This window comes from Dreissena polymorpha, chromosome 3 (genome assembly GCF_020536995.1).
Source record: "Dreissena polymorpha isolate Duluth1 chromosome 3, UMN_Dpol_1.0, whole genome shotgun sequence".
NCBI lineage: Eukaryota > Metazoa > Mollusca > Bivalvia > Myida > Dreissenidae > Dreissena > Dreissena polymorpha.
Window position 1 is genome coordinate 134,982,389 of NC_068357.1, and position 104,338 is coordinate 135,086,726.

The 104,338-nt window shown below is 35.4% G+C and overlaps 1 protein-coding gene across 3 annotated transcripts; it reads right to left on the minus strand.

The window, feature by feature from the left end:
• Positions 1 to 34,533: 34,533 nt before the first annotated feature.
• LOC127871561 (uncharacterized) lies at positions 34,534 to 96,024 on the minus strand. 3 transcript variants are annotated; one of them, XM_052414615.1, is made up of 13 exons: positions 95,693 to 96,024; positions 70,712 to 70,959; positions 55,893 to 55,935; positions 55,165 to 55,378; positions 50,344 to 50,453; positions 49,644 to 49,774; positions 48,984 to 49,127; positions 48,517 to 48,678; positions 47,886 to 48,056; positions 47,190 to 47,266; positions 46,575 to 46,713; positions 45,359 to 46,194; positions 34,534 to 37,620 (listed from the first exon to the last, which is right to left on the minus strand). In XM_052414615.1, exons 2-13 carry the CDS (start codon positions 70,923 to 70,925, stop codon positions 36,943 to 36,945), a joined length of 2,919 nt encoding a protein of 972 aa, XP_052270575.1. In that variant the 5' UTR covers positions 70,926 to 70,959; positions 95,693 to 96,024; the 3' UTR covers positions 34,534 to 36,942. The 3 variants fall into 3 exon arrangements, with proteins under 3 accessions (XP_052270575.1, XP_052270573.1, XP_052270574.1); XM_052414613.1 differs by lacking the exon at positions 95,693 to 96,024 and adding an exon at positions 80,740 to 81,231; XM_052414614.1 differs by lacking the exon at positions 95,693 to 96,024 and adding an exon at positions 71,243 to 71,277.
• Between the last annotated feature and the right edge of the window lie 8,314 nt (positions 96,025 to 104,338).

The following is a 104,338-nucleotide window of genomic DNA, read 5'->3' on the forward strand; positions in this document are numbered from 1 at the left end:
TCGTGACATTTCTTTTAGAAGTCACCATAATCGCTAATTAGCTATATCAGCTGTATTTTTATAAGTCAATCTTACGATGTCAAACGATACGAGTAAAGCTTTTACGTTTACAGATGACCTAACGTGTACAGGTGACCTTACGTTAACACTATACTAATAGCTAAACTGTAGAGTTCACTTGTTTTCTAAGCACCTTTATGAGTCGCGGGACCCAGTGTTTTGGTAACTGCTTGTTTTCGCGTGGGAAGAGTTAAATATGTTTAATATCACCTATCCATTTAATGTGCCATTGCCACTCAAGCATCCAAACGTTTTCTTCCTGAAGACATAAAACGAATCATAAAATTCTTCGAAATGTTAATTATTTCAATTTTTCGTAATTTCCATCTTCGTTTAAAACACTCAACATGTTTTACATCGTACTGAACGGGATTATGTGTCGAATTAATTGACTTGAATTGTCATAAAAAGAGAAATCGAAACTGATCAATTCTTCTCCGTTCACAATACAGGATTTTACGCATGCCTTTAAATCCCAAACTTTCATTCGCTACAACCGATATCAGAATACCTTGGGTACTAACGGGTCGCCTTGGCTAACACCTCTGGTCAAAAATTACAAGAAGGAAACAACAAAAGAATAATGTTTGAATTAGGTTTATTTGTATTTTGGTCAACGGTGTAACCTGTAACCCACCCGGCGTGCGTATCCTCTATTTTAACGAAATGGAGGCACAAGCCTACTAATCAGTAGCGGTCATTATATTCAGGATGCTAAGACGAGGATGAATAAAATGGCGTAATAGCTGTTTTCTGAATGAGAGAAGAGAAAGTTGTAGGCGATCATTTTCATTTGATGATTACAAATACACTCGAATTAATGGAATTCGTAAACTGCAGTGGTTATTTGCGTGATATATGGTTTAAGTCCTGACGACGAAGCTGCTGTATGCAAATTGTTTGCGGAAATATGAATTGATTGATGGCTTGAGAAGCTAGGTACAGTAACTCTCATGTTCCTCGATTATGTATTATGTATAAACGATAAACGGTTCAAATAAATACTTGAGTGAATCAATTAAATGAATATTTGGCTTTAATTCAATCGCACAGTGTTAAACGCTTTCATTTATTTATCATTTGCTTGGGATCATGGAGAACGTGGTCAGCAGCTTGTTGTTGGTTATGACTGTTGCCTGCTTACTTAAGTATTTCGTGACTCTTTGTAAACTGAAATGCTTTTATTTTTTAAACCTTTAGCTTCTAACACATCTAACAAGGGCTGTGAAAGCACATAACTTGTCCAATATCTGGTCAATTACGAGCAATTTTCGGTCAGTAATTTTATAGCAAAATCCAATAAATCCATCCTCTTAGAAATGATAAATCTCAAAAGAACTCGCCTGCATTAAGGCCCCGGGAAGCACGTGCCGTATGCCAATGTCAAGCAGGAAAGACCTTTCGGTCATTTCGACGATGACCTGACCAACATACTGACCTACGGTCACTTTAATGTGGACACAAATGTTAAATTAGAAATCACCTCTCGGAAATGCCAATAAATGAAATAAGTCAACTCTGAAATTTCTACGCCAAATGGTCAGCGATTGTTCGCAGACCTTTGACATAACCTATAACCTACGCATGCTGCATGATTGATCGACACAGGGCTGAAATGAAACGCGGGTTTTTGTTGTCCATATGGTTTATAATAAAATGTTTGCTATAGCGACCTGTATCGTCCGCTGTCCAGAGCTACATGAATAACGAATTTGATTTCATTATCTTGAGGAATTTTACTTTTTTCACAGTTATACAAACCCGTTGTGACCATCATTTAATTTCTATGGAGTCTTTTTTGTATTTCCATGTGTTAATTTTAAACGATTCAATGTATATTTCAGTCAGAAGTTGACCATGTAACCTTGGGTGAACATTGTTTGCATTTACTTTAGATTTGTTATGAATGATGTAATAATTTACTATTGCAATACAAATCACACATATACAAGAAATTGCAATACAAGTTTGCTTATCACACTATCAATCGTTGAAAGAATCCTATCAATTTTTACTCTAAAACGAAATACCGAACTTTCAGCTGCAATATAACGCCTAAAGATATTGATGGATATCTCACGGTTCCATTTTCCCTCCAAAAACTGGTCTCTGCTTTTTGAGTTGGCACCAGCGGTGGGGGGAGCTAATTTTCAACACCGGGCTATCAATATTGACCATTTAATATTAAACGCATATGTTGGATTGCAATTGTAATTGCATGTGACCGCACATCGTCGGTTGTATTTGCCTAATCTCCGCCTGAATACCTCAACAAGAGCTTCTGCCACTCAGGGATTATTTCATTCAACAGGCTCTCAAAACATACTCACGACTTGAACAAGTACCCTTGCAACAACTCACCTCTTTCTAATCCATTGGTTATTACGGCTTCGATTTGATGTGTCATGGAGTTGACAAGTATCTTCACAGCACGAATGTGCATCAATTTTTGTTTTCAACAGTTTTGACAGCGACGAGTAATAAACAATGTTATCGCTATATGAACTGACGAGGAAATGGTTGCGACTCTTGCTCATAAATCCTCGTGAGACTGGATGACATTGCAGCGACCAACAGGTCAAACTGGCGTTCTCACAACTTGGTGCATTAGAGGGACCATAATCCGGAACGCGTAACAGTTAAGGGAAAATATTGCATTGTTCAGCAACAATGATCCAACGGGGAGCTAATGTGCAAATTAGACACCCATTGAAAATTAACAAAGCAAAAATTATAAAGATCTTTGGGGAATAAAGTCTTAAGACTATTAGAGGGGGACGCTGCACGGTATCGTTCGACGTTAAAAGTCAGGAGAGGGATAATAAACTGCACATTTTCGGAGGTTTCCCACGTCCAAAGATTGAGTAAACAGTCTATTAAATGACGCTATGCCATTGTAAACAGGGGTTTCATTTCTTGCGTCTTGACTGGCATTGTTAGAAAACCCCTTTGAAAAAATAATCACCTTCGCTTTTATTACAGGCCAGACGTTTTAATATCTGATTCTTTTTAAAATAATAATATTGATTCTCAAGTAATGGCCATAACATAATTACATAGAATCTTTGCTTTAAATAATGAGTTTGTTACCTGAATATTTAAAAGCATTAGTCTTTAAATAGTGGATTGATTGTTCGCCGCCCTTTAATGTGCTAAAACTGTTCATCAAACATTTGACATATAAATTGTTTTTAATTATTTTACTTTTTTAAAAGTTTATTGCTAAGAATATTTATCGTTACTCATATTTAAAAAGTTAACAATTTTAAGGGCAACATCTGCACTAAATTGAATGTTTTTTAATGCCAAATCTCCAATGTTTACAGTTTTTTAAACACACGTTCAATGCATTAATTACATCATGGTTATTAATTAATCCGCGATGTCATTCAAATATAACAGGTTGCTGTCTTTTTTATAGTTCTTTGTAAGATATTAAACATGTTACTCGTGGATTAAAGCTAGCCTATCTTTTCGAATGGGTAAAACGTTTTTGTAATGGCACACATGTTAAGATGACTTTGTTTATTTCTCGTCCTCGATCGAAAACCAGATGTTCAATGACATGCATAAAACTCTAATATCCTTTATACGACCGTCCCGTACTAATGATCAACGAATTACTTTTCGTACAACTGCCAATCAATCGATGACCCAGATCAGCATCAAGCGACCTTACCCCGGACAAGACTTGACCTCTGATGGACCTCCTTCTGTCCCTCGCAAGAATATTCAGATGAGTATGTGCAATTAAACTGGCCAGTAGATTATTTCGAAATTGCATATTTTCGGTCAAGTGGGTTATGCGACTGTCCACTATGTCAGTGCATCTCGGGGATGACACTTGAGAGGGTCACGTGAAAATCACGGAGGTCATATGACCCTTTGGCTTGACCGGCCTGTTGACCCAAAAGGTCGTCATTGAAACGGGGTAAACTTTAATGGATTTAGTTATGCATCGGCCTTGATCTTGCTTTGCTGTTTAAATAAAAGCGTCCAGTCATAATTGCATGCCTATCATTATAACATCGACCCTATATCAACACTATTTGAAATAAAAAAATGTATCGTTTTTGTTGGTAAATTTATTACAGTCGAAACATAGAAGATACCGCGCTATCATCCAGTTAGAATATTGTAAACGGCATTGGTGTTTGAAATAGACAGCAGCCTTACTCCTCTGAATTTGCCATTAAATGTGTGTGTGTGGTCGTACATGTTTATTTTTCATCGTTCTCATCTTGCTTTCTTTGCAAAACTTGCATCATAATATGTGCGCATAAGTTTATCTGTCACACTTTTGAATGAAAAAAAAACACTGAAAATCTTACGCTCTACTTCCGTTGGATATAATATAACCGTTTACTTTTAAGAGACGTATGCACGTTCCATTGACGGAAAGGTCGATGCTACCATCGTTTGGTCTTTCCAGAGCGATATGTACAATACATATTTTCGTATCTATTGTGTTTCCTAAAATGGCTATTATGTGTTTATTTACGAATAAAGCCTGAACTCCCACAAAACTAGATTGGACTAATTATTCTGTTAGGAAACACTTCTCAAGTATTTCTCACTTCTTGGCATTTTTCTTTGCAGTTAGTGACAAAATGTTAAAATTCTCAGATCAGTCTTTGAATGCATGTTAGTTCAATAGGTATAATTTCAAATCTGTTGCATTTACATTATTTTTTTTATTACTATGCCCGTAGATACGAATGTCCTAATAACGTTTAGCGATATAATATATTAAGGAATTTAAGATATACTTACATTAATTTAACTTGCTTCTTTATTATTCTGAAAGTATGCATAAAGTTTGTGAAATCAACTTCAGGTTAAAAGTCGCACCTGCGTGTAACAATTACAAGAGTGCTATCTGATAAGCAATTAAATTTAATTGGAAATAGTCAGACAGGTCGAAGAGGCACTCACCTGTGAATGTTTAATTCTTAATCAATCTCCGAATATTTGAAAATTGATAACCTGTCGCTCTACGCATCCCCAATCATTCTTGACAAGTGCAGACCCGCTCTGGCTGTGCACTATGGGAATCCGCTCTACCACTGTTCTAACGGGCTTGTTTGGACTCTGACACGTTAATTGTCAGGGAACAATCAATTAATACTCATTAAAATCTACAGGCGAGCACGCAAGTGGTCCCTAAACCGGTTGGCATCCGCTTAATGACCTGACCACTGTCTCGAAGTTTCTGCTTCGATGAGCCATTGCTGCTCGCAAGTCATAACGGAGCACCAGTGTTATAATCAGTTCACAGCAGTGGGACTGCAATTTGTTCAAAATCGACTGGTGTAATTATTGCAATTTCAGCTAGCCTTCGATTAGCAGTCCCGTTAACTTGATTTTGGGCTCTGATAAGAATGGTCTTGACGATAATTAAATTGTTCTATCTTAGTGGAAGTATCATTCTGAATGTCTTAGAACACTTTCTGTATATAGACAGATCGACACTACTTTTCATTATGAAATAATAACAAATATAAATAGGTTAACATTGTACCATTCATTATCAGGAGAATACGATATAAATAGGTATAAATCTTCGTTAACCTAAAGAAGGAAGCATTGTTTTTATGTAATACAATTCTCAAATACTGTATACATGCATCTGTTTACCAGTGTTTGCTTGTTAATTAAGTAAAAAGTTGTTATTGACTTCTTCTGACCGATTACACATTTTCACAATAGATGTTTGGTTTATTACAAATTGTAAAGTGTTTAATTGTGTAGAAAATATCTTTTTCAGCGAACATTACCCAGTTCAGTTTACTGCAGTTGTTGAACGCCATGACAAGTTAAATTACGAAAGACGCTGCATTGAGTTTTGTTTACTTGTCTAGCCATCCAGACGGACATAATTGCATTTATTTACCTGCAAACGGGTATGACCAGCACTGCACATTTTTCAAACATTTCATATCTAATACGGTTGACTTTTTATACCTTTCTTCGTGTCATCAATCATATGTCAAACCCTGGAAAGCACTTTTGTACGCTTCATTATCATCAAAGATGTCTGCTATTATAGCAATTGATTATTAATTATTTATACATTTGTCATTGAGCAATTACAGATCTATGCACTTTCAAATGTTTGTTGAGCATTTTCCGGTGTTCAGTTTTACGAGTACATTCGTCATTGAGTTAGCGCATCCAACACTGGCACGATGACAAAACAGAGAGTATTTGGTTTCCATGATTAATTAATTAGGGTTATCAAATGTCCCACACTTCAAAGGTGAGCGTCGACCAAAGTAACGCACAGTGTCATGCAGAGGCGCAAAACGCGGGCCTGGTTACAGGACTTCTGCCATTTATTAATATCATTGTTTTCCATTTATGGATCAACTGTTTGTTTTGAAAAATAATATGTTGTTATATTACGTTTAGGCCGTAAATTGGATCATTTTTGTAATACATTTATTACCTACATATCTAATTCATAAAATACATAATACATTCCGTTTAAATAAAAACATATGTATTTTTTAATAAACAGAAGTGCATAGAATAGTTTTCTATATACATGTAAATAAAATCATCTGTGTGTAAAAATAATAAATATTAATAATAAAAAGCAGAGAATAAGAACTTTTTTCATTTGTTTATTTGCTGTGCAGGAATTTCATAGATAGCAACGAATTAAGAATCACCAGACTTAGTAGTATAGAACAGGTGTTAAATCAGAGCTCAATTTGAGAAGGTCGACCTTTGCTTTTTCATGTTGATAACGCTTGCATCTGTTTTACTTAAACTGCACACGAAGCTTGGCATTCGGAATTCGTGGAAAACTCGTTTGATAAACAGCTTACATATTAGCGCGTGATCTGTGAAAAGGCGGGTGCGTAGCCTGTGCAGTTCGCACAGGCTACTCAGGACGACGCATCCCGCTTTTATGATATTTTTCGTTTAAAGACAGTCTCTTCTTAGAAAAAATCCAGTTTAGGCGGAAAGTGTCGTACCTGATGAGCCTGTGTGAACGTACATACCATTAAACCTCCTTTTATGATATTTTTCGTTTAAAGACAGTCTCTTCTTAGAAAAAATCCAGTTTAGGCGGAAAGTGTCGCACCTGATGAGCCTGTGTGAACGTACATACATTAAACCTCCTTTTCACAGAGCACGGCCCAATATGCTCTGTTCAATAAATAAACTAACACTTTTGTCTTAAACAAGTTGATATGATTGAATTTCGTTGTTTAAATGCGTTAGATTTCTTAACGTTTTCAACATTTTGTTTAATATCATTGATGTTCACGTCGCCTGGGTGAGCACGTTTACCAGTAAATTGTGTTTATTTATGCCTATAACCTTCCATCTGTTATTTAAATAAGGGGAATGGTCGTACAAATAATTTCATGACCAATCCGCTTAGTCCAGTGCTCTCATAACGGAGCAAGCTTGCCCGATATTATATTTCTTACTACATTTACTTAAAATTTTGGAAGTGTATAATTAAAAAAATAGTCTAAACACATGTTTACAGTAACACGAATAATGAACAATGTCTTTGGTGTAATATTTTAAACAGATTTGGGATTTTTGCTATTGGTATGTGAATTAGTATGATCAAAACAGAAACTCTGACGACACTGAATGCTTCATTTGGTGATTGATAAATGCCTAATCCAAGATCTAATGGCGACCCGTACATTCTGGTGTTGATTAGTTTTCAAGTTATCAGTTTCCACTACTTGTGAACAGTTTCATCCTATGCTACATCACGTTGTCGACCGCGGAATAACGTTATTGCAGGAGCTCAAAATAAAGAATCAAAGACAGGATTGCCCCTTTTTGACGTCCTAATCCAATGCACCCCTGGCGATGAAATTGATCTTTCCTTGAAAAGGTGCAATTCAGGGTAAACAAACCGCTGCATCGCAAAAGGGTGTCCGTGAAATTGTCAAAGGATATGGTGACACAATAAAACTTGTTGGCAAACTGGTTGTAAGTGACAGTTTAATTAGTGTAGTTTATTTGAAGAGCAAGGTGCAAAGTGCTCAAGTGCAGATGAAATATGCAGTGTCAACGGGGATCGTCGTGACAATATGGGGATATCGTTTTAAACATGCAGGGGTGTTGGTTCCACTACCGGTTTTCTTAATATTGTTATGTTTGTTTTGGAGGGAAAATCTAGCGGGAAATATAATAGTTTGCGTTGCATAATTGAGGATAAGTATCAAGCACTCTGATCGTTGTGTTAATTTGTGATAATATTCTAACCGTTACCGTGTTACCTGGGCAGCTTTTAAATGGCTGTTAACATTGGAATAAAATGCACACAAAATACACGCATGTACCTTAAGGGAATCAGTGTATTGATATGAGTAATTGCGTGTTTTATCTGACCATGAACAATTCTAAAAGAATGCGTAATAAACAAAATTTGACATGTCACTTATTTCTGGTCTATCGATAGTCTTGCTTTTGTATGTGCATGCTACCAGTAATGTTGTATAAAACAAGATCTTCTTTACAAAATGTAGACAAAAGTGAAGTTCATATTTCGACATTGCCGCTGACGTAAAACAAACATAATGACAATAAAATATTGCAAAAAGTAAATATAAATATAAATTTCTAGTTCCAATAAACTATAACACAGAATCATGCTGAGTAATGGAAAATATTTGTCAAAGTTCCCTCAATGTGCGTCATAATTCTGGATCATGCGGCGTCTCATCAGGGTCTGCGCTGTTTGCTTAAAGGAATTTTTGCAAGAAATATTCATAATATAGAAATAAATATACTAGACATACCTAATTTTGGAAATAAATTGATCCATTTTAGAAGGATGGGAGAGTCCACTAGGCATACATGGGTTAAATGCAGTTGATTGTTATCGAGTGCATCCTGAAATTCCGATATTACCCCCCCCCCCATAGAAGACTGGTTTGTTGGTTTAAGTGGGATAGTGTTAAGTACAGGGGACTGCCCGTTCCGGAGACAACATATGATCCTATAGTACCCTGCATAAAGCTCCTAGTACACTGCACCTGGCTGTAAAGCCTGATGCGTAAGACGAGTTAGTGCGTAACTGTTTAGCGGGACATCGAATATGCCACCCTAAGTTCTGGCACCAGTGTTTTACCAATTGAACACGTTGTAATGGCATGAATCTTAAATTTCAGCGTTCTTACCAACTGAGCATTCATTCATGTGATGCGCATCAATTTGAACCGTTTTTCTTCGTACATATCCCTTGGTTACACTCATTTCCGTTTCTACCGGAAGTAGATGATTTCCCTCCGGATCAGCCACTTCCTGCACAATTAATTAAGTGTTCAAAGCGTGAAATTCTAACCGTATACGCATCGGCAGTATTATGCAATTGGCAACAAGCGAGTGAAAATTATTGAAACAAAACGATGAAAGTCAACCAACCACAGAACCCAAGATAAGATAGATTTATTATCGAAAAGTACTGCTAATACTATCGATTCTACTATAACTGCCTAATACTATTGCTGATACAACAACAACTACTACTACTTCTACTACTACTACTACTACTACTACTACTACTACTACTACTACTACTACTACTACTACTACTACTACTACTACTACTACTACTACTACTACTACTACTACTACTACTACTACTACTACTACTACTACTACTACTACTACTACTACTACTACTACTACTACTGCTACTACTACTACTTCTACTACTTACTACTACTATTCCTACTTCTTCTACTTCTTCTACTACTACTACTTCTACTACTACTACTACTACTGCTTCTGCTACTGCTGCTGCTGCTGCTGCTCTGCTGCTGCTGCTGCTGCTACTACTACAACTACTACTACTACTACTACTACTTCTACTACTGCTACTTCTACTACTACTACTACTACTACTACTACTACTACTACTACTACTACTACTACTACTACTACTACTACTACTACTACTACTACTACTACTACTACTTCTACTACTACTACTACTAGTACTTCTACTACAACTACTACTCTTACTGCTACTACTACTACTACTACTACTACTACTACTACTACTACTTCTACTACTACTACTTCTACTACTACTACTACTACTACTACTACTACTACTACTACTACTACTACTACTACTACTACTACTACTACTACTACTACTACTACTACTACTACTACTACTACTACTTCTACTATTTCTACTACTACTACTACTACTACTACTACTACTACTACTACTACTACTACTACTACTACTACTTCTACTACTACTACTACTACTACTACTACTACTACTACTACTACTACTTCTGCTACTACTACTACTTCTACAACTACTACTACTACTACTACTACTACTACTACTACTACTACTACTACTACTACTACTACTACTACTACTACTACTACTACTACTACTACTACTACTACTTCTACTGCTACCACTACTACTACTACTACTACTACTACTACTACTACTACTTCTACTACTACTACTACTACTACTACTACTACTACTACTACTACTACTACTACTACTTCTACTACTTCTACTACTACTACTACTACCACTACCATCACCACTACCACAACCACTTCTACTACTAATACTACTACTACTACTACTACTACTACTTCTGCTACTACTACTACTACTACTACTACTACTACTACTACTACTACTACTACTACTACTACTACTACTACTACTACTACTACTACTACTACTACTACTTCTACTACTACTACTACTACTACTACTACTACTACTACTTCTACTACTACTACTACTACTACTACTACTACTACTACTACTACTACTACTACTACTACTACTACTTCTACTACTACTACTACTTCTACTACTAAGATTTTATAAAATGAATAATAATTTATTACTTAAATGTATAATGTTTATTTGACAAAAATGTTAGATTCGGATACCAACGAAAGCGTTTAAGCCCCAAATGCCCAAAGCATTGGCCGTTCAAAGAGGTCGACCCCAGTTATATTTATGTGTGTCCGGATTTGTAAACTGTTAATGTGTCTTATTATTATGACACATTATCGTAAACAATCGTATTTAATATTCCCTCACGCCTTATAAGTTGTGTATATATGTATATATTCCTTTTGTAATTTGTTAATAAGAATAACTCAGAATATGCGAATACGAAAGCATTCGATTTGCACATAAACTTTGCAGTCTATAACTCTAATCCTTACACACTGATATCTTAAGTCAGTTGACATGCGTATATTTTAAATTAAGTACTGTTAACGCGTTATGCCTGTTTTAATTTTGAACAAAAAAATCGAATGAAAAAAATTCCTTGCAGACCAAAGACATCCTGAGTAATTAATCATAACGAGCAGGCATGTAATTATACCCGCTTTGCGGGCGCTTTACGCAATCCGAACGGTATGCGCGAATGCCTTTGTTAGGTTACAAAACACGAAGTGAAACAATATGGGCCAATTGCCGCTCGGTGTGTCCTCGTGGGAGGGGACTTGAGGGCTGTGAATTGAAGTTATTATTTTCTTGCAAGACAAAAAAGATCAGTTTTGCGGTTTTTCCGTTTTCTAAACTAATGAGAGGAAAAAATGACTTCACTTTTGTGTCTGATTATTAAAAAAATAAAAAGAAATAGTGTTTTCGTTTGATACATAAATGAGTTAATACAAATATAGCGTCATAATTGCTTTGACGTAACGTCTGCATTCATTGTATAACCTTCAAATGAATTCAATCTTGAATACAAACTCAGTAGTGTAATTGTTTTGATTGTTTAAGGATTGCATTATACGTAGTGGTGTCGAATGGGAAAAAGACTCGAGCGAGTACTCATGCGTTCACATGCTCGATTAACCAGTATAAAAAACGAGTTTAAGTCACTATAAGGGGAAAGTGCATTGAGTGTACGTTTTTAAAAGCATTGCAATATGTTCAAGTTGGTTATGACAATGATTAATGGTAGCTATCAAAGAAACGATAATGCATGGTCATGCTAAATAGGATAACTTTAATACACTATTAGAGTCCGCTGTGAAACTCTAGAAGATCTCTCGATTGTTTCGCAGATTATCTTTGGGATACATCTTGAATCAATTAGACAACATGGAAACTGAATTTGCTGGTTCTAATTGGCAATAATCATTTTAATGTTCTATGTCGCATCACTTTGAACATATAACGCCTTCCTCTCTTCAATGTCAAAGATCCACTATGTTTGCTGTTGAGTGTCAAATTATGGTGACGAATTGCATAAATACAATTCTAAATACTTGCAATAATTACGTCTTGGCTTGTGGTTGGCTGATAGAAGTAAACGCATTAAGCTTTACCATAACAAGGTATTACTAAGGTTAAAATTGTGAAGCATGTTTTGCTTGGTAATCAAGTCATCAATTTATTGTATGTAAAACAAAGCTGCAATATATTGAGACATAATGTAAAAAGCAATATATTTTTCCAGTATTTATTCCAATTTGTTTATTTTGATAAACGAAGCATGTACCACTCACAACTCGTATATGTATTTTAAGGCAAATGCAATGTAATTCATAAGTCACCGGGCAAATCGCATTTCTTAACAAGTGCAGACATTGTGTTATACAATTTGGTCTAAAGTCACATTGTTTTAATGCGAAAAAATTCCTCGTGATTTTCATAATGTTCCAAGTGATTTTCATTAATAGCTTAAAACCGCTGTCCTGAGAATGGTTGTCGTCCAAATCTTATAAATCAAATAATAGACAGATGATATTTAAAACACATCTAGTAATATGCGCGTGCCGCCTTTGAAACGGTCTGTTATTATTTTCAAAATTACTGTTAAATCTGCAAACATATATCCGCAGGGAAGTTATCTTCTGCGGCGTAGGAATTAACTGCAATCTGTTTAAGAAAACATTTCAAATACACACCTGCCAAATCGAGTGCATCCACAAAGAGAAATGGACATTCGTTCAAGTGTAGTCCACTTAATTTACATACCAAACAAGGGTATTTTAAAACAAAGGTCAAAGACAAATACTGTAAATCAAGACAAATTGCCATAAACGTCCGAATTTGTTCGGCCGAAAACAAGTTCATCCGAATAATCTGTAATTATCCAAATGAATTGAATGTGCCACGATGGTCAATAATGGACGAAAAGTGGCCATAGGCGAGGCGTTGGTCTTGTAACCTTTTGTAATCCAAGCGGTCAGTTTAGCGATATATCAATGTTCTTCTGACTTATGCAGCGTGCAAACATCATTCGAACTCGATGCAGGCGCAACGCAGGTCCATCTGCCGACCAGAGAAGCAATCAGTCTGCGTGTTTGAAAACAATATCAATATCATCTACGGTGTCCTTGAAAATATCTTGCAGCAGTGTACTACCAGTACATATCAATATTCAAACAGGCAAATGTAAAGATTGTCCCTATATATACATAATCGAACTGTGTGCGGAAACGGTTACTTTAATGAAAGTAAACATTAACATTCTTTAAATTAAGGAAAACTGTGTAATCGAAAGTAAAACAACAAAATGATAAAAAATTGGGAGAACTATGTTATCTTAAGTGTAACTGATTTATTTAGATGTAAAGCAAAATTGAAGAGACGTATAAGACCAAATATGTTAAAATAAGGTAGGAAGGCCGGCAAACTTCGTTTCATTTCACTTTTTTTTTCCGATACATGATTTTGTTGTCACTTCAAAATGATGAGAAAATTACAAAAAACAACTTCAAAATCGCTTTGCAACATTATGTATTATATAATGAAAGCGTTAATTAAGCGAATAGTATCGACTGTTGCAAATACGATTGAAAAGTCAACTATAAGTAAAAGAATGTAGTCGGAACGAAAGGTTAGGCTTTGTCGGGTTAAGGTAAACAAGCATTATTTTGCGCCCTACCTAATTTGAAAATTGACTTAATTGGCTTCCGCAAAAGATCTTTGTCATTTGCGATTCAAAAACGAATCGGGGTATTAAGATGACCATGTTCTTTGCTTTTTATGCTGTAAAACTGTCATAACTCAATTTCAAGCTGCTCTCTGTTGTTTTTTTCATGTCTCTTATAACATTTTAAAACTAGAGAACAATGATATGATATTTTTATAGATCGACACCATTGCCTCACACATAACAAAGGCGGCAATGCAAAGTCCTTCCAAACGAAAGAAATAATCATTTATTGACTTCCACTATTTTCTTATAATACGTATTTATTCATTAAACAGAAAACACATTTCTGATATTTTTAATACATACACAAAGCTTTAACATGTATAACTGTCATGTTAAGAAAAATTGTCACACCTTAACATTCCTTTCTGCTTTCCGATTGCAGCCAATAATAACCACTTCATACCCAATTTACCACGAGTGCATACTTTATGAAAGTAAATTATTGAAATGATGATACACCTTTTGGTTGCGCTTTACCGCGTTGCCCGACCCCTACCTTTCGACATTTGACCCTAACACGTGTGGTCAGTGGCCCGATGTACGAATCTCTCGTGGTCTGACCTCGGCTTGTGCCAACATGGCTGGCTTGACCTGTGGTCAGAGTGGACGTTGTGGTCACCATATCGCCTGAGTAGATCAAAAGGTGGGTATTTAATTTTACAATCTCGTAAATCGTGTCCCATTGTCGAAAAATGCTTTTGAGTTCGTGGTGAAATCAGAAAATATCGAAACATTGGTTGTTGGTACCCTGACAACTTTTTAAAAGGTGATTAAGCAATTTTTAAAATATGAGAACAATATTAAAGCTGTTTTATTATTTATGTCATACCTTGTTAGATATGTAACTGGAAGATCTGTAAAAAAAATTCATGTTTAGAAAAACTTTAATTATCCATGAAAGTCACGTCTTCCACGTAGTATTTCAAGTTTGAACATGTGTCTTGTTACAGTTATGTTACATTTAAAATGTTGATTTTTTTTTAAAGTTAAGCTTGATTATGTTGACTTGATTGACTCTAAAACGGTACTTTCAGAATGTTAATAACTTAATGGTAGCTCTGTTATGTTTTTTCTATTCTCCCGTTAAAAATGAAATACAATCATGGAGTTGCAAACACCTGACTGTAACTCATATGCTCTTATTATTTCTTGCTCCACACTCACCAATTATATGTCAGACGGAATAAGCAGACTTCACTTGTTTGACATGACAGGTCAGGATATTTGATAGACCTAACCTGTTCTATAAACCGTACTAGGTCAAATGACCCCGTAAGCATGACATGTACAATATATGCACCATATGTTTTCAGTGTATGCTATTCTTGTTCATATATTATATTTAGATCATAACTGAATCCTCGTGAGACGAGTGTTTTGAGCCAAATGCTGCAGTCCGGATCTTCAAGGACCAAATACACGTGAGGAAAAATGATCAAACGTTCTTGTGTCGAATAAGTATTATTTCTTTTTCTTTTTTTACAAAACTTGACTTGTTAAATTCAAAATATATTCCACAATCGTAGAGTTTATAGGGAAAGGAATATGACCTTTAGGGAAAGGAATATGACTTTTGAATTATTATATGAACACGTTTGGCATAGTGATGATTTGTTCCAACCGACGTTCGTGTGTGCAATTAGTAATACGTGACTTGTATATTCTAAATATATTCTGCACTCGTAAAGCATTTAGGGAGCGAAATACGATGTATTGAAATATTGCATGAACAGGTTATACGTGGTTGCAGTTTGTCCAATACAGCATCATGTTTTATCGCAAGTGGTTTTTTTTATTGTTGTTCTAAACATATTTACGAGGCATTGATTAGAAAACATATATCTTAATTTACCTATACTATACATAAGTATTGTTTATAACTCGGAGTTTTTAGGAAGACAAAGATGTTTATTTTGCAAGAAAACAAATTTCAACGAATTTATCAAATCCCCATCGACCGCCATATTAAAATCAGTTGATGAATAAATCAAGTATGTCACTACCCTCATGCCTCGACATGACAAGTCATAACTCCGGACAGGTGCCTGTTTTATTGGCCATTTAGCGCCGCCTAGTATGTAAGCTATCTCCCGTCCTATCGCGGACCCCTGGTCAGGCATGTGACGGTAATTAGCCGTATCTGTCTTATCATTACTTTCACTATTTCAGGGAAATGTTGGAGATGATGTCTTGCGAAGGCTACTTGCTCGTAACGTGGGAACAGCGCGACTTGCGACCGTTGTGAAGAGGAGTTCATGTTACTGAGTCGACCTTAGTATTTATTCCATTTTTCCTAAAAAGATTTCTTTTTAGACAATCTAAACAATCTACTTTAATATTTCTTGTCGACGGAAGCAGTTCAATTAAAAGAGTGCATACAAAATTACCTTATCTTAATTATTCCACACGCTACGAAACACTTCTTTACACGTTTTCCGTAAGTTCTAAACTAACCACGAGGACTCGTTTTGGCGTGATTATACCGAAAAATTGTGACACTTTAAATGACACGTTCGAATTTTATGCAGGGGTATATCTATTCCGTATGGCGTCGTAAAAGAATCAGTTATTACAATATTGCGAACCGTCCGGCAATTGTTTAACAAATTAGTGCAGACTTAATAGAAGCATTAGAAAAAAAAAACATATGTTCGATTTACTCAATATATAATATACATATAGTGAGTATACATAAAACGCCAGTAAGTAAATACATAGTAAAATAAGTAAGTAAATACGGCGCTGATCCGTACAATTCAATTAGTTATTAGTAAATAACTATCTATTATAATACTTTATTTCTTAATATAATACTATAAATATAATACTTAGAAAGATACGATTATATTAAAATAAATACAGTACATTAAGTAAAGCGAGATGTCATGTGTGCAAAAAAAGAAATGTTACTCGTAATAAAATGTATACGTATTTCTTCCAAAAAATGCTTTATAAACATGTTTAGCAAGGTTTCTGCCAATAATTGCAATGCATGGTAGCATTTATTCTTTATCTGTTGTCACATAACGTCGTTTCCAGTGATCCTTTTTGATGTACAATTTTCTAATATGTCCGCACGTGTATATAGTGATCATTCTAGTATAACATGGAATTCGTCTTCATTACGAGTACACCATGACTAACAACAGGATGTAAACACCATGCTTGTACTTGCTTTGCCACAGAATGTAAACAAACTATACGATGAACAAATAAATACAACATGTAGTATAATTCTGCTTATTTTAAGAAAGTGTGAGGTCTTTAAGGATAATTTGGAGTAAAAGCTGTATTGAGCTTATTATTTAATCGTTTGACCAACGGAAAAAGTCACTGACTCTGTTATCTGCCATAAATATTTTAATTGACCAATGACAATTCATAAATAATTACCATATTTAGACTCGAAATACAAGTTATTTGATCATTTTGATGTCAAGAAGGTAAACATTAAACATATAAATACAATTTAAAAAATGCAATGGTATATTTTGTAAATTCATGACGAATTTTTGCTGTTCTATTGAAAGTCTGATTGCTTTTAAGTTCCCATATCCTGGCAGCAATATGTACTGTACAATATGTGCATTAAAGACGTCGAACCTAAGAATCATCACTTGAACAACTCAAAGCCTTTGGTAAGCCGTTTTAGTTGATTTTTTTTCAGATATGGTTACGAACGAACTGTGTCCATTTGTACTTGTTGAACAATTGTCGGTACCTTTGTCAGAATCATTTTCAGGAAACTAATAAAATACGCCTTTTTGAGCTTGGCGAGTCTGTTTGCTATTTATTCACGCTTATAGAATTAGCAGGGCAAAACAATTAAACACACGGGAAATAATACGCAACGACCTTTAGACCATATTGACGCTATCGCTATTTAGAAAATACTCGATAAATTCAGAATCTACGCGGTGGTAGAGATCTTGTTTGCTGTATATCATGAAGCAATAACACCATCATATTAAAGAAATACTTTGGTTGAATTGCACTATTGAAATTGCATACGGTTAAAATCATATAAATTTAAATCGATAGCAATGCCAGTAACTGTTCGTTTGCGTAGGGTCAGTATGTATGGGGGCGACACAAATGTTTTTTGGAAGTCCAATTTAATGTGTATGTTTTTTCACCTCGATTACGAAATTGTTTCAATGAGCGCATGCCGTTTATTTGAGCGCGCAACTTTAAACAGAGGGTGGTAATAAATGCGAAATGCTACGGAGCACGATGGGATTTGAGTGACAGAATATTTCAGTGGAAAAGTATATCACGATCGTGAAAATAAATCGCTCCATAATGGCGGTCACTAATTATCTAATTACAGTGTCAAGCGCGGCGAGTTAGCGTTGTTTCTGGTCATTTCGGACACTGGCCATCAATAAGGGGTCGTACAGGCCTGATAAGACGGGGAAAAAGTCACTGGCAATTAGTTTTAACGGGGAGACACTATGAAATTCATGATTATAGACTAGCGGTCAGCTCAATTCAAGTAAATTGACCACTGGTCAGTTTGGAATGACCGGATCGTCTTTACGTTAAAGTTTAAGATGACCACCAACGATTTGGACACTAAGTTCCCACAGTTATTAAACCGTTTATTGATAATCTGTTTTAGATTAAGCAGCTTCTTAAAAAATTTTGCTGTTAGAGATTTCGCTTGTAAGAATTTTGTGTGAAAATAATAAGTAAACAATAATTTTACAGCGCTGATTGCAACTTAACTAATTTTATTTAAACTTATATATTGAACTCGTGCAAGATATTGATGCGTTTTTAAATATAATTGAACATCTTCTTTTCGATTTAACTGTTTTCAAATCAGATAAATAACATGAAACATTTCCTTTTGTCAGATAAAAAAATCTATCCAATAAGGTTATATATTTCAGAGATGTGTTGACTATGCAAGGTACTCACTATCAATGGATGCTATTTATCGATTCAGTAATGCAAATATGGAGTAATTGGTTATGGTGATGATATTAATGAAAGCTCAATTTTTCGTTGACCATGATGTCGTTGTTGAGGTTGCTGGTAATACTAATGTTCTTATTGATGATGTTGTCGTTTTCACGAATGATGATGATGATGATGAATATGATAGCATTATGATTTTTACTTTAAAGATGATGGGGATTGCGATGATGATGCGGATGATAATGCAAGGCACATTAAGTTTATCTCCAAGGCTCAGACACGTGCTTTATAAAAATAAATAGTTCAAAATGTATGGTAATTGTCTTTTAAGAATAGTCTGATACGTGAACACTTGTTATCCATAGTGTACCGTTCACATCTTGACATTAACAGAGATTCAATTAACGATTATAAACATGTCTTTTATGCGCACACGACCACTAATTCTGCATATTTATATTAAAAGCATTGTTCAAAATAAGATGAACTATTTTGCCACCCGCGCGCTGTTACAGAGGTTAAGAGAGGTCACGTGATTAAGAATGTATTCATTCGCCGCAAAATGGCGGGTCAATTTGCAGTTGCTGTAAATCTTTTATCGGGACGCGAGCTCTGTATATATTTTCGCATTTATTTTGATTCGGTAGGCTAACATTGATGTGACCCAGCCGATCTTTTATGATCTCGCGTCATGTTTAGTTTACAGGGTCAAGTTTGGCGTTGAAAATCACGGATCGCTGAAATAACGCGTCTGGTGAGTATAATATCATAGACAACCATCATATCTGGTGGTAATAAAAAGGTCTGTAGAATGGATTAAGGATTCAAGAACACTGAATTATAATTTGTTCTTGAAGGGTCACTTACAGAAAAGTTTTTTTATTCTATATATTAAAGGGTTAACGTTTTTAAAGATGGCTTTTCGTAGCATATAAATAAAGCTCTGTATAGTGTTGTTTATTAATATTTTCAGTTGTCTTAAATTGACCCTTTCTCTAAATATTGCAGCAATATAACTCTGTCATGTAATGAAAATGAATTAAATAAAACACTACAACAAAGTCAGTGATGCAAAACAACAACAATACAATTCAAACAATTATTGCAATAGAAATAACGATGCAATATTTGGCACTGAAACTATATTTTATAAATATTTACTTTAAGAGGTTTTCTTTACCCAAGAGCATTATGTATAAATGTAGTGCCCGGTAGCCCAAACAAACGCGTGCTCAAAGTGATTTATATTGAAAAAAATATTGATTAAATATGCAGGACATACACATTATGTCAAAACAACGGATGTTTTTATTTATCTATAAAATAACCTATAATCATTTAGCTCGCAAAACTATTAGAGCAACTCGCACACGTATGCATTTCTTAGTTTATTACCTCTGATATAAGTGCTGTGACCTAATCGTGCCATCTTGCCCCTAGGTTCACCCATGGCAGGACCCTGCAACCGATTGGTCAACTCTTGGTCCGAGACCTCTGACCCTACTCGGACTGACCACTCATCCCTTGAACTGACCCCTAACCCTTCGTAGCTAATGGACAAAACCATGACCCGCTTACAACCCCTATGGTTTAATGATTTGCATATGCGTCTTGCAGAAATGTCGTTACCCATTACTTTTGCAATGCATTAAAATTGCGATCACACTATCAATTTTTGTATCTGTGAAAAATGTTATTGAAACTATTAAGGGGCATTAAACCACAAATGCATCGGGTATTTGGAACGCGAGGTCAAAATGGTCATAAATTTTATTAACAAAACGTTTTATAACTTTTTGGGGACAGGAATCACATAGACATGAAAATATTGGTACGAATTGGATTTGCAAAAGCACAAAAAATAAAACAGGAAAATACTTTTGCCAATTAATACCCACAAAATTATAGTGTTAAAAATCAATTTAATTTCACAAAAATATATGACAACCAAAGTTTAATTGCTCATGTAAGTATGCAAGTGATGATGTAGTAAAGAAACACAGTAGAACTATCGGGTTGAGCATTATGGAATGAATGTATACAATTTACTCGAAATAAACTCAATAAACGAAAAAACCTTACGATATTTGTATATCACTTTTAATATATATGTTTCACGTCTTCAGTTGACTTAAACGTTATATGTATTTTGAATTTTTAGACTCTCGGGAATGTTTAAAGGGGCCTTTTCACAGATTTTGGCAAGTATTGAAGCTTGTCATTAAATGCTTTATATTGATAAATGTAAACATTGGACCTAAAAATATCCCGTAAAAAAGACTACAATTAAAAAAAAAGGATAAAGGTAACACTCAACTGGGCTCGAACCACTGAACCCTGGAGTAAAAAGCGTCCGGCTTAGACCACTCGACCATCCGTGCTCGCGGATGTATTTTTTACTTATATGAACAAAACCTCGTAGTTTCCCAAAATATAACGACAACAACAGAACTTTCCAAATTATTAAATCGTTTCGCGTCGCAACGCTTTATAATTTTCAGGTTTTCAAATCGTCAAAAGATGCATATAATGAATATTTATGAGCATTGTTAATGTTCGGTATTACTATTTCCTCGCAAATATCATAACTTAAACGAAAATTTGCGAATCTGAAACAACTTTTTTAAATTTTGTCAGTCACCAAAACGTGGATCAATACATAAAGACAATATTCTAATTAGCAACATTCCACGCATTCAATTCAAATTGCCCGGAAAGTTGATACAGGCAAAATATTGATGAAGTATCCATCGCAATCGTCGTTAGTACCTCCATCGTGACAGCAATGGTTTCTTTCATCACGAATAATAATCGCCGTTGTCGTCTATCATCTCTTAAATAAACACGAATTCGGTTAGACGTTGTCATCGCATTATTGATAGATGCGTTAAATAGCAAGCGAACGGATACTAAATAAATATTTATGTTTCGGGTACGAGTTGACCAGAATGGACCGAGGCGTCTATCTTTGAGTGACGGCTGACATGCATGGCATGCACTGGTCATTGTCAGACGATGACCAATACTGATCAATATATGTCAATAAAGCGGGGCAGTGGTGGTGATTGTATGTGTTCATAAAGTCATAATAAGAAAGTGCGCGTTAAAACTTAAGTCAACAATAATAACTGTATCTGTATATTTCATCTATTTAATGGAGAAATAAGATATTTTTTACCAGTTTAATTTATGTTTGTTAAACGAAGAAAAGTCTTTCTGGGCTTAAAAGATCTTGTTTTTCGAAGATCAAATGCCAAATTAGATTAGTATGAATACAAATCAGGAAGCCATTCATATATTTAAATCGTGTTCTCTCGTTTAAACAAATATCCATGTATGGATAATTGAAGACGCCGAATAGGAATTTTATAACGGTGTCTACATTATATGAATTCCGACAAATGCGCAAGCACTTTGTCAATATGGCTGGAAGTCTAAATGGCAGACACACAGCGGTATTCATTCCGTGACACAGGCTAAAAGGACACCCGGTTTTATGTTTTTTGCCTGATTATCTCATATTTAATTGGTAATGTAAAACGCCAAATGTTCATGTGGCTTAAAATGTTAAAAAATTTATGTTCGTACTTTTACATAATTCAACTGCATTATTAGATTATAATGTTGTTGTTATTTTACATGTAAATACACGTATTCGATATGCATTGTGTGTTTCTAGGTTTCCAATTCCTTATTCAAGTGTTTTTTCTTTATATCTGCATTTAGATTTTATTTTTTGATAATGTTCATCAACCAGTGCTTTCTTATTCCCCCAATCCGCTCTTTAATTATTTCCATGTAAAACTTGAATTCCACTGTTTGTTCATTCGTTTAATTCTGTATACGTTCCTTTACATGTTTTCATCCGTTCCTTATACTCCCTCTTAACCATCTTTCCTCTACACCTCCTTCGTTCTTTTCTATTTCCACATACCTTCGGTTCTCTTTTTTTTCTTGCGCTTTGAATTTTTACTTCATATACTAAATAAAAACAAATATTCATATCGTAATAATATAAAATACAACATTTACAGAACACCTTACATTCGCAGTAAGAGATACATTTGCTGAACCTTTTTACTATTCGGTGTGACATTTGAATGTTCAGGGACAACACCAGGGTTACGAAACATGATATTGCATCAAATATTTATCATAATTCGTTACTGGATTCTCCTTATCTGGAAATGCCATGCATTTAGTTATGAAAATACGGATAAACCCTTGAGTCCGACCAAAGCAAAATTCGAAAGAGGTTCATGTTTATTACTGCATGTTGAAAATGCCATTTTGTTTTATTGTTTTCCATTGCAAGCTGATAGCGAGCATTTAACCGATGTATCGCACTCAAGACCTTTCGCACCATTAACGGAGAGTGAAAGCCCTGTTTAAACCCGACTTGATGATGGTGCTGATGATGGTGCTGCTGCTGATGATGATGATGATGATGATGATGATGATGATGATGATGATGATGATGATGATGATGATGATGATTATGATGGTGATTATGATGGTGATGACAACCGGTTATAAAAAGTTGGAAATCTCAGATTTTCGCCATGGGTTAATTCCTACTCGGTAATGTTCTCTGACGTTTATTTTATAAGCAATGTCATACGGTTTTGTGCAAAAATTAGCCTTGCGTAAACTGGCAACCGCCCACGGCCATTTCGGTTCGCGAAAATTGGCCCGTAATAGACCGTTAATAGCCGATGCCACATAAAATCGCGAAATAATATGGCGTAATGTCACAGACATGGTGTCCGTTATACTCATTATGCGACTCTTTACATCGATGTGAGATAATTAATTAACTGCTACAACGAAAGGGCTTCACGACTGGAACAGTGCTTGTTCGAAGTGCATGTGCTTTTAATTTGAATGTGACTTTAGGGAGAAAAGATTGGAGATTAAACACCGTTTTTACACTAAAGTATAGAAGGATGCTGTCAGTTCTGGTACAAATTTAACTCTTCATAATTATATAAGTGTGTGAAACGTTCATTCCACAATGCTGCCTTTGTATTGTATTGCCATTATGAGCTTTCTCGGAATGGTCTATTTGCCAAGGGAATCTAGGTAAAGTAAACACAATCTCTCGACCTTGATGTTGCATCTTCTGTATATGGTTTCAGCATTTTAAGTGACTTTTATTCTAAATTAAATTATGTACGATATTAGTTATGTTTAAAAGGGCATAAGTATGGTGTAGTTGTAATTAAAGTAGTAAGGGTACATTACGATAACGTAAACGTACAATAAATTGCAAATAATAAATTGCAATACATTATACACACGTGCAAACTAAAAATAAACGATAAGCCATCACGTATTCATTTTTAGTTTCAATTATTTGATGTCATTTCAGCTTGAAAACTGGAAATTAATCAATATTTTAAAACCAACAGTTTTGCGTTTCTGAAGTTGCAGACATTTGGCAATAAAACAAAAACATATAAAGTTCAGACAAAGAATCGCGGAAATGAAAAAAATACAGTCACGATAAAAACCTATGTGTAAAGAGCGCTGGCTGACTTTATCAGAGTTTCTCTGAAATAACTCATTGAGATATTCATGGTTGATTTGAAGCAATGTCTGCAAACCCTGCAGGATCGTGAAAACACGTGGCCCGGGTGTTGTTAGGGTCAAAAAGAATATCCACGGGTCACAGACGAACTTAATAACAACACGTCTGCTTTCCCTGTAGATGTGGTCTGCGTATTAACAACATGCGAGATATTGTGCATGGTTTTATCACAAAGGTCCGCTATTGAGATCACTCCGCGACCTTGCCTGTCATGGAACTATTTGATCTACATCAACCTGTGTTAAGAGGTTAGCTTATAACATAAACTGTATGCCTGACTTGTAAGCAAGGTTAATCGACGGTCGGATTATCATAATCATCACCAATTTATTAAAAAAATATTTATGTTTTAAATGAAAAAAGTTGATATTGTTATCATAGATTATTTTTCAATTTGAACGATAGTATAAATTAAAACTATTTTAATTACATGCCATTTTAATGCATTTATCCATAGATAAAATTCACGTGTGAAGTAGTATTTTAATGAAATTTATTTTAGGCTGGTTTCAAAACTTTAAAAAAAGAGCAGAAAATGGGAGATTATGAACTGAAGAAAATGCATCAACAACATTTTGTCAATATTTTCGGATTGAAGATCAAAGGCCCGATGTTATTTGAATAATTTGACTTTTTGACATGCAAAGGCAGCAATAATGCTTGTAGCCGCCGTGACGCAAATTTCCCATAATTCACCGGTCTTAACAGCGCCCCAGGTGTGCCGGTCAGTGTATTATACGGTCACCGTGAGAATCGGTCACCGTGACACTCCGGTGGTTATCATTGCAGATAGCTCATCAATTTCAGCGATTGTGAAATCGCAGTTCGCTCCGCATATTAAACCGATCAATTTTCATGAAAATTAATTTTCAAACGGTTCATCCAAATGCTTCACCGGATTCGCAACCGAGGCGGGAAAAATTCTGCATGATTTAATGTCATGAACATGAAGGGAAGTGCGATTAATTTCGGGCCTCGTCGCCAATCTATCATACACGCTTTGATATTTTATGGTCAGTTTTATAATTTCGCGTTCCCAACGCTATTCTGACACCCCCATATTGAGTAACTATCTACAGTGAGAACATGCCACGGCATGATTTAACGATGCTAATGCAAAAAATTAAATTAAAAATATTCTGCAGTGACACTCCGAAATTACTTCTTGATAATTATCTATGCCGTTTAGAGTTTAAACTCGATTTGGACCATGGAACTGATAATTAAATGCATTTTTTTTTCTCTATTACTGGTTTATAGGATCAATGAAGGTATGCTTTGGACGTCTCCACCACCGCCACCACCATAAAACAAATGACAAACGGTTTCCCTAAAAACAAGTGGTCATTATCAGAGTTTACTGTATCGCTTGTGAAGACAATATCATTCATCAGGCAATAATAAGTCTTGTCTCGTTAATTGACAATCGCACATACCGCTTCACTTTTCGAAAGTCATGTGTGAAGATAACGTGTTTCTGGCTTCAATCATGCTATGTATAGCATCGCACGTTGAGTAAAATCCAAGAATAAGCACAACGACGCTAATTGCATTGTTTAAAGCAATTGTAAACAATACTAAATAGCATCAAAACTCAAAAGGTCAATATGTACAGTTGAACTTTTACGATTAAAGGTACTAATAAAACAGTCACACAAATGAAATCATGACTGTACTTCACATAAGTAATATCATCTTTTCTGGAGTTGCTGTATCTACAAGATATTTTTATTGTTTGTATGACAAACCAGGATTTTTACAAAGCGAGAAGTTCATGGTTTGAGGCAAAATGCCTTCAGTATTATCAGGATTTTTCTGAGAAAGATTAATTTTATCTTAAAATACAAACGTGGCCCCTGAACTCTCGTTCCTAACCACCATCCATCAGCGAAAATTTTGACACAAGGAATCACGGGTTCGAACAATTTTGATTACGAAACATGGCGAGATAATAATTAAGAAAATGGCGTAACACGAAAACGCCATTCATTCGGAAGAATTCGGTGATATTGCTTGTTTGGCTTGTATAATGAGAATGGTGGCTTCCTTTGTTGTTTTGGTAACATCGTATTTCTGTAGTCCATTGAATAATTGCGGGCAAATTAATATGAAAACATAATGAAAACACGTCGCGTTTATTGTGAAACGAAGCTATCTTATTTCACCCAGTTTCGATTTTTTTTGACAAGTAGCGCCGGCATTTTTGTAACATATTTGAAATGTCTAAGAAATTGTACCACGCAAGTTATGATTAATATACCTTGGTCTTACAGTTCATCGCCGACATTGGCATAATTATATGTTAAGTTGTTGTATCTTGTGTATGTAATCTGAACTAAAATTGAAACAAATAGGTTTTCTTGACCCTGTCTTACCCAATTAAGAATTTGAAATTTCGATTACGATTGTTTTTGTTTAGATCAATATCGATGTGTGGTTCTGAAACCCAATAAGCCATAAGAGCGCTTTAATGTAATCAAAGCTCTTGTGCGAGAAAACAAACTTGCAGCAGATACACCAAGGTGCAGCCAAAATGTTATCTGCAATTCGGAGGTAGGAATATGTGTGTATTATTTACCACGATTTCACACTTTTTGAAATTATTTCGTTATGACTACAGAAAAAGTGCCATCATATCTATTTTATTGTTTAATCAAAATAAAACGACGCCATTATTATTATTGTGTGTTTGATTGATTTTTTATAATTAAGGAAAACAAATAACGGGAGTGTAATTCCTGGAATTTATATCACTATAACTACTTTTCGTTGCAGGCTACGCGGCAGTCATTCGAAACATGGCCGTTGGGTGCGTGTGTTCGTGTACGGACCTGCGTGCGAGCGTGTGTGCATGTGTTTCCTCCAAAAATGTATACACTGTGTCTGTTAATTTCAAATATGTTTCAAACTTGTTTAAATAAGAAGCCATATGATAAAGTTGGTTATTGAACTTCATTTGAACGAACATTACATTTTATTAAAAATAAACACTCAAAATTGGACTAAGGTCACATGCTTATAATATCTGTTGTTACCCCCAGTCTTTTCTGTGCAGCCAGCGTTTGGATTGAGGTGAAACAGTTCCATATCTCCCTCTTTGCTAAACTAACAGAACACGAAAACCCCACCCAGATGTTTTGAACAGCTTATAAATTAGTAATTCCCTGTTTCTGAGATCCGATAAATTGTCGCAAACATTTCCATGTCAACCGCAAAAGATTAAAATATGTGGCGAAGAATTGTGTGTTTCCAAATCTGCGGGCATTCTCGTGGTCTGCGAGAAATTGTGAGACCACTGATCTAATTAGCAAATGCAAATATGCATTCATCTCTCGGTTGAAGATTTTTGTTCGTTTATTAAGCTTGCGGTCTTAAGGAAGCACTGATTTAAAGCAAGTGACGTTTTTTTTTGTTCGGATATATTATTTTGCATACTAGATTTACGTGGGATTTTGCGTATTTTCTATTTCTAAAAAAAATATATGCCCATTATTGTACAAAATTTATAGTTATATCAAAGCAAGTCATACTGAAATAGACTATATAATATATGTTGTTTAATTGCACATAAATTATTATGCGCTTTTTTATAATATGTTAATGGATAGATAGTGAAAACGTTTCTCAATTTGTAGCGTACAAAAATATATAGTTATATTAAAGCAAGTCATGCTGAAATAGACGCTGTAATAAATGTAGTTTCATTGCACATACATTTATATACGCTTTTTTGATACTATGTTATATGATAGATAGTGTAAACGTTAATTCAATTTTCAAATATTACATGCAGTGAGTATTACATGTTATAACAAGACGTAAAAAGCCAGTATTCATTCATTCGGTCTCTATCCCTTCATGCAAGTTGCCTCCTTATTTTGCTTTTTACGCGATTTACGAGTCCAGATGGTCATTTATTGGAATTATTTTGCCAGATCATCTGTTATCACGCTGCTTTGTGGCATGTCGCAAAATATTCTCATATTTCCAGCAGTACCGAAATCTACTTAATTTCTCTGCGTTTTGATAGCGACCTGTCTAAACGTGATCGATAACGACAGAAAAAACACCCGATGTGGTTTCTACTATACCGCAGTAATGATAGAACGGATTATGGCGGATGTCGTGCTCTCTTCAATTTCAAACTTTCCAGTGACGGCGGAATTGAAGTGTCAAAAATGAAGCGACGAATTACAATTTTCTTGGCATTCCGAGAAATCTGACTCTGAATATGAAAAAGCAATACTTCACAAATGGGAAATAACAAGATTGCGTGATACTCAAATATATTTTACTGTTCTGGTGGCGTATTAATTTTGAATGACGTCATTCCGACTGCAAATAGTTCATAACTGCCTTACTGGTGTTGAGTTTAATGAAATGAAAATACGATGACCAAAGTTTTCGTTCAGTTCATTTGAATATTTGAAACAGTGAACACCATTTTTGTTTATACATGAAATTGTATTTAGTAACTTGTATTGAAATGCAAACCACAAATTATATTGCTTCGTCTTACAAAGTATCATCAAGTTGATGTCACTTGCCTGCATATGCAAACTATTAACACATTTGAGGTACCTAACGATAAATCAAAGCAAGACACATCCCGCCTCTTTTGACCGACAGTGCCTGCATTTACATTTACCCTTAATTGACGAATAAGGCGCATAATGACACCCGGGTACACTAGCCAACTGTTATAATTTGGTAGATATTGAACGCACGATCCATTTGGAAGACCTGTGATAGAATCTCGTGAGCTTAGGTCAAACTAGTTGTAAAAGTCATTCGACGGACATGCAGTTCTTTTTATATCTTTAGCATTATTAAGATAATGCAGTGCTGTTAAATTAGTAACAGTAATATTTTAACCCATTTATGCCTAGCGTCAAGAAAAAGGCATGATGCGGCGTCTCATCAGGGTCTGCGCTGTTTGCTTAAAGGAATTTCTGTAAGAAATATTATTAATATAGAAATAAATATACAAGACATCCATGATTTTGGAAATAACTTTATCCTATTTAGAAGGATGGGGGAGTCCACTGGGCATAAATGGGTAAAGTAGACATTTATAGTTTATACAAACATTAATAGAAAAGACATATTCCCATAAGCGTTTTCGACTAGATGCCCCTTAAGCAACAAGTATGTTTAACAAATAATGACACGGTTCACTCTATAGTTTTTATTGTTATTTCATTTTATTTATTGTGTACCGGGGTAAGTTGGATTTATTTTTATTCGGAACAGACACAGCAACAGCACGGAGATAACCGACACAATATGATAACACCACTCTAAATAATAATGCAAATTGTGTAATAATTAGATTAAACGATATTGTATGCTAATGTACATTCATGCTTCCTTCAACACGTGAGTTTAAAGGGGCCTTTTCACGTTTCGGTAAATTGTCAAATTACAAAAATTGTTTCAGATTCGCAAATTTTCGTTGTAGTTATGATAGTTATGACGAATCAGTAATACTGGACATTTACCATGCTCTAAAATAGCCAGGAACCAATAATACTGAACATTTACCATGCTCTAAAATAGCCAGGAACCAGTAATACTGTACATTTACCATGCTCTAAAATAGCCAGGAACCAGTAATACTGTACATTTACCATGCTCTAAAATAGCCATTATTATGCATCTATATTGATCTTTTGACGATTTAAAAACATGAAAATTATAACGCGTTGCAACGCGAAACGATTAAATAATATGGAGAGTTCTGTTGCTGTCGTTGTGTTTTGTTATACTACGAAAATTGCTTATATAAAGTATACAATTCATCACTTATTGCAAGAGTACGGATGGTCGAGTGGACTTAACGATCGACTTTTACTCCAGGGGTCAGTGGTTAGAGCCCAGTCGAGGGTAACTTTTTTTTCTTTCTTAAATTGTATTATTGTTTCTTTACTGGAGCTTTTTAGATCCAATGTTTACATTTATTAATATAAAGCATTTAATGACAAACTTCAATACATGCCAAAATCTGTGAAAAGGCCCCTTTAACCTTCAATAGTACTGGGCTCATTCAATACAGTAATTGAAAGGCCACAAAAACACGTCATATTCCAAGTTTCGACGCGACTCTATAACCACTTTGCGGTATGTGACTCAACGTGTCTCCATTTGCAGATTGAATATTTTATGCATTTTAAATCGTTTTTCATGTTAGTATGAAGCTATTATTTACCGCCCGACAGTGTAGCGATCTTGCAAGTGATACGTACCAATGCCCCTATTCAGTGCCGGGATACTCGGCGGTCATCTGAGGTCATCCGGTGTCAGACTAGGGTCACCTTGAAGCCCATGTAAACATCGAGGTAATCATTTCGACGGGCACCGCATTTAAACCGTCAAAATAAATTATAAAATTATCATTTGGCTATATGTGGCATGCCATTCAAATGAAACTGTATACAAAACTGGACAATTGACCAACGTGTTATTCATGCACCGGTCTGTCAATTAGTTAACAAAGAATAATGATAGGGTAAGGATCGAAAAATAACCAACAAGTGTCACCGCGCGACCTGACATAGAGGGACAAGCGTAAATGTTGGAGAATATATTACCTATTGCACCGAGCGAATCTTTTCATCTGAACATGTTTAAGACGATGGAAATACGGTATTTGATGTTGGCGACACTTTATGTTGTCGAGGAAGAGGAATTGGAAGAAGACGATGTTGAAAATGGTGATCATGCTGCTGCTGATGATGGTAATGATGATGGTTATGATGATGGTTATGATGATGGTTATGATGATGGTTATGATGGTAATGATGATGATGATGACGATGATGATGATGATGATGATGATGATGATGGTGGTGATGATGATGATGATGATGATGATGATTATGATGATGATGATGATGATGATGATGATGATGATGATGATGATGATGATGATGATGATGATGATGATGATGATGATGATGATGATGATGATGATGATGATGATGGTGATGATGATGATGATGATGACGACGACGACACGACGACGACGACGACGACGATGATGATGATGATGATGATGATGATGATGATGATGATGATGATGATGATGATGATGATGATGACGATGACGATGACGATGATGATGATGATGATGATGATGATGATGATGATGATGATGATAATGATGATGATATAAGTATTTTGATATCATAAAGACGAAAAATAGATATTTAGCTTATACGCACCGAGTTTCATATTCAATATGACACACTTACATCCATGGTTCGTTGCATAGGAATTAATACGAATAAATACGAACAAATGCATTTGACAGGACCAACAGAAAATGTATTTACTCGCATTCGTAGACTCTACATCATTGTTCACACTTGTAAGTGTTTCAGACCAAAGAAAAGCGCCCCTGATCTAATTAATTGTTCCTGATGTCAAAATCACTGGAACTGAATCGACTCTGGGGGAAAGATAATCATTTTCTATTGATTGACTTTCTATGAAAACAAGACTATGTCTCACTTCGAGCGTATTATTTATTTACGTCTTTTCATGCGTTTTGGACCTTTCAGGGAAGTTCAGCATACGGGTTGGTATAGATCACAATCTTTGGTCTTTTGAGTTCATAGGAACAGTTTCGTCTCTGATTTTGTTCTCAAATTAGAATGGACAATCGTGGTGTACAGTAGCTAGCTCTATGACTAGACGTTACATCACACACATTCAAGTGTGAGAATATAATTTATATTCGCGTTCATTTCATTTATTGTTTTTTATAGCCATAACTTATGGCTGTGCTGTGTTTTAATTATCCTGCGAGTATATTCAAGATTTTGTGTAACATTGTTTCATTCAAATTAGTCAAAAATAAAGTAATTTTATAATATTCAAATCAATTTACTGGATTTAAGTACCCTTACATCGAAGGAAAACGAGACATCCAATTTTCTTAATATTGTCCACAAATAAAGTCTGGGTGCCGTTTCATAAACGATTGTACGACAATTTTAAATTTCGAGAGAATTTTGTAATCTTAATAAGTAGACGAACTAGCTCGCCATGCTCGTCAAATGTATACGATGCTTTAGATGCCAATGTAATTTATTAAGTACTGAAAATTTATAATCATATGTTATGGACTTAAGCAATTATGTATCTTCGAAAAATATATCGTATCGTAAATGTGTACTACGATGTTTATTGAAACGGTCTCCAGTATGATAATGTTTTCAAGAAATCATACAGTAGCTCAAATCATGATCAATAGGTCCTGTCTTATATCATCGGATGCATGCCCAACCATCCATTCTCACCTATAAGTGTTTTAAACCACAGCAGCGCGCTACTGATCTAATTAATTGTTCCTGATGTCAAAATCACTGGAACTGAATCGACCCTCGGGGAAAGATAATCATTTTCTATTGATTGACTTTTTATGCAAAGCAGAATATGACTCGGCTCTAGCGTATAATTTATTTACGTCTTTTCTCGCGGCCAGTGTCTAATAATCGAGGTTGAGCTCGCCGGGTTACACAGATCACCATCCGGGCACTACGAGATCATAGTCTCTTGGCCCCTCAGCTTCCTGATTTCCACGGAGGTAACATTATGGGTGAACAAAGCAAGAACTGTCATCATACGGTTTGAGTAATTATTGTTTCAATGAGAAAGTTCGAACACATCACGAGACTTCGCACTCTTTACGGTTTATGGAATGAGCGTACCGCCTAGAGTGTTTGCCAGCATGGGGACATTGATTGTTTGTCAGCAAAGGTTAATAAATTGTTTGTCAGCAAAATGATATTGAGTGTTTGTCAGCAAATAAAAAAATTCAGCAAGGGGATATTTTGTGTTTGTCCAACAGGGGGTATTGACTGTTTATCATCAAGGGGATATTAAGTGGTATTCAGCAATGGGAGCTTTTCGGCAGGGGAATTAAATAACAGAGATTTTGTTGAGCGTCGTTCAGCGCATGTTAGGGCATACATTTTCAAAGTGATCGGTGTTCTTATATATGTTTCACTCCAGGAAGTAAACAACAACACGTGTAGTTTATCCAACCTTTATCCCTCTCCTCCCCATTCCTCCCTCCCTTTTCACTCCCTCCCTTTCTCCCCCATTTCCTCTCGATCACCTTCTTCCTTTCCTCTTCTATTTCCTCATGATAGTTTTCACTCCATTAAGTTTACAACAAGCCCTGTATTTTATCCTTCCTTTATCCCGCTCCCTCCCGTCCCTCTCTATCTCCCTCCCCCCATCTCGATCATTATCTTCCTTTCTTCCATGCCGCACTTATACGTTCCCTATATGGTAAGGGTTCTTTAATGATCTTAGCCATTTCGTTTCAAATCCGGCAGATATTACTTAATGTCAACCTATTAAACAGATAAAATTAATGAAAATAATCCCATTAAACATGTTTGTTTTTTTAAAATAGTATTGCTTTCTTAAGACTCGTGACTTAATAAAGGCGTCCCAGGTCAAAGGATTTCTTACATCCCGACACTAAATGCGTGTGCATATTTATTCCATTACGCATACATTAACGTTACCTTTTGAACAAGAAAATGTGACATTTCTACAAATCCTCATGCATGCTTCAAATATCAAAAATGAAGATCCGCTGTTTTTTCTTTTGGAATTACTGCATATTGTATCTGTTATAAGCCATTTATGATAGCCATGTGTGCATGTGCAAAATCAAAAGAGTATATTAACCCATTGATGTCTAGCGTCTGGAAAAAAAGGCCTTGGCAAACAGCGTAGACCCAGATGAGACGCCGCGGCGTCTCATCAGAGTCTGCGTTTTTTGCTTAAAGGACTTTCTGTGAGAAATATTCTAAATTTAGAAATTAATATACTAGACATCTCTAATTTTGGAAATAAATTGATCCAATTTAGAAGGATGGGAGAGTCCACTAGGAATAAATGGGTTTAATACAGACGTTCATGCAGCTTTTCATATCCGTACACATGTATATATGTAGTTTCCCCACGTTATGAGCGAAGGGAAGCAACTCGATAACTTAAACGTTTATTAAACATTTCATTTGTATATATTGACATTAATGTGTAGGTTCCCAGACTAACGAAATCGGTTATATATGCAACAATACAAAATAAACTACAATCTCATAAGGAACACATGCATACACATTCATATAGTATCACAGAACACAGAACAGAACACAACTTTCTGTTCATATAGTATCACATTTGCGCATATTATGTAACCTATATCGCACTTCTTTATACGTATAACACATAAGCCTATATCACATCACATGTTTGAACATATTTTTTGGTTTTACACATACAGTATCATACTATCGCAGATATTGTATAACATTGTATTACACCATCACGAATAATTGTTCACATGCACGTTCGAGGATACGTCGATTGTTTAATAGGTATGAAAACATATGAGTCGTGTTCTGAGGAAACTGGGAATAATGCATATGCGTAAAGTGTCGTCCCAAATTAGCCTGTGCAGTCCGCACAGGTTAATCAGGGACGACACTATCCGCCTAAATTGGATTTTGTCTAAGAAGATACTTCATTTAAACGAAAAATATCATAAAAGCGGAAAGAGTCGTCCCAGATTAGCCTGTGCGGACTGCCCAGTTTTCTCAGAACACGACTCATATCATACCACACATTTCGATCATAAAAATATCACACATTCTCATAAATTGTACATAACTATCCCGTGTATTGCATCACACTGTTGCTCAATTACAATCACAGAATTTCAACTTGGTAACAATAGAACTATTTGTGGCATAAACAAATGCGGTTTATTGAAAGTCAATTACTCGACTGCAAAAGCAAAAACGTCAGTTTTAACATAGTTTTAATTATTGCGTGATATAAAAAGAATTGGGCATGAGTATTATGCAGAACTATAGATGTTTTTACATCACTACAACTGTACACGTAGGCTTGGAAAGGGTGTTTGGACTTAAAAGAGACATAACGCGAACGGTTTTGAGTGAAATTTGTTTTCAAATATTTGTTATTTAATTACTCTTATTGCATTTTATAATCACACATGGAACATAATGCTGATTTTAATGAAAATTTAGTTTAAAACGCATGTTTAGTATCGATAATCGACATCGATTAATCGATGCCTTAAAATAGGCGATGCATCTTTAAATAAACATAGTTCATAATTTCACTGCGGTAACCTCCCCTGATAGTTCATGAGAATTATGCAGGGGAGACCATTGTGAATTTTTATAAAAAGGATATAATTACAACCAATCGCTGCAGTTTACTAAATTATATAAATAATATGCCTAATAATGTTGACCTAATGACCTGTTGACCACAGTTAATCATGTTAATGTTAAATTTTAAGCTCATTCAAATAAATATGAAACATGTTGGCGGAAAAGTAAAATGAAAATATTTGAAAACAAATTAGAACATATTGAAAAAATACGTGTTGACAGGTAAGTGAGAATGGTTGATTATATGCAGAGGGAATTTTCTAGACAAAATTATGGCAAGCTGAAAAGGTAGGACTATTTATTGGAAAATGTATTTCGACTCAATTAATAATAATAATAATAATTATTATTATTATTATTATTATTATTATCATTATTATTATTATTATTATTATTATTATTATTATTATTATTATTATTATTATTATTATTATTATTATGTTAATGTTTATGATTTTTATTATTGTATTTATCATTGTGTTTTGTATCATGTGACTCGGAAGTTTTGTCTAGAACGATCCACCACGTTTCGTAGCGACACAATACTACGAATATATTTTGTTATACATAAGCGTTCAAACATATGCAATATCACATACAAATATTATTGATTAACAAACACCAGATAAGGCAACCAGGATAAGAACGAAAAGAAAACTGTTTAAGTGTTATTTTTACGCAGTCCTCTCGTTTTTATAGAAAAGTAGAACAAGTTATATGCAGTCACTTGAAAAACAACAAAAATATGTTTTATACTTAACGCTGTATGTGCAACGTTTGTAAATCCATTTATATTAAACTGAGTTTTTTTATAACTCGTATGTTTTCATGAATACTGGTATTTGGAATGAGCTGTTCAAATATCAAGTCTGTTATATAAATGTTAATCTAGAACTTGCTTTCTGTTACAATCACATATCAACACACCAACAAGCACTAGCACACCCTAAAAGTTAAAACATATAGTTATATTATGTGCACCAAAACAAAACGTTACTATGTCATTTAAATACGACATGACAATCAACATTCAAAATGCGCATGCGCGTTAGAAATGGCCGCTGGTTTTAACACTTGACAAGCGGGTTAGTTTTGCAAGCTGGTCATCCATTCTCGGCGACCGTCGGTTCGCATTTATGGCTCTGTTCGGACCGGGAGGGATTGGACTTATTGGACGAGTTCGATTCAAGCCCTAACTGACACGTGGTGGAATCACGCGATCCTTTCCAATACCACGTGACGTACTACTTCCCAATGCAAAATCGAGCTCCTCACTATCGAAATGGCGAGATTCGGGCACTGTTCGTGTCGTCAGCACATTGCTAGTACTAGAAGACGACTGGCTAAAATTAATGCTAGGAAGTTCGATTCCAATGCTACGGACGGGCTTTTCCGGTGGCGCAATTGTCTTTTTCATAAGGGGCTGTATCATAAGACTGTCACTGTCTAACAGAGAGTCGCTGTGACCTCTGCCATCACTGAGATTCGAGTACAGCGGATTTTCAACCGTACCGATGAGTTCATTATTGGAAATATACATCTTTACAATTCCAGCGGCCGCCATTTTGCGCGGCACCATTTTCTCCATGTCACTTTTGTCCTTCCAGCCGGAACCACTACTGAATAACGGCTTCCCAGCGGAAGCACCGATAAACAATTGCTCCTTGTCATCCCCCGGGGATTCCGCCCGACCCCCGGGGATGCTGACCTGACGGTTTTTTATTGGCCGCAGCCTATCCGGCGGTGTTCTGCTTGAGGTTTGTGGGTTGTGAATGGCGGCGTATCGGCGTAATTGGGTCAGGCGGTCGAGCGGCTCGGTGACGTCACCATGCACAGGCGCTACGATTGTTTGTGTCTTGGAGATCTGAAGCTGAGTATATATCCAGATTTCAATTTTCATTATACAAACAAACGTAACAGTTTAGAAAAATGTTTTTGGAAATATTGCATTGCATATGTTAGAATGTCGGTTGTGTTATTATTGCTCATAGCCGAATTATAGAAATGATAAAAATTTCAGAGCGATTAAATAGAATTATATTATCAAGAAAGTTAACATCGAAAGCGACACGTTTACTCGAATTTGTTGTCGATTCAAAATTGTTTTTATGTGTCGTATGAACGAATAAATCCAGAGAATGTTTTAAATACATGTTTATTTTTTCTGCTGTACAACAGTTCTTTATTTGAATACATCTCGTTTTTCTTTATTTTTTGGTACTAATTGTTCTGAACGTCTCTTCTAGGTTTTTTGTGAACTGACGTTTATCTGTTTGAAAAAAAAAGTCATAAGATTGTATATTCTCACTGTTAACGAACACGTTACGACACATATCATTTAACAACACATCGCATTTCTTAAACAATTATATTGCACTGTATAAAAAACGTACAGAACATTAAAAAACATCACCAGCGCAGATACTATGCAGTTTGAAACGATAGGATTAATCACATATGCTTATTATAAAATCTGGTCATTGAAACGTGATAAAAATGCAGGGTGCAAGTTGACACACGTGATGAGTACGCTAGAACAGTGCTATCTTTGTGATTGAAGGTGAGGGGAGATCTAAGGCTAACCGAAAGCGTTTACATAAACGTTAACATTATGTCTTATAACGTAAAACATAACGTATAACGTGAGATTAAGAACATCTAATATTCACAGGGACACATAAGGAAAACATTAGTACATCTAATATTCACAGGGACACATAAGGAAAACATTAGTACATCTAACATTCACAGGGACACATAAGGAAAACATTAGTACATCTAACATTCACAGGGACACATAAGGAAAACATTAGTACATCTAATATTCACAGGGACACATAAGGAAAACATTAGTACATCTAATATTCACAGGGACACATAAGGAAAACATTAGTACATCTAATATTCACAGGGACACATAAGGAAAACATTAGTACATCTAATATTCACAGGGACACATAAGGAAAACATTAGTACATCTAATATTCACAGGGACACATAAGGAAAACATTAGTACATCTAATATTCACAGGGACACATAAGGAAAACATTAGTACATCTAATATTCACAGGGACACATAAGGAAAACATTAGTACATCTAATATTCACAGGGACACATAAGGAAAACATTAGTACATCTAATATTCACAGGGACACATAAGGAAAACATTAGTACATCTAATATTCACAGGGACACATAAGGAAAACATTAGTACATCTAATATTCACAGGGACACATAAGGAAAACATTAGTACATCTAACATTCACAGGGACACATAAGGAAAACATTAGTACATCTAATATTCACAGGGACACATAAGGAAAACATTAGTACATCTAATATTCACAGGGACACATAAGGAAAACATTAGTACATCTAATATTCACAGGGACACATAAGGAAAACATTAGTACATCTAATATTCACAGGGACACATAAGGAAAACATTAGTACATCTAATATTCACAGGGACACATAAGGAAAACATTAGTACATCTAATATTCACAGGGACACATAAGGAAACATTAGTACATCTAATATTCACAGGGACACATAAGGAAAACTGAACTTAAGATCTGACTGTTTAAAAAAACGACTTGACATTTCTACATGAAAAGCCATATTATACATCCAGGAATTGATATAAAATAAAAGTATACGTATACGTAATAACTCATACGGGTTTGACATATACAACCGATACGATAAAAGGTAAGTTGAGAAATATAGCATAAGGATTAAACATGATAGAAATAAAAACTTATTTTCTCTCTACGCATCGAAACACGCGTAAGCACGTGCATTTTGGAACGCAAAAGTTAAATCGGATAATAAAAATAAGAACATGTGATTAATCGATATAAATTTTATTTAAGGTGTCAGTTTTTTCATTTGTCAACTGCCTGCAGGAAGGGACAGTGGATCGTAAAGGTGCTTAAAAGGGACACATCCACAGATTGGTCCGAAAACCGACGACGTCATATTTTTCTAATTTGATTAAATTGTATTAAACATTATTTATAGATAGTTATTTAATTTAAAGTAATAATATGACTTGTTTTTAATACAGAAATATATGTACACGACCCCTAAGAAAATATGAAGGAATCTCTCACACAAAAAGTATAGTCAGATATTAAGATCTAGTTTGATTCGAAAAATGTGGAAAGATATTACTTTAAATTATATAGGACCTTTTTAAAAGTACTTGAATGTCAACTTATTTAACCATTTTCCGCGAAATAACGCATGTATTTATTAAAGTGATTATCCATTGAGGATTAAGAAAACACATGTAAGAATTGATCTTAAATTGCATAACGTGATAGCCGTTAATGTAAACAAGTCATAAATATCCATTAAAGAGCATGTGTAACACAACCTTAATTCGTAGTGGCATACATTAAAGTGATATTATGGGCATCTTTATAGTTTATAGGTTTCTATCGCAACCGTTGTTTATTTTTGGTGTTTTCACTTCATATACACTTATATTTGTTACTGCAGCATCAACATACTAAAACAATATCACGGAAAGAGAAAAATAATGCATTTGAATATCAACCGTACTTTCGTTTTGACAACTGACGACAAAAATAATTCGATTTACGATGTGACTCTTAATTAAGTTTTAGTGCAGATTCGTTCATACGACACAAAGACACTATTTTGTTTTACGGATCATTTCGGCTTAGAGGACTCATCGGTCATGTACAATATCGAATATAATATATATATTTTTTATAAACAATTGGAAGCAAGATGAGTTGCAGATAATTGGTCAGTAACCATATTTTAACTAACTCTTTGACCTGTTAATTCTTTACAACTCAGTTCAACAGTGAAAAATGCCCATAATATCACTTTAAACAGTTATGTTTTCTAAGTAGGCATTAATGATCAATGTCTGTCTATTGCCCAATTATTATCATGTTTTTCATAGACACCAGCAATACTCGTTTTTGTGTCTGTCCATTCTACACACACTGTATGTCATTATTCAATATTGTATTTATGTACATTTCCTCAAGTTTGCAAGATGTGCATTAATTTTTAGAACAGCGAAAAGAGGCGGGGCACCTGACTTAACCCATTTATGCCTAGTGTCTAGAAATTAGGCCTTGGCAAACAGCGTAGACCCAGATGAGACGCCGCATGATGCGCTGCTTGCTTAAAGGAATTTCTGTAAGAAATATTCTAAATATAGAAATAAATATACTAGGCATCCCTAATTTTGGAAATAAATTTGATCCAATTTAGAATGCTGGGAGAGTCCACTAGGCATAAATGGGTTAAGCGTACACATATTCGTTAGTGTGTTTCAGGTATCATGGGCACGAACTATGGAAGGTCGTTTAATTGTTTTCCAGTTATTTAGTACATAAACTAAACATAGTGGTCATATGCCTATACAGCGTTATTTGGCGAAACTAAAACGAGCATAGTTCTACGCAGACATATAACCTCCAGTTTTATTCCAACGACACACATACTTCGAATGAATTTATACTTCTATTGGTAATATGTATCAATTCTTATAAGAACTAGGGATGGCAACGAATACCGATTTCGGTATTCGAATATTCGGTCACCCTTCCGAACGAATATTCGGATATTCGGTCAACATCTGTTGGAAAAAAAGTCATCTTTGTTTGCCGTTCCATTACTCCATGAATTCTACTTTCGTTTTTACCGGAAGTTCACCGGAAGTGACTTAATATTGACACAGCGTTGCCCTCGCTAATTCGAAGCTGATTTTGTTGATTACTTTTTATTGTTAAAATTGAATGACAAAAACTGTTTTTAAACTATTAATATCGTACATCAACAATAGAACGAAAAACATAATATTACATGACGACAAAATAATTACATGACAAAACAGTTAGATCAACATAAAATTAAAGCTGAACTTAAACGAATTATGTACATAGCCACAACACACTTTGAACCTGTTTAACATACTAAACAGTCAGTCTTTTAAAATTGCCACGTTTAAAAGACACTTGGATCGGCGACTTCTTATCGGATGATGTCGTGAAATACTTCCAAGCAGCGGAAGGCGAAGGTGGCATTTTGCTTGGACAGATATTTACTTTATGCGTGTAGCAATTATAATATTTTCAATTAAATGAGGTTGCAATACCAAAAACATTTCTTTAAATATAATACCTGATTGAATATTGAGTAATTAATTAATGTTTGGACGATACGATACGCAAATACTCATTAGAGGTTGAGTAAATTATTTTCTAAAAGTTTTTTTGATTGGACAACGTGATTATAACCATACGATCTGTTTTGTTTTTCACACCAAGTCGGCTCTTTCTTTACTCATTTAATCTTTGATCATGTTAAATGTAATTCGAGTTATTAGATCAAGACGGGTCGGTGGTTTAATTGCCATACGGTCTTATTTGTTTTTTACACAAAGTCGGCTTTTCCTTTACTAATTTAATCTTTGATAATTTTAAATGTAATTCGAGTCATTGGATCAAGTGCAGGTCGGTGTTTTGATTGCCGACGCGATTTGCACCTATCATAATTTTGACACAAAGTGTCTGGCTTTGTTAGCGGGATTTATGACCGGTATACTGTCATCACCATAGCGACGCATTATCGCGTCAACCGGAATAAACATTATGACACGAGGAACAACTTTTTTGACAATATTTGAAGCAAATTTTAACGAATACAAAGTCTTTGAAATAACTCGATTTTTTATTTTTTCTTCCGAATATTCGATTCGGAAAACAGTATCCGAATATTCGGTCCGGGACCGAATATTCGGATATTCGGATATTCGTTGACATCCCTAATAAGAACTGAACGCTGTAATGTGAAACAAAACTCGTTCTTTATTAGTTCTGGCTACCATAACTTTAAAAGTCGCTATTTATGATTTTTGACTGGCGCGACATTAAAGTATGTCAGTACTATATAAACTGTACGCTGAAGTTTCTTTAGCTAGTTATTTATTAGACTGATCCCAATGTATTGGACGTTTATAGGTTTTAACTTTTGGTTCCGTAAACAATCTGTTTTTTATTAAAGAGCTGAAATCACTTTGGCAGAGCATCAGTAAACGTGTCAATGCAAGAAAGCATACATATGTGTCAATCGACCGTAAAAGACTGAATCAACATAATGTGTTACCGAAACGAAAATAGACACAAGTGATCGTAATTATGCTGCAATACAAACTTTTCAAACATTTAAATTTAGTTTGTGATATGCTTGGTGATAATGGACCAGATCCAAATGTATAAAAGCAACGTGTATGTTTAACTACTATATAATCTCTTGGTGTTTCACGAATCTGCTTAACTTCAAAATGCTAGAGCACAGTCAAAAATATAAAGGGTTAAGGACGTTATGTTTTTATTTACTGAAACCGGCCACAAATAAAACGTTTAGAAAGAAATATAACAAAAATGAATCTCACATCTAACTCGTGCATTGTGTGTCGGGAATTAAACCGCTAAAACATCACTGAAAGTGAATAGTGAGTGTGGGTTCGGTGTACGCTACTTTCTACCTAGTGAATAGTGAGTGTGTGTTCGGTGTTCGCTACTTTCTACCTATATCACTGAAAGTGAATAGTGAGTGTGTGTTCGGTGTTCGCATCACTGAAAGTGAATAGTGAGTGTGGGTTCGGTGTTCGCTACTTTCTACCTATATCACTGAAAGTGAATAGTGAGTGTGTGTTCGGTGTTCGCATCACTGAAAGTGAATAGTGAGTGTGGGTTCGGTGTTCGCTACTTTCTACCTATATCACTGAAAGTGAATAGTGAGTGTGTGTTCGGTGTTCGCAGTGAATAGTGAGTGTGTGTTCGGTGTTCGCTACTTTCTACCAAGTGAATAGTGAGTGTGTGTTCGGTGTTCGCTACTTTCTACCTATATCACTGAAAGTGAATAGTGAGTGTGGGTTCGGTGTTCGCATCACTGAAAGTGAATAGTGAGTGTGTGTTCGGTGTTCGCTACTTTCTACCTATATCACTGAAAGTGAATAGTGAGTGTGTGTTCGGTGTTCGCATCACTGAAAGTGAATAGTGAGTGTGGGTTCGGTGTTCGCTACTTTCTACCTATATCACTGAAAGTGAATAGTGAGTGTGTGTTCGGTGTTCGCATCACTGAAAGTGAATAGTGAGTGTGGGTTCGGTGTTCGCTACTTTCTACCTATATCACTGAAAGTGAATAGTGAGTGTGTGTTCGGTGTTCGCAGTGAATAGTGAGTGTGTGTTCGGTGTTCGCTACTTTCTACCTTGAGACTGACATTAAGTCCTGGAATGGGTTTACTGGCTGAAAAGACAATATATAGGTATAAACAAGACAAGTGAATAGTGAGTGTGTGTTCAGTGTTCACTACTTTTTTCATAAAGACTGGCATTAAGTCCTGGAAGAGGTTTGTTTACTGGGTGAAAAAAAAATAGGTATACACAAGACACTGCTAACGCATTCCATTCCCACGAGTCTCACTCCGGGATAATCGGGCTTACCGCGTTTGCTTAAAGTGTCGCGCCCGATTTACCCTTGTAGTCTGCACAGGCTAACCAGGGGCGACACTTTCCGGTTTCGTGGAACTTTTCGTTTTACGGAATTATCTTTTCTAAACCAAAATGCAGTATAAGCGGATACTGTCGTCAATGCAGTATAAGCGGATACTGTCGTCAATGCAGTATAAGCGGATACTGTCGTCAATGCAGTATAAGCGGATACTGTCGTCAATGCAGTATAAGCGGATACTGTCGTCAATGCAGTATAAGCGGATACTGTCGTCAATGCAGTATAAGCGGATACTGTCGTCAATGCAGTATAAGCGGATACTGTCGTCAATGCAGTATAAGCGGATACTGTCGTCAATGCAGTATAAGCGGATACTGTCGTCGCAGATTAGCCTGAGCGCACTTTATAGGCTAATATGGGTGAGCGGACTTTATAGGCTAATATGGGTGAGCGGACTTTATAGGCTAATATGGGTGAGCGGACTTTATAGGCTAATATGGGTGAGCGGACTTTATAGGCTAATATGGGTGAGCGGACTTTATAGGCTAATATGGGACAATATTTTACACATGAAATAAATCCGGTTTTCCAAAAGCGCGGATTGTATAAATATGCACACCGTTTTTGTCTTTTCATATGAAAATCTTATAAACATAGAGTGTTAACGAATACTTCGCTTATGAATTGTATAACATGTAACTGCTTTTAACAAATATATATTTCGAGATAAGTTATGGCATTATTTCGTCTTTCTGTGGTTGTATACTTTTTACAATGTTAACCTTGAGTACATCCTCATTTGCTATTGAATATAATACATGCTTGTTGTACATACTGTGTTCGAAAACAAGCGCCAGTAAATGGACTTTTTTTTCACGAAACTGGACACAAATTGTCGTGATTTACACATTCTTAATTCAGATTAATGACCGAAAGGGTTGCTATTTTCACATTTGCTAGCAATGTGTTGTAGAATTCAAACGACATGAAATTAGTATATGTTATGTGTGTTTAAGTAATGCTATATTATATAAATATGTTAATATTCGTTATAATTATACCGTATGTTAAGATATGTTCACAAAACAAGTACCCTTACCCCGAAATTCGTCTCAGCAACATTATTCCCCTTGTTGTACCTCCGCGGGTGATTCTTTGGTACGTGATGTTTGTACTGCCTTTCCTCATGTAGACCCATTAAAGAGGGGTCATACGGGTTTTTCAGGTTTAATTCAGCCATAGCGTTACTTTTGCTACCTCGGAACAGCGGACTCTCCATAAAAATAACACTGTCACTTTTTGTGGATAGCTGACTATCCAGATACCTGTGCCGTGACCTTGACTGGTTAATTTCTCTTAAACCGTCCTTAAATCGCAGAGGACTAGTGGAGTCGGCCATTCGGGACCTGGGACTGTACTCCCGACCTTGCCTACTGTGACGACTAAGTCTGGACAGTTTCTCTGGGGATTTTGGGCCTTTCAATCGGATTTCCTCCATCTCCGAGAAGTCGACCTGCTTTCTAGAGATTCCCGTCGGTTCTCGCGGCAATATGAAAGAGTCTGCGGATGAGCGGCTTAACTGCACTACTTCCGACACAGGTGATCTCGCGCTCCGAAGTTTTTCGCGTTCATATTTCTGCGTATCAAATTCTTTGAATTTCTTCTCCGGGCGGCTGAGTTTTCGGTGAAGTTTTTCTATCTTTTGGTGTGGCAATTCGGCAATTGGACTAGGGATACGCGACGAGGTTGTAACACTGCTCGTGTTTGTGCTCGTTGTCGTCAATGTCATCGGTGACGTAGCAGCGTCCGCGTATGACATCATTGGCTGACTAGGAAGCTGGACTATAAGAGTAGCTGCGGACCGAGTACTGTTAATGCGGTCAAGATCATCTTCGTCTTGGTTGTTAAAGTAGAACTCGGGGCTTGGCGTTTTAACTTCAAGATCAAAATACAAACGACATTGAAAGAAAAAAAAAGTTTGATAAACGTTCTAAATACGATTTACGTGTTGTTGTTTTTTTAAGCAATAAACTATAATTGCCTGTTCATTAAAAATAAATATTGATCACTTTAGCCATTAAATTTGATACTATAACAGCTCGATAGTTCAGCTCGATAATTCATCTAGAAGTGCATAATTGAAACGCTTACATTTAAATAAAAATATCTTCCGACACCCAAAATGCCATTTAGCGTTTGTGCTACAGACATGTAGTGGACAATTCTTCTGATTTGAAAGAAAACCATGCCGCTATGCACGCATTTGAATTAGATGTTTAACTGAGCCAATAAAACAAAAGTAAAAAAGAACAGACAGTTTCTCGGGGGGTCGGGCGTGGGTGCATAGAAGTCCGCAAGGCTAACGGTGGTTTTCTCGCGCTCCAGGCGGCTGGGTTCCCGGCGGGACAGGGTCGGCATCTCCTCTTCCGAGTCCGAGCCTGCCTCGTCGTCGTCCTGGAACCGCAATGAAACATTAAGGCAAAGACGACTTAAATCCAGGCGGTCTCAGATTCGAAATCCGTCGCTTTGAGACATTGAGTTAAAGGTATTTTCGTAAAAAACTATTTTGATCAACAGCATAGCCTTTAAACATATCCATTTAATAATACTTGTTTGGAAATCAACGAATTCCATTTTTTTTTATTGTTAAAAGCTTTAAATGAAACAATATTTATTTATGTAATCACGTGCTATTGTGAATTTAATATAATTTATAACTAGAATTTAAAGGTTACAACTGGTAAAATGAATCGAATTTGAGTTGTTTGTTTGGTTTGTTTTGTATTTCGTGAGTAATCATTTATACGATATACATAAAGATTTCACTACTGTCAATTATGTATTGAATTTATATCATACATTATCTATTTATATCTAGTTTCTATTTGATTTCAAGATGGCATTGACACTTGACAGTGACTAGAACTTACGTCAGCTGGATCTAGGGTAGGAAGGATTTCTTCAGTGGACTCATCGGACCCCTCGTTCTCATTTCGACGTAATAATTCTAAATGATGACAAACACAACGTTATCATCATCATCGTCTTGGTCAATAATCACCACCACCACCACAGCAACAACTTAATTGCCATCACCATTACCACTAATTTAACCCCATAACAAAACAATACATAATAATAATACTAATGTATACTAATCCGCATATGATTTATTTAATCTAAGCAACCAAACATCGGAATTGTGCAAGTAAAGGCCACAATCCTCATACGTTTTCATTAATTAAAAGACTTCTTAGCAAAGCAATTGAAGCAACACAAAATATATGTGTTATGTAATATGCAGAAAGGACTTGACACTAATCCCTAGCCACTGTAAATTCATCATATATTGTCTTGCCAATTTGTAATAGAGAGTAACCCGCCTGCAAGGACAAGTTTCCCACTTTAGTGTATCATCTTCAAACACCTCCATGCTTTTAGTAGATAACAATGCTTTCCTGCACACGCATAGAAAAAAACGGATGTCTTTAAATTAAACCAGGCTTTAGAAAAGTTAACGATGTTTGTTAAAGGCTAAACACTTGCATATCTCAATTTTTAAATACCATGTAACCTAAAAGTACTGCAAGATAGCGCAGAGAGCGCGAATACGAGTCCCCACTCACTCGGTCTGCCGATAAGCGCCATGGCGTGCCAGGAACCGCACGTTACCCGGGATATGCGTCCCCCTCGAAAGTTCTTGTTGACCCCGTGGGGAAGGGAGAATTTCTGGGTGGTGGGCTTGTCCGGAACTATCGTGTGGCTGTTTTTGCCCCACATGTACAGCAAGCCCTTTTCTGGAACATGAAGAAACGATATAAATGATTTTTTGTCAATTAACCCGTTTATGCCTAGCGTCTAGGAAAAAGGATTTGGCAAACAGCGTAGACCCAGATAAGACGCCACATGATGCGGCGTCTCATCTGGGTATGCGCTGTTTGCTTACAGGAATTTCTGTAAGAAATATTCTAAATATAGAAATAAATATACTATACGTCCCTAATTTTGGAAATAAATTGATCCTATTTAGAAGGATGGGAGAGTCCACTAGGCATATATGGGTTAAACCTCAATCTGCAGCATTTTAGATTTGTATACAAAGTTATTATACTATATATTATAATGCGTACATTATTGGAATTTATTGAATGGAGGCAGACCTAACTGCGATGCTTTTTACCTGTTAATTAGTTTTCATTGTTGATAACAATTATGATAATGGTTCCTATAATACGAAAGATGATTGCTATTCTCGACCTGTTGTGGCTGCACTGAATGTTTCGCCGCACGCTATCTGGATACACCTGCTGATCACGTGACGGTCCTTTACCCTCCGTGGGTGTGGCAAGAAAGTGACCTTGTCCCCATGACCCAGCTGTCCGTCCGTGCCACACCCCCACGTGTACACGCTGCCGTTAGCTGAAACAAATCGTATAATTAAGCAGGTTTTGCTATACCTTGTCGTCCGTTAAACATTGTTTTAGATATTCTTCTAAGAACATGAGTCATATGGAAATACAAAAACGTGATAATTACATATTTGATCATATATCAGAGATAAAGCTAGGTTTTCTGGTACATATACTCAATGAAAATGCATTAGTCTTACATTTACAAAAATGTTACAAACTTAGACTGCGCTTTGTTTCCTGTTCGAATACAATTATACTTCTAACTGCTCATGTAAGTTCAACATAGCCTAACAACTACATAATTATCCCTACCTGAGAGGGCCATGGAGTGCATACTTCCGCCGGCTACGGCGACGATGTTCTCCCGGTGAGTGGAGAGTTTCCATGGCGACAGGAGGTCCTCGTCCCGACTCCCGCAGGCCTTGCTGTAACCCCACACGTACAGCTGACCCTCCTCTGAAACAGTCACGTGACCGCCACGGGTGTTCAGAGCATTCAGTTACCGGTAAGTATGCATGCTAAGTTACCAGCTATTGAATACTCCTCTTCCTCATTCTCATCGTCACCATATTCATCATCATAATCATCTTCGTGGTCGTTGTGGTTTTCATCGCCTTATCTTCCTCCTCCTCCTCCTTCTCCTCATAACCATACTCAATAACCACCACCTACTGTATTATTATTATCTATATCTAAACCAAAATGTTTTTTTATCATCTTTATCACTATTAACCTCTTCGATTATCCAACTAGTAACGAACTTTACAATGGCTTTAGTTTTAAAATGTCGCTAATTACATAAACAGTATATATATGAATATGAAAATAATTCAGATTAAGTCTTAAGTTAACAGACGTTACGTGACTGGACCTTGTCCCTGAAAACAATTCAAAACGGAGTTTAATTAATAGATGTTATGTAAACTTCTTCACCCCGGGTATGTATTGAACGTGTGAACCCGAACTGCTTACCTGTAACCGCAAGAGAATGCTGTGACCCAGCCGCTATTGTTTTCACTGGTTTAGCAATTACATCGGAAAGTGACAAAGGAGACAACGCGTCTTGCCTGGTTCCCGAGCCAATCTGTCCATGGGCATTGTTCCTGGAGAAGGGAATCAATATATCTTAAAACAAACAATAACACTCCAATAGCATTAATGTTTATGTTGATAACGTACCTTAACATATACAGCAGTAAGATTACGTTGATAGTTTTTTTTATTGATATGAACAATCTGGAAGGTACGTCACAACTGGCCCATGATGCACCATATCAGTAGTAATAATATAATGATTATTATGAAGATGGTGATGGTGATTTTGATGATAATTTTGATGGTTATAGTGTTATTTAAGACGACAGCGACATGATGATGAATGATACTATTGATGGTATTGCGATGGTGATTATTATGAAGATGATGCTGTTTCTGAAGATGAGGAGGATGACGACGACGTCGATGAAGACGACGACAACAGCGACGACAACGGTGATGGTGATGATGATGATGATGATGATGGTGATGATGATGATGATTATTATGATGATGATGATGATGTGGGTGGTGATGATGATGATGATGATGATGATGATGATGATGATGATGATGATGATGATGATGATGATGATGATGATGATTATGATGATGATGATGAATGAATGCTACTTACCCAACGCACGAAAGTGATCCGTCCTTGAAGCGGAAGATGGAATGTTTGTCCCCACATGCCACTTGAGCAACGGGCTTCTGAGAGAGCGACCTGAGCAGGGTAGGCACAGGCTGGAAAGGGGCAATTGCCATAATATTAGGTTCATATTTATTTTAATATTATTATTTAAAATTATTCAAATATATACTTAAGACATCAGACGCGTTTCTCGCTGTTATGATTGGGTGTCGCTTATATGTTATTATGACAAGTACAAGCTAAGACCACAGTCAATTTGAATGATAACCTGTTAAGGAATTGCGAAATTCAAACCAGTAACGCCAATAGATCTCAAAGAGCATACTAAATGTCATGTGACCGAGATAAGTAAGTGATCATGATTGAAGATATTAAATCCAAATACCGGCATTCCTCATACTTTAAAGAACAACAGACACAACGATACTATATTAGATAACGTGTGTTATGCATTCAAAGGAAACATTTTAATTGCAAAACAACTCTGCGTTGTTAGTTAAACCAAACACACACAACGACACAGTGCAATAATTAGTATCCAATGAAACTTAACCCGGATTACGCGTTACTACATCCTGACCTGTGACTGACACACTGCCAGCACTTACTACATCCTTACCTGTGACTGACACACTACAAGCACTTACTACATCCTTACCTGTGACTGACACACTACAAGCACTTACTACATCCTTACCTGTGACTGACACACTGCCAGCACTTACTACATCCTGACCTGTGACTGACACACTGCCAGCACTTACTACATCCTGACCTGTGACTGACACACTACAAACACTTACTACATCATGACCTGTGACTGACACACTGCCAGCACTTACTACATCCTTACCTGTGACTGACACACTACAAGCACTTACTACATCCTTACCTGTGACTGACACACTGCCAGCACTTACTACATCCTGACCTGTGACTGACACACTGCCAGCACTTACTACATCCTGACCTGTGACTGACACACTACAAGCACTTACTACATCCTGACCTGTGACTGACACACTGCCAGCACTTACTACATCCTTACCTGTGACTGACACACTACAAGCACTTACTACATCCTTACCTGTGACTGACACACTACAAGCACTTACTACATCCTGACCTGTGACTGACACACTGCCAGCACTTACTACATCCTGACCTGTGACTGACACACTACAAGCACTTACTACATCCTGACCTGTGACTGACACACTACAAGCACTTACTACATCCTGACCTGTGACTGACACACTGCAAGCAATTGCTACATCCTGACCTGTGACTGACACACTGCAAGCACTTACTACATCCTGACCTGTGACTGACACACTACAAGCACTTACTACATCCTGACCTGTGACTGACACACTGCAAACACTTACTACATCCTGACCTGTGACTGACACACTACAAGCACTTACTACATCCTTACCTGTGACTGACACACTACAAGCACTTACTACATCCTGACCTGTGACTGACACACTGCCAGCACTTACTATATCCTGACCTGTGACTGACACACTGCCAGCACTTACTATATCCTGACCTGTGACTGACACACTGCCAGCACTTACTATATCCTGACCTGTGACTGACACACTGCCAGCACTTACTATATCCTGACCTGTGACTGACACACTGCCAGCACTTACTACATCCTGACCTGTGACTGACACACTGCCAGCACTTACTACATCCTGACCTGTGACTGACACACTGCAAACACTTACTATATCCTGACCTGTGACTGACACACTGCCAGCACTTACTATATCCTGACCTGTGACTGACACACTACAAGCACTTACTATATCCTGACCTGTGACTGACACACTGCCAGCACTTACTATATCCTGACCTGTGACTGACACACTGCAAACACTTACTACATCCTGACCTGTGACTGACACACTGCAAACACTTACTACATCCTTACCTGTGACTGACACACTACAAGCAATTGCTACATCCTGACCTGTGACTGACACACTGCAAACACTTACTACATCCTGACCTGTGACTGACACACTGCAAGCAATTGCTACATCCTGACCTGTGACTGACACACTGCAAGCACTTACTACATCATGACTTGTGACTGACACACTACAAGCACTTACTACATCCTGACCTGTGACTGACACACTGCCAGCACTTACTATATCCTGACCTGTGACTGACACACTGCAAGCACTTACTACATCCTGACCTGTGACTGACACACTGCCAGCACTTACTACATCCTGACCTGTGACTGACACACTGCCAGCACTTACTATATCCTGACCTGTGACTGACACACTACAAGCACTTACTACATCCTGACCTGTGACTGACACACTGCCAGCACTTACTATATCCTGACCTGTGACTGACACACTGCCAGCACTTACTATATCCTGACCTGTGACTGACACACTGCCAGCACTTACTACATCCTGACCTGTGACTGACACACTGCAAGCACTTACTATATCCTGACCTGTGACTGACACACTACAAGCACTTACTACATCCTGACCTGTGACTGACACACTGCAAACACTTACTACATCCTGACCTGTGACTGACACACTACAAGCACTTACTACATCCTGACCTGTGACTGACACACTGCCAGCACTTACTACATCCTTACCTGTGACTGACACACTACAAGCACTTACTACATCCTGACCTGTGACTGACACACTGCAAACACTTACTACATCCTGACCTGTGACTGACACACTGCAAGCACTTACTACATCATGACTTGTGACTGACACACTACAAGCACTTACTACATCATGACCTGTGACTGACACACTGCAAGCAATTGCTACATCCCGACCTGTGACTGACACACTGCAAGCACTTACTACATCATGACTTGTGACTGACACACTACAAGCACTTACTACATCCTTACCTGTGACTGACACACTGCAAGCAATTGCTACATCCTGACCTGTGACTGACACACTGCAAGCACTTACTACATCATGACATGATACTGACACACTGCAAGCACTAACTACATCCTGACCTGTGACTGACACACTGCAAGCACTTACTACATCCTGACCTGTGACTGACACACTGCAAGCACTTACTACATCATGACATGATACTGACACACTGCAAGCAATTGCTACATCCCGACCTGTGACTGACACACTGCAAGCACTTACTACATCCTGACCTGTGACTGACACACTGCAAGCACTAACTACATCCTGACCTGTGACTGACACACTGCAAGCAATTGCTACATCCTGACCTGTGACTGACACACTGCAAGCACTTACTACCTCATGACATGTGACTGACACACTGCAAGCAATGCTACATCCTGACCTGTAACTGACACACTGCAAGCACTTACTACATTCTGACCTGTGACTGACACACTGCTAGTACTAACTACATCCTGACCTGTGTCTGACAGACTGCAAGAAATTACTACATCCTGACCTGTGACTGACACACTGCCAGCACTTACTATATCCTGACCTGTGACTGACACACTGTCAGCACTTACTACATCCTGACCTGTGACTGACACACTGCAAGCACTTACTACATCCTGGCCCGACGTATCCTCCTCATCCCAGAATGATTTCTATTTCAGCGAAAAGTACAACAATTTTCAAATAACCGTATTGATTTGTTCAATCTATTCATGTAAATATCATCAAATTTACGGGCGGATGTTATATATTTCAATCATTGTAAGATAGAATTGAATTGAAAGGTATGGTGATTCAAAATAAAAATGAGTATAAGTCGTCCAATATTAAGATCTCAATATTGAATCAGGCGAGTATGCCTCCTCTTATAAGTTTAAACCTATTTATTTAAGCTAGATTGCATCGACAGCTCAAGGCTTATTTTAAACGGACTCGAGCCCGTTTCCTGGAACAAGAACCAGTTCTTAGTGCCATTGGGAGAGATCTAAAGAACGCTCCCACGGTGGGGATCACACCGATGATCTCCCGGTCGCTATGCGGACCCATATCTACTGCGCCATGGTGACCACCTCTAACTGCTTCACAATCATCAAGAAAATTGAAAAAATGTCATTAAATAAGTTTGTGAGAAAATCATACCTGCGTTAAAATAATAATAATGTTAAATACATAACACTTTTAGAATCATTCGTATCGAAAATAGTTCATTTATGGTCATTTATGGTCATTCAATTAAATTATATAAATTCCTTTGAACGAAGTACCAAACTTTTGTCACGACATTTGGATCAAAGAAGAGTCTTTGATCTTAAAGAAAAGTAACATATATTAGAGCATTTATTACGAATGTGCACTAATAAATGAGACTTACAACACAAAGACATTTTCATTATAGATTAAGACATACACTAAATCTAATATTTGTATTTCTACATCTGATTAAAGTCCCGAGGGAATGCTTCATCCTTATATTGACAAAAATGCTATTTTAAAAAAGGACTTATTAATTGTGTTTTTTTCCGGCGTAGCTGTCTTACCCATATATTAATTTTGCTTTACTAAACTGTTTATTTAAACATCTATGTGATTTGTAATCTCAAACACGTTTTATCATACATTAAGTATTTGTTTTAAGTATGGCCTTCAAGTTTGAAATTGATCAATTCTACTGGAAGTCAATATCCCCGCTGTATATAATCATCGTAAGTAATCAAGGTCAAATACATATGAGTCAGCTACGCCGCAAAAAAATACTGAAAGTCCCAATCCCATGGTCTTTTCCCAAATGATTTTACATTAGTTTAAATAAACATTCCATTTCTAAATTTGATCCTAGTTGTACCTGTGTTTCCTTGTGATTTTTTTCTCGGAAATCGAAGCCAAGCTGAGCGTTGAAATTGTTTCCAAAAGTGAACACGTCGCCATTCTCCAACCAGACGACACTGTGCCTTCCGCCACAGGACACGCCTGCGATTTCCGGTCCACGTGACCCGTCGTTGCCATAGAGACTGACAAGTTGTGGTTCCGATTTCGCTGTCAGTTCGTTGGTTCCCAATCTGTAAAGCGACTAATTGCTTGTATTTTTAAGTAAAACGAACATGTCTTACTCATAGTATCTATGTAGCAAACATTTAAAAACGAAATGAAATGAAAGCAATACAGTTATGAATGGATAAAATCAATATATAATAGAAATTGACAACGATCCAGATATATTTTCTCGGAAGAAAGTATTGTCTTGGAAGAGAAAGTTCGAGAAAGTAATACAGAGAAAAATGCTTCTAGTAAAAAAACTCAATAAAAAGAAGAAAGAAAAATAAGCAAATGACAGAAAGGAGAGAAATTAAACATTAATGAATATGACCAGGTGACACTGTTAATGAAGAACTAAAAAAGCTCAGGAAAAGACGATCAATAGCGACACTTTAAGGACACACACTTTACTTGAACAAAGCACCAGTGTCTTGATGGAAAAAGCCTGACATGTTAATGATGAATTTATTAATGATACTGTTATAGACAGATAAAACTCAGGCAGAGAATAAAAAGGAAAGAAAAACGAACACTTACTGGCCATTGTTTCCGTTACCCCAAAGATATATCTCGTTCCCATCTGAAACAACAACAAAACGCAATAAATCACGAAAGCCTTAACAATGGTTCAGTAATGTATCGTATGCAATCGCGTCCTCGAACAGGAAAATTGCACAATTACACCAAAAACATCATAACAACAACAACGTTTCAAATACCGTTGGGGTCTGACTGTTACCTGCAAAATAGTGCGTATAGCAAGCGAACTTGACAACAAACATGATAAGAAATTTACCGGTATTATGAAATACAATTTTTATTTGTTATTGAGTGTAAAATAAACATAGTAGTAAATAACAAAATATTAAGGGTGCGAATTGGTAATTTGCCTTTAAATATACACTTACATCAACTATGTAATTTTAGGTTCGTTTGATTCCTATAAAGTGTTTTATTGTGAGACGTCTGAAAGGTTATTTTGGGTAATATCACTGCCAAGTCTTCTTTAAGAGTTTGTTCGTAATCTCTTTGTTTTCAAGACACATACAATGTTCGTGCGTGATTTATACCCACTTTTGTCTCTGAGGCAATTATTTTATAAATTTTGGACAGATTTAAGCGACAGTAAAATACTTTAGATTTGAGAATATGCCCGTATTTATGTAATTTGTCCCGAATTATGATGTTAACTATTAGACAACAACTGTGTTTGGAGATCTCAGTTGTCAAAATAGAATGAAACGTTAGAGAATTTATAGGCTGTGTTAGTATTAAAACGGGAGATGAAATATTTGTCCTGTCCGATTCGCGACATGACAATCCCAAATGAAATCATTTATTTATTCAATGTTTCAAATGTATATCAATATTTAACAAAGCATGTCGACGCCAACTAAAAGGGACATGGACAATCCATCGTTACTACTAAGCATATGAACTCCATAACAATTCCATTTATTAAAAACTGAACAATCATTGAATATGAATTGAGAACAAAACATCGTTGTTGTTTTTTCTTCCAGCTGAAAACGAAAGCGTGTCATATATGTGCAGAACGTTCACTTCTTGAAAGGCCGCGGCTTCAGGATAATCCATAATTCCATAAACTGAGGCCTCAACTTTGCTGGATAAATTGAGAAATATTAAATTATTGCTTCTCAAAGCCTGAATATTGATGCGACGGAAAAAAGACGTATCGTTTTTCCGATACGGAATAACAGAATAACGTTCTTAGTGCAGAAATAACCCAATGAGGCAACATTAAAAAACCCTTGTCAAGTCGTTGTCGAAATATGATTGAAGCCCCTGACACGTCTGCAGAGAAATTCCATGCCTAAAAGCATGTTGCAAATTATGTGGTTGCGTTCATAAAGTAACTGTGTCGATTGTGGCAGAAGATGAATAAAATCTTTCGTTTTGAGTAAGCAGAATAATAAATGGACTTTGTAATGACTGAATGAGTCATGATTACATACATACTGATTTGAATTATTTTAAAGGATCATGTTTACTAGACAATATACATGTTATTTAATTCATGATGTAGTTTATTTTGTTATTGCAATGTCATGTTCTGTTGTGTGCCCTTACGCGGTAATAACACTAGTTGTTTCAAAAGAAATATATGGATGGGTATATAAAGGTTTATTAACGTTTTAATTTCAATGATTGAAACACATACACACTGTCAAAATAGTATTGAGTACAACGTGTTGATATGATGAAAAATTTCATCCGCAAAACCGTTTATCTTAATCCTTTGCATGCTGGGAAATTTGTCGTCTGCTAAAATGTCGTCTGCTGAATTTCTAAAATAAGCATTTTCTTTGATTTTTTTTCAAAGAATACTATCAGAATAGCAAACAGTTTGGATCCTGATGAGACGCCACGTTCTGTGGCGTCTCATCTGGATCCAAACTGTTTGCAAAGGCCTTCAAAATCCGGTTCCAGCGCTCAAAGGGTTAAGTCTGGTATTTTTTCGTAATCATCATAAGGTCGCAATGTCCATCTCGACAATTTGACAGAATACTAACAATAAAGGACTTTTATGTCAGCTATGGTAAGCTTATTGAAATGGAATAGTTATATTCATGAATAAACTAATTGTTTCGCATAAATATAGCATACGGCTTCATAAACATCATGGGAATTAGATGTCTTGTTTAAGACGGAATTGTAATTTAAAGTAAACAAGATTCATCGAGATATATTATTTGCATCATGTAAACATTAATATTGCTCCAACGCAGAAACATGCCAAGATGTTACAAATAATTTATGCTCTAATATAATCTAGCAGAGAAAACAATGTTCTATTTGCAGAAAGTATTGAAAAAATATTAACTAGTATATTTTGGTCGCGAATTCATAAATTCCGATAATTGTTTCCTTACCCGATGAAAAAATATTGCAATGTTATTAAATTGCCGACACTTCTCATGGTTTTCATAATATCAAATCTTAAAATAGCGAATATGTCAGAGGCTGTAAAATCGAAACAAAAACGTTTCTACATACTATTCTTTGTTTGTTTTTATTTCGTTTTATATGGTCATTTTATTTTAGAAAAAAGGTCAATTTACAAGTACCAATAATGCCAAACATCGCGCTGTTAATGTTGATGATTTCAAAGCAATGACTTATAACACTCAAGTGTCTAGTAGAGACCACGCACCAATTACGAATTATTTAAGAAATTATTGTAGGCCGAGTATTGGTTATAGGGGTAATAACCAACGGTTAAGAGTCCGAATGTTTTAATTACAAGCATCGGGACTCCAAACAGATGTTTATTTCTGCAATAGCCGACCAATATTTCGATTGTACTATTTCATTTTATATAATGCGTCTGTACATTAAAAAACTATTTTAATCTATATAGCGCACTTTTTTCTCGAAAACTATATACACATCCGTTCCCGAGACATCACCACAACAGAACAATTCAAAATGAACAAAGGCTACGTCCGTGTAGAGATTTCACTGGAGCCAGCATATCTGGATCAAATCACTGCCGTTATAACCAACCACGTGATGATAGCAGAACCACGTGGTACAATAATTTTCCCGCTGTTATTTTTGCCTTTTTTAAATTTAGGTCATTTATTTTTTTATAATGAACCTGAACTTATACACTATTATCAAAGAATAAAAGAAAATGAAGCTACTTTTCATAAAATAATACTTAAACAAAAAAGCTTCCACATCTGGAAGGATTTTCCTGTGATGGCACAAATTGCATGTGAGAGCATGGCACGACAACTTGGCGTGGAGATTGTAATAGAGGATGAGTAGTAATCAAGGGGTCGTCATATATATTATATTGATGAACGCAGTGAAGCTATTATGAGTGTAGATGAAAATTAACCCATTTATGCCAAGCGTCTAGAAAAAAGGCATTGGCAAACAGCGTAGACCTAGATGAGACGCCGCACGATGCGGCGTTTCATCAGGGTCTGCGCTGTTTGCTTAAAGGAATTTCTATGAGAAATATTCTAAATATAGTAATAATATATACTAGACATCCCTAATTTTGGAAATAAATTGATCCAGTTTAAAGGGATGGGAGAGTCCACTAGGCATAAACGGGTTAAGATGACTTTTGTACTACTATTGTTATATTACAGCGCTGCATTATGCAGAATTATTTGGTTGCTGGAGTGCTTAAGAACCCGCAATTTCATATTTATTTCCGGAATTATTTTAAACATCAGCATGTCCACGGTGCGTAAAAAAATGTACCACAACCAAATTTTTCTTCTTGGCTATATAGAAAACAAGTCGCGGGTGGGGGAATAAATGGTTTTATACTGTTTGCCCGTCAAACGTGTGTGTTTCAGGACATGAACTATTCAGCTGCGCATGCGAAACACAAATTATCGTAATGATTCAGAGATTAATTCATAAAGGATAATATTTCGATAGCCTGTCAAGAATCCCTCGGCGTATCAGTTCCGCATGGATGAAAACAGCATATAATGCACGAGATGGCGAACCGACTTCGCCTATCTTTACCCGGGCTTATTCCCGCCAGCGGTTTCTATGCAAATACGGGAATAGAGCGATCATTTTCTGGGCAGTCGATTCGGACGAGGGATATATGGGATGTTTTATTGCTTCTCGAATTCTGCCTCTCAATAAACATAGTGAATTAACTTGTCAGAAATGTTTTATCGGATGATTTATTGGGGTGATATAGCCTTGTGTCATGGAGAATGATCTTTTGTTGGCCCGGGCTAGCCAGGGTCGATTGTTCGCGTAACATTTTGGTTTGCGGTGCTAATGGGATGTCAGGAAGTGAAACCCCGGGGTCCCGTGGGGGTCGGGCGAGCACGCACAATGTAAACAGTCCGCAAAATATGATAGAATCCAATAGACCAAACACAAAGGCCGCGTGTGCCTGGTAGCAAATTGACAGCATCTGAAGGATCTCTCCGCAGCTTTTTTGTATGCAGTCATTAATTCGTATATTAAAAATGCGCTTATATATCAGCTGATCCATTTTTAATTTAACGTAAAGGATGTAATATTTAAAATATTATTTGACAAGAATATACGTGCTAAATTCAAAACAAGTGTAATTTAAGCACTCTATTACAATTACACAGTGAAATCTTAGCACAATATTCAATTTCGGTGATGTTGCAAACGATACAAGCATTGCCAAAATATTTAAAATTCAATATTATTCAGAACGCCAGTAAGCAAAAATAGACAAACTTATAATCACTTAGAAAGAAAATTGAAAATGGAATATTGCAATAAACAAGAAAACATTGGGTAAAATACAAAAGTCTATTGAAAACTGTAAGTAACTATAAACCTTCTTTTGATATTTTGGCTATTAATGAAAATTTATGAATTTATAAAAATGTGTAGCGAAAGAATAAGCTAAAGTGAATGTTTTGGATAATGATTTGGATGATAATATGGATAACAATTTGGTTTATAACATGGTTAATGCCATGATGAATAATTATATAGATAATGATATAATCATGATTAATAATGATATTAATGATACTTAAGAAAATGACAAAGACATATTAACACATATATGCCTAGCGTCTAGAAAAGAGGCATTGGCAAACAGCGTAGACCCAGATGAGACGCCGCATGCTGCGGCGTCCCATGCTACGGCGTCTCATCACGGTCTGCGCTGTTTGCTTAAAGGAAGTTCTGTAAGAAATATTCTATACATAGAAATAAATATACTAGACATCCCTCATTTTAGAAATAAATTGATCCAATTTAGAAGGATGGGAGAGTCCACAAGGCATAAATGGGTTTAAAAAGAAGAAATAAATGGGGATTGAATACTCAGAGGAGACATTTAGAATCAGGATGGCAATAGCAAGGATGACTTTATATGAAAAAGGAAATACTCAAATATTCAAAAACATAATATTTAAGACAATGGAGTTATGAATTATCTAAGAGGCAGTCCATTTCTTTTCTTCCATCTCTAATTCCCAGTACGCAATACGCCATTTGTCTTCCTGGACGTTTTCTTTCGAGCCACTTACCCCTATATCACCCAATTCATTTTCTCTTCACCGCACTCTGATCCTCGCCAAGACCTTTGATCAATCCCACAGTTGCCCGTTATTAGCATTATCACCGCGGAAAAAAACATCGAACGCAATAGATGACCCATCTTTCATCGCGCCATCTGAATATTGCGCGAATCACCACTATAATAAACCGCATATTTCACCCGAAAATTGACAGTTTCGATGAAAACGTTATTAACCAAGGGGGGACATGACGTTTTATGGTGATGGCATCCCTGAATATTTAGTGGTTTCTAACCTCCCCGAGTGGTCGTTACCAAACGCAAATGTGTTATTTGATGAAGGGAGAACGTGAAGTCGTTGCAAATGAAATGAACTCAGAACGCGCAACCTACCAAACACGAAGGGTTATTAAGAATTCAAAGAAAATGTGTATGGGATTGTATCTAATTTGTTATATTTTATTATAACTATTATAATTATTATTATTATTATTAGTAGCAGTAGTAGTAGTAGTAGTAGTAGTAGTAGTAGTAGTAGTAGTAGTAGTAGTAGTAGTAGTAGTAGTAGTAGTAGTAGTAGTAGTAGAAGTAGTAGTCGTAGTAGTAGTAGTAGTAGTAGTAGTAGTCGTAGTCGTAGTAGTAGTAGTAGTAGTAGTAGTAGTAGTAGCAGTAGTAGTAGTAGTAGTAGTAGTAGTAGTAGTAGTAGTAGTAGTAGTAGTAGTAGTAGTAGTAGAAGTAGTAGTAGTAGTAGTAGTAGTAGTAGTAGTAGTAGTAGTAGTAGTAGTAGTAGTAGTAGTAGTAGTAGTAGTAGTAGTAGTAGTAGTAGTAGAAGTAGTAGTAGTAGTAGTAGTAGAAGTAGTAGTAGTAGTAGTAGAAGTAGTAGTAGTAGTAGAAGTAGTAGTAGTAGTAGTAGTAGTAGTAGTAGTAGTAGTAGTAGTAGTAGTAGTAGTAGTAGTAGTAGTAGTAGTAGTAGTAGTAGTAGTAGTAGTAGTAGTAGTAAGTAGTAGTAGAAGTAGTAGTAGCAGTAGTAGTAGAAGTAGTGGTAGTAGTAGTAGTAGTAGTAGTAGTAGTAGTAGTAGTAGTAGTAGTAGTAGTAGTAGTAGTAGTAGTAGAAGTAGTAGTAGTAGTAGTAGTAGAAGTAGTAGTAGTAGTAGTAGTAGTAGTAGTAGTAGTGGTAGTAGTAGTAGTAGTAGAAGTAGTAGTAGTAGTCGTAGTTGTAGTAGTAGTAGTAGTAGTAGTAGTAGTAGTAGTAGTAGTAGTAGTAGTAGTAGTAGTAGTAGTAGTAGTAGTAGTAGTAGTAGTAGTAGAAGTAGTAGTAGTATTAGTAGTAGTCTATGTGATATAAGTTTTATTAGTATGATTAATATGATTATGTTTTATTGTTATTCATTTTATTATAATTATTATTAAGTACTAAGAAGTGGTTGTAATAATGGTGGCAGCAGTGGTTTGATTTCAACTCATTATTGCGATAAAATCGATCAAAATGTTCAAGATTTCTTTACGGAAAGACACAGCCACCATATAATCGAAATCAAATCGAGAACAGCCACAAAAAGGAAAGAAGAAGTCGACATATTGCAAATAAAGCCCGCAATCGTCTGCAGCGATGGAGTGTCAAAGGGCAATTACTCTGCCATTCCTGAGTGATCCGAGCACTTGATCTGCATCGCTAATTTATCGGAAGGGAGACCGAATAAAGATGGGGTTATGACAGAAATGAACAAGATTTCCGCTCAGAATATTAATAAGGCTTAATTCGCCCCCTTTCTTGCCATGTAAATTATACGTATTTATTTCTCCGATCGATTTGACGCATTTCTTCGAAGGAGAAATTTGGTAGGAAGAATGGAGTGTTTTTTTAGTTGACAACTAGTTGTACATGGATGGTTGGTAGAGATGTTTAATGAAAATAAGATCATATGCACACGTAAAAGAAATTTGTTGCGTCAACTTCAACGTAAATAATATAGACTTAAGAGGAACTCCAGCTTAACTGGAATGCCTTTTCAACTTTAAATTGACTCGCAATATTCCATGACAACATGTGTACAGTTTACCTCTTTTTTATTACAGAGAAACTATACATGCACATATCGATTTTCATTTGTAAAAACAAAGTTTCATTTGATTTTAGTTTGTTTATAGAAGTTGTTGATACGTATAATATGTTTATAAGTGAATTATTTTGACACTAACGATCTTCTTAACCCATTCCAACACGGATTCCGTTCTAAACATAGCTGTGAAACACAATTAATCTCCTTCTCTCAAGAAATTTATGATAACCTAGAAGCTGGTAAACAAACTGACCTAATAGTAATGGATTTTAGTAAAGCTTTCGATAAAGTAGACCACGAACTCTTAGTATTCAAACTTCTCAAACTTGGTGTAAACAGCAACACTACTTCTTGGATTTCTTCTTTCCTCAAACATCGAACACAAACTGTAGTGGTTGAAGGCCAAAAATCAAACTCAGCCCCAGTCATGTCAGGTGTACCCCAAGGGTCCGCACTGGGGCCCTGCTTATTTCTAGCCTACATTAACGACCTTCCAGACTCCTTAAAAAGTAGGGCACGGCTCTTTGCCAATGATACAGTGGTCTACCTCACCATTAATAAAGAAAATGATTGTTACACACTCCAAAATGACCTACACAAACTAGAAAAATGGGAAGATAACTGGTCCATGGAATTTAATCCTGATAAGTGTGAAGTAATAAGAATAACTAAAAAGAAAAAGATAATTAATTTCCCTTATAAACTTCATAATACAGAACTTAAAACAACAGAAAAAGCAAAATATCTCGGACTAACTATAAGCAATGATCTCAACTGGAAAACGCATATAAATAACATAACATCCAAAGCTACTAACACATTAAAATTTATCAAGAGAAATGTCAAAACAAATAACAAACAAATATAAGAAACAGCATACAAAACATATGTCAGACCGCAACTGGAATATTGTTCCTCAATTTGGCATCCATGGCAGAAAAATCAAACATATCAAATAGAAAGAGTGCAAAGATCAGCAGCAAAGATGTGTTAAATGACTACCATTACACCAGTAGCGTTTCACATATGATAAAGACACTAAATTGGCAAACTCTAGAACAGAGAAGAATAAACTCATCCTTGACACTACTTTATAAAATTGAACATCATCTAATCTATGTAGACCACCAACATCTTACAACAACAAGACATTTAAACTTCTTGGTACCCTTCTCTAGAACAACTTATCATCAAAATTCTTTTTTCCCAAGGACAATCAGGTATTGGAATGGCCTGCCATACAGAGTTAAGAGCAGCACCAGCCTCAGTCAGTTTACTGCAGGCCTGGCCGCTGTCCCGAAATAAATATAAGTATCTTGTTTTTATACTTTTATCAGTAGTCAATGTAATAACTTTACATTGTTCGTCACCATTTTATTTTGTATGTCAATTAACATCACTTCCATGTACATACTGTATATATATTTCTAACACGTGACTTTTAACATTCTCTGTCCCCCGACAGACGCCTTCCTGTGATAGTCAGTAATTGACTGTAGGAAGTATCGAGTAGAAGTAGAAGAAGAGAAGTGTAAACGGTTGTATTTGCCGTTTTCCCATATTATTTCCATTTAGCCCGTTACAGAATAGACATGAGTTAACCGAAAGTTTTGAGAAAGAGGTAATATGCTGTCAGACTAAAAGTAAAATGCATGGGTTTATAGTCTGATTATGGTACTAGACTGATCTTCAACCGACTTAAACATTTGCTCCCTGATCACTGGGATATAGGTCGTCCGTGATCACTGGGATATAGGGCGTCCGTTTACATTCGACGCAAATATAGCAACGTTCAATACTAAGCTCCTACGGTTGGACGCTTGAAGAAATAAACTAGTTTTTGTGTCAAATTATATTTATTTATGTAAGCAATAAGAAAAACATTATTTTTGAAATACTTTGTTGAAGTATCTAGCCTTACATTCATTGTCCTTTCATGCTCAACAATGACACCAACATGCCAGCAAGAACCGGAGTGTTTTTCCGAAGATAAATGTTTTGAGTTACAGCGTTGCAATGTACATATATGTAATGCTGTTCTTTAACAAGTGTATCGACTTTTTTTGAACTGTGCATACTGATTTATAGGATTGACAAACATCGAGTATTTTATATAGAAAAATGAAGGATTTCTTTTTTCACACGCGTAACCTACCGGCGTGTAAGCAAACGACCATCTGATTCATTTCAACGACATTTCGACACACGAACGTAGTAGAACATCGAGTAAATCGTTTCATGAATCTATTTTATAAATATTTACTATTTGTTTAAACAAAAGCATTCTGTACATTCTTTGGTATTTTGTAATCGCCTGTTTCAGCATGTTTGCCATTTCATCAGTGCATATCACTATATATACACAGCAAGCATTTTCTTCCGCCGTTTATTCATAGACTTTTCAATTTTAAAAGATCAAGCCAGAGACTCATATTGTATGGGAGCAACCGCGCGTTTCAAAGGCAATAAACAATTTCTCGCGTGTCACCAGCACAGTTCGTGTCAGTGGCTGATTAGAAGCTATTGCCTAACATCTAAGTCAATTAACAGCACCCCTCTAGGACCCATTCCCCCGGCCACAAGACCTATTGTACTGTGAAATAACATTCTCCCCCCAAAACACAACAATTTGGCAAAATGGAAATTTATGACGAACAACGTGGGAAGTTAAACACAAATGCGGAAGACATAATTTAGTTTCGAGCGTAAAATTATTGTACGTTCTTTTCAATCACATTTCCGAGAATTTCTCAAGTTTCTCCGAAATTTGCTGAACGCTAATTAAAAGTTGAGTCATTTGTGGAATAATCTGTCTTTTTTACTGTCGACATTTAGGCAATTATTGGGAAAGCTAAAATGGGCAAAACATGTGACCGCCTGGCATCACAAACAAATGGTGTCAATAGATATGGTCATGTTACGTTGAGGCGTCAAAACGACACGCATGCGCAGTATATGACCCGCATTATGCGAAAATATATCTTAGGCCTTATGCGGCCAGCCTAGTTCCAGACGAGTCTTCTGCGGTAAAGTCAAACAAGGTTTCGCATTAAAGGGGCCTTTTCACGTTTTGGTACATTGACTAAATTTTAAAAAAAGTTGTTTCAGATTCGAAAATTTTCGTTTAAGTTATGTTATTTATAAGGAAACAGTAATACTTAACATTGACCATGCTCTAAAATATCCATTATATGCATCTTTTGACGATTAAAAAAACCTGAAAATTATAAAGCGTTGCAACGCGAAACGATTGAATAAAAATTTGGAGACTTCTGTTGTCGTTATATTTTGGGATACTACGAGGATTTCTTATTGGCGTCGCCCTGGAGAGCGGCGACTAGTATGTAATGCATTTTTTTTCGCTTATGGGAGAAGTTATTTTACGGATCAATGTATATATTTTTGTTTTAAGAATATCTTGCATAGTAGTGATTTTTTGTGTAAATTAGTGTAAATAAGTACTGCATTTGTGCCTATTACATTTATTACAACATTTATTGCCAATAATGCAAAGCTAATTGTTTTAATTAATAACTGATCCACAACTGATCACAAGGGAAAGATCACAGGGACTGGGCACAAACGCGAAACTTTCTGGTTTTGTATAAAAACAAATGTTGTTTTGTATAAAAACAAAACATAATCAAAATATATTTATTTTGTGTTTTTTCTAATTTGCTTAATTAGTGGAGAATCAATGTAGTACGATATTTGACGATCTATCGCGCAAGCAAGTTTATTGGAAGGCGTAGTGGTACAAAAACGTACAATGTATTAGTTTATTAATAGACATATAATAACGATCGCTTTACACAACTTCACCAAATAGCAGTACATAAGTGAATGTCAGCCGGAATAGCTCAGTTGGTAGAGCGTTAGACTGAATTTGTTTACGCAACAGTCATCTAAAGCCCCCCGCCCCCCCCCCCCCCCCGGTTCAATCCCGGGTTCCGGCACGAACGGGACAGTTCGGCGGCTGACAATTTGTTCAGGTTAATAAATATAATAAAGCTTTATATTATGTCGACATTTTTAAATCCATTTTACTACAATTAGACATTTTTATTAAAATTAATGGATGCAACGTGGTGACAACGTTGATTAAAATGTCTTACATCACTTAAATATCTTATCAAAAATACACGTGTTTTTACATTAACAAATAAATGCAAACAACACATCTATTATCCATGTATTGTTATGGTTGGCTATCATAGGCCTATCCCTACCACGTATAGAGCGCGAAGCGCGACACGTATTATTGATTGTAACAATGAGTTGCGATAAAGGAAGCAGTCGCTTATCAAGGAGGAGCTGTGTCCCAGCACCCCCTTTCCCTAGAGTCAAGCACTCCTCGGAGTTTTTTTTAAGAACCACATATACAGCGCGAAGCGCGACACGTATTACTATCCAGGTGGTATGGGCCTTTTAGCATTATCCGACCATTACGTCCATAGTTATCTTCCTTGGAAGTTGAGAAATTTTGAAATCCTTGTTCGAAGTCCAAAAGTTTCATCCAATAGTACCCAAACTTTCACAGGTTTTTTTTATCATCGAGGACCCAACCCAAACTCTATATGAGCAATATCGGACCATAAGTCCAGAATTATGTCTCTTTGAATTTAAAAATAAAAGTGAAAAATTGCTTGGTTAGTTGATTATGTCAACATTTTTCACCAGATTCTTTCCAAACTTACAGTGTCTTCATATCAATGAGCATTTTTACCTCATTTAAAATGAGAAACATCGGGACAAAAAGTCCAGATTTTTTTCTATTAAATTTGACCAAATAAACAACTTTCGTCTGAATCTTTCCAAACTTGTTAAGTGTTTTTATATCAGTATTACTCGAACCCTATTGAAAATGATGAATATCGGAGCAATAAATCTATTATGATCTTTTACTGAATTTCAAAGTATTGTGAAATGCAGCTTCTTTATACAATTTACAGTTTTCATTCATTTTTTTCAAACTTTACAGTGTTTTCATATCAATGAGTATTCAACCCCTATCGTAAATGAGCAACGTAAGAATAAGTTCAGAATCATCTCCCCTTGAAGTTGAGAAAAAATATGAAATTACGCTTCAAAGATGAAGCAGATTTTTTAAAACCTACACAGTTCTGTTCCATAAATGAAAACTGCACACGGATACCAGTAAAAAAGGAAACCAATGAAAATAAAATGAACTATAAAATATTTGGGGTTTACAACACAAAATCATAGATAATGGTTATTCGGGGGTTATAACACAACATCATAAATAATGGTTATTTGGGGGTTATAACACAAAATCATAGATAATGGTTATACCAGTATCTTTTTCTATTTTGTTTAAAATAATCGGCCAATATATTAATATTTACAGTAAAAAAAAATCCTTCCATGTAACTTCATTGAGTGCCTTTTACACTGAAACTCCCGACGCCCTTTGATGCTTTGCATCAATACTTATCTTGTATAAAGTATAAAATACATGTACATCTCTCATTGAATGAGCGCGGATGGCCGAGAGGCCAAAGCGCTAGACTTTTACTCCAGGACTCTAGGGGAGGTTTACTTTTTTTCTTATTTTAATTGTATTCTTGTGTTGTTTTTTTACTGGAGCTTTTTAGATCCAATGTTGACATTTATCAATATAAAGCATTTAATGGGGCCTTTTCACGCTTTGGTAAATTGAAAAAATTGAAAAAAAAAAATTCAAATTCGCAAATTTTCCTTGAAGTTATGATATTTGTGAGGAAACAGTAAGACTGAACATTTACCATGCTTTAAAATAGCCATTTTGTGCATCTTTTGACGATTTAAAAACCTAAAAATAATAAAGCGTTACAACGCAAAACGATTGAATAATTTAGTTAGTTCTGTTGTTGTCGTCATATTTTGTGATACTTCATGGACTTCTTATAAAAAATATAATATACATCTCTCATTGAATGAGCGCGGATGGCCGAGTGGTCAAAGCGCTAAGCTTTTACTCCAGGACTCCAGGGGTCAGTGGTACGAGACCAGTTGAGGTTTACTTTTTTTCTTATTTTAATTGTATTCTTGTGTTGTTGTTGTTTACTGGAGCTTTTTAGATCCAATGTTTACATTTATCAATATAAAGCATTTAACGACGCACTTCAATACATGCCAAAATCTGTTAAAAGGCTCCTTTAACGACCATGGTAGCTCCTGGTTAGACTGCACATATTCATATGACCCATTTTCGCATTACCGGCTTACATGTACATGTTTGTTCGTAGTAACAAAAACATATTATTTTAATTTTTATTAGGACATTTGTAATCCTTAAATCCTGCACACATATGGATACGTTTTAAGAGTTTAATTCACACATGCATGTTTACTCATAACTATCGACAAAGAAAACAAAAATCACTCAAGCGCAGTCTATCGTTCATTGTAGTTATCACAAATAATGAATGAAAACAATACCATGATATGGAAAATGTGAAAAGGCGTTGCTAGCGTTCAATCGGATTGATACCCTTCATACTTTGCATCGATTGTTCCAAGGCGGCCCAAGTTTTGACCTTTTATGTTTCTTGTTTGTGTTCTTTTAATAAATTAGTGCATAAGAACAAGCATTGCTAATCTGATAGCGTTTCTGCAGTTTCATTTTTCGATACACATGTACTATAACAATAGTCAAAGGGAAGTAAATCGATCACCTTTGTATAAATATATATTTTAAGATTTAACTCCCTTTCGGGGTAATTTTCCCTGCATGTTCTTTAACGATGGCATGATATTACACAATTGAGGCTGTCGGTTGGTGCAGTGGTTGGTACACGCGCTTCTGAATTATGCAAACCGGATTTAATCCGTCCCTTTTTGGATGCATGTGAGCTTTGTTGGTGGCCATCTTACCGGACAGGTGGGGTATTCAGGTCTGCCTCCCCCGAGCACAAGACCACAACAAAGTTTAATATATTTCAGTAAAAACTGAATAGCTAGAAATGATTCAAACTTCGTCCCAACTTCAGCGATTCTAGTAAATTAAGTAGGGGTGCATGAATAAACTTTGTGTCCTCACATAATGGGCGCTGAAGGACTTCATTCACTTCTAAATGTACGCATAGTTTTACAATTTTCTGGTTTAATCGTGATCGTGTTTTTCATGATTTCTTGGATTTCTTTTCAAAACCTGCATGGGATGAATGAGTGTAAAACTGTTTGTCAATGTTTGTAATGAAATAAAAAAGCGTCAAAAAATGAATGGCCTTCGTTAACCATATTATTTACAAGTTTCATCATCAATCGGAAATACTTACTCGTGACCACCGCGGAGTGGCTGGACCCGCACGCGAAATGTTTTACTAGAACTTCCGGATTTCCACAGAACCGCTCGACGGCGCCTTCGAAAAACGTCACTTCCTTCCGGAACCCGTGCCCGTGTTGTCCGAATTCGCCGCTGCCCCAACACAGCAGGTGCCCGGTGGCGTCCTCTCGTATGTTCACCACATCCGGTTGCATCTGCTCCAGCATCGCTGACCGGAAGATGTCATTCGTCTCCTCAACACTGTAGTGAAAGAAATGTATCACACTTAAAAAAAGCTTATGCACACGTTCTCTAAAAATAGAGGAAATTTCTTACCGTGATATTTTGTCAGTATACTAAGTCAGTGACTCGTAGATTAAACTGCAAAATCTGTTAATGAAACACACATGACGAAAAATATTTTTCATTTTACCCTCACTTTGTTGAGCAAGATAAAATAAACAATTCGTTATACAACAAACAATGTAGGTGTTAACTTATATAAGACATTGTCATGAATCTGAAGCAATAAAATCAGTCTTACTTGAATTGTTTGAATATCATTAAATTAAGAAACACACGTTGTGTTGCTGTTGCGAAGTCTTGACGAAATAGTTGTACACGGGACGTATCACTTGTCCACTAGTAAGTAATGGCTAAGTAAAGAAAAACCCAAATGAAAAGATTATTTTAATTTAAAAAAGGAGTAGGATTATTATATTGACTGACCAGAATCTCAATATCAAACTTGCATCGACCGATAATTGCTTTTTAAATCCGTTTTCAATTCGTCGCCAATTTTGTTTGTTACTGCAAAATGTTGAAAACACATGCTAAACTAGTGAAATAATATTGAATAAACTTGTATTGACATTCGTGCATAATATTCACTTCTTTGATATATAATTAAACATTGAAATTGTATTGTTCTCGCATATTTTTCAGAACTTTACGATAAATGTTTAATGTACATAACACATTTGATCTTGAATTGGGTATAATTTGAAGATATTTCCATATATGACTCGTCATTATTACACAACATACATACAGTTTAACATCCTCGGTCTTGAGCAATTTAAAAATACACAGATACGTTAAACCTCATACTTATTATTTGTAAATCTCTCTTTGGTAGAACTGCAGATAAGCTAATGTCTAGATAAGTATTGCATTATGTACTTATCCAAGATAAAATAATAAATATTGAAAGGATTTGTATTTACAAGTGCCACTTGAGTCTTCTAGGCCAAGATTGGGAACATTTATTAGCTAGTTATAAGCACTTAAGGCCGCGCCAAAGAGATCTTATGTGATTTTAGACCCATTGACCGTTTTCGCAAAGCTCACACATTTCCATTAGAACCATGAATATTTTGTCTTAAGTGTTTTTTTTATACATTATAATGTTGTTGTTTTTTTATAAACGCATTTGAATGATTGATCATAGTTTGCTTTTTATTGTAATTACAAAGCGTAACATTTTACCGACTGTCAATTTTTTTAAATTTACATCTATAATAAAGATTGCCGTAAAGAGCTTTATGAATTCAGATGGGGGCGTATTCACAAACACATTCTAAGGCCCTTTTCACGTTTTGGTAAATTGACAAAATTGAAAAAAGTTGTGTAAGATTCGCAAATTTTCGTTTTAGTTACGATATTTGTGAGGAAACAGTAATACTGAACATTTACCAAGCTCTAAAATAGCCAATATATGCATCTTTTGACGATTTAAAAACCTGAAAATTATAAAGCGTTGCAACGCGAAACGATTGAATAATTTGGAGAGTTCTGTTGTTGTCGTTATATTTTGTGAACCTACGCGGATTGCTTATATAACGTATAAAATACTTTCTACATTGTGTGAGCGCAGATGGCCCAGTGGTCTAAACGGTTAATACTTTCACTACAGGACTCCAGGGGTCAGTGGTTCGAATCCAGTTGTGGGTTACCTTTTTTTACTTTTTTAAATTTAATTCTCGATTTTTCACTGGAGCTTTTTATTTCCAATGTTTAGAATTATCATTATAAAGCATTTAATGACAAACTTCAAAACATGCAAAAATCTGTGAAAAGGCCCCTTTAAAGATGAAGAATAGATTTTCACCCAACAAAAGTGCCCTAGGGTTTGCATCCGTACAGGTTACTTCAGTCAGTAACAACATGTGATAAATGAAGAGTTATTACGAAGTACGAGTCCAAATAAAGACATTCTTAAATATAAACAATTAAAGCGTATTCTGTATTGCGTGTATGATAAATGATTAGTGAATACGTGTCCAGCTCATGTAGTCATCGACCTATTCTTAGACTTTAGAAATAAGAATGACTTTAGGCACAGAAAAGCACCTCTAAATGTACACTCGTACACATACATACTTCCAATGTTGCTTGGGCTTGTAACCAACTGTTGCAACGTAAGAATGTTTCAAACAGATTTTGTATAGTTTAATATTGTCTTGTTACCTAAACCAAATGTCAGGTAAACGCTATATATATACCCCATTTTATATCAGACGAAAACAAGTTGAAGTCTTTTTCCTTTCTGTTATTGTTTGTTCTAATTGTTGTATTTCATTTGAAAAAAAGTTTTTAACATTATTTGGTTGGGTGCACTCAAGCCTGTTGTAAGAATGCAGATACGTAAATCTTCACACATTATAAAATCACCTAAAAACCGTGTTGGGCTTGAATGTAGTTGTTAATTGTATTGTTCCTAAATACCGTGTTGGGCTTGAATGTTGTTGATAATTGTATTGACTTGAATGTAGTTGTTAATTGTATTGTTCCTCAATTATACACTTGAACGTATTTGCAATCTAGTTCGTCTGTAAATGGAACTTTAACAAAACGTTAACTCGTCAAACAAAACATCAGTTTATCGGAATGTTAAATTACACTTTTTGTGTGTCGAATTCAATTTGGATATCGTAATGGTTCTGTTCGAGAAATAATGTAAGTCAACATGAATTTAATTGTTCGTTAACATTTAATTTAAAATAAAATATATTTTATCGAAAACTTTTTTGCTGAATAAAAAACAAGATTACATTATTAGAATTTAAATAAATTCATGAAAGGAGGAATGACAGGGTGGTAGGATGGATGGACAATTAGAAAATAAATATGACATAAACTCAAAGAGTTAGGTCGAATAGAAAAGGGCATTTATGAAGCAATGGCATTTATACAAGACGAAGATAAGAAGTAAGTTAGAAATGAGGGAAGAGATTGACGAATGAAAGAAGGACGGACATGGGGACAGAGGGATAAAGTAAGAACATAGTGAGCATGTGAAAGCTGCATGGAAACTGGGCGGGGATGTTTGGAGAGGCTTAAAACATATGGTAAGAAGCAAAGGAAGGAATCGAAGAGGGAAAGAGAGAATAGAAGAGGAAAGGAAGGAAGACAATATCATATGAATTAATAGAAAAGGGATGACGGAAATGAAAGTGAAACGAAGTGAATAGAAAGGGGAATGAAGAAATAGAAGATAAATAAATTAAATCGAAGATGGAAGGAAGAGTTATCAGATGATTGGAAGAAAAAGAAGAGCAAAGGAGGGGATATAAAAATAAACAAGGAATACGAAGAGAAAAGGAAGGAATATGGAGAAGTGTGAGGTATGGAAAAGAGGAAGAAACGAATAAATCGAAGAGAATATGAGGGAATTGATGAAATATAAGAGGAAAGGAGGGAATAGAAGAGTAAGGAGAGAATTGAAGATAGAATGAAGGACTAGAAGTGGGAAGATTGGATAGAAGACGAAAGGAAAGAATAGTAGAGGAAAGGTATGAAAAGATGAGGGAATTAAAGAAAAGAGGATGGAAGGAGGGACTAGAAGTTAAAGGAGGCAATAAAAGGGGAAAGATATGGAGACGTGTGACGGTGATATGGAATGAATGGAAGATTGAACAATAACCAATTTAAGGGAGGAAAATAAAAGGTGATGTAAGTTATGAAAAGAATAATTTAGTTAACGTATGGTAAGTTTAGAAAATAAATTCAAATGAACAACACACGAAATTTAGTTATTGAAAGAGTAAACGCAGTAGGATTTATTTATTTAAATAAAACATTAACGAAATGACAATATTTATTTCTTACTAAACTCACAATGCTGAACGGCTAAATAAAAGTTCGATGAATGGAAATATTGCCCCATCAACACATGCACTGCATACCACGAATATAAAGAACACAGTGTGTCTTTCCTACTTGACGGTATTTCTTTGATGCATCAAATAAAGCATGATTAAATAAAACCCCGTGAAGGTTTGCATGGTCATTTATTTTACTTTGACATTTAGACGATACTTCCCGTTGCACAGCATTCATATTGATAGACAGAATCGGTTCCATATAAGCTTTATTAAGTCAATTAACCCTTTGCATGCTGGGAAATTTGTCGTCTGCTAAAATGTCGTCTGTTGAATTTCTAAAATTACCATTTTCTTCGTATCTTTTTTAAAGAATACTATCAGAATAGCAAACAGTTTGGATCCAGATGAGACGCCACGTTCTGTGGCGTCTCATCTGGATCCAAACTGTTTGCAAAGGCCTTTAAAATTCAGCTCCAGCGCTTTAAGGGTTAATATTTACTCATTGAAAAAAAATGTGTATTGTAATTCATCAACAAGAAACCACGGGGAAGTTATTGACAGTCAAACAAAGATGATATGACCCTTTATATTGTAACATGAACTAACACGTTAGGTAGGCATCTCAATTCGATCCTAGTCAAAGTTGTTCAGTAATTGAACTATTTTGTTGAGTTACGAAGAGACTGAAACGAAGGGCATTTTTGCGTAACGTTGTCATAGTAGGATTAGTATTGTTTATCCCATTTTCAACGCGACATTGACGGTATAACACCTTATGGAATATACTAGCCTGTATTCAACACTGTGGGATATACCTGTCACGTGCACGGACTACTTTTTACTTTACCACTGAATGATTTTTCATAATTAATAAAGTCGAGAAAACTTTAGCTTCAAAATTATACGACCTTCAACCTTTAAATCTAGTCAAATGACATAATTTTTCGCCATCCGTATAATGAATCAGCGCATTGATGGCGTCATAAAATGACACTTATTGCGTCATTTCCCCCCCCCCCCCCCAAAAAAAAAAAATTGACGATTTATTAAAAACTCGACTTATTTCACATGTACATGTACTGTATATCGACATACGGTATTTGAATTGTCAATTAATCACATTTTCCGTATTTCGTGTAATGTGCATTGTTTATAATCCATGCATATACTTTTGACATTTAAGAATGTACAAAAAGCCATACAAATATCGCACAATTCATAAATAATCTGCAATACTGTATATCGACATACGGTATTTGAATTGTCAATTAATCACATTTTCCTTATTTCGTGTAATGTGCATTGTTTATAATCCATGCATATACTTTTGACATTTAAGAATGTACAACAAGCCATACAAATATCGCACAATTCATAAATAATCTGCAATATTTGCTATCCGATTTAATTCACGTTAAGCATAGAGCTGTGTAAAGTATAAGATGGAAAAAATAGCACCACACTGGAATTCGGAACGTCCCATTTTGTACACGGGTATTATCCACTGATTTATCTGTTGTGTAATGGAATGTTTTCCATTCTTTGTGTATTTATATATTAAATTATTTTCTTGTACACAATAAGGGCATTTATCATAGACAAATAACACTGTGCAAGTTTAAACATAATTATGTTTGTATGCAGAAATCTGCAAATGCATCCGAGTTTACCAACGGCTATTATTTGATAAACTGCTCCGGTTCATTTTAACAGCAGTAATGCCCATAGAGTACATGACGTAGCGTGTGACGAATAAGAAAGTTTAACGAGTTCATAAATTCATTTAAAATAGTGATAGGATGGCATAAGGGTCTTTATTTAACTATGCTCAAATAATTATTAAAGACCCTAGATGCAAAATCGCCAATTATGGAGTTTAATGGATTATTAGATGGATTTTAAAGGATAATTAAAGGTAAGATACTAGTTCGAACGTGTTTTGGTTTTTGTTTGTACTTTTGTCGTTCCCTGTTCTCTGGGGAAATGATTTTAACATGGGGGCCATTGATGCATTGGATCGCACACGGCATACCCATAACATTATATTTAAAAAAAACACGTTCTGCGCGTCCTTAAATTCGTCGTCCGAAGTCGGAAAACGTATTGCCCTGCATATTTAGTCAAATTAAGTGTCAGTCGCTGCAATTGTCTGTTTACTCGTCGATAGTGTACATGTAGAATCTATGTTGACATCGACATCATTTTGTTAGGAGCAATCGCCGCCATATTGGATTTTGATCATTTTCTTTCGAAAATAAAATGAATTATATTCAAGTAAAATCTTCTTTTCGCGGTCGTAATGTGTTACAATTCGCATGCTGCGTAAAATTGAATCGAGGCATATGGTGATATTTTTACTAGTTTTACAGTTTGTGTTTGAATTTTTAAAGACTATTTTGCGTACCAGAACAAATACATTTATATCACTACGCATGGTTACATTCGTTAGATTTTAAGCGATTTTTAAGAATTAATTAAAATAATTGTTAGGCTAAGGTTATTAGATCTAGTTATGTTAAATGTCACGTTGAAAAAAAAATCAAATGGGATAAAAAGAATACTAGGATTTGCGTTGAATACAGAGACGTTTGTGTTGCTCGGCTCGAACACGGAAAGCGCTCGCCAAGGCTCGCGCTCCCGGCGTTCTAAGCCTCGCAACATAAACTTCTCTGTATTCAACGCTAACCTAGTATTCTCTATGTACACAACTCCATAGATAGTGTCTCAACGTGCATAGGCATGATATTCCCATGGCTTCCACAGCAGGCATTGATCGATGTGTATTAAAGGGGTCTTTTCACAAATGTTGGCATGTATTTAAGTTGGTCGTTAAATTCTTTATATTGATAAAGGTAAGCAATTGATCTAAAAAGCTCCAGTAAAAATACAAGAATAATATTGAAAAAAGAAAAAAAGAAACCCGAAACTGGGCTCGAACCACTGACCCCTGGAGTAAAAGTCTTTCGCTTACACCACTAGACCACCAGTACTGATACAATAAGTGATGTATTTTATACTTTATATAAGCAATCCTCGTAGTTTCACAAAATATAACAACAACAACAGAACTCTAAATTATTTCATCGTGTCGCGTTGCAACGCTTTATAATTTTCAGGTTTTTAAATCGTCAAAATATGCATGTAATGTATAATTTAGAGCATAGTAAATGTTGTGTATTACTGTTTCCTCACAAATATCATAACTTCAACGAAAAGTTCTGAATCTGAAGCATTTTTTTAATTTTGTCAATTTACCAAAACGTGAAAAGGCCCCTGTAAGCGGCCCTCACAAAGACCGAAGGGTCATATTCACAAATAATCAAGGCTACAATCACGAAATATCACTAATTCATGAAACAACAATTTTAATAAAGATTAGCACCTGCTCATAACACACACATGTATCAAAATAAGGTAAACTAATAAATATCAGGTGTTCATTTAATAATTTTTTGAGGGTATGAATTCCTTTTGATCCAGGATGGCGTATGTTAGCGTTTAGATGGTGAAATGCTGTTAAATTGTATTTGCTTTAAAGTATATCTAATATACTTAAAGCTAGAAAAAACATTACTTGTACGAACAGCACATTAGATGCCAGTTTAAACAACGTTAGCATTCGTGATAATAAGTTATTATACGAGTCGTGTTCTGAGAAAACTGGGCATAATGCATGTGTGTAAAGTGTCGTCCCAGATAAGCCTGTGCAATACGCACATGCTAATCACGGACGACACTTTCCGCCTAAACTTTATTTTCAGTAAGGAGGGACTTCCTTGAAACTAAAAATACCATAAAAGCGGAAAGTGTCGTCCCTGATTAGCCTGTGCGGACTGCTCAGGCTAATCTGGGACGACACTTTACGCACCATCATTATGCCCAATTTTCTCAGAACGCGACTCAAATTTATAAGAGACATGGCAATTAATATTTTCGAGTAATAACTTTATTATTGTACAATGAATAGCTTGCTTTCATTATCTACAATTGCACGTAGTCACTTTATTGGACAGTTGATCAAGAGGTTTTGTAAAATATTTCATCATTTAAGATTTAAAATAATTGCATAAATATTGTACAAAATTTTAACCCCTTTTTATAACACTTACCGTTTGTATTGGCTCTGGTTAAAATTAACTTTCCGAATATTCACAGACACGAGTTACATCGTAAAGTGCATGTGTCAAGCAAAGTATACTTGTGCATACAAAGTATTCGAAGTTGACGGACACAATGAATTCACTGAGTCTGAAAATATTATTATGAATTCACTGAGTCTGAAAACATTATCATGAATTCACTGAGTAAGAAAACATTATCACGAATTCACTGAGTAAGAAAACATTATCACGAATTCACTGAGTCTGAAAACATTATCATGAATTCGCTTAGCCTGAAAACATTATCATCGAACCTCTTGTGTTACTTTAATGATAATACATAAAATCTCGTATATGCTTTGATTTGCCTTGGAATGAAGAAAATATGTTTTTAAAAGAAGACAATCACTCACAGATCAAACACACAATACAAATTAATATAAACTTTAAACGTAAAACTGCGGATTTTCTTCTTTAAATTTCTTAAATCACTTTAAATAATATGCAATTATTTAGCTGGATATTTTTTTCTATTTTTGTTGATACAATTAATAGTTGAACTGACATGTATTTACGCTTTGCATGTTAAACTAAATTCCTCATACGTTAGCAACGTATTGCATGATTCGGTAAAATATTTCGAAATTGTCATTTAATAAGTTTGCCAATATGTACAGGTCTGTTTAAGCTGCACCCTAAACAAAAGTGCTGGGTCAATCTCGCAAGTTTGAACGGCAGAGGTGTTTCAACAAACTTGGGGTGTGCAAAGGCCTTGATAATAAATAATAGCCCCGCCCCATCCCTTCCGCCCCGACGCCTTACTAAATACCCCACTATCTCAAATGCTTTCCAAACTATTGAAATCACAAATTAATTTGAATGGTGATACTTTTTCACAAATAGAGGATATTTGTTGGATTCGGTGGATAATCGCTTTTAATTCACGAGTAAGAAAAAATATATTTTCTATGATCACGAGTGAATTAAAATCGATATTCCACCGAATTCAACAAATTTTCTTTTTATTTTATGTTTTTTTTTCACAGTTTATATACATTGTTAAAGAGTTTAACTAAAGAATTTCGCTGGGATAATGACGTCATTTCTTTAAAAAAATGACGTCATTTCACAGTAAACTGTGAAAATTATCGATAATTTTTTCTGTTTGAAACAGTGAAATTATCAGTTTTAATTCACTGATATTTCTCTATAAACCACCGGAAAGCAAAAAAAATAAAACATTATAATTTCTGGTTGTACATTAATAAGATCTAAATAACATGCGAAATGTTTGAATTGTTGGTCAGATTTGGATTAAATGTTTCATAAAGGTGTGTACTGGTCATTGTCGGCTCGGGAACTACTTAAATGAATACCGGGTACTCTTTAGTACGGAAAATATACAAACACGTACTCGGCCAGTTAAGACTGTACCCGAGGTTTATTCCCACCCAAAATACGATGTCGTTAAACGCGCTACGGAATACAAAACAAAATACTCTTTGAAGAAAACCTGACTAAAATGATTTCTGAGTACGAGTTTCGATAATATAGAGGTCATTTTACAGAATATTGACATAAATATGAACATAATAAATTTGGGGAAAAAGCCGACAACGACCAATTTTTGTTAAACTTTCGGAGTGATCAACTGTATGGCATCGGACGTTGATTGGTAATCGAAAAAAAGAAAGATTAATCATTCTTTTTTAAAAATCGTTTAATAAAAAAACACAATTGTTTTAGAATCAACACTTAGGCACCCAGTGTCATGTCAAATATTTTGTTTCCTATTATTAACTTATTAAACACAAAATGCCAGTTATATTACTTACATAGGTGGGAGTTTTCGATACCCGATGTATTCCTCATTGATTCGCATTATTGCATCCAATACGATTAATTATAAAACACTATGAATTCCAGAAAAATGCATAGAAGTGCATGTAAACTTCTTTAAACAAGGCATGCTTTAACGTGAGCAAACCGCCAATTAAGCACTATATAAAAAAATAATAGTAACAATCTTTTAATTTGAAAGAAAACAATTTAAAATATCATAATGCCTCGAATAACACTTTTTCACAAAAATCTATCAATAAACAACATTGTTTCTTGTTCTTTCATATAGTGAGTAAGGTAGAGTAAGTTTGCTTTAAAACTGATCAAAATAAACTAAATTCCTGATATCGCCCTTAGCCTACACATCGCAATAACAAAGTCTTCAGTGAATCCGATTCCTTTCAATTCGCTCCGGTATATACTTTAAAATTAAAAGTGTTTACATCGAGTTTTGCTCATATATCATGTTAATATTTGCTCTACGTAATCGCGATGGTTTTTATCAAGATTCAATCAACGCCTTGTTTTTCTAGTAGATATCGAAAAGAAAACTAGTTTTTGCAATGCAAGCCACTGACAGGTAAATATTAGTATTAAAATATCTTAACAAGAGTCAAGCGGCTCAATATTTGCAGACTTATGAGTCTTCTTAAAGGTGCAGCATTTTGGCTTACTTTCATTGAAAGCTTTTCGCACCCATCCGATGTTATATGTTTGACGTGGGCATTTAGTAAATATTAATGCATACTTTACAAATTATAAATAATTAATCAGGTAGATTCATCTTATCATATTTAGCACGTTTATTTTAACCATCGGAGTACGCATTACGTACCAAAACAACATGCACGTTTAAAACGCTAAATAAATTGGTATAGAGAAAGTGGGAGATTGAAATGGTTCTCTGGACAATGCTACCTATTGGAAATCACGCGACTGAAAAATTACTTTGATGTCCTTCATCGTTAATGAATTGTTTACAAAGGCTGCTTAAGTACTATTTGATTTGATGTGAAAGCATAAACGGGTCCAAATGCATATTCGATCTGTTTGATTTCAGCCGAATGGGAGGTAAATTTCCAAATAAGAAAATAGGTAGGGCCAGAACAAATTAAAGTAATTACGCTTAATTTTATTAAGGATACGTAAACAGGACAACATACAAAGGTAGTATACAAATTAGAATAAGGAAAACAAGAAAGAAAGCAAAATACTATTAAATATAGTATTTTGCTTAGCTAGCAGTGCAATATTTTCATATGCTTTTTTCTTTCCAAAAATACATAAAGATTTATTGCTTTTCCATCGGAGAATGGTCTTGTAAAATTTCGTGAAACGTGTACATGTATGACAATACAATGAGAATCTCAAGATTTTCTTTCTATCTTGCGATTTTGAAACATATTTTAAAGGGGCCTTTTCACAGATTTTGGCATTTTTTAACTTATTCATTAAATGCTTCATATTGATAAATGTAAACATTGGATCGTAAAAGCTCCAGTAAAAAATCAAGAACAAATTAAAAAAAAGGAAAAGAACATTGCCCGGAGCAGGTTTCGAACCAGTGACCCCTGGAATCCTACCAGAGTCCTGAAGTAACAACGCTTTAGCCTACTGAGCTATTCCGCCGAGTACACGTACATGACGTATTTTACACCTTATATAAGCAATCTTCGTAGTTATACAAAATTTAACGACAAAAACAGAACTCTCCAAATTATTCAATCGTTTCGCGTTGCAACGCTTTATAATTTTTAGGTTTTATAATCGTCAAAAGATGCATATAATGGCTATATTAGAGCATGGTAAATGTTCAGTATATCTGTTTCCTCACAAATATCATAACTAAAACGAAAATTTGCGAATCTGAAACAACTTTTTTCAATTTTGTCAATTTACCAAAGCGTGAAAAGATCCCTTTAAGGCAAGTTACATCGTAAGCTTCACTATTAAATGCTTTAATTATTTCTTCAGAACAGACACAGGCACTTTTTATTTCGACATAATGTATGCAAATTAAACGCTGTCTTGGCAGAAAAAGCTTTACTCAGAATTCTTGAATATCGTCAAATTGACAATTAATTATGATACAGTACGATTAGAATAACCGTTGAATAAAATGTTAATGGAAGGTTATTAAACAACGATGAAGTTTATCATTCGAGTCTCGGAAAAAATCAGGCTTGCAGGGCGCTCAAATGTTTTGTGCCGAGCATGATTAACTTCATCTATATCCAATATTCGCCCTTATTCTATTTATCATGTCATTCCATTTTCATTAATGACAGATTTTTTGTTTAATATCGAAATGTATAAAGAACGTTTGTTCCCGAGTAAGGCGTTCTAAAAAGCGATCAAATAACGTGTGATAAGTTAGCGATACGATGCAGCGCAAGTTTATTTGAGACGCGTTCTGAGAAAACTGGGCTTATTGCATGTGCGTAAAGTGTCGTCCCAGATTAGCCTGTGCAGTCCGCACAGGCTAATCAGGGACGACACTTTCCGCTTTTTATGGTATTTTTAGTTTCAAGGAAGTCCTTCCATATCGAAAATCAAGTTTAGGCAGAAAGACTGCACAGGCTAATCTGGGATGACACTTTACGCACATGCATTAAGCCCAGTTTTCTCAGAACAAGGCTCAAAATTTTGATGGATTGATATGCAACAACAAAACAATCACCATTTAATAAGAAATAAATCTTAAACAAGCTCGTCGTGTCTGAAAAACATAATTTTGTCTAAATTTGCATCTTCTTGTTATATTTACAACAGCGCGTGCTTTTCTTCGACTTTATACGGTAAATCATGTTGCTCAAAACTAGGACATACAGTCATTGGGCAATACATAAACTGATATTAACTTAATTATATCAAGGCATTTTCGAATTGTCGACTCACTGAATTTCTTCGTGTGTGGACTGTCATGACATTCATGTTTATGCCAGGTGGATATTCTTCCTAAACACAACTCTTCAACTGCATTTATCGAAACACTTACGAAAGCTTTATCGCAGAAATGACAGTGATTGATTTGGTTATCGATTTGGTTACTCATCCTTGAAACTGTCTTCGCGTCTTAAATGCGCACATCATCTTTAAATTCGAATAGTTCCCGGTGGGATCTCACTTCTAAATGTATCGATTCAGTTGAACGTTTCCAATAATTGAATAGTGAAGGTTATACATTCAAACTAACTAAAGGCAAAAAGCTTTGTTAAATCAACTAAATAGCTGTAATCATACATATCACAGGGGATCAAGTACATTTACAAAATGCAAATTAATTAGTAACTACTTTACGAATGTAGTAACGTAAACATTTTATGTGTGATTTTTATTTTTTATTTTAACTGTATTTGAAATCTGAAAACATTATCATTTTTCTACAGTTTTCAGGATCATCAAACAATTTAATTGAAATGTTCAACAATTTTTTTTTGCTGAAATAACGTATTTCGCTAAGACTATTATCACTACGCATACATTGATCACTTACATTTAACATTGACCATGCTGGAAGAAAACACAGTTTAAAGAAATGTTTACCTTTAAGTGTCAAATATAAACCCGAGGGCGTGAATCAATACCATCACATCGTACGACGATTAAATTCAAAAGCATCAGTTCTAATGACTCATTTTAAATGTGTAGCTTTCAATACAATTAACTCAAATTTTCTGGAAAAAAACGAGTTTAGTACAGTTAATCATTGTATAAGGCAAATTGAAATAAGTGCTTGTTTCCACTCGCATCTTCAAAAACATGATGGGTAAGTCGACATAACGTTGATCATTGACCTCTTATACACTAGACATGTTAGGTAGAATGTTCTATTCAACATAAATCTCCCATTCCTACAGCTAACTCATTTTTATAAGTAAAATTTAACATTTAAAAATATAGCAAATGAAACTCAATTTAACACCACAAACTTACCAAAGGGTTCGCGTCGGCGCAAAAAAATGAGTTCGAACGAGTTTGCGAAAAAAAAAACATTTAACGCCTTACATACAATTCAGGAGTTTTTTTGTCAACTCAAACGTTTATACACGCCCATAAACTCAATACCAATTGTAATCATAATTACAGAATTGTATACTATGGACTAGTTCGACCCAAGAAGTTAACTCTACCCTGGCGCCAGGCAATATGCCTCTATCCTGAGAACAATACTTACAGCTGCAGAATACGCAAATACGGTGTCTGAGAAAAATACTTTCGTGAATTTGTAAACCACAAATAATTGCATATGACCTTACTCATCCCCATGAATAACTTATTCCATAAACATCGAGGTCTACATACTACATGCATTAAACAAGAAGCAAAGCAGACAATCCTTATTGTTTTACATCTTCGTCAATATTCCCTTGCATGAAGTTTTATAGATAAAGATCTAGAGAGATGGTTCAGTGTGCTCTTTTTCGTTTTCCACCAGCTGCTTCCATTTAGGGCATGTCAACACAAAACCGTGGACAATCTTTTGAAATCTAATCTAATAGTGTTATGAATATGAAAAGACTTGATTGAAACATTTAAGTCGCAAGAAATTTATTTTATTTAGCGGCCCAATTATCAACCTTTTAAGCACTTCCCCGTACTTTTTTAGCCGGGATCTTCAAAAAATGTACCCTGTTGCAAAAAATATTCACATTATCAAGACATTTTCACTCACTCATATAAAACATTATACAGTACATAAAAGAATTGCTTAGTTTTCGAACAATGCCTTGAAAAAGTTGTTTTTATAGTTCTTGTTTTTCACATGTCAAAAGTTACTCATTTCATCAATATATTTGTTAACAACTTTATATCATGCGCCAATTGAGAGTATGGGATACATCAATATTAGGTTGTTTGTCTTCCAATTTCACACATGCCAGGTGTACTTGAAACGTTCCAACTCGACTTGGTAATATTGTTGCTGACAGAGACCCGTGCTTGGGACGTTGTGTCATAAAAACTCAATCAAATGACATTCGGTTTCAATATCGGTTTCCTTCTAAATTGGATCAATTCATTCCAAAGTAGGGATGTTCTAGTATTATTATTTCTATATTTAGAATATGTCTTACAGAAATTCCTTCAAGCAAACAGCGCAGACCCTGATGAGACGCCGCATCATGCGGCGTCTCATCTGGGTCTACGCTGTTTGCCCAAGGCCTTTCTTCTAGACGCTAGGCATATATGGGTTAAGTCAACAAGGTAGAATCAATATTTGTACATCAAACACTCCATCGTTATGCATTTTAATCTGCGGAAAATCTTTATCATTATATGTGATCTTTATAAAAGTAGATCGCTACTTGTATATTTTACCAGATCATTTTACTGGCATTTATTACACAAATCATTTAGTTACATAATTATGTGCGTTTTGCAAGAGTCAGATGAGCAAGACTTTCTATGGCTACACAAGTGGATTATGGTAGTACACACATTTAATAGAACCCTTTAATTGTTTGCCAGCTACTGTGTGCCATTGCCTTGTCATGGAAGTACATTTTAACCCATTTGCTATTTCAGACGTTCATTCAAAAAGAATTAACACATTGATTGCTGATGTTTGTACTACACTTGGAATTGGTTCTTTCACGAAACTAAATTCCATGTCCGTTGAATATGAATTATAAGAAGTCATATTAAACCGAGAATGTATATATTTAACCCCATTTATGCCTAGCGTCTAGAAAAAGGCCTTGGCAAACAGCGTAGACCCAGATGAGACGCCGCATGATGCGGCGTCTCATCAGGGTCTGCGCTGTTTGCTGAAAGGAATTTCTGTAAGACATATTCTAAATATAGAAATAATAAACTAGACATCCCTAATTTTGGAAATAAATTGATCCAATTTAGAGGATAGGAGAGTCCACTAGGCATAAATGAGCTTAATTATTTCTCAATGTTCGGTCTTTTTATTCGTGAATGAGGTGCTAATAAAAAACACTTTCACGTGCTCAATAAAGTGATTTATGTATGTGTAATAATTACTTTGATTTATTTAGATTGATATTATTTAAATAACAGGTATTCAACAAAGTATTTGTTCTGTTATTTTTTCATCAATTTAGGACGAAACGGGTATTTCTGTCTGTTAAAGAGGTTCATACATCAGGTACATAACAAAACTCGCTTGCCGGGTATATGTATTCCATGTCAGAAAACAAATGGCTATGATAACCTCTGGGCCTTCTTTAAGAAAGCATTCAACATTTCTCGTATAGTTAATTTTATTACTTTGAGCCTCGCTCTGTGAAAAGGGGGTTTAATGCATGCGCGTAAAGTGTCGTCCCAGATTAGCCTGTGCCGTCCGCACACTCTAATCATACACGACACTTTCCGCCTTAAACTGGAGACAATTTATGTAAACAAAAAATATCATAAAAGCGGAAAGTGTCGTCCCTGATTGGCCTGTGCGCACTGCGCAGGCTTATCTTGGATGACACTTTACGCACATGCATTAAACCTCTTTTTCACAGAGCACGGCCCATTTAAATACAGTGTACATGGAATTCGTTGTCATACAAAGCTTATGCGCATGTTACATATTCTGCTTAATACAATAACCATATTTATATGGATTGACTTCACGACTGTGTAAAAAATATTAACTGTGTTATAAATTACACCATATCTCCATGCAAAGGAACCATGGTGTATGTATTTAAGTTATTATACCGAAAATACATTAAATTTTGATAATGCAAACTTTGTCATTATTACACTTATTTCCTAAGCAACGTCGCATGTTTTCCAAATATCATAGATAATACCATGACGTCGACAAACATGCTGAATGCAATTATTAATGAAACAAATCGCTAATATTGAAAATGAACGTAACAAACATAATAGCTCAAAATTTTATTGAACACTCCAATATGATTCCGTTCTCGGTTATAATGTAACATCATGTACTTTCATTATTTGATAACTTAAATGACAGCACAGAAAACTTACACTGGATCCCAGCAAACTAGCAACAGATTCGACTGTTGACGCCAAGTATACATATAATGTGACAAATAACAGTAAATAAACATTGTCATATCGAATTACCAGCCGTGGCCTTAACCCTTTTATGCCTAGTGGACTCTCCCATCCTTTCTAAATTGGATCAATTAATGTCCAAAATTAGGGATGTCTAGTATATTATTTATTTATTAGATATTTCTTACAGAAATTCCTTTCAGCAAATAGCGCAGACCCAGATGAGACGCCGCAAAGTGCGGCGTCTCATCTGGGTCTACGCTGTTTGCCAAAGGCATTTTTTTCTAAACGCTAGGCATAAATGGTTTAAGTTTCACGTAAAAAGAAGACTAATGACAATTATTGAGTTGTGGACTATAACAAAACCTCTTATTTCTGTTAGTACATACACAAACTTGCGACCTATGCTCATAACATTGTAAATCCAACGGGTAATGGTTCATATCTTAAAAGGTAAACCAGAGGATATATTTAAAACGCGTTAATATTTTCTTACGATAAATCATTTATGTTTCAGAGGTTTTAAAATCTACCCTTTCAATCATCGGGTAAATGTAACATCAAATATATTTGCATTTCAATAAAAAAATGTAAAATCTGATAAGGTCTTGGTTAAATAAAATCTTTACAACGAGATAGTGTAATTTTTCACGCCACACTTTTAAGTGTTTACTTGAAGATAACTAGAGTAAAACATCATTCAACTATTTTTGTTTATCGATTAAACGGTGCGTCCATAGTAACAATGAGTTGCATATATCATAGTACTGATACGCAAAAAGATAAAACAATATAGAAGAAATAACAATATATTTCATAAATTCAACATTATAAAAACAAGTTAAGCATTAGTGGGGTATTTCATTCGGAAACATACTAGCATTAGAAAAAGATTCAAATGTACATGTACATGAAATTTACAAGAAAAGGGACATATACCGCTTCGTCCAGGTGTCTCTTTTTTAATGATAGTTTGTGTCAATTCGTGAAGTCAACCATACGGAATAAACAACAATGTTTTATATCTATATTTAGAATATTTCTTACATAAATTCCTTTAAGCAAACAGCGCAGACCCAGATGAGACGCCGCATCATGCGGCGTCTCATCTGGGTCTACGCTATTTGCCAAGGCCTTTTTTCTAGACCAGACGCTAGGCATAAATTGGTTAAATGGTAGTTGAGTACACAACCATGGGACGTACGTACGCACGGAAAGGTACATACTAAGTGCTCCACGCTGTGTTAAGGGAATTGTATATTATAATGAAATGTAAGGTAAGATGCCATCATTAAGATTTATTAGGACAATACTTGGCATATCATATACAGTTAGCAACTTTAACGTGTAATTCATTTGCATATACATTGAGTTTAAACGTTGTGAATGCGGTTGATATAATGTGTTTTTTGTTGTTGACTTTGAACACTATAACTTTTGTATGGCTGAAATGTGTTTGTAATTAAGCACGAGGTACAGGCAAATATGATCGACATTGATTCAATTAAACTCAATAAAAATATTGGGAAACAATCGATTGTGGGCGATTTCATTTCAATGCAACATTCACAAGATGAAACTGAGTGTAAGCAAAACTTCAATTTGCTATTCAGTTAGCATTATTTGATCACATGAAAATTGAATTATTCAACAAACATATTTACATATTATATTCTTTACATTTAATTATGGCTGCATTGTAAACTCAGTAAAATGTGGCTTGTGGTACGGTCAATTGACAAAACAAAAAATATCGATTCAAATATTTAGACAACAGGACATTCAATTATGCAACAGTTCAATAAATAAACGTTCGGTGTATGCTCAGTATTACACATAAATGTCGACCTCAGCAAAATAGATAAATGTTGAATAGTTAAGATAAAAAAATTGTGTTTCATTAACCCATTTATGCCTAGTGGACTCTCCCCTCCTTCTAAATTGGATCAATTTATTTCCAAAATTAGGGATGTCTAGTATATTTATATATTTATTTCTATATTTAGAATATTTCCTACAGCAAACAGCGCAGACCTTGATGAGACGCCGCATCATGCGGCGTCTCATCTGGGTCTACGCTGTTTGCCAATGCCTTTTTTACTAGACGCTAGGCATAAATGGGTTGAAAGGTAAAGTAAAGAATGATATTGTTCAAACATATAATTATCTTTTTTATCTCCGTGAATTTATATCGGTGATTATTTCATTTGTCTACACACAGTTACAGAAACAATATAACAATTAACTTCTTGTATAACTTAAACACTGTATTTTAGAAGACAGAAAGTGTCACCTGTACAATTCCAAAAAGCGACTGAAAGTATATTCTTGAATGTGAACGATATTGTTATACTACTCTTGATGTCCAATTGATCAATACAAAGAAAAACGTCTATATATACTACAACTTAATCAGCTTCGATATCAATCTTATTATTGTTATGGGCCGCGCTCTATGAAAGGTGGCTTAATGTATATGCGTAAAGTGTCGTCCCAGATTAGCCTGTGCAGTCCGAATAGGCTAATCAGGAACGACACTTTCCGCCTAAACAAGATCTTTGCTAAGAGGAGACTGTTTGGAAACGAAAAATATCATAAAAGCGGAAAGTGTCTTACCTGATTAGCATGTGCGGATTGCACAGGCAAATGTGGGACGGCATATTAGGTCCAAGCATTAAACCCCTTTTCACGGAGCACACCCATATTCTTTAAAATTCTTCATTTGAAAGAACATTTGACTAAGCCTACTTTGAGTATATGGACACATATAAATTAAACGTTTAATGCTGTGTGATGCAATATAACATGTGTTCAAAAGTGTTAAGTAAAAATGGCCCTATTCCACTACGAAAACAAGCCCACGACTCGCTACGATTTCTCAAATTTATTGAATCGGGAAGACTCGTGACAGTCTGCGATTCAGTTACGACAGTGGTACGATTGAGTTACGACGAATCGTGGGGTTCGGTTGAAGTCTTGCGAATAGGGTCGCGACTTCACTACGATGTGTAAATATATACTGCGACTGTACTACGAACGATGCAGATCGGTCACGACTAAGCTAGGACCTCACCGAACCGCACCCATGAATGCGGCGCAAATATCTACCGATATTGATTCTAACACGGCACGCGGCTTGTTTTCTATAGACAAAGAAGGACATAAAGTGTGGGTTATTCTGCAATAAAGTATGGTCGGAGCTGAATGTTTCGAAAATAGTTCTGAATAAATAAAGAAAATATTGCATTAAAATGCACGTGCTTAAATCCCGCTCTTAAAGAAATGTAAAAAAAAGGTAGCACGTATATAAATGTTATGAAACAACAAATTGTATATTTGGTGATAAGTGGCCTTGCTAAGAATTTGTTTGTTTGTAAAACGTAATTAAGAAAACCTTTATAGCATGTCAGCTTTTCAGAAGAATTAACACATGTGACGTCATTTAGTTTCTATGAGTGTTGTTCTCAGTGAAAGTGACGTAATTTGCAAAATATTTATTAATGAAAACGACGTCAAATGTTTGTACAATTCAATGACGTCACTAAATAGTGAACTTTGTACTAAGAAGGGCGGAGTAGATTGAAAAATATAGTTCACGTCCAAAAGCTTGAAGCAAATCAATCAGAATCGTGTAAGAATAGAAATAATATTTTTCTATGGTGGCTTGTTGTTGAATTACCCACAGTAAGGAGTAAAAATTCGTGTTATCAAAGCACTCGTGCTCCGCATTCGTGATTTAATTCCTACGCATCTATACTTCTTACTGTGGGTTATTCGACAACAAAACATGATGGAAAAATATTATTTCTTTATCATTCTTTAAAAAATCGTAACTGTTTCGTAAATTAATCTTAGCGTGCTCGCAACTCAATCGGGTTGAACTCTTGAGAGTCTTCACAAAGTCGTAAATGATTCGCAGACAGATCACGTGATCACCGATTCCCCGATTGAGTCACGAATTACCCAAAATTCCATTACGACGCCCAAGAACGCACTACGACACTGCTACGAGTCAACTGCGATTAAATTCAGTCTTGGAGGTCTTGGTCAAATTTTAAACACGTTTAAAAACTGACCGCGATTTTTTGGGAGCTCACTACTCGCCCGCGATTGAGTTAGGACCTTCGCCGATTGAGTTACGAATGTCCCCGACCTCAAAATATTGGAAATCAGGACAAATCGTGGGGAATCGGGTCGTAGTGGAATACCCCTATAAGTGCTGTGCCATACCCAAAGCAAAATTTAGCTGCGAGGCACTTTCCTTTTAAACATCTACTTGGTTGTCAAGAGTATATGTTAGGAATTCTAAAAAACATTAAGCCTGAGTGGAGCATGTTAAATGAAATAGGTTGTCATTTATTGGTAACATCATGTTAGATTATTAAAAAGTTTCATGCTTTTGTTGTTTCAGGAGTACATAATGTTGCGATCAGGAGTACATAATGTATGACTTAAGACACGAACGTGTAACACAACAGAAACCTACAGACCGTGTATTAACAGTTTTCCATATATGCTTCGTTTTTCATACATTAAGTAAAATAAATTATGACCTAAGTCAATATTTTACAATTTACATTAAATAATAAATTATAGAACACAAAGTAACGATGAAATATAAACTCGCCACAATAAACAAGTACCCGATCGTGAAAACGATTTATAAAAGAGTGCACTTATATTAACAGATACAAATTAGAATCCAGTGTAATTATATACTGAAACTGTTACTCGATACTGCAAGGTACAGCTATTTTAGCCGCAAATTACAACACTCCCTTGACTTGTCTACTTGACCTTTGTGGTTATATTTAACTTGAACGATTTCAATTATAGTTTAAAAGGAAATTGGAACTATTTATACGAGCGGCATTGAATGGGGTCTGCTCTTTATCGGATTGAAGATCAAAAAGGCCATGTTCGTCTACGCGATACCAAAACATGGAATCATCAAAAAGGCGTATCATAGATATCATGGTATATTTGTGCATGCGTTCGTGTATGAAATATCAGCCTGGGTATCCATTTAGAAGGATAAATCATGTTGTTGTAGTCTCGACTAACATAAATAAAAAAGGAAATAGCCAACATATTATATATATAATTATTTTGTGTGAATGACGTTATAAATACGAGAAAAGGCAAAATGTTAATGTAATCGCTAAGAAAACTTGCTTTAAACCTTTAATGCCTATAGCGTCTAGAGAGAAGGCCTTGGCAAACAGCGTCGACCCAGATGAGACGCCACATGATGCGGCGTCTCATCAGGGTCTGCGTTGTTTGCCTAAAGGAATTTCTGTCAGAAATATTTTAAATATAGAAATAAATATACTAGACATCCCTAATTTTGGATATTAATTGATCCAATTTAGAAGGATGAGAGAGTCCACTAGGCATACTTGGGTTATTCTGCTTAAAAATATCCATGAATAAGCCGTAATATCTGTTAAGTCTGGTTATTGTGCCAATAGATTAAATTGCCGGTTGATTTCGATGAGCCGTGTCGATGCATGTTCCATAAGAATGTTCCATAAATGTTTTATAGTATTGCAGTGTTATTAAAAGATAAGAAAACATAAATACAACGAATACAAACGATCATCGTCTTAACATAAATCTAAGTTGCACAGCAGCTTAACAGGGCAGACATTCCTTCTCTATTAGCAACTACGAATGGATGACTTTAAATCAACAGGGTAGAATCAATATTTGTATCGCTTACACTCCATAGTTTAAGCATTTTCAAACTTTGGATAATCTTTATCATTAATTTTAATCTTGATAAAGGCCATCGCTACCCTTGTAAAGCTTACCGTATTATTTTGCTATCGTATCATACACAAAGTATTGAGTTACAGAAATACTGGTCTTTGGTTATATGCAGATAAGACAAACCATGAATACTTTAACAATTGGGTTCTGGTATTAGTTTTAAACAAATCTTAATAGAGACCTTTAATTGTTAATCAGCTAAACAACAGTGTCCCATTATGTTGACTTGCAATACATTTCAACTGATTTGCTATTGTAAATGTTCATTCTTAACCAGATTGTGCTACTACATGAATGTCTGCTGAATATGAAAAATAAGTGGCATTCGTTAAAAAATAAACTGCATCTATAAATATGCGTTACTTGTCTATCTTCATTTATTTAGTCGCTGTTAGTGGTGTTACAAAATCCACCTGCATACTAGATTTACCCGGTATTTCTATTTATTTTATTTAGATAATATGTATTCAAACAAGACTAATTGCATATGAAAGTTAACCCATTTATGCCTAGTGTCTAGAGAACAGGCCTTGGCAAACAGCGTAGACCCAGATGAGACGCCGCATGATGCGGCGTCTCATCAGGGTCTGCGCTGTTTGCTTAAAGGAATTTTTGTAAGAATTATTCTAAATACAAAAATAAATATACTAGACATCCCTAATTTTGGTAATAAATTGATCCAATTTAGAAGGATGGGAGAGTCCACTAGGCATAAATGGGTTAATATAAGGGACGCATGGGTAATGTTGTCTGTTAACAGGGTATTTAACCATGTAACTCACGTTCAAAATCTACAATTATATGTATACTATTTCTGAACGCAAAGGGCACTAAACGCTGAAGGACATGATGGCACAGAAAGATTCAAAGGGGTTCTCAAAGAGAAATTTGTTGCCTATTTAATGCATGTTAATATGTTGTTTTATTAGAACTGTTAAGTGCGTTGAATAGTCATTTTATGTACATAAATGTGTCTTTATGTTCGTGAAGAGTGAAATTTGTAAAAAAAAAAATGGTATAAAAATCGGAATGAAATGATTGAGGGTTTGCAATTTGAAATGACTGAAAATCCCAAATTGGTTGATAAAGTATTCTAAATCATTGATTTTGAATGCACAAAAGAATGACCATACTAAATACGTTGTCAAGGGAAGTGCAGCGCCATGTCCGATACAAAGTTTAGCTGTAAGTGTTCTTAAATCATGTGGTTGATGTAATGATTGAGTGAAACAAATGCCCAGTGTTGCTTTGATTAACTTCATACGTCTTAAAAAACACTACATATATCCGTTCAAAAGCAACATTGTAAATGTGCACAAACTGGGGCTGTATGAAACTTATGTCTTAAGTAAATCGTATATGTTCTAAATATCAGAGAGCGTTACATTACGTCAGCGAAAACAAATTATTTTAATGCAGTAATTGATTAAATAAATCATATATCGTAAATCATCACCCGTATAAATAACTTTAGTTAATGATACATAATAGCTTAACCATGTTTTGGTCATCTTTTATTATGATTACGTTCTAGTCATTATTATGAAAACCATTATTATTTGTCATAGTTTGTGAACATTTGCATGTAAAATTGTGTCATTGTTTACATGATTTAGATTACGTAACACTCGTGCAAGTAACCCAATGTGGTAATCAGCAAACAAGATACATTACGGCTGCTGTCATCACCACAGGATTGATAGGCAAAATGCATAGTAAATCAGCTTTATTTCATAATGAATGACAAACTCTGACCTTTGATTTCATTTAAAAAGCAAGTTTAAACAACGATTAATTATTAACCCATTTATGCATAGCGTTTAAAAAAAGGACTTTGCAAACAGCGTAGACCCAGATGAGACGCCGCATAATGCGGCGTCTCATCAGGGTCTGCGCTATTTGCTTAGAGTAATTTCTGTAAGTTATATTTTAAATATAGAAATACATATATAAGACATCCCTAATTTTGGAAATAAATTGATCTAATTTAGAGGGATGGGAGAGTCCACTAGGCTTAAATGGGTTAAAGGACATGCAAACATCAACTGTAAGTGATTATGAAAACTAACAAAAACAATAAAATCGTCCAGTTCATAAGTACTTTTTCCGTGAAAAAATAAATAAATACGTGTGCATGCTAAACATACATGTAGACACCAGTATGAGTGATTTTTACACACGTACCTCCTTTTTGTTACAGTGCGTATTTTCCCACAAAGTACATCCAATAATTAGCCGCACATACTGGCCACACGCTGCGATTCCAGCGGCTAAATGTAAATTTCTTTAAAGGTAAACCAGAGGGTATTCCGATATATTTAAATTGCGTCAATGTTTTCTTACGGTAAATCTTTTTGTATCCGCGGTTTTAAAATCCACCCTTTCAATCACCTTTTAATATAACCACAAATGTATTTGCATTTCAATCGGAAAATGTAGAATATGATATAGGTGGCGATACCATAAAATCTTATAGGCGTGATAGCTTGATTTTTCACACCAAACGCTAAAGTGTATACTTTAAGATTACCGGTGTAGTAAATCATTCAATTATTATTGATCATCGATTAAACGGTGTGTCTCTATTAACAATGGGTTCAACATGTCATTGAAATGATACCTGAAAAGCTTTACAAGTCAACCAAAGTAGGAACAACCATAGTCTAACCGATTATTTACAACGTCTGGGGTTTAACTATATTAGGAATTAGTGGGGTATTTCATTGGCAATAATAGTTGCGTTAGAAAGGGATTCCAGTGTACAAGAATTAACGATAAGAAGAACATTAACCGCTTCGTCCGACTCCTGTCGCCCCAGTACCGTTTGAGCCGCGTCATGCGATAACGAGACTTATTCGAGCCATCCTTTCCGCTATTAAGCCATGCAAGGTTTCGTGGTATCTTAAGCGGGTCTTGAGATACGCTGGTCAAATCTGGCCTCTATAAGTTTCAAAAGACCTTGCTCACTTGTACAAATATTTGAGATAAATCTATGGGATTATGGAACCATGAGCATTTGCAAAATATATATTCGTGAAATATATGTTCGTATTTGGTCAACTGATTGTGTGATTGGTATGTATCTGTTGTTCGAGAGAGAATGCATTTCAATTATCTATGACAACGAAGAACCAAAGGACCATGGAAGGAAGGGGGGTTATCGCTTGAAAATGGTCAAATTATTTACGACAAAAACAACAACAGCATACATTTGCATTCTATAAACAGAGGGATTAGCTAAAGTTTCTTCATGAAATCGATTTTCTTCTCTTTTAATCGAGTTATAAATAGTCTTTCGAAAACATAAACAATTATTAAACAAAAGTTACATAATTAATGTGTTTTATTACATACCTGTTTAATGCTTTAAACAAAATACAGGTTGTATCAATCGTTGAAATAAAAATCCCGTATTACGCTACTCGCTGTTTCCAATTCCGTTTTACCATACTAGCCGGACTACTTTCTTCGATCCATTTAACGACGTCACATTACGCGCACCGAAAATAGGAAACCCCCATGTTACGCAATGTATAACGTAGTACATCGTGTGACGTCATCTCTGTGACGAAATACAATAGTTTTATTTAAACTTTCTGGAATTTAAGGACAGTCGTCGGACGTCGTGTTTTTTAACAGTAAACTATTTGTTTAAAACGAACGAATGCAGAACGTTTTTCACTTTCAGAGTGTGTGTTTATCATGCATCAATATAAATTTCGATATGAATACAATACGATAGTGTGGTTTAAAATAAGTTTCGATAAAGACATGGAAGAATAGAAGTGGAAGTGCATATCGTTTCAACGCTTTTGTTACAAACATCGAATCAAAGTTGTCAATTTAATTGTTATAAACGTTGGATTAACGATGACAATAAGGTTAGAGTGTCGGAATCCTGTGTTTTCCCGGTTCAAATGTTTACACGGTAATTTACATAAACTGTATTCATACGCGTCTTAAATAAACTATGGCCTACCGTTCAAGTTATTGTTTTGTCAGTTTTGTTAAAGCAAAAATACAATTGTTAACTGTTTTCGTTAGTTGTGTACATAATAAAAGGAATATTACGCTAGTCAATTGTTCCAAGAGTTTGTATTCAGTCTCGTGGCTTGTGTTATTTCGCATCACACTCGAGGCTCCGCCTCTCGTGTGATACGTCATGGAACAATTGACTAGCGTAATATTCCGTATATTTTATACAAATAAAAAATAACTATTACCAATTTACGCGTGTTGTTCGGACTCATTACGCATACGTTCCAAAATTCACTGTTACCAACTTACCATATTTGTGTGGTATAGTTTTATAAATAATATAAACGTTCTATTTCGTCAAATTAAGATGCTAAAATGTTATATATGCTTTCAAAAGTTCATATATAAATTGCAGCTAAACGATGGAATATGTATTAAATAATAGCATAACTGGACCAGTCTACAAATAGATGGTAATGTAACTGCGTTACCTGTATTGATTGTAACAAGGGATTTCTGTTAATGGCTGACACAAGGGACAAAGTACGTCATTGCTCCCGTGCCACGGTTTGCTTCTCTCATTTAGACCTCTGGATTAAAAGCGCGAGAACACGATACGCTTGAGCGAAATCTCGATGCTGGGGTGCAAGATCACGAAAATAATATCGCGATATCGCAATTTATTTTCATGCCCTCGCATCATGTTTTCGCCTCTTGTAAAAGCACACGTAGATAATGCGATAGGACTATGTAAGATCGCGACATTCATATAGCGATCTCGCATCGTTTTTGTGCAATTTCGCTTTAGCATACTTTGAGAATTTGAGAACGGTACTCACGCCTTCCGGATCCATTGGCACAGACAAATAATTTGGGGTACATAATCTTGAGTTCACATTAAAATTCTTAACATCATTAATTCCACGTAAAATAAAATAGTTGCTTGCTTTTAAATTTCTTTATATATTCGATGTTTTTTCTTTACTTAATGCTCGAAGTGTTTAATGTACGTTTTCGTGTAATAATTAAGCATCCGACAGTTTTGCGTGAATCTGTTGTAACTTATCCTAAGTCATTACTAGACCCAATTAGTTAAACTTCTTAAATTCTAAACATGTTTCGGACATCAGAAGTAATTGTGAGTATAAATCATATTTATTATGTGAACAAATACATGTTAACTTGTTTCATTGTGTATACGATTTACTTTGCAGAAGTTTCGTAAATTTTCTCGACAGTAGTAACTAACACGTTAACTTAAGGATCCTATAATTAACCTTATCTGGTTCTGATAAAACCAGAAACATATATTGTCGTCGACATGGATGAATACGCATTCAGGAAGCATAAACATCATAAAATCAGCTTTATGTCATATAAAATGGCAAAACATAGCCTTTGATTTCCCTTTGAAAGAAAGCCAAAAGAACGATTAATGACAGTAGTACTTAAAAAACATGACCGCTAAGTCATTCAAATATAGCAATTTTGTTAAAATAATTCACGCTCGACACACGATTTGTATATGTTCTACATGAGATTGCGATACGTGTTTTCAGATTCCGCAATTAAAAAAAATCGTACATAGACCACGAAACGAATCACAATATTACGATTCGATATCGTGATACTAATTCCGTGATTTCGCACATTCCTGTTCCTGCTCCATCGCGATTTCGCCCCTTCGTATCGAGTTCTAGCGCTTATATGCCATACTGCAGGGCTTCCGCTGTTATTCGCCGAATTCGCTAATGGCGAACATTTAGCAATTTCGACGAATAAAATAATTGTTTGGCGAAAATATTCGAGAAAGGTTGTTTTTTACCAATCGTTGTTTAGAATATCCATTATTAAATATAACTATTATTGTAAATATGTCTTTATATTACACACATAGTATACCAAACAAACGTGGAAATCATGAATTGTGCAACGTTTGACACGCCATTTAGATGTTATTGCTGACGATTAGAGGCACATCAAACTGAGGCATTCATGTAGTCCTCTCAACATGATCCGATCGAGTACATATTTTGGACAAAGACACCTACTAGTTGCGTAGAACAAATAATCAGAAAGTCACTTTAAAACTTTAAAACAAATATTATGTATTATGTTGTCTATTTAAAGTTTTTCGAGCTTTTCAAAGTAGAAATTGATTTCAGCCACAGTAGAAAGAACACAATAAAAAGACAAATTGCACTGTGAAGTGAGTTCAGTTGCATGTAATATTATAACCACATAAAACTGTGAACTGTACATTATGGCAATGTAGACATGTGGAAGCGCAAATTTGCATTTCCGAAAAGTAAACATATTTCAAATATTGCACTGGTTATGCAATTTAGTTACGCGTACGTGTAGTTACCGGTAGTTAACCCATTTATGCCTAGTGGACTCTCTCATACTTCTAAATTGGATCAATTTATTTCCAAAATTAGGGATGTCTAGTATATTTTTCTAGCAGACCCTACGATTTTTGCGAAGGCCCTTGTTCTAGACGCTAGGCATAAATGGGTTAAGTAACTGTACAAATAAAACGTGATCTTTGTACTTTCTCTTCAATTTATTGTTCGTTGTAGTATTTTGATTTATTTTTAAAGTACACTTATTATTGGTTAAAATTTAATTTAAAAAGCGTTTGATAATCGTAATCAAGAACAATCAAAGACGATACTATTAAAACACACGGTTTCATTATAAATATTTATTATAATTTGTATGTTATTGGCACAACGTGATTTCTGTTTTTTACTCTAAGTCCCTGGTCTTACGAAGGTCACATCGTTGATGATTTTATCGTTATTAAATTACTTGAACTTCTTATTTTCAGAAGCGTAAGAACTCAAATATTGGCATAGCATTTTCTCTTTATGCACACCAGACATCAAAGGATCTCTATTTCAACACTATTATCTCTGTAATTCATGCAATAGATCCAAAATAAACCTTCATTACATTTTTTTATCTTTAGGTTAACCGATTATCTAACCAATAGATAAAAGTACTTTTCAAATAATTATTTCGTTATCGAAACCTTACCTTATAAAATAGATGACATATTTGTATTTTTAACAAAAAAAAACAAACGTATAAAGTGTCCATACAACAATTATTGCAGTAAGCAATGAAGATTTCAATATCCGTTTTCTATGACGGTAATATATGAAGACCATATTATATTACTTATAACTTAAATCAAATATTATTCTTTTAATGTTTTCAACAAAAAATCAGTTTAACATTATGAACAAAATACATGTGGATAAATATGTTTTTGTTAGATGTATTTTAACACCAGATGTAGGTATGTACGAAAGTACTTTTTATTTGTTTAAGGCTTTTATCCCGAAAGTTACTATTCAAAAGATGACATGTCATAAATAGCTTAAGATTAATGAGTTAGTCGTGTACAATTTCTTGGAAAACATGTTAGTACCCAACTCATATAAAGCAATGGCACCGAAAACAACAGAAAACACACATGTTTTAAATATTCACATGTGCAGATCAGAGTATTTTATTCATTGTATATGTTACTAAAACATAATTGCACTAATTACAAGTCAGGTTTACCTCGGGATGCAATAACGAAATTAAAGCAGCATTTAAATTTTAATTTAATTCGAATTAATAAACTGTAATTTCAATTTTATTAATTTGTACACAATGGTACATGTACTGTTTACAATATTTATGGATCCTGAATGTAAAGGTGTGTGCACATTCAACGTGTTTACATTCTCAAATACTCGTCTACATAATGCATGTTTATCCCATTTGTGCCTAGTGGACTCCCCCATCCTTCTAAATTGGATCAATTTATTTCCAAAATTAGGGATGTCTAGTATATGTATTTCTATATTTAGAATATTTCTTACAGAAATTCCTTTAAGCAAACAGCGCAAACCCTGATGAGACGCCGCATCATGCGGCGTCTCATCTGGGTCTACGCTGTTTGCCAAGGCCGTTTTTCTTGACGCTAGACATAAATGAGTTAATATGCGTTGATGTGTGAATGTTCATTATGTTTTTCCTTTCGAACCTCTTGTCACAGCCTCTATATGAACGAAATATTTTTTTCCGGCAAATATTAATATAATCTATATAGGACTTGTTCCTCTTTTTATAGTTCGTTTGTGTGATGACTTGCTTCTATAAAGAGTTCTTCTAATATATTAAGAATATAATACTCGTATAAATCGAGCTGAATTTATGAAGTCGTATCCCATGTGAAGCATTCAGCAGGGGGATGAACGATGTTGCTCAACAAGAACAACAAGACGTAAGCAAGAAAACAGAACACCGTACATAATTGTACTATGGCATGAGCGTGTCATTTTTGCGGATGTTATTATATCTTGCCTATGCACACATATATTTCTGAAGGATGGATTGGTTCCCATGTCACAAAAACATAATTTATCATTAGAAAAACACATGGTGAGTATTGGGCATTTCCCCTGGATTTTTGGTCAGGCACAGCGGCAAGACAGCGCATAAGGGGGTTTGTGCAGAAGGGGCTTTTTGAACCCATTTATGCCTAGTGGACTCTCCCATCCTTCTAAATTGGATTAATTTATTTCCAAAATTAGGGATGTCTAGTATATTTATTTCTATATTAAGAATATTTCTTACAGAAATTCCTTGAATCATGCGGCGTCTCATCTGGGTCAACGCTGTTTGCCAATGCCTTTTTTTATAGACGCTAGGCATACATGGGTTAAATATAGTTTGTACGTGTTCTAAATAAAATTATACACCATTTTGGAGCAATTAAAACACAACATATTATTGTATTATTTATGTGTTTTTCGAATTTTATTTCATTTAAGTCATATATTATACTATCTAATGACAAGCAAAATAACAGAAGGCATTATAACCCAAACAACTACTAGTATGTTCCTTAGCGTATGATCTTGTTGGATGTCTCGCCGGCCGGTATATCAGGCCAAGTAAATAATGCCTGTTTGACCTCTATCTCCGGTTGATAAGTTATGCGTTTACAACATTTGTTTCTGTTTCTTAGATATGTGTTGTCTTTCAAACAAGATTTAACATTTAGTTATTTGAAACAATTAAATTTGTAATACTTTATTTGGTAAAAGAAAGACCTACACACCAAGGATGTGTAACAGGACCTTATCCGCCTTAATGGCACAGCAATTATCTGAATGATTAACTATACATGTAAATATATATATATGAGTCTATGTCTCTTAAGCTTTATAATAAAGACGAGATGAACCACGATATAAGTGATCTAGGAATGAGGTGTTGTAAAATAATCAGTTTAAAAAGTTGCTCTTCGGCGCAAAATGTATGTTGCTCATCGACTTTCCAACTACCAAATTAATATTTTATTAGGTTTAGGAACTCTCTCGATGTCTCTCTTTTATTCTCGTTTTTCTCTCTTTGCGATGATTAACATTAATATGTATCGATTGTTTATAGATAGGTTTATTGAACGCAGTTAATGATAACCAAGAGAGATAGCATGTTCTACTAAATAAGATCCACTTAATTCATTCGTGTAGTTTTACAAAAGTTCGTGTCGTATATTTACGGAATACCGTTAGGACCATCGTGGTTACACATAAAATCCAGAGGGCGGCACTGCGATAGTGCGATAGTACGATGGTGACAATGCGATAGTACGATGGCGACAATGCGTACGATGGCGACAATGCGATAGTACGATGGCGACAATGCGACAGTACGATGACGACAATGCGACAGTGCGACAATACGATGGCGACTGTGCGATAGTACGATGGCGACAATGCGAAAATACGATTACGACAGTGCGACAACTCGATAGTACGATGACGACAATGCGATAGTCATATCGCACTGTCGCCATCGTATAACCGCATTGTCACCATCGTACTATCGCGTTATCGTACTGGAGTCATCGTATTATCGCATTGTCGCCATCGTACTATCGCAATGTCGCCATCGTATTGTCACACTGTCGCATTGTCGAAATCGTACTGTCGCATTGTCGTCTACATGCGCACATCGTATTTTTTCCTAGATGGAGCCACTTTTAAAAATTCTTTACAGTTCGGCATACCTGACATCAATACCCATTCTACACCTTATTAAGAATTTGATTTCATTATAACAGTAACCTCTTTCAAAGTACATCATAATAAAGTCATCAATTTTGTTACTGCAATAAGAATAGTTTTGAATCGGAAGGCGATAATCGACAATACGATAGTACGATGGCGATAATGCGACAATGCGATAGTCCGATAATACAATGACGACAGTGCGATAGTACGATGGCGACATTGCGACAATGCGACAGTACGATGACGACAATGCGACAATACGATGGCGACAGTGCGATAGTACGATGGCGACAATGCGATAATACGATGACGACAGTACGATAACGATAACGATTGTCGCCATCCTACTATTAACTGGTCCCCCGTTGAATATAACCGTTGACTTCTTTGACTATTATATACAACAGGTACAGGCTAATGTATCGGCGATTTTAATTGGATAACGCAAGACCAATCGGTAGCTCCGTTCGTGACGTGACGTTACAATGTTATGGTTCGTGCGCGGCATTCCCCGGATTATTTTATTTTTATTTTCTATCATTCCGTTGATAACTAGATCAAATACAACAATTCACATGCTCACAAATCAAGAATTTCCACTTTTAAGTAACGCGAGGATATTATTATCATGTAGTACTCAAGTTGCATATGTATTATGAATCTTATTTGACTAGAACGAGCTTTCATTCTTACATGTCAGCTGTCAAAAAGTTCGGGAAAATAAACCGGAAATGGTACACGATTATTTCTCCTGATATGTTTCTAAAAA

Excerpts from the sequence above, each read along its gene's own strand:
- LOC127871561 (XM_052414613.1), bottom strand. The coding sequence starts at position 80,786 with ATGCGAATCAATGAGGAATACATCGGGTATCGAAAACTCCCACCTAT. Across the intron at positions 55,379-55,892 it reads GGTAACGGAAACAATGGCCA|ATTGGGAACCAACGAACTGA; the intron begins GTAAGTGTTCGT and ends GTCGCTTTACAG. Across the intron at positions 49,775-50,343 it reads GGATCACTTTCGTGCGTTGG|GAACAATGCCCATGGACAGA; the intron begins GTAAGTAGCATT and ends TCCCTTCTCCAG.